Source organism: Peromyscus maniculatus, chromosome 1, assembly GCF_049852395.1.
Source record: "Peromyscus maniculatus bairdii isolate BWxNUB_F1_BW_parent chromosome 1, HU_Pman_BW_mat_3.1, whole genome shotgun sequence".
NCBI lineage: Eukaryota > Metazoa > Chordata > Mammalia > Rodentia > Cricetidae > Peromyscus > Peromyscus maniculatus.
Genome location: NC_134852.1, coordinates 56,919,504 through 57,063,682, shown reverse-complemented (window position 1 = coordinate 57,063,682; position 144,179 = coordinate 56,919,504). Strand labels below are relative to the sequence as shown.

General features: G+C 40.1%; 2 protein-coding genes and 2 long non-coding RNA genes across 8 annotated transcripts in view; 3 read left to right on the top strand and 1 right to left on the bottom strand.

Annotated features, from left to right (window-relative positions):
- LOC143266968 (STAM-binding protein-like) overlaps nt 1-17,317 on the top strand; it is a 23,582-nt gene extending 6,265 nt beyond the window's left edge. For both annotated transcript variants that reach the window (XM_076543041.1, XM_076543043.1), the window contains exons 2-11: nt 1,075-1,157; nt 2,097-2,308; nt 4,755-4,833; nt 5,090-5,182; nt 5,630-5,918; nt 8,449-8,573; nt 9,319-9,456; nt 12,523-12,635; nt 13,557-13,656; nt 15,749-17,317. In XM_076543041.1, the coding sequence (XP_076399156.1) occupies nt 1,075-1,157; nt 2,097-2,308; nt 4,755-4,833; nt 5,090-5,182; nt 5,630-5,918; nt 8,449-8,573; nt 9,319-9,456; nt 12,523-12,635; nt 13,557-13,656; nt 15,749-15,805 (1,289 nt within the window). In that variant the 3' untranslated portion in view covers nt 15,806-17,317. The remainder of the gene's footprint in view (nt 1-1,074; nt 1,158-2,096; nt 2,309-4,754; nt 4,834-5,089; nt 5,183-5,629; nt 5,919-8,448; nt 8,574-9,318; nt 9,457-12,522; nt 12,636-13,556; nt 13,657-15,748) is intronic.
- Nucleotides 17,318-36,063: 18,746 nt separating this feature from the next.
- Nucleotides 36,064-37,825, bottom strand: LOC143266982 (uncharacterized). Its single transcript, XR_013041838.1, has 2 exons — nt 37,707-37,825; nt 36,064-37,382 (listed from the first exon to the last, which is right to left on the bottom strand). It is a non-coding gene; the product is annotated as an uncharacterized LOC143266982 (long non-coding RNA).
- A 269-nt stretch (nt 37,826-38,094) lies between these two features.
- LOC143266977 (uncharacterized) lies at nt 38,095-112,912 on the top strand. Of its 2 annotated transcripts, none has more exons than XR_013041830.1 (6): nt 38,095-38,257; nt 61,370-61,521; nt 85,798-85,895; nt 85,989-86,167; nt 88,178-88,269; nt 93,147-93,535. It is a non-coding gene; the product is annotated as an uncharacterized LOC143266977 (long non-coding RNA). The 2 variants fall into 2 exon arrangements; XR_013041831.1 differs by lacking the exon at nt 93,147-93,535 and adding an exon at nt 112,775-112,912 and having other exon boundaries at nt 38,102-38,257.
- Nucleotides 112,913-115,396: 2,484 nt separating this feature from the next.
- On the top strand, nt 115,397-143,849 carry LOC143266974 (STAM-binding protein-like). Of its 3 annotated transcripts, XM_076543083.1 has the most exons (14): nt 115,397-115,721; nt 118,699-118,809; nt 119,408-119,626; nt 120,309-120,493; nt 127,695-127,777; nt 128,697-128,908; nt 131,362-131,440; nt 131,697-131,789; nt 132,241-132,529; nt 134,994-135,118; nt 135,865-136,002; nt 139,070-139,182; nt 140,104-140,203; nt 142,289-143,849. In XM_076543083.1, the coding sequence occupies exons 4-14, from the start codon at nt 120,319-120,321 to the stop codon at nt 142,343-142,345; spliced, it is 1,464 nt and encodes a 487-aa protein (XP_076399198.1). In that variant the 5' UTR covers nt 115,397-115,721; nt 118,699-118,809; nt 119,408-119,626; nt 120,309-120,318; the 3' UTR covers nt 142,346-143,849. The 3 variants fall into 3 exon arrangements, with proteins under 3 accessions (XP_076399198.1, XP_076399194.1, XP_076399201.1); XM_076543079.1 differs by lacking the exon at nt 119,408-119,626; XM_076543086.1 differs by lacking the exons at nt 115,397-115,721; nt 118,699-118,809; nt 119,408-119,626; nt 120,309-120,493 and adding an exon at nt 123,016-123,245.
- Nucleotides 143,850-144,179: the final 330 nt, after the last annotated feature.

Sequence of the window (144,179 nt, the reverse complement as noted above, 5' to 3'; positions counted from 1 at the left end):
ATTCCTCCCAGGGGCATTCTCCCACCCTGTGCCTGTCCAAAAGAAGGAAAAAAGTACATAAGTTCTAAATTTTGTTTTTCATATAGTCATTGGATCATGGTGAATGTCTCATTGGCCTGCCCTTTTAAAATAACTGAGTCCTTCCCCACACTCAATAGCCACATCTCCTGCTGGAAGACATCAACTGAAAAGAGCTGTATTTCAGCATCTTTATTACAATTTAAGGACTCCTTCAGTGTCTTACTGTCTAGACTGCTTCCCTTTTTATTTGAAGGTGGGAAAAGGCTTCTGTGATGTGTTTCTCATTCTTAATTATGAGTCTACAGTCATTGTTACCACTGCAAAAAGAAGCTCCCTTGCCTGGAATTGCCAGTGGCAGCAAGGCTCATTGACTTCCACATGGTTTCTGGTGGTAGCATGGACTATGGACACTAACATGGCCCCCAACTAGAGCACAGTCCCTGGAGGCCTTTTGAGGAAACCCAATCCAGAAAACGAACCATTTTCCATCTCCATTAGTGTGAACTTCAGCAGCTATAGGTTCACTTCTCTCTGGCCCATGTATAGAATCTGCTCTGCTCTTCTTCTTCTTCTTCTTCTTCTTCTTCTTCTTCTTCTTCTTCTTCTTCTTCTTCTTCTTCTTCTTCTTCTCCTTCAATTTCATGAGACCACTTCTTAAAAGCATCTCCCCATAGGACCTGCAATATTTTAGTTGTTTCTGAGATTCTCTGCTCTCTCAGATTCATCCTCTGCTGCCCTATCTCCAATCTGACCCTCCTTGGGTCTCTCAGACTCCTTAGAGCTGCTCCATGGGCCTGTGGATGCCAGAAGCCCCTGCCATCTTGAATTGATCTCCTTTGGAAACTCTTAAAAAATTTATTTAATCCTAGTTTTTAAGTTAAAATAGAATTCAGGTTGTGACTACTATCTCAGCCAGGAAATTGCAGGATTAAAGCCTGAATCTCCCTGGCCATAGTGGTCAGTGAGTTGGTAATATGTAAATTAACATAAACTAACATTGATTATTGGAGAAGCAAAGTAGCTCCTTTCCTAACTACTTGTATCTGGTAACAGGTGATATTCTCAAACCCTGGCTCACAGACCATCAGAGCTGTCCAGGTATTAAAGGACCTTTCATTGCTGGAGCTCCGAAGGAGGTAAGTCTCATTGCTGCTGAAAAGAGAGGTCATTTGTATGCAATCATATGGAGGAAATGTAAAAGCCTGGTGCCCTTTTCTGTGTTTAAACTAGTGAACCTCACTTTTTTTTCTCCCTGGTGGACATGTCTTACATCATAAGTGTGATCACAGAAAGCAAGTCAATACTGTGAGCAGTTTGTCTCTAGAATTCATTATACTTCTGCTCTCAAAGACACAGACTCCCTAGAAAAGGTTCAAGAAGGGCTTGTGCAATGCTGTGGTCCCCAGAGCTCACAGTTCCCAAAGGGTTTTTTTCTTCTTCTGTGATTCTGAGCCTTAGTTCCAGAAATCCTTAAATAGCAGGAACTGAGTTTTCCTTGGCCATTGTCTCACAAAGGCTCTTGAAGACTTGAGTATCATAGATACTAATTAAATCACTTTGGGCACCCCATCACAAATCCTTTTGCTTCTAGCTGAGATTACATTGTGGAAGGTATGAGTAGAGTTTCCTCCAAGCTTGGGTGCTCTCTATTGCCTTGGTAACATCAGAAGAAGCCCGCGTGGTAACTGCTGGGTTTATGCTTAAGCACAATCCTCTGATGTGTACACAACCACTCACACCTATGTATGTCTTCTAGTGCAAATCTCAACAAAGAGGTGGTAGGTAAGGTCTGTTCCTTAAGTTAAATGCTACCCAAGAGCTACTTCACATTGTTTTCAAAGGACACAGACATCCCTATTTCCAACTCTTTACTGCTGTAGTAAGAGGATCCTAGGCTGGGTTTGTTCATACATTTATTGAGCTGAATCACCAACGTGGTGTTTTATTTTACATTAGGGAGATGTGTGTGTGTGCGCGCGCATGTGCGCGCGGACATGTCTATGTGTTCTAGATTGCTGGAATGGCAGGATGGCAGGAGATGCATTTTGATGTTCCCCATCTTCTCTTTTTCTTAGGTCAGGAGCACCATCCGCAGACATAAAGATGTCACTCTCCTGACCCAAGAGCAGTTCCAACTTTTAAGCTCTCTTGAGCAGAATATTTACATCAATAATAAAATTCCCTGGAAATCTTACCTTGAGCTGAAGACCTATCAGCTAAAAGCAGAAGACCTGCTAAGTGAAGGCCTCACAGAGGAAGCGCTTGTGATGTATCACAAATTTTCAACGTGAGAACCTGCATTTTCCACCTCTTTTCCCATGACTGATCCCTCACTCATCCTGTCATCCTCTTCATGCTTCCTACCCTTGCTGACCTTATGGAACTTGTCAAAGTCATCTTTTAATCAGATTTCTGGCAGATCTCACATGTGCTTTTCCTTACTGTTCAAAGACATGAGGACCAAAGTTGGTGGTATCCCATATAAGGGATTTCATGAGTAGGAGAGTTCTTAAGCTTGTGCCCACATGGCCCAGCTTTTAGACAAAAGAGTTGACAGGTGAATAGGATGTGTCTGCATTGGTGAGTGTTTTCACTGCTTTATCTCTACCCAGGCAGCCAGTCATAGGCTTATTGCTGTGTGTGGCAGAGCCAGATTCCTCTTCTCTACATCCTGTAGCCTATTGATTGGTATAGGAAAGAGGTTAGCCTTTCCTGTAGCTACACAGCCACCAGAAGACTGGGCTGTGGACCACCTAGTGTTGGAGTGGCTCAGCAGAGTCCCTGAGCTGTTCACCATATTGGGTTGGCAGAATAAGATTACAGAGCTGTCCCCAGGGAATGACTCCTATAGTCTCAACGACAAGAACATTGTGTGTTTGAGGAAAGGTAAGGGTAAATGTCTCACCAGTCATAACTAGCCCTGAGATCACCAGAGTAGGTCAGCTCAGGCACTCTCTTGACCATTTCCAGTAGTCTATAGTGGAGGAATCTTTGTGGATTTCTGGGATCTCTCTAGCATTCTGCTTCTTCCTATTCCCATAGGGTCTATTTATCATGGTATCTCTTTACTTGTTCTCACACTGTGTTCTTGGTCCAGCTGGGACCTCCTGTTCCCCTAACCTCTCTTTCCCTTGACCCTTGCCCTCCATTACCCCCCCACACTCCAGTTTGTTCATGTAGATCTCATCCATTTCTCTGTTGTTGGGTGATCCCTGTGTCTTTCTTAAGGTCCTCTTTAGTAGGTAGCCTCCCTGGAGTTGTGAGTTGCAGTCTGGTTATCCTTTGCTTTATATCTAGTATCCACTTATGAGTGAATACATACCATGTTTGTCTTTCTGAGTCTGAGTTACCTCACTCAGGATGATGTTTTCTAGTTCTATCCATTTGCCTGCAAGCCTCATGATGTCATTGTTTTTCTCTGTTGAGTAATACTCCATTATGTATATGTACCACATTTTATTTATCCACACTTCAGTTGAAAGGCATCTAGGTTTTTTTCCAGGTTCTGGCTATTACAAATAATTCTGCTATGAACATAGTTGAGTATGTGTCCTTGTGGTATGATTGAGGATTCCTTGGGTATATGCCCAAGAGTGGTATGGCTGGGTCTTGAGGGAGGTTGATTCCCAATTTTCTAAGAAAGCGCCATATTGATTTCCAAAGTGGTTGTACCAGCATTCCCACCAGCAGTGTAGGAGTGTTCCCCTTGCTCTACATCCTCTCCAACATAAGCTGTCTTCAGTGTTTTTGATCATAGCCATTCTGACAGGTGTAAGGTGGTATCTCAGAGTCATTTTGATTTGCATTTCCCTGATGATTAAGAATTTTGAACAATTCCTTAAATGTCTTTCAGCCATTTGAGCTTCTTCTTTTGAGAATTCTCTGTTTAGCACTATAGCCCATTTTTTAATTGGACTCTTGGTTGTTTTGATGCCTAATTTCTTGAGTTCTTTATTTGTTCTTGATATCAGCCCTCTGTCAGATGTGAGGTTGGTGAAGATCTTTTCCCATTCTGTAGGCTGTTATTTTGTCTTGTTGACCATGTCCTTTGCCCTACAAAAGCTTCTCAGTTTCAAGAGGTCCCATTGATTGTTTCTCAGTGTCTGTGCTACTGGTGTTGTATTTAGGATGTGACCTCCAGTGCCAATATGTTCAAGACTACTTCCTACTTTCTTCTTTTAGGTTCAGAGTAACTGGATATATGTTGAGGTCTTTGATCCACTTTGACTAAAGTTTTGTGCACGGTTGACAGATATGGATCTATTTGCAGTCTTCTACATGTTGACATTCAGTTATGCCAACACCATTTGTTGAAGATGCTTTCTTTTTTTCCCCATTGTACAGTTTTTGCTTCTTTGTCGAAAATCAAATGTTCATAAGTGTGTGGATTAATGTCAGGGTCTTCAGTTTAGTTCCATAGTCCACATGTCTGTTTTTATGCCAATATCAAGCTGTTTTTATTATTGTAGCTCTATAGTAGATCTTGAAGTCAGGGATTGTGATGCCTCCAGAGGTTGTTTTATACTTCTTGATAGCTGATGTTTGTTGAATGTACCAGTAGATAGAAGAGTGAGGATCTTTCTCTCTCCTGGCACTGGAGGATAAGGGGATGTGGGATTTCAGGGTGTGCTTTTACTCAGTCCAGGAACTTCTCAAACCCTGAATTTCATCATGGCCTCATTTGATACTTGGAACTTTTTGTACATTTTAGTCACTCTGCTCTATTCCTTTAGACTCTTTGTGGAGAAACTCACAAAAGACCCACAATATCAGAAGTGTCTTTCAGCTCGAATAAGATCCAAAATCAACAAGGTGAGTCTTCATTGTCTATGTGACTGATCTAAAATCTCCATAACAGCAGTGAACTACTTAGAGAAAAGCAACAGATCATGACCCTGGGTAGGAGGGGAGCTGATTCTGCCTCAGCATAGCAGTACAGAGGAGAGGGATGGCAGGAAATGGGGTTCAAGTCATGCATGAGATACTGCTGCCTCTCCCCACTTGTTTTCTTATTCTCTTTTCTGACATTAGAACTGTTCAAATTTTCCATTTCTGTTTTGTATTGCAGACTATAAATAACGTTGTTGATAAAGCTGAGAACCTAAAATTCACATTCCGAAGAAGACATCCTAAGGAGGGTGAAGGCTACCTGGCAGATAAGGTCAGTGTGTGAGCATGGAGGAAGGAGGATTGTGTGTCATTTGGTCAGCCTGTGTTCTGGGATTGTGTTGTGTTGTTTCACTGAGTCTATGATCTAATGGATAGGCCCCATACTCACTTGAACACACATGCACTTTATCCAGACAAGCCAACACACATACATACATACATACATACACACACACACACACACACACACACACACACACACACACACAAAGTGCAGTAGGGCACTGAGAATATTGAGACTTCATTGTTTCTGAAGATGGCTTTACAGGAACTGACTAAGGTGGTGGTAGCTGTTCTCCATAGACCTGGAGCTCCATGGGCCCTATGCTGAGATGTCAGACCTAAACAGACCTACCTACACTTTTTTCATCTCTTTGCTGGTAAGGCTTTTTCTTCTGGCATTTGAAGACGTAACTTAAATCTGTTTTTCTTTCTGTAGAAGAAAAGAAGAGCAGAAGATGCAAAAATCAAGGCATTTGGGGAGGATAAAAAAAATCATGGGAAAAACTTCCCAAACTTCCCCAAATTCAGTGCTCTTCTGCACAGATTTGTGCATCGTGGAAAGGTGGGGCCCAGCCTGACATCAACAACAAAGGCTGAAGAACCTTCAAGAGGAAGCACACCTGGGAAACAAGTGGTGTGTGGCCCACAGGGAGTGTTTGAGGAGATAACACCCATCACTTCATCAGACACTCCCTGTGGGGAGACTAAAATGATGAGAAGCCCAGGTGAGTCACCCCAGGTCCATGACTTGGAAATGACTTGTATATAAGTGTTTCCCTGCATCTGGGTCAGCCACACAAAACAGACTCCAGCTTTCCAGTAAAGTAAGGCAGTGCTGGTGCACAGGTGTCTGAGGTCTAGAGCACTGAGCGACAGAGAATGTTCCTTCCCCTTGTCCACGTCCTCGGCCATTTGCTTCCACGGATCCACTTTGCTGTGGTAACAGAACCTCCTATGATGAGTGTTGTCTCATTCCTTCCTGCCATCTGTCTTGTCAAAATAACCTTTAACTTAGTTTACCCAGACAAGTTTCCTCAAAACTTGTTTGAATTCAGATCCTCATCTTTTCTGAGCTCTGTAGAGATTTGAAGAAGCACATTAAGAAAATACTGAATCATCTTCCATCATAAGGAATGTGCTGTGCATTGTTACTTTATGAAAGTTGGACTCTTAGATAATCTTAGGACATAATGGAGAGATGTGAGGGCAACAGAATTTTGGGTGCATGAGATTATGTTTTCAGCATTTGGTAGACTCTCACAGGAAATCCTCAATTAGGGCCAGGGAGATGATGACTCTGTGGGTGAAGCGCTGGCAGTGACAGGGTCAGAACCTGAGATGGAATCTCCAGAAAGCACGTGACAATGGGGTATGTTGGCCACCTATACATTCAAGGTTCTCTTCAGGTGAGGTGGGACAGGGAGACAGGAGAAGACCTGGTTTCTCACAGCACAGCTATCTGGGCAGACACAGAAGCACAGAAGAGATTCTGTTGGACCAAAGGGGCCAGGGAAGTTCAGAATTCCAGGCAGTCAGGTCACATCTGCAGATGTGCTGAAGCACCTGTGCATCCTTGCTCACACATCAGCGTGCACATTCTGACAAACAAACACATATCATGGACTTGTGCAAACACACTCTCAATTCATACATAAAGGTTTTTAAATGGGAAATTCACAAATATAGCAGAAAAATGTTCTCAAATATTCAGCTAATTTGTTTCATTTTTTATTTTTTAATTTTAATTTTTATAATTTGGCTTAAAACCTGAATAGGCCTGACTTGAGATCCTGCCACCTCAGCAAGCAAATGCTGAAATTCCAAGTGTGCATCACCAAGGCTGGCTTTTCAGATGTTTTTAAAGTATTGGTTGATTCTTGTCTTGCCTTGGAAGAGTCAAAATCTCTTCTTGAATGAGGAGGAGCTGCAAGCCAAATTGCAATGCTCTGTCTCAGTTAAGCACAGGCGAGTCAGCCTTTCCCAGCTGTGAGCCTGTGCAGTCAGCAATTCACACATTTCCAGATGCAAGTGAGAGTCTACCTTTGCAAGCCCTGAGCCTGTGCACTCAGCAATCCACACATTTCTAGATGCAAATAAGAGAGTCTACCTTTGCAAGCCCTGAGCCTGTGTACTCAGCAATCCACACATTTCTAGATGCAAATAAGAGAGTCTACCTTTGCAAGACCTGAGCCTGTGCACTCAGCAATCCACACATTTCCAGATGCAAATAAGAAGCCTTTCCCAGCTGTGAGCTTGTGTACTCAACAATCTACACATCTGTATAATATAATGAAGAAGCAGGGGTAAGCTGCTCATTTCCTATTGGACTGTAAAAACAACCAGGAGAGGGATGACTGGTTCCAGCTAAGTGGAGCCATCTGTCCTTGGGACTTTGATGGGCTAAGTGTACCATCTTCACTCACATTTGGATTTGAGGCTGCAACTTCTCTAGGTGGTATGTGCCACAGGTGATCCTGTAGTTCCAGGGTCTCAAGGGTTTCCTCCATCCCTACGACATGCCCTATTAGTGACAGTCTGTGATGGTATGACCTTGAGAAAATCTCTGTGTATGCTTTCATGCAACTGCAACCTCTTGAAATCTGGTGGGGTTTGTTGTGGCCTCACAGCTCTTGGGGGAAATGGTCTACATGACTGAGGATGTTCACAACAGGCTTTCTTCAAGTGGAAATTCTGTAAAATACTTGTAGTTTGTCTCAGCCTAAGTCTGAAAGGTACAGACCATGGAAGCCACTTTCATGAGACTCAGTCTCAAGACACATGAGGACCCAGGGAATCGTTAAGTCCAGACCTGAGAGTCCAGTGGCCAGCAGACCTGGAGATCTGAACCACAGATAAAGAAGACATGTCTGTCCCAGGAGGGACTCAGCAGAAGTTTACATTTCTCTGTCTGTTTGTCCTGTTTAGTCTCCATGTTACCCACCAGAGTTGAGAGGGCCCTTTGCCCACTGAGTCTGTGAACCTACACAGAAATTTCTTTGCAACCAACTCATGGTCACACCCAGAAATATGTTGTTCCATCCACTGACAGTAAAGACCATGCTCACAACTACCACTCAGCTGTGGCCAGAGCTTGGAGAAGAAACTCCCTGCCTATTTTGTGGTTCCATCATGGGGAGGGGGGCTGCTAGAGAGAATACCAATGACTTTGTGTTTTTCCTCCAGGCTACCAGACTGAGTTCTGCTCAGGGACACCAGGCCCTGTAACCTCAGACTTCTTTCTCCTTTCCATTGCAGTTCTGAACTCCAAAGGCCTCCACCCTGTGGTCCTTCCAGAGGATTTATGGGAGCAGTTCCTGCTTTCTGCAAAGAACAATACCCAAAAAGGAATAGAAACATGTGGAGTCTTATGCGGGATACTGGTAAAGATATGAAGACTCCTTGATCTGAGACCGTTTCTTCCCCCTTGGCTTCCCATGACTCCCAGAAAACATATCCAGGGGCTGTGTCCATATATACCACTCCACAGAAGGAACCATGGATGACAAGTCCTGGCCACCTGGAATTTGATGATTTTGCAACTGGTTGCTTTTCAGAGTCCCTTGAAATTGAACAATTTGCTTCAGTGCTATAGTTACAAATTTTCACTCTAGTGGTGGCTATGCCTGTAACCCCAGTCATTGGCAAACTGAGACTGGAGGCTTCCTATAAGTTTAAACCTGGTTCACACACAGAGTGAGTCACTGAAGTAAAAGCAGGCAAGCTGCCATGTAGAATGTCTGGTGTGAGGCATGGAGACAGGCATATTGACTAATTCTAAAAGGAGGAGGATTCAATTCCTTTTGTAGTCTGGTCTGATCACCTACTCTGTGGTAAGCCTTGGAATATAAATAAAACACTTCAAGACCCTCAGTCAGATCTATTGGCTGCTACAGGGAAGACCCTAGTCCCAGGATGTGCTAGGAGGGACATGTCAGGTTCATCTTATCCTCTGTGCCTTCATACAGTACCCAGCAAAGCACTGGAGCAGTGTTTCAGGTGGAGAAAAACTGAGGTGAGGGAGAAGCATGAGAGTCATTCACTGGGGTGGGGCTTTACTTACTTGTGTTATGAGAGAGTGGGATTGACAGTGCCAGGGAATTATAACAAGTTGTTTTCTCTTGTCAGGTAGAGGAAGAATATCAAGTTACACAGATCATAATTCCTATGCAGAATGGAGAGCCTGACTTTTGTTACACTGAGAACGAGGAGGAACTCATTTTTGTTCAAGAGGAGCTGGGGCTTCTCACCTTAGGTTGGATTCATGTAAGCACACTCACCTCTCTGTGGCAGGGTCCTTTTCTAAGCACACTGCCTATTTCTTTCTCATCACAGAATCAATCCTTTCCAGATCATCTTTCTCTGAGCACAAGCAGTCACTAGTGTTCCATCCTTGAGTCAAAGGCACATTTCCTGGTGTATTTCCAGCTCTTCTAATTTTATCTCTTACACAAAGCAGTTCTTCAAAGTTCCAATACCTTGTGAATAGATGAATAAAGGTAGCTTCCCTAGGATGTATGAGAACATGGTGTAGAGACCACGTCCCTAAAAGCTGTATATAAAAACTGGACATATTTTAATGTCAAGATAATTCATTCTAATGATTGCATTTTGTCTTTATGGAGAAGAACTTGCTTTGTGCACACCAAAAGAGCACCTGCACACAAGATTTTCAAGTAGTTGGCCATGCTGTGTAGGCTTGTGGTGATCTTGAAGGAAATATAGTTCCTTCCCTAGAGAGTTCTTCCGAATGAATCTCTCATTTTCATGGCTTCATACTCACAGAACATGCTGTTCCTCTTAGAATGGGACAGGTATAAGCCGCAATCAGTTGGCTATTCCTAGGTTTTTCGAGATCACAAGTACTTTTGTACTCATAGCTTGGGAAGTGCTGATATGTGAGGCAGTCTCCTGTATCTTCATGCTTCAGTTGCATAAATTCTTAATGCTTTGCCTAACAATAATATACCATGGGAGATGGAAATTTGTCCTTTGGTGCCTGGAGATCATACAGAAAATGAGCACCAGTTTCGATGAGGCAGAGTCCATTCTATTCTTTAGGAGATAAATATAGGGCACTGTGGGTTTCATGGAAAGAGGAGTCTCACTCGAGGTGACTTATAATGACTTACAAAGAAGCCCAAGGAGAGTTCCATGGGGAAGGGTTCTTGCATCAGTGAGCAGTCCTGTCCATTGGGATTTGTGGTTGATATTAGAAAAGGATGTCAGATTTGTGTTGACATGACCCTTCAGAACCATGCACTCCATTGTCTGGTGTGGGAAGAAAGAACAGACCTGCTTTTGAGTAAAGGGAGAACTCCCTGGGTGTTTTGGGCAGAACAATGACACGATCAAAGCCAGGCTCAGAAGGTAAAGTGAAGGAGTTACAAGGCTGGTAACAGCGGGGAGGTCAGTTAATGTTTGGGGCCTGCTCACTTCCAATGCCGATGAGAGGGTGATGGCCATGTGCACAGGAATGTGGGGTTTCAGAGATCCAGGGGCTGAGGAATAGGGGTTGTCAAGTCTGTTATAGGGCAGGCTTGGATTTGGACCCATGGGGATGGAATAAGCATGAGTGGGGCATCTAGAGGAAGACAGACTTTGGAAGTGGGGTTCAGTCCTACCTTGGGGAATTTAAGGCACTTGTGAGATATCACATCTGTGGGACCTTGGCTGGCAGTTGGAAGGAGGTTTTGGGAAGCCAAGTGAAGGCAGGGGAGGAAACTGTGACTTCTGAGTGGAGTCGGCCCAGAAAACCTGGTAAATAAGGAGTGTTGACAGCAAGAGAAATGATTGGCTGACAGCTGAGGAGGAGATCTAATGAGGAGAGCAGGAACCCAGTGGGGGATGACAGAGACACAAGGCTGCAGGAGAAATGGTTATGGGGTTCACAGAAGACACACAGCGGGGACAGTGGGGGAATGAGTTCAGCATGTGACCCAGGGACAGACTCCAGCAGAAGAGGATCCAGATCACATGCTGGAGCTGGAGCTCTTTGAGGATGTTGGCTAATGACTTTTAGGCCTTGGTGGGCAGAGACTGCAAGGTTTAAAGAAGCCATGGAAAGCTCGGTGTACTGGCAGTTCTGGAAGCCTAGCCTTCAGGAAGGTGGGCCTGCTGGATGGTGACTTTGGCACCAACCTGTGCTACACAGCCAGGCTGTGACTTGAAAACAATGTCATTTGATGAATTTATGGCTATTGTGGAGTTTGTCAGGACTGTCATATTGAGGATCACATCTATCTAGGCTAAGATTCTAGGGGAAAGGGAGAGATGAGGCTGCTTTTTGCAGAGTTGGGTTAACAGAGTATGGACATGTACAAGAATTGGGAAATGGTTTCATCATGGTTTTGTCTAGTTGTTTTTTGTTTCCTTCATTTTAGTTTTTTCTTTGACTTTTAGTTTTACAAGTGCTTGATATTTTAAAATATAGCTTACTTGTAGTGTACATGTATGAACACCATAGTTTAATGACTCCTTGAGGAAACAGGAATTTGCAGAGAGCCTGGTCCAGCTTTCCAAATTCCTTCCTCTGAGATTGATCTTCCTCTTGCTCTAACTATCTCTATTTTGATCTCTATAGAGTTAATCTAAGTGTGCCCCCTCCATGCTATCAGTACTTCATATCTGCTTATGTCCTGAAATGCAATGGATAGATACGTGACTTTTACATCCGGCTTTCTTGGCCTAACATCTGCAAGGTTCCTCCCCACTCTGGCATGCAGTTGTTTGATGTGTGTTTACACCTGGTGAGCAAGAAAAAGAGGGAAGGAAAGGGAAGAGGGGTAAGATAATGTGACAGTAGTGTGTACAGTACCACACCCGAAGGACAGAAGGGCCTCCTCTTCACATAGGGAGAAATCACATAGGGAGGTCTCAGAGGCAGGATTGAAGGCAGGGAGCTTAAGACCCTGAGAGACTGCTGAACTGATGTTTGAAATAGTCATGGGAACTCTGGGTGAAGATAGAATCAGAGTCTGCTGTTAGCAGGAGGGAAGCAGAGGTAAGTTAGATGCTGAAGGACAAAACTTGGAATGGTTACTCTTTAGGCAGTCAGTATAACTAGGCATGGATGAATAAAGGGATCTTGTCCTCAGGGAGGAACCAGCTTAGAAGTAATTTGGAGAGCTTCAACTTATATGGAACTTTATGGATCAGGAAGACAAAAGAGATAATTCCTTCTTCCTTCTCCACCTAGCAGACTGGAGTGTTTTCCCGGCATGATTTCGGCATTCATGGTGGGAACCAGTTGTTGAGCTCCTCAGGACTGCTTTCCTTTGTGGATCAGGCATGGGGCTCACTGGGAATTCTTGGCTTCTTTTGTCTTCTCAGACCCATCCAACCCAGACAGCCTTCTTGTCGAGTGTGGATTTACACACTCATTATTGTTACCAGAAGATGTTGCCGGAATCCATTGCAGTGGTGTGTGCACCCAAATATAAACAGTGAGTATGTAGGATTCAGGTCTGGAAGGTACAAGAGCAAAATGCTCCATGGCTCAGAACACTGTGAAAGTGAAGTAATATCCAGAGTGTCTTAAGTGATTGCTATGAAAGCCTCTCTTTAAGGTGCACATTCTAATTAACACGAGCTGCTCTTAAAAGATGTGCTGACACCACTGCTGGTTCCATCCTCAAGAAGTGACCTCAAGAGCCAGAGGTTAAAGAAATTCCACACTGGACACTGCATAGAGTGTCATCTCTTATCATTCCCAATGTCATGTTAATCTGAGTTCCTCAGCAGAGCTAATGTTGGGAAAGCAATGAATCATCTTGTTTTCTTTTGTAATAAGTTTTTGTACCCTGGATTTTGTCTCACAGGGGCTATTGGACCCTGGTTTCAGTACACCCCCAACTTGCTCCTCACAATGATTGTCCTAACAGACCTACCTTTTTGTTTGATTCTTCTTTCTCATTTCTACTGTTGAGTTCCTTTGCATCATTAGGCCAAGAAAGGGATCCAGAGATAGTGAGACAGAGAGGGCGATACACATACAGGGGTAAGAAGAAGGGGAGGAAGGAGCAGGAGGACAAGAAAAGGATGAAGAGGAGAAGAAAGAGAGGGGAGGGAGGGTGATTGAGACTATGACAAAGACAAGGTCTAACAGGACAAAGACGGTGATGACTAGGATAGGAGGAGGAGTTCCACATGGTCTATGAGGGAGGAAGAATTGTGCAGAGGAGAGACAGGAGGAGAGGAGGGGAGAAGGAGAGAGAGGAGAAGGAGCGAGGTTATAGAAAGGAGAGAGGAAGAGGAGGAAAAGAAAGGAAAAGAAGGGGGACAAGAGGAGAGAAAGATGGAGAGGAGAGTGGAGAAGGAGACTGGGGGGATATTTGCTTGACTGATTTTACTTTTTCTCATTTCAGAGTCGGAATTTTTACACTAACATCTTATGGATTAAAAGAAATATCATTGTGCCCCCAAAGAGGATTCCATCCTCATAAGCAGGACTCAGCTCTCTTCTGTGTATGTATCTGTGTACAAGAAATCAAGGCCATATTCCCAGCCAGGACATAGAGCTGATATGGTTGAACATCCTTTTGATCCTCACGGAAGGTCAACCTCATCACTCTCCTTCATAGGAATCCATAATAACCATATACCTAGGAAGCAGAGGGCTGTGGATATCAGTTTCTCATATTTGCAACCTGGTCATTTACTGTCTTTGAGGGTGCTGGCCATCTGGACCATTTTTCCTGATAACTGGGGATACTAATACTATGTACTTTACAGGCCGTTGATAGGATAAAGGAAGGGGACTGGGGTGGACTTAGGGATAGAGTGTGTCCTCAGCATACTTGATGCCCTGGATTCCATGCCCAGTAACATGGAGGAAAGAAATAACCAACAAAGTATGGAATCCATTAGCTTATTCAAGGTTTATTACTTATTAATTTCTTCTTCATCAATGTCAGTTACTAGGTTTCAGTGGATGATAAGAATGCCAAGGAAAAAGCCATGTAAGATAGATAAATTAAGCACATTTCATTCTGAAGTTTTGTGCTCACCTGCCTAGGGAGGTATTTTTTTTTTCTCCCAGTTTGTATCTGTGATAACAACACATAGTTTGATCAGGCCTCAGGGCCTCAGATAAGCCTCAGATCAATGAGATTCTGGCACTTTACTTCACATTAGCCTGGACTTTTTCATCCACTTTGATTCAGAAGAAATGCAGCAACATAGTGAAAAGACCAGAACCCAGTCCTATAAAATATATGAGTGAGGGATACAGCCACAGAGATTGAAGGAAGGCTAAGATCCTGAGATCAGAGTGCTAATTCCAAGTGGTAGAACTCTGTGTGTGCTTTCTATGTATCATAATAAATGCGTGTGTGTATTTATATATAGCTTGCATTATACTAACAGTAAAATAAGACCTAATGAAACTTCAGCTTTCTTTAAAAAATATATATATATATAGATATATATTTCATTATTTTTATTTCTTTAACTTCCTTGTGTAGTCTTTTAAAAGTAGACCCTGTTTTGACTTTAATTCTCTCTCCATTTGGATTTGCACATGAGTTTAGTGCCTGTGTGGTTAGAAGAAGTTGGCAGATGCCCTCGATGTGGAGTCAAGTCATTGCTTACTGCCCACTTCCCTGCAAGAGAAGTGGGTGTTGTTAAATAGTGTACCATACTCCAGTCCCTGTTTTCTAGTCTCATGGATCAAGCCAGGTTTTCAGTTGACTGTGGGGAAGATCTTTCTAAAAAAGATCTGTTAAAAAACACATAGCTCTATCTTAGAAGATAAAATGATTAGGTGCTAGGATGTTGAAAGATGTTGCACAATTAAAAAAAAATGTCTAAAACACCAGTTCTCAAGTTCCCAGTTGGCAAGATCTCCTCCAAACCTAACCATGGTAAAGCACATCTGTAGCACCAGCACTTGGGTAGCTGCTGCAGGAGATCACAAGTTTGAGGCCAGCTGAGGCTACATAGCCAGGCTTTCAGATTGATAAATCCTTATGACTTTGTATGCCAAGTGTGAGTATCTCCTTGAGGACTATTAGGTCACCTTTACCATCTGATTGACATCATGACTCCAATACTGCACTGAACTTCCTGGTCCCTTTTAATAAAGGAATGTTTCACAAGTGACTCTGGAAAATAGATGCAAAGATACACGGGGAGACACTGACTCCAACCATGTGGAGAACTTGGTGGGAATGTTGGGTGCCAGATCTTTTGACATTGCTTCTATTGACTTCAGGATTTCAGTGCTAGGATGAGAACTATGTAACTTCAGTGAGCTTCTCAAATCAGAGGTTTTTTGCTGGGGATGAAGTTCGGTTGGGAGAGTGCTCCTCTTTCAAGCACCAGGCCCTGGACTCATTTCCCAGCACTATTGAAATCTGCCATGGTGGTGTTTGCCTATAATCTAGCACTTTGGAGCTAGTAGCAGGAGGGTAATTTCAGGATCTCTCTGGCATACCTAGGTTATGTGTTCTAGCCTGGGTCACATGAAGCTCTCTTTTGGTATAATATAAAAGGTATAAGCTGTTTCAAAACAGGAGTTATCCATGCCTTAACCACATTTTCTTTTCTCCAATTGCAGGACTGCAGTCATGTCACCATCCAAAACAGCCGGGTGACTGTCACAGATTTGCGATGAGTTAAATCCCATAGGCCTACATCAGTGGGAGTGTGTGTGTGTGTGTGTGTGTGTGTGTGTGTGTGTGTGTGTGTGTATTTTGTGTATATGTGAGTGAATGTAGGATGGTGTATGTGTATATGTATATGTGTTCTACGTATGTTGTGTATGTTACATCTGTTTCATGTATGTTACATCTTTGTCACGTGTGTACAACATTGTGTATGAATGGCACACTGTACTCATTCACAGAGCCCAGAGGAAGACACTGATGTGTGCTCTATTAATGAATTAGAATAGTCATTCATAATGACTAGAAATTGGTTTTATTATATAGTTTACTTGTTATTAGTTTTAGATGATATTTTCTGGCCAGGATCCAGTATAGGTGTAAGGGCCCAATGCACACACTTGCTGGCTTGCCTCACCTGCCTCAGGGAGCCTAGAGGACAGGTTGTAATGCCAACACTCACTAACCAACTGAAGGATGAAGGTCTCTATTGATTCCAGACATCAGTCTACATGTCTCACTTTGCTTGAAGGCTTCTTTGACAGACAAACGACTTTTTGAAGATATAAAGCACACAACTTGAAACTAACTGATAATGACATAATTTAAAGAGAAATTTCTGACTCAGATGAGTCATTGCTTTTTGAGTGGCTGTATGCCATGATGAGGCATAACAACAATGTACAATTTCACATAGAATTTGGAGTTCCTGATGCAGACTACATGGTGTCTACCTGGGTGAGATGTTGCACTATAGTCTGGCACATGGAAACTGGGAAAAAATGCCAGAGTTTAAAAAAGAATATTCTATTAATGGGGATTCTCTGCTGGGCTACAAGAAGAATCTTTGGGCATCACATGTTAGGCTTAAACTCTTTATTCATTGATCTTTTGACTTTTGGTGATGAGTGATTTTGAAGCTCCAGGGCATCTCGTAAGGAATAAGGACCTCTGGAACAAAGTGGACCACTTCACAAGCCTAGAAAGGCAAGAGAAGATGAGTGCAGCTCTGTGGACTGTGTCATAGTTGTCTAATGTAAAACAGCACCAGCTAGCCCTCCTCCCCTCCTCATAGATCATCCAGTCTGACAACCATGTTGCTCTGAAGACCGTCTTCCTGAGTGACCACTCTGGCTAGGAAACACGGCACAATACAACTCTGAAGGATGTTTGGACAAGAGAGAGAAGTCTACTCACCTAAAAAGCTTGTTTTGAAGTATGTAAAGTTCCCTAGCTGTGATGAACTCACCACTGAGGCTAATGCTTACAGCAAACTGCAAACAAAAATGTTGTCCTGCACAAGGGATGCCTGGACAAATTCACTGCCAGTGACAGACTGGCTAAAGCAGCTCACCATGAACTGTGCTCGGGCACACATTCTCTGCTCATGTTGGCCCTGTCTAGAAATTCCATAAATTTCACAGAAACTTGTATTTTCTTTATATAAGTGTATTTTGAAACAGATTTTGTAGTTTCTTAAAATTGCTATTTAGTTCTATAATTAAAGTTGAGTTTTGTGTCAAGCTCTTGAGTCTTCCTTCTGATCAGGAGTCACATAATCATGTTAAGTGAGAGGTGTGATTGCCAGCTAATAGGATTAGTAGATACTGGTGGGCAACCTTGTCCTAGTTGATTATTTCTCCTTTATTTCCTTTTTCTTTCTTATTTACTGTGACTGTATCTCAGTGTGAAGCAATCTCTAGTCTGAAATTCACCTTATGGTCCAGGCTGACCTGGAACTTACAAAAACTCACCTACTTCTGCTTCCCGAGGGTTGGGATTAAACATTTCATTGCTGTGGTTTTAAATTTTATCATTTGACATTGTCCTGTATGTCTATAATCGATCTTGATCATACTTAGTCCTCCCCTCCCTCAGCCACGCTCCTCCAACCCCATCTGAAACCCCTATTGTAAACGTGCCAGGTTTGGGGTCAAGGGTCTTGTTGTATGAAGCCTAGTTGCCTGCCCCATTTCCCATTTGAACAACCCGCTGAGTTTAATCAGGGTCTCTTGCATGTGCACGTTTGTGAGGTTCTATTGAATCATGGCCAACTTCCCATTCTTTACACCCCCAAAGAAAAACGACTCCTCCTTCCCCCTAAAGAAGTATGAGTCACTCCTCAGCTAGGGTTAGAGCACTAACCCCTACACCATGCATTCTGGAATACTGAAGCACTCCCCCTTGAGAAGCTTTAGTGGAGACAAACACAGCTGCTGGGTTTTCCTGAGTGCAAAGCCCTTGTCTTGTGTAGAAAAGAGGTTTTCACAGTACTCCTCTCCAGCTTCCACCTCTTAAATTGTTTCAACGTCATTTTACAGCATGCCTCTGAATGGTGATGGTGATGGTGATGGTGTGTGTGCATGTGTGCACGCACGCACGTCATCTCATTTGGAACCAAACACTCAACACTTTTTCTCAACCATTTGACAAGTAAATGATTCAACGTATTAACCACTCCCCATGCCAAGAAGCTTCTCTGACCAATGGGAAAGCAGTACTAATCTTTCGACATATACATACGTATTTGGGAGGCAGTTTGACAACATGTCCATTTAGAAAAATGACAGTAGCATGTTTCTCCATGGGCCTCTTTATGCCACAGTGTGGTCTTAGCACTAGAAATATGGCACCCACATGAATTACATTCTGGGAAGAGGCCAAATACCCAACCAGAATGTGCTTGGTTATTGTCATAGCAATAGTGCCATGATTGTATCTGTGGCCACATCATCTGCAGCAGGTCAGCAATAAAGTATGTAGAATGCATAGTTAATCAGAACACTGATGCCTACTTTCTCCCAGCACTATGTATAACACCACCCTGCACCAAAAAAGCTAGGTAGCACAGAGGAAGTTTGCTCGTCAGTTTCAGCTGATCTCTATGTGCTAAGACCAAAAGGTGGTGTCTTCAACAGCAGGGTCTTACCATCTACTATTGGTGTGCAACCAAGAGAATTAGTACTAGCCTGTATTGTTTTAGAAGCCTGGGGCCTCCCTGACTAAAGATGCACAGGAAGTATCTCACAGCGGGGACTTGAATTTTTCTGTGATAACCCACGAATGTGGAAGCAGCATGAGAACACCATACAGGTGTTCTCTAATGTGAGTCTTCCTGTTTGCTGTCTTTTTAAGGCTTGGGATCTTCCTCTTGGGCATTGAAACCTTTCCAGAGTCCCAGATTATATCCAACTTAATGGTTCAGTTACCTAGACACCCACCCTGCTGCATTTGCTTGTTGACTCCTCCAGGACCAGACCTAGGATGGTCTGTGAATCTGCAGCCAATACTGACATTTCTTTATGAAGTCTAGAAATTAGTGAAACATGACTGGAGTGAATACCTTGTGTAGAGAATAATTCCTGCTGGGATCCTCAAGTGCAGCCAGGGGTGGCAAGCATTGCCCTAGCCATTCCTGCATGAGAATAGTGAGTCCTCACCCATTTCCACAAGTCAACACTCAACAAGTGGATCTTACATGGAAGCCATACTGATGACCATTCCATCACTACAGTGCATGGCTTTTTTTTAAACCACTGGTTCCATGGATATCTGTGGCTAGATGAGTGCAGGAAATTGATCTGTAGGTGTCCTCTTTGTATATGCTTAGATTCCATCCCACCCCTGCTCCAGAAACCCTTTCTTTAAACTTCTCCATTTCTGTTCTTCCCTATTGTACACCCCCGCCCCCCCCCCCCCCCCCCGCTGCTTGCTGGTCTGGCCTAAGTGAAGACAGGGGTTATATCTTTTCCCATCAGAGCTGGCCCTGGAGACACAGACACCCCCCAACACCCCACCTTACCCCCCCCCACAGCCAACATGCTGCAGGCCAGTGCATAGTTTTATAGTTTTAAGAGAGGTTGCTCTATTTGTACAGGACTGGCCTGAGTGTCCCAGATCATCACTTGTACATTCTCCTAGATAAACAGACCAGGAGGAAAGAAAGCATTCTGATTTCCAGTGTTTCCTAGAGCATCACTCACTTTAATGAGTGTACACAGGGTTTGATAAGGCTCAGCGCTGAAGAGAATTGAGCTCAATCATGAGGTTCAGAGTTTGCATCTCAAGCACCCACACGGTAGGTCACAATACTCTGTACCCTAGTTCTAGGGTATCTAACTCCCTCTGGTGACCTCAGCTGTCACCAGAAATGCACATACCTAAATGAAGGACAAACACTCACACTCATAAAATAAAGCAAGGAAAATAGAAACCTGTAAGCACAGGACTCTTGAAACTTGTACTGGTGCTTATGGGTCTTGCTAGGTGTGCTCAGTCTTGAGGAAGGTCCATCATTCTGCATTTCCCAGCATGGGGGACTGGCAGAGCAAGTCCAGGATGACAAACTGTAGAGTTGCAGTTCTAGTTGAAGCTTAAGACAATTGTGGACCACAAGGCAGCAAGAGAGTGGGGAACATGGAATTTTTTAACCAAGTGCATATGGACTTTTTCCTCAGCCATCAGCTCTCCCCGATTTTCACCAGACAAACCACAGTGACACTTTTTTTGTATGCACTGCATGAGGCTTCCAGGTAGACTCTGGGGTGGCAAACAGAGGGTCTGATGAAGAAAATGGGAGACAGGAAGTCACTGCCATTCTTGCTATAGTTTATTGTCCTGAAGCACAGCCCTCTCAGGCCTAGCACTTATTAAGCTGAAGATGAATTGTGTTTATAAACACATGACCTTGGCTTAGGTCATTCTTAAATGAAGAATTTAAGCAGTATTTGAAGGCTCTAAGCTCATCATGGGATGAGGAAATTCAACGATGAGGGAGGAACAAATGTCCTGGGTTTCCTGAAGTTTTAGGACTGAACAGTGGCTAATGTCTTCTCCTTTGTTTTCACTGAGGTCCAAGGCAATTTAGGTAATTCATTCAGAAGACAAAAAGAAAAAGCTTGCTGGGTTTGCTGGTTCACACCTGAGTTTCCTGTACTGGAGAAGAGAGGCAGTAATGTACCATGACTTTTAGCCTGTTTGGAATCCATAGTGGGAACTTATCTCAAATAAAGTCATTCGAGAGGAGGGGGGCACCTCCTGAGATGCTGTTGCTTGTCCATCAAAAAGTGCAAAGAACCGCTCAGGTGCTGTTCTTAATACAGGTGACCTTGGGGCTGTTTCTCCTCCCTGCTGCTGCTGCTGCTGCTGCTGTTTTCTTGTTAGCACGGTAAGTGACATTAGTAGTCTCTGAGAGGTGGAGGGTACTGATATTTCTAAATAGACACTTAGTCAACCTTATTTTTGAGGTAGAATCTCTATATAAGGCAGTCTAGCCACAGATATTTGGTGATTCTCCTACCTCAGCTTCCCTCAGCTTTGAATGACAGTGATATTGATGATCTGTTTAGGTCAGAGCTAGAGATTTAGGTTGCTGACATTCTGGAGTAGCAAGGAGACACAAACATCACTGTGGCTACCAAAAGCCAAAAGACACTGGGTAAATCGGGGAAGGTACAGGTGACTATGAACAACTCATTGCAGCTTGCAAGCCAGGGTCAGTGCTCTTATCTCTCTGGCCACTTCTCCTTTACTGGTTGACAGAGCCTTAGAGGGAACAGTGGTATGAAGTTCTCCACAGACTGACTGGACCCACCTGAGGAGACAGAGGTCCTCAGGTAGCTGGGAGAAGTACCATGCCTATCATTAATTCTTGAGTGCCTGGCCCCCATCTACCCTGAGGTATCTTCATGCATCTGCCTCAATATGTGATATGGATTGCTAAGCAGCAGTAGCAGGCTGTAACACTGGCCAGGGGTTGTGCTGTTGGCATTCCAGGGTCCCCAAGCCTTCTCATCTAGAGATTTCTGAGAGTGAGAACATGACTGAGTAAGTGTTGGGGTCCCTCACAATGTGATGGGAGCCCAAAACAAGGAAGAAGCCATAGATCCCACAGTTTTCATGAAGTGACAACCGGGCCTATTTTTTTCTGGGGACAAGGGGCAGTTTCTCAGGCACAAGAGATCACAGTGGAGGAATAGCTCATACCCATTACAAAAAAGCCTGTTTAAATATGTGTATATCTACATGTATCTTCATCCCCAGGGGCGATTTTTACATTTGTGTGTGACACATGAATGTGTATCTTTATGAGTGTAAGGATGTACTTGAAGTTGTGAGCATTATTTATGTGTGCTTGGGCATGTGTGTTCATATTCATGTGTGCTTTTGTGTATGGATTTCTATGGGCTTGGGAGTGTGTGTGTGTGTGTGTGTGTGTGTGTGTGTGTGTGTCTGTGTGTGTGTGTGTGTGTGAACATATTTCTTTATAGGTGCCTCTTTTCAGGTCAGAGGACATGTTTGGAGTTGGTTCTCTTCATTCATCTTTACATGGGCTCAGGAGTTGATCTCATGTCCTTAGGCTGGGAAAACAAGTGCCTCTATACTTAGCAAATGCCCTGGAATTGAACACCAATGTAGGGATGGGGAGGATTAGCCGATTAGAGGAAAGTGTAAAATATTCCATCCTCTGACCAGTCTTCTCATCAATCCGTGGTACTCTAATTCAGTGCTACATTTTTTTTTTAACCAATTCTTGTGTTCATTCCCAGGACCATCAGTCTGTGCCCCTGTACCCTCACCACACCCAATAGACTGACACTCCCATGGAGTCTTCCCAAGAGCCAGTTATCAATGGCTCTACTGCTGCCCTGGGAATCTCTAACCATAGGACAAAAGGTACTAGTGCCAGAGAGAGGAGAGCAGAGTGCAGGCTGCACTCGGGAGGTGGGAAGGCCCTGAGCCCTGCCTCCTGCTCCCTTGTGAACCAGGAAGTCAGAGAATGATCTGGAGTCAATTCTCTCCTACTACCAAGTAGGGTCCAGGGAGGGAATTAGGACTCATCTTCCCAGACTCAGGTGTATAAGGCCCTTGTTTGATTGCAGACTTCCACATGCCAGCTCCACCCTTTCCTACCCTCACTCTGCCTTGTGGACCAAGGTGCAACACCTCTTCACCATGGCCTTTCAAGGGTCTCTTCTTTATCCACTTTGTCCCTGAAGGTCCACACTGGCCATCTTCCTGTAGCTTAAGGAGATGTGACAGGTGTAAAACCTCTTGACCATAACCCGAGCTTGCCACTCCTCCCTCTACCTTGTTCCATTGTTCAGAGTGGTGGTGTGTACATATATTTCCATGCAGATGGCATCCTCAACTGCCAACATATTGCTAGGAGATCTGTTAGAAGAGTGGTATTTGTGCAAAGCACATGAGTTCCCCGTTTTCTATATGCCATTGAGTCTTATGGAATTACAATTCTTACTGTGAAGCATTATTGCCTGAGAGTTAGCAATCAGTGATTTAGTTTATTTTTCATTATTCAGCAATTGACCTGCTTTATAGTTTTGGAATTTAACTTTACACCCTTTATACACCTATCCCTGTTTATAATTCAATGTTTTCCAGGCACACCTTGATTTCTTCATTAAGACACAGGCTTTAAGAAGTCTGTGTGTTAAATTTATAATTCATGAGACAGTGTTTAATAAAAGTAAGATGGTGACATGAATAGAAAAATCACACAACAGCATCAAACACTGTTTTTCCAAGTATTCTCTGAACAAAATACATGTTATGGTGTCAGGTTTGGGGCATTAGGTAAAGTCACCACCTGGATGCACAGTTCAGAGATGAGGCCAATTTGATCTAATGCATTCTCAACACCAGGATAAAGGGATACAGTTCCATCTCATACATCTTTCTGATTGCTTACTTTGGTGTAGTATGATTCTAAAATTGATCTTTCCATCTGAGAATGTCTTCATAATTATTTTCTGTTATGAATTTCTTCTCACTCTTCAGGGCTAAGGTGATATCCAGGGAAAACACTCTGATATCTTTCACAAATACCTGCTTTTCTTCAGTACTCTGCTGTTCCGAGTCTCCTTCTCTACCACACACTTAACGAGCCCACCTGTGCAGTGCTCAGTTTGGATACATCTGCCTAAATCCTTGAGGTGACCCACCCTGCACCATCAGGTCCTCTGTAGACAGACATCAGGAGATGAAGTATTTTAAAGACTCCTCACATGTCTGCCTTCTGTTTGTTCTCTCATTTCTCATTTCTTTTTGACATACTATTAGTGAGAGCACTTGAAATTCTTTTGAAGAAAAGTCTACTGCAATGGAAGGTGAAAGCATTTACACAACTGTATCAAGTATGTAATAAGCATCATTATTTTGGAGTCATTTTTATATAGAAGATAAAAGCAAGTAGGAAGAGATATCAGTGATTTTCACTGTCAGTCATTCCCTTTGCTAGAGAGGTTATCCTCCTTGTTGAAGAAATTAAAGTTAGACCAGGTGTGGTCGCATGCACCTTTAGTCCCAGCACTTGGGAGACAGAGACAGGTGGATCTCTGTGAGTTCTGACCAAACTGGTCTACAAAAGGAGTTCCAGGATAACCAAGATTGTTACACAAAGAAACCCTGTCCCCAAAACAAAACAAAACCCAACCAAACAAAGAAATTGAAACTAAAATCTATTAGTATTAAAATTGAATTAGAAAGCTCACTTGAACTCAGCAATTCAAATATGTACTTTTAGGAGTTCTTTTTACTGAAATGGCTCAGAATTGACATCATTCCAGTAGTCATCAACACCCCAACTCAGCAGCATTCTTTCTTAATGTCTCCTAAAGTAGAGAACAACATGGAGAAGGGGCCAATTTTAGGTTTACTTCTTCCAGCCATTTTATGTCAAAGGATCCCAGGTCTGTATGCTCTCTTCTGCTGTCAATTGGTAACTCTTAAGAAGAGAAATTTTGTCACTGACATCTTTTATGCTTTCCACACCTGTATTTCCGTGTTTCCTCTGCTAAGAACTGCTACAGGTGTTGAATTTTTACTTTATCAGACACTGTGTTACTCAGATACTAAAGGGAACTTTTCTGATTCAGTTTCCCAGTCCACAGCATAGAGTAGAAGTATTTGATTACAGCAATCTCACAGCACTGTCACATGTGAGGTAGAAGACTGGGACATTTCTCCCTACACCACACTTGGGTATAGAATCACAGAGCTTATCAGGGAACAACCAAACAACCAAACAGAATCCTTGCAGGGATTTGAGAAATATTGGAAGTTGAACAGAGGATTTGAGGCCTGAAGAAAGCAAATTCACACATTGCTGGTGAAATACACATGCACTGTAGTCCCACTTTTCAGGACAAACTTCTTGACCCCAGAAGTTCAAGGCCATCCTAGGAAACAGAGAGCTGTTTGCTCATATATCAAGGAAAGGAGAGGACAAGATTGGATGAGTAAGTCAGTGGCAGTTTGGAGAGAGGAGAGAAGAAGGAGAGGAAATAGGATGATGACAAGAAAGGAAAGAAGAAGAAAAGAAAGAAATGTCTCCCCTCTGCTGATGTAGATGTAGACCATAGATTTCCTCAAACCTGAAACATGCTTTTTCATATTTATTCTCATTTTACTCCCCTGGCTATGTAAGAGGAACTTCATATCTTCAATAAACTTTTAAGTTGTTCAACAATTGCACCTATTCATATACTGTCTGTCCCCACTCTCTTTCAAAGTGAAAGAGAGAGAGGGGGAGGGAAAGAAATTTTAATATGGGGTTTTAAAGAGTTTTCTAGATACACTCCTATGAGATATTTTTCCTTTGTTATAGGAATTCAAGACTGATTTCTGTGTTTTATAAAGGTTCTCTTTCAAAACACAGGCCATTCCCACACAGGCCTGTGCAAAGGCTTGTAGATTTGCCTGGAAAGATCATTCTGGAGAACAGAAAACAAGTTGCTGTAGATGTTGAACTTAACTTCATGTTCCTCCCTTTGGTGCCTGGCAGGTAGCTACATGGACCACCAAAGACTCAAACAGATAAATCAGTCATGACAAAAGAAATAATCTTAGTTAAAACTAATAAGAAAGAGAATTATAGTCATTTATATTCATATTAGATCCATTATTACAGCAAAGATCTTCTGTGAGTGAAAATGGTCAAGGTGTGCATGTGAATAAAGAGTTCATGACCCACAGTGCTGCTGAGGTAAAGATGTAGAAACAGACCTTATATTTGCTAAAAAGATCCTGAAGAAAATATCAGATGAAATATACCACTCTCCTTGTTTGCTATAGTAAAACTGTATGTATATATATGCTCCATTATATATTTAGCTGAGGTCCATGACTTATTTGTCCTTTTGGGGACCTTTTCTCTTTTAGTATTATTTTTAACATTTAAGTCAAAGATGTTTTTTGGTAGGATTTAGTGGATATTGCAAAAAATAAAAGTAAACTACATTTCATAGGCTTTGTTTAATGACACTTTCACATAAAAATAAAATTTTTTCAATAATTTTTCTTTTTAAAGAATATTTCTTTAAAGATCAAATCACGATTCTTTGACAAAATATTTCCCTCCAATTTTTGCCTTGGTTTATTGAATAATAAATATTAAGTGACATCAGAGATTACAGTGTCTGCCACATCTCATAAATGACACATTACAAAGGTGAGATTTAAAGGAGCCTGGTGATGCCCAATGCCAAGGAACTGGTCTCTATATATGTCAGGAACACAGCACATCCGGGTGTTTTGCAGAGGGCTGAGGCTATATTGGAAAAGCATGTGGGAAAGGGTGTTTAAAGGGAAAACTAATGAAAAATCTAATGATGAAAACAATGATAAAGAATAATGAATAATAGAGGGAAGTTATTCTGGGCCATGGATTGTGAACATGTAATGATTATCACACCATCCCAGAGTTTTTAGCAGTGAATTTAACTGACTTAGCCTCTTCTATTTACTATGCTTTCTACAAAGTAATATCTAATTTCCATTGGAATTGAAGGCCATGGAAGATGGTCCATTTTAACTTTGATTTTACCCTGAGGTTGCTTACCAATAATTGATCTTTGTTTCACTATGCTAGCTTTGGAAAAGGAAAAGGCCTTTCTTCATTTCAAAGGAAAAACTAATCTCATTATTTAAGGGTCCTTTGAGTTTCATGTTGAGCACTCAAGAGTGACTCATTTCTAATTCAAGTTAATACTGTACTTGTCTAGAGGCTAAAAAGCTAAGAGAGAGATACTTCCTCTCTCTGGACTGTGTGACAGATATCTCCACATGTTAATTAAAGTAGAACAGAATCACCATATAACTAACCATTTGAGAGTTGGTTCTACTGCTGAAGCGCAAGCCAAGTCTAGTAGATTAACTGTCAACTTTGACACCCTGTCAGTTTGGCATCCAAACTCATTTCTTTTATCCATATGATTTAACTACTGGCTTTTATATGATCATGGCCATGGAAAAATACAAAATGCATCTAAATGGAACTAAGGAGTCATACAGATAACAACATTTGAAAATGTAGCTGAATGTTTTCCTGTGTCCTCCTGGTCCACAGTTGCTCAGACCCAAGTAAACACACAGAGACCTATATTAATTAAAACTGCATGGCCATTAGCTCAGGCTTACCATTGACTAGCTCTTACACTTAACTCAGCCCATTTTTGTTAATCTATATGTTGCCATGTGTTCCATGGCTTTACCTGTGTGTCATAACATGCTGCTCCCTGGACAACAGGCTGGTGTCTCCCCATCAGTCTTCCTCTTTCCAGAATTCTCCTTGTCTGCTTATCCTGCCTATAATTCCTGCCTGGCTACTGGCCAATCAGCATTTTATTTATCAACCACTCAGAGCAACACATTCACAGCATACAGAGCAATAACACCCATCATGAAAATTCCATTCTCCTCTAAGACTCGAGGTTGTCTGTTATCCATGGGCCTTGCAAAAGCAAGAAGTTTGAGCCATAGGCCATGGTCATGCAATTTGTAATTGATATAAGCCTCTATATATTTACTTGGGTCTGAGCAGCTGCAGGACCACACAGGACAAGGAATTTTATAAGTGGCTGTGGGCCCTTGATGCTGGGCAAGACCAGGAAAACTTCCAACTATAGCCTGGGAACTCAGCGTGTATATTATATAAAGTTAAAAGAAAAGGTGGGATCTGGGCGGTGGTGGCACACACCTTTAATCCCAGCACTTGGGAGGCAGAGACAGATGGATCTCTGTGAGTTTGAGGCCAGCCTGGGCTACAGAGTGAGTTCCAGGAAAGCTGCAAAGCTACACAGAGAAACCCTGTCTCAAAAAACCCAAAAAACAAACAACAACAACAACAACCCCCCCCCCAAAAAAAAACAAAAAAAGGAGATAGGTTTATTAAATACAGCTGAACAAGGTGGTTTGTCATCTCATCTCTGTAGGGGAACAGTCTCAGGATGCAGTCAGTAAGAAGAGCAAGCTACAGTTGGTATTTTGTGCACATTCTATTAGACTCTATACTTGGATCACTGGGAGGTCATTCCATTTTACCTAGCCTGACCTGGAGAAGGCTTTCCCATTTCAATGAGTCTGAGACTCTGATGTCCTTGACATGCCATGCTCAAGCCAACAATACAAAGTTACTCAGGAGCCAGGCAGTGGTGGCGCATGCCTTTAATTCCAGCACTTGGGAGGCAGAGGCAGGCGGATCGCTGTGAGTTCAAGGCCTGCTGGGCTACCAAGTGAGTTCCAGGAAAGGCGCAAAGGTACATAGAGAAATTCTGTCTCGAAAAACCAAAAAAAAAAAAAAAAAAGAAGAAGAAGAAGAAGAAGAAGAAGAAGAAGAAGAAGAAGAAGAAGAAGAAGAAAATTACTCAGGATCTCATCTACTCTCCTGTTGATTATAAGCAGTATTGATCAGGAGGGATGAACATCAGAAAAATCTGCCTGGGTTTGCATACCTTGGGAAATTTTGAAAAATCACAAGTCTAGAAGACTAGGGAAGGCTCCCAGTCCTGTTTAGTGTTTTGACATTGCAACACCATGTTATCACTCATACTTGCAAGCCATACATTTGAGTTACAAAGCAAAATCACAAATACAAAATCATAATGTTGTAAGTACGTTTGTAATTTTTTTTTTTTTTTTTTTTGGTTTTTCGAGACAGGGTTTCTCTGCGTAGCTTTGCGCCTTTCCTGGAGCTCACTTGGTAGCCCAGGCTGGCCTCGAACTCACAGAGATCCGCCTGGCTCTGCCTCCCAAGTGCTAGGATTAAAGGCGTGCGCCACCACCGCCCGGCAGTACGTTTGTAATTTTATGTTGTGTCATGTTCAGTGCTGTCTTGGGGTAAATGGATGCTGCTGGCTGCCAGGAGGATTCACTTTTAATGTCCTCCCAATTTTCAATATTCTTGCAAGACTTTAATATTTTGCTAAGTTATAAGCATATGTTTTGCAAGACATAGCAACTGTGCCAGAAAACCAAGTAAAAAAATGGTTGGTTTATGACTAAGAGATAATGAGTTGATACCTGCTAGAAAAAAAATCCCTGAATATTTATAAACTTAAATTATGTAAAGTATATTACTCATCTATGTTACTTTAAATAAAATAATACTATAAAATTAATGACATTTAACAATATTTAGATTCCCCTAATGCCTAGGGAGTATGTTGGTACCTTTATAGTAACGCTTGTACACACGTCATGTATCATTTTAGGCAAATGTGTGTACATGACATAAGCACATACCATATAATTTGTATTGGACAGTGGGGTGAGAGAAAGATTTCTGCCATTTCAGAGTGTGGAATATAATCAATGAATGCAATCCTCATAAAAATATTCCCATCCAATTCTTTAAAATTGATCTCTGGGAATGACTTGGGGTTAAGACTTTACTCTTTTTTGCAGAAGATGCATATTTGATAGCCAACACTCATTATTGGTTGTAGTATTAAGGCAACTCCACGTAGTTAAAAGGGAGGTTTATTTTGTGGGGTAACTTACAAGTAAAGGCATAAGTTACAGGGCCCGGAAAAGGTGTAGCGCCGTCCAGCTGTGTTCTCTGGAAAACTCTGCTCAGTCTACCTCCAGCATCCAGGATCTAGGAACCAAGACAGCTGGCACATCCGGATCTCAGGTCTAAAGCGCTCCTGTCTAGGCTCTGCCTTGTAGGCATGACAGTTACCAAAGGCTCAATGGGTGTAGTACTTCCAGGTCAAAGCTGGAACAGCTACCCACTACAACCCATGTCTAGCTGCTCACAATAGCTTTTAACTCCAGCCTTTGACATTTGCCCTGTGTCCCCTTGGTGTTTTGTGTATTAATTCTTTAGTTTAAAATCTCAAATGTACTTCAGCACTTTGGAACAACATGCCTTAGTTGAGGCTGCACTTTTTTTTTGTATGAAATATATCACAAATCCAGTCATTTCCACAGGTTCATTGTTTTAAGTATAGAGTTTTAGAAAATGTTGTGTGGTTCGGAAAAAACACAAATAGACCAACTTCATGTTTTATTCCTTTATTGTTTTCACTATCATGCTTTCCTTGTTGCAGTATCTTGTTATTTTATATAATTTTTAAATTTTTATTCTTTTATTTTCCATATAGGTTTTACTCACATCCTCTTTCTGGATTCTTCTCATTCCTTCTATATTTTACTAATAATCTGAGCGAAATGCCACATAGGAAGTAGAAAATGTCCCTATTGAGGACTCTCCTGCAGCCAGGGCTTCCTTGCAGGGCATACTCTCCTCCTGCACCTTGTTAGGACTTTCTTTTTAATGCAGGGATTGAGAGCTGTGGTGGAGGAGCAACTGCCCAAGGTGCTGATGACCTGATTCATGAGATGACAGTGAAGGAGCACATGCAGCTGGAAAGGTGTGGGAACTTCTCTCTAGAGTTCAGAGAGTCCTGAGGGTTTCCACAATGAGTTTGTGAGGAAAGCAAAAGGATTTCTTTCCTTTACCAAGAAATTTGTACTGCTGAGTGATGAGAGAAATCTTTGGTGGCCAGAGGTTCATATAAGAGAGCTGACCCTGAGAGAGACAGGGATCCTATAGGCTACAGAACGCCTTTCTGAGCTCTGTGGTAACTAGTCTGGCTCTTTGGTCCTGACAATGCTTGTGCACATGGACTTGCTCTGAATTGTGTCCTCTTGAAGGATTTGGTCCTTTGCTTCACTTCCATGCTAATCTGCAAACTTTCTGACATTAGAACTTTTTTCTTAAAAATTTAAAACTATATTATTTATATGCACTGGGTGGTTTTATGTCAGTTTGACACAAGCTACAGTCACCTGACAGGAGGGAAACTTGACTGGAAAACTTCCTTCATAAGATCAGGCTGTGGACAAACCTTCAGAGCATTTTCCTAACTAGTGATTGATGAAGGAGGGCTCAGCCGATGCCCTCCCTGTTCCGGTGATCCTGGGTTAAGAAAGCATGCTGAGCAAGCTGTGTGAGCTAGCCAGTAAGTAGTGTTCCTCCCTGGATTCTGTATCAGCTACTGCCTCCAGGTTCCTGCCCTGTTTGAGTTCCTGCCCTGACTTCCTTCAGTGATGAACAGAGATGTGGAAGCATAACCCAAATAAAGCGTTTCCTCTCCTAGTTGTTGTGGTCATAGCATTTCATCACTGCAATATTAAACATAACTGCAACAATATGTTTATTTTGTACTCACCTGTGTGTGCACATAAGCATGTGTGTTGTCCCATGATATGAGGGTGCAATTCACAGGACAAATATGGTTCTTTCCATCCACCATGAGGGTCCTGGGGATTGAATTCAGGTAATCAGACTTGGCGGCAGGCACCTTTACTCAGCAAGCCATCACACCAGGTCCAGACAATTTTTAAACTATGTTTTTTTTTTGTACTTGGAAGACTTTATTCCCATCTTCACCTCTTCATCACAGACTTTTTATTTTATACCTTGTCTTAGTTAGAGTTAATGTTGTTAAGATGGAACACTATTGCCAAAAGCAAATGGGGTAGGAAAGGACTTATGTGGCTTATACTTCTGCATTACTGTTCATCATCAAAAGAAGTCAGGACAGGGAATCAAGCAGGGTGGGAACCTAGAGATAGAAGCTGATGCAGAGGCCATGGAGAGGTGCTGCTTACTGGTTTGCTCTTTATTATGGTTTGCTCAGCTATCTCTTATAGAACCCAGGACCATCAGCATAGGGTGGAACCACTCACAATGAGATGGGCCACCCACAATTAATCACTAATTAAAAAGATGTTTTACAGGTTTGCTTACAGCCCATTCTTATACCAACACTTTCTCAACTGAGGTCCCATCCTCTCCAGTGACTCTAGTTTGTGTAAAGTTGACATAAAACCAGCCAGCCCATACCTCTACCATGAGTGTATGGTCTCTGAGTCTGTTCTGGCTTATCCCAGCCAACAATCATGGAAAGAGGACAGAGTGGAAGCTCTTTGAGTGTTGACTCTAGGCTAACCAATGGTAACATGATATAAATGTGAACAGATAGGAAGTGGAAATAACGTACTGTTTTTGATAATTTTACATGATTGCATTACCAAGTTGTGGAAACAAGGAAGGCTGAAAAATAAAACAATTCTATTTCTCTTTGCATTAGGTATGGAAACTGACCTTCAAAGTATAAAGTGTTAGAACTTTTTGTATAAGAGTAAACTAAGAATTTAAGGATTATTAAACAATTGAAAGATGAGTGAAGACATATTTTCCACAGCCCACACATGGTCACATGGATGTACATTTTTCCTGAAAGGGCAAACTTGTCAAGATTTTAGACAGAACATTCTGTGACTTAGCATCTGAAAACATGACCTTTACACTGCATTATTAAACATAGAATATATTCCTGAAAACAAAGCTATTATCCTGTTCAATTTCCAAGTTCACATGCTTGGAGATGCCATGCATTCGTGTCTTCTGAGGAAATGAGGAGGCTTAAGATATTTCCATAGAGCATGTTTAAAAATCCATATTTGTTAAAAAAAAAACAACAGCAATCCAGAAGGCCAGTAAAGGTGATCAAATACACTTGTGCACCTCGGAGGCTTATATATTAAAGCAATTATCAGCTAATTACTACCATTGTGGACTGCAGAGGTAATATGTCTGCATAATCTTTGACAATACACACACACACACACACACACACACACACACACACACACACACACACACACAATATTTGTTGCTTGTTGAAACCATCTGCATTTCTTTTTATACATTTTTATTATTTGTTTTATAAAATGATAATCTATCACTTATCCCTTCCTTTTCCTCCCTCCAAACTCTCTCATCTATCTCCCTTTGCTCTCTTTCAAATTCATGGCCTAGTTTTTCGTTAATTGTTATTACAAGTATTTATGCATATGTATATACATATAGATTCCTAAATAAAACTTGTTCAGTCTGTGTAACATTACTTATATGTATATTTTCACACTAACCTTTTGATATTAGATAACCAATTCATAATACTCATTCCAGGAAAGACTATTTCTCCCACTCTCAGCATCTCTTAGTTACCTGCAGTTCTTTGTGTGGAGTTCAGGACTCACAGCTTATTTTTAATGAGCCAACCTAGTAGAAACCTTTGAAAGAATCACTTTTTCTGACTAAAATGGTATGTTCATTCATAAATTTGTTTTCATGAAGCAAGAGACATAGCTGCTATAGAAATAAAACATGAGTTCCTAATTACCAGAAATACATTTTGTATATATGCCTTAAACAGCTTCAGAAATATGGGAGAGAGTTATGTTGTAAACAATGTACACTAGGAGAGACTAGAATTAGCATATGAAAAGTAATTATAGTAAAGGACAGCTGATTAAATTCTAAAAGCAAATTCAAATGGGAACATGGTAGTAAGACTCAAAGGAGGTGACACAGAGAGACACATGCCAGGCATCGAGACAGAATGATGATAGAAAATGAATAACAAATGCTAGAAGTGTCATTTACAGATAGAAGGTAGATAGAGATAGATTATAGATAATAGGTAGGCTGTAGATGAAAGGTAGGTGACTCTAGATCATGTATAGAAGATAAATACCAGGCTAGACAGATGGTTCAACAGTTAAGAGCACTGGCTACCTTTCCAAAAGTCCTGGGTTCAATTCCCAACAACCACATGGTATGGTTCACAACCATCTGTAATGAGATCTGGTGCCTGCTTCTGGTGTGCAGGCATGCATACAGGCAGAACACTGTATACATAATAATAAATTAATAAATTTTAAAAAAGAAGATAGATATTAGTAGATGGTAAATTATAGATGACAGATATAAGATATAGATAAATAGATAGATAAACCATTTAGCTTAATTTTCACGGTAGTTTTTAACAGGAAAAAGCTTTAATAAAACACAAAAGATTGTGATACATCAAGGCAAGTCCTCGAGGACAGATCCTGAGTTTAGTTCTGAGACCACAGGAAATTTGCAAAAAATTGTTGTAAAATGAGGCGACTGTGTTTCTGGCATGCCAGTAATATTTTTCTTGAATAATGCAAAATTGTGAAATATAATGCTTAGAACAGCCCAGACAAAGCTCTTAGTTCAATCTCTAGTGATGCAAAAGAAACATAGTCTTCAATGTGTTTTCATTTATGACAATTGTAATTCATGACTGTATGAAGGTGAATTCATGACTGTATGAAGGTGAATTCATGACTGTATGAAGGTGAATTCATGACTGTATGAAGGTGTATGAAGGTGAAAGGTCATAGCTAGGTTGAGTGAGGACAGCAAATTGATCAAAGATTGTATTCCACATGAATTACAGCTCTAACTTGTGAATGTACTTTTCTGTTTTTCATTTCAGCCTCCTGAGTTTCTGATGAAACCTGTAGCTAGAAACCCTTTGACTAATGACTTTTGCTGGCTAATACTGTTTGTATAGAGGCAATTTCCATGAAAAAGGGATGCATTTTACTTGAGAAAGAAAAGCACAAAACACAACTTTTTTTAGCTTCTGATGTTAGGAATCATTTCCAGATATATATGTAGATCAAAGGAGAGAAAACACAGGGTCACATATTTTATGTCAAAAAGGTGTAATAGTACATCTAGAAACTTGATGGGATTTCAAATATTTAATGAAGATTCTTATCATTGAATTGCAGAAACTTGATGTTAGGATTTGAACATGACTGAGGTCCCCATTTACCTCGAGTACTACATAGAACCCTCTCAGAGACCACCAGCTGGCTGATCTACCATTTGTTCTTAAATTCATCATTACCATACCACCTCTAATATAGCAAAGCAAAATGAATTTCCATCACCCAGATATGTAATCCTTTACACTAATTTTGCTGGTGTGTGCACATGTCCAGTAATACAATATTTCCCTACAAGAAACCTTACAGTATAATCTTCATCTCCTTAAAAAGGATCATCAGTTATAATATTTATATTTATTTAATTTTATCCTCACATGACATATGTGTAATTGCTCTCTTTCCTTTGTAAATTAATTATATGGTTTATGAAAACTTCAGCGAGTTTTTCAGCAGGAAATTCTTTTTTGCATTTTATATTCATATATTATAAAGAGCATTCTAAATTTAATTTTCCACATATTAGCCCAGTCATGTTCCCCACTCATCTTATTTACAAATAGCTGCATTTAGCTTGTTTGCATTATGTATATATATAAGTGTGTTCTCATCTCATTGTGCTTTAATTTAAATTTTAATTGTTTTATTATGGTGAAAGGCTATAACAATTTAGGTATTCATAACTTACTGTGCTTAAAGCATATCTCCTCTTCTAGAAAAATTTACATAATCAAAAATCATACAGTTCGTACTAAGGAATAATAAACTACTAAGGAAATAATAATACTTTATGAATGAATGGTTTCTTCCAATGAGAAGATAATTAAGTAAGAATACTTTAGCTCCAACTCTGCCTGTTGTTTCCTTGAATTCTTATGCATCCATGGGTTGGAAAGACTGATAGCATATCCAGCACTGGGGAGGACAAGTAATGGAGAAAGAAGAACTATTAGTTCTTGATAATGCCAGTTGACATAGTTCAAACTCTAAATCACATTTATCGATTTTTAAGACAATATTAATTAATGGGTGATCAATAATAAATGTACTTGGGAATTCACTTTTCTTATTCCAGCTGGCACACCGTACCATCCACTCAGTCAAATACTGCAGGTGGTAATGTCAGTCTGACATTGCTCAGGTCAAATTCAAGTTCATAAAGACCCTTGTTTCAAACAGCCATCTTGTAAACAATGCCATTGTCCTCTTTATATGTTGCCTTATTCATCTCAATAATCATGTCATTTCATCCTACATTACTAATTGTCTTGTTTCACTTGCTTACCCTCAATGTTCTTGTTTGTCTATGATTGCATAGATTTAAATGTACAATGTGCACACATATACAAAAACACAAATGCACATGCACACTGTATACTCATGAAGTCATACAGATAAATACATAAGCATATTACTAATGCATAAATATTTATACATATATACAGATAAATGTGCAAACATGAATATATACATATATATGCATGTACATACAGAAGCATACATATGTACACGACTCAGAAAATAGGCAAAGTCACATACACAAATATAGGTGTCTTCACTGGTATATATACAAAAATGCAATCATATACATATGCTTACACACAAACACATATACACATTCACACAAAAAATATACATGATCTATACTGTACACACACAAGAATGCACGCACATACACATACATACACAATACACAAATATACACATAAAAACACATGCATAAATTTACAAAAAAACTCATATAGAACAAACTCATATGTACAATTACACACACATACACAAGCACACACAAATGCACACTTAACACACATATACATGCACACACATACAGATATAAATACACACAAATACATACATATGTACAATGCACACATACACATGAACATACATATATGCATACCTAAATACACATACATGTAAATAAACACAGAACACATACATATACAATGCATGCATACACAGGCACACACATACACACATGCACATGCACACTTGCAAACGTACATATACACCTGCACACACAGATTGAACTAGCTGCTGAAGCCAGGCTGATGACCATGCCCCTGTCCTCACTGACTTTGATGCTTTATCTTTGCAATAGTTTATTTTCCCTCCTCACTCAACTGTGAGTCTGTTAAATACTGCTTTCAGAGGAAGATGGGTTCATGGTTGTGTGAAATCACCACTCCGTTTCCTGATCTTTGGGTCAGTAATGATCTTGCTGGAGACTAGCAGAATGTGTCCTGTCATCTTTAGCGTTTTGGCCTCCTCCACACGAATATTATGTATTTATGCCATTCCATCTTCGAGAGGGACTCACATCCCAATCACATGTGAAAGGAGGACTTATCCCTTATACACTCAATGGCAGAATTATTAAAGTGAGGTTGTCTTTTTTTTTTTTTGTTACTTTCTGTTTGATGGAATGTGTGTAAATGCTCATGAGAGATTATCATTACTGGTAAGCCTGGATGTTTAGCAGCTCAGTTTTAGCTCACAGACTGTTAAGACTAAACCTCTCTAGGAGTAAAGTGAACAGATGCCACAGCTCATTTGCATGAAGATGAGAGGATTCTGAGTGAAGAGAAGTGGTAATTAGGTCCATGGAAAGGAATCAGCAAAGTGACAGTGCCTCCCAGTTTATGCTTGAACTTGCTGAGCACCTGGCAATTGTCAATGCATCTTTTTCTTTTTCATGGGAACTCCTGGGTCTTCACAGCCTTTGGGCATCTGGAGAAAATACATAGTATTTTCAGTTCTTGGGGGTGCAGACTGTTCTCTGAACAGTAAACAGATTATTAACGAATATATTAACTTGATGTTCTTTGCAAATATTTATTTAAAGGCTTAAGGGGATATGAAAAACAAAGCCTTTATAAGTTGAAATGAGTCTTGCTACCTATGCAAAAGTCTATTTGAACCCATTGTTTATCTTCTGTGTTATCTTTCACAGAAGCATGGTGTGAGAAGAAAGGGACTGTTGTGTAATTAATTGAGATATTTAAAAGGGAATTTTCATGTGATAAAAGCCTGGAGTTACATATCAAGTGTTACCTTAGGAAGATCTTCAACTTTCCATCAAAATTATAATTTCAGAGAGATGTTTGAATATTACATTTCCCATAGCACACTGAAGAACAGAGTCAAAGAGTTTCAATTTTACACAAGTAAATCTACCAAATATGTTAAAATTCCAGCATTAGAAATCCACATTGCCCAATATGTGTGAACAATAATTCCACCAGTAACATATGTGCACACCAAATTGTGAACAAAGCGCCCCTTCCCTTTACACATTCTAGTCAGAAATGAGGAAAAATATATGCCTAAGGAGAATCACCTTGGTAAAGACACCAATTTGAAAATCATTCATGAAGGAGCATGCACACATCCCACCCCATCCCCCACTCTTGCCAGTTAGAAATGCAGTTAACAGTCTACTGCTTGTGACTGTGTCAGAGTGGAGGGAGAGCTTGTGGGACTGACTCTGTAGTCCAGGTGTAACGTGTCATGTGGGACTGAATTAGAGGACCCCCGGGCTTTGGCAGTGGGGAATTTCTAGCACATGGAGACCTGCCCCTGTCAGCAGTGACTGTGTTAAGAAAGTAAGTGTGACAGTTTGGTTTCTCTTATCTCATTAAGAGAGTGTTTGGGATTTACTAAAGAAGATATTTCTACCATCTAAGATCTCCAATCCTTCAGGGTTGAATTACAAAACTGGGAATAGTGTTACTGGAAAAGGATCAAAGGGTAGCAATTAGATATGTAAGAATACAGAAATGGACCTTGAGAGGGAAGGCTAGACAGCTCTCAACAGACCTCTCTGGAACAGCAAAACTTGACCTGATTTATTAACTTATTTTTCATGGTGGAAATCAAAGCTAAGATCCAGTGCATGTATTTTAAAACATATTTATTTTTTTTTTGAAAACTTACTACAAAATATTTTGATCATATTCACTCTCTATTATCTCAACTCCTTCAAGAGCTCCTTCAACCTCCTTACCCTCTCAACTTCATATTCTTTCTTCATTTTGTATAATGATTTATCTAGGCCATTTAGTAGTCCTGCATACTCATGGTAATGAGGCACTCCAGAGCAGCACCGTAGATTTACCAGAAGCCACACTATTAAAGGAATCTGATTTTCTCCCTCCCATCAGCTATCCATTGTACATTTGAGCAACGCTTGATACTCACAACCCAAACTCATGAACTTTCTTTTCAGACTTCACTATGACTGTACATAAATCATCATTAATTTTATGACTTGTCTATTCTTCAAATTCAGACAGCATTTTCTATTTGTAGGGCACCTACAGCCCAGTCAGTCTTTATTTATTGAATGTAATTCACCAAGTCCAGGATGTCCTACCTTTGTATCAAAGCACACATGTCTTCTACTTCATGAAATATCCTTCTTCTGCTCCTTTATTTGTTTTTTTCTGTTGTTGAATTAAATTTGTTTCTTAACCAAAGACTTATCAGATATTTTCTGTGGCTGTAATACATATGGAAAGCTTCTTTCCCTTTGCTCAATTTCATACTATCTTTATATTTTGGTTCATATTTTATATGAATTTCTTTTATTTTGTTATATTTCAGGTCTTTTTTAGAATATAAATAAAAGAGTTTCTGGCATGTAATACTACTGAGTAAATGGATAAATTTTCAGAATTGATATAATTGCCATAGAAAAATGATGAAAGCAATCTACACATCAGCCCAAACTAAGGTACTCTCTGCCTTTTTTGTCTTAATATTCCTGCCTACTCCTTTTGTTAAAACACCACAAAAAATGACTACATGGAGATATGTCTCCTCTCCATGTCAAACTCTTTCAGTGAACCACAGAAAGAGGAGAGGAAAAGTGCAGGACGATATTTTCAAAGCAAGATGAAATGAGTTACAGCTTCAGAATCACAGCCTAGATATTCACTGCTGAGACTGATGAGGATGTGTAGAATATGCAAGAAGAGGCCTGATTCTTCAGGACTTTAGAATGCTACAAACCTATAGTCAGAAACAAAGTCACTTTGAGAATACTTACACTAGAAATTCTCCTATTCATTGTGCTCAACTATATGAGCAATTATTCTTATTAAATTATGAACTTAATTCAACTTGTGAGCCCTAACTCTGGCAAGACATCCAGCCAGGTAGAGCCACCTTTCTCTTCTTCTTCTTCTTCTTCTTCCTCCTCCTCCTCCTCCTCCTCCTCCTCCTTATCGTCCTCCTCCTCCTTTTGTAGACCAGGCTGGTTTCACACTCACAGAGATCTACCTGTCTCTGAGTGCTGGAATTAAAGGAGTGGCCCATCACACCTGGCTTCAAGTAGAGCCTTCTTATCACTATTCCAGGAGTGTAGTTTTTCTTATACGCATCTAGAATTAAGTAAGCTCTTGAACAAGATAAGCCCTGTCCAGTATCATGATTGTGAGATTCTTGTGCCAGTCACAACTCTTCACACTTCATTTGACTGAATTTCTAACTATTTAATTATTTTTATCTTTCTCTATCCATATTTCTACTGTCTTTATTTCATATACAACTGGATTTTATTTCCATTTCTTTCTGAATGTTGTGTACATCTTTAGAACAATATCTTTCTACTTAAACTAGATATGTTTGAGGGAAAACTTCAATTTAAGAGAGTTCAAATCTCTTGCAAATCACCATCTTTTTCACCATTTCATTCATTTTCTTGATTTCCCATTTGATTGTATAACTGTGCCAAGATTTCAAGTATTCCTGGTACTATTTTTAAAGATGCCCAGACTTGTTGAGATCCCATGGGAGACATTCTGTTCTCATAGCATGTGTCAATCACATGGACAGCCTGTCTCCAAGAAGACATTGCTTTGCTGTGTGACACAGTTTACCAGACCTTCAGATTGGAGACTATTAGCAAGCAGCAGGCTAGCCACTAAAATTGCCTCTTGGTTTAGCAAGCATTTACTATACATAGAAAATGTTGTTCTTTATAATACTTTATGTTAACCTGATGTCAGGTAGTTATGGATTATTTCCTGTGTATTAGTGATTTCTTACATGTTTATCTGTGTACCACAAGCATGCATGGTGGCCTCTGAATCCCTGGCAACTTGTTGTTACCTTTCATGTGGGTGCTGGGAATCAAACACAAGTAACCTTCAGAAGCAGCGAGTAATTTTAAATTTTGACTCCATCTTTGACTCTCTTGAGTCTTATTTTGAATCCATCTCTTCAGCTCTAGTCATTGATTTTTTTTATTTATTTTTTCTTATTTTTTATTTTTTTTAGTCATTGATTTTTTTTAAAAGAACTTATTTTAAACCTAGGCTGTTGCCAAGATAATAAGTTGCCCTCCACAAACTGATAGCAAGGTCCCATTGCTGAAGACAATGCCTACACATGAAGAGGTTGAGCTGGTGGCTACATAGAATCTGCTCACCCTCATGTTCTAGTGTCTTTGACATGGAAGCATACTCTGTAGGCTACCAAAAGAGAAACAACCTAACCACCAAATCTTTGATCTACAAGGATATACATATACATGCTGGTAAAATATACTAGGGCAATGGTGGCACAAACTCTGTGAGAATAACCAACTGATGTCTTATTTGACTTAAAGCCCACTCTGTGAGAGAGCACCCATACCAGACATTGCTTGTGACCAAGAAACAGACTAGATAGCTCAGAGAACTAAGAAAGAACCAAATGTTATTTCTCTAAAAAAAAGTAACAATAAAATGACTAAAATGACACCTAATGATATTTTACTATACTCCTAGATCGGTGCCTTATTCAGTCATCATCAGAGAAGCAGATGGAAACAGATGCAGAGACCCCGCAGTCAGACATTACACACACACACACACACACACACACACACACACACACACACACACACACACATATTGGAACACACAGCTTTAAATGAGATGTCTCCATCAACTCTCCCCACCTCAGAATTCAGAGAACCCCACAAGAGAGGAATCAGAAGGAACAGGGGTAACAGAAGGTATGGAGAGCACCAAGAAAACAAGGCCCTCTAAAACAACTGAGAAAATCTTGTATGAACTCACAGTCTGAAGCAAGAAAGCACAGTGTAGATGTAACCAACCATGTTATTAAATAAGAAACACAGAACCAAAGCAAAGTAGAAAGCCAAGAGGTCAGAGCTAAGAGCTAAAACCTTACCCTTCCTCCTCTGGTGGTCCTACCTCTCCGAACCAGAGCTACCTCCTGTGTTAAAGTCTTTATATAGAGTTTCTGTTCGCCTTCTCATTGGTTATAAACCCAACCACATGACCTCCTCATTACGGACTATCTGTATAGACCTCCAGGTTTTCTATGATTGGTATTGAGATTAAAGGCATGTGTATCCAATACTGGCTGTATCCCTGACACACAGAGACTTACCTAGCTCTGCCTACCAAGTGCTGGGATTACGAGCATACGCCACCACTGCCCTGCTTTCCTAATGCTTGCTAATAGCTCAGATCCCTGGGAAACTTTATTTATTAACGTACAAATAACATTTTAATACAAATAAAATATCACCATAGCACAGGGCCTACATAGAGCTGCACCAGGTCTTCTGTATATACACTATAGCTTTTGTTTTGTACTTTATGGAATTCATGAATGTGAAAATGAATGGGTCTCTGATTCTTTTTTTTTATTTTACAATACTATTCAGTTCTACATAATAGCTACAGATTCCCTTGTTCTCTCCCTTCCTGCCCCCCTCCCCTTCCCCCAGCTCACCCCCCATTCCCACCTCCTCCAGATGAAGGTCTCCCCCGAGGACTGGGATCCCCCTGATAGATTCAGTCCAGGCAGGTCCAGTCCCCTCCTCCCAGATTGAGCCAAGCGTCCCTGCATAAGTCCCAGGTTTCAAACAGCTAACTCATGCAACGAGCCCAGGACCTGGTACCACTGCCTAGATGCCTCCCAAACAGATCAAGCCAATCGACTGTCTCACCTATTCAGAGGGCCTGATCCAGTTGGGGGCCCCTCAGCCTTTGGTTCATAGTTCATGTGTTTCCATTCATTTGGGTATTTGTCCCTGTGTTTTATCCAACTATGGTTTCAACAATTCTCGATCATATAAACCCTCCTCTTGCTCACTAATTAGACTCCCAGCGCTCCACCCGGGGCCTAGCTGTGGATGTCTGCATCCAGATTCCTCAGTCCTTGGATGGGGTTTCTGGCACAACTATTAGGGTGTTTGGCCATCCCATCACCAGAGTAGGTCAGTTCCGGCTGTCTTTCGACCATTGCCAGCAGTCTTTTGTGGGGGTATCTTTGTGGATTTCTGTGGGCCTCTTTAGCTCTTTGTTTCTTCCTTTTCTCATGTGATCTTCATTTACCATGGTCTCCTATTCCTTGTTCTCCCTCTCTTTTCTTGATCCAGCTAGGATCTCCCGTTCTCTTTCCCTCGACCCTTGCCTTTCATTGCTCCCACTCATGTTCAGGCTGTTCATGTAGATCTCATACATTTCTCCGTGTCTTTCTTGGGGTCCTGTTTTCCAGGTAGCCTCACTAGTGATGTGAGTAGCAGTCCAGTCATCCTTGTTCCATATCTAGCATCCTTCTATGAGTGAGTATATACCATATTTGTCTTTCTGAGTCTGGGTTACCTCACTCAAGATGATTTTTTTCTAGTCCATCCATTTGCCTGCAAACCTCATGATGTCATTGTTTTTCTCTGTTGAGTAGTATTCCATTGTGTATATGTGCCACAATTTATTTATCCATTCTTCAGTTGAAGGGCATCTAGGTTGTTTCCAGGGTTTGGCTATTACAAACAATGCTGATATGAACATAGCTGAGCAAGTGCTCTTGTGGTATGATTGAGCATTTCTTGGGTAAATACACAAGAGTGGTATAGCTGGATCTTGGGGGAGATTGATTCCTAATTTTCTAAGAAAGCGCCATATTGATTTCCAAAGTGGTTGTACAAGCTTGCATTCCCACCAGCAGTGGAGGAGAGTTCCCCTAGTTCCACATCCTCTCCAGCATAAAGTGTCTTCAGTGTTTTTGATCTTAGCTATTCTGACAGGCATAAGGTGGTATCTCAGAGTTGTTTTGATTTGCATTTCCCTGATGATTAGGGATGTTGAGCAATCCCTCTGAATAGATCTCTGAAGTATTTGAAGGCTACCAGGCCAAACATCCTAATTGTCATGCTAGAAACCCCATCCAATGACTGAGGGAACCGGATGCAGAGATCCAAGGTCAGGCCCCAGGTGGAGCTCCAGGAGTCCAATTGGTGAGAAAGAGGAGGGTTTGTATGAGCGAGAATTGTTGAGACCAAGGTTGGAAAAGCACAGGGACAAATATACAAATGAAAGGAAACACAAGAACTATGAACCAATAGCTGAGGAGCCCCCAACTGGATCAGGCCCTCCGGATAAATAAGACACAATGGAATACTACTCAGCAGAGAAAAACAATGACATCATGAGGTTTGCAGGCAAATGGATGGATCTAGAAAAAATCATCCTGAGTGAGGTAACCCAGACTCATAAAGACAAATATGGTATGTCCTCACTCATAGGAGGATACTAGAGGTGGAACAAGGATGACTGGACTGCTATTCACACCACCAGGGAGGCTACCTGGAAAACAGGACCCCAAGAAAGATACAGGGATTGCCCAATGATGGAGAAATGGTTGAGATCTACATGAACAACCTGGACATGAGTGGGAGTAATGAAGGGCCAAGGTCGAGGGAAAGAGAGCCTGTGGGAGCGCAGATCCCAGCTAGATCAAGTACAGAGAGGGAGAACAAGAAATAGGAGACCATGGTAAATGAAAACCACAGGAGAAAAGGAAGAAAGAAAGTGCTAGAGAGGCCCACAGAAATCCACAAAGATACCCCCACAATAGACAGCTGGCAATGGTCGAGAGACAGCCGGAACTGACCTACTCTGGTGATGGGATGGACAAACACCCTAATAGTTGTGCCAGAAACCCCATCCAAGGACTGAGGAATCTGGTTACAGACATCCACAGCTAGGCCCCGGGTGGAGCGCTGGGAGTCTAATTAGTGAGCAAGAGGAGGGTTTATATGAGCGAGTATTGTTGAAACCATAGTTGGATAAAACACAGGGACAAATACCCAAATGAATGGAAACACATGAAATATGAACCAAAGGCTAATTCAGGAGGTTTTTAGCAGACACTCTCGTGAACTGATTTGGTTGCTGGATGCGAAGAGACAGTACCCAATCCTTACAAGGGAAGCAGTTCTGGCATAGGATAATATGAATGAAACCTTCTCAGGGTCTTAAAATCAGTCAGTCATAAAAACAGAATGCATAGAGGGTGAAGTGAAAAGATCCTCATTTATTTACATAGAAAATAGAACGTTACTCACTCAGGCCTGGTGGATAGGGGATAGAGGAACTGAAATGTAATCTTTGTGGAATTCCAGTGTTATCCTTTATGATATACAGAGTTTTGAAGGGAAATGATGATGATAACTCTTGATAAGATCATTTTACTGTCAGTGAATTACACTTAGAAAATAGATATGTAATAGTTGCATTCCTCATCACTGTGAGAAAATATTCACCTAAAAGTAAATTAACGAAAGTAGAGATTATTTTGGCTCCCAGAGGAAGGTTCCAGCAGAGGAGTCATGGTGACAGGAGGTGGAAGTTGGTCATGTTCCTCCACAATCAGGAAGTAGAAAGAGATGAATTGTCCATGTTTTATTTTCCAAGGATCCATGAATGGTGCTGCCCAAGGACACCATCCCATGAATGGTGCTGCCCACATTACAGGTGGGTCTTCCCACCTTTGTTAAGCTAATCAAGATAAGCCATTCCAAGCATGTTAGAGACTTGTTTACTTTAGACAACCCCTCCCAAGCATGGTGGAGACCAGCCAACTTTAGATAACCTACTTTAGAAATATCAGATCCCTTGAGATTAATGTATTTTTCTAGCACTCAAAAGGAATGCTAGGAAGCAAAACTAAGTCCTCTGCAAGAGTAGTAAATAATCTTGATGATTGAGCCATCTCTGCATTTTATTATATATAAATATAAATATATTTTTACTTCGATTAAATATATTTTAAATAAAACATAATGAGTGTAAGAGCCTGCACTTACTTACTGAGCCAAGATCACTTGGATATAGCCTCAAGGAATGAAATCAGGCCAGGTTGGAGAGACCACAGTGAAGCTGAGGCTGTGACAATTTTTGAGAGAAGCCAGACTTTTTATACCTTTATCAGAAACAGAATATAATGGCAATTGCCAGGATCAATACAATTGTGGTTGCCAGGATACAGTGAAGTTTGCAAGTCATACAGGGTACAGAAGATCACTGTCTAAGACCAATTGTCCTGTGAAGCCTTAGTGCTTCCTTGACCACTAAGGCAACATACAGAGAAACGCCAAGTGAATGCTTCACTGCCTGAGGGAATGCATCAGTCCCACAGGATCTGGAAGTCACATTGTGCCCCAAGAGCCACGGACTCTAACCTGAAAAACCTATGATGGATGCCTCTAAAGGTAGCTAGGCCAAGGCAACTACATGGTTCCCTGAAAATTATGTTATAGGTAGACTATAGAAAATACATGTTCTGCTGGGTGGTAGTGGTACATGCTTTTAATCCCAGCACTTGGGACACAGAGCCAGGTGGATCTCTGTGAGTTCAAGGCCAGCCTGGTCTACAGAGCGAGATCTAGGACAGGCACCAAAACTAAACAGAGAAACCCTGTCTCAAACAAACAAACAATCAAACAATCAAACAAACAAACAAACAGACAAACAAACAAACAAACAAGCAAACAAAAAGAGCTAGTCAGCTGATGGATGCACTGGGTGGGTGAGTCTTTGGAAAGTATCCAGTAAAGGACCAGAGAGAAACAAGTTGTGAAATCAGCAAACATGATCTATTGAGAAAGTATCTTTATTATAGCTACATCATGCATTAGAATGGTATAATCAGTAAAGCCTTCTGTTGGTCAGCAGTAGGAGACCATTTGATGATTTCTGAGGCTGTAGTGAGGAAGGTGTGAATTACAAATCACAGTTGCTTAGAAACACCAGGCAAAGCCCATACACTCTAGTGAAGATAAATACAATAATTCAATAATAATGACTGGAGATGGCTATGGCGTATTTCATTCCTGTGTAGTTTTTTACAAGACATAATTTGACTATACTTTTGGAATCACACTGTTCAACTTATTTCAATGTTTAGCATTTCTTACATTTCTAGTGCAATGTAAGAAATGTTCTTTGATTACTTTGCAAATTGACAGTTACTGCTCAGTATGTATTAACTGTAATTAAATCAATAAAATGTTTCATGACAGACATAACATTGCACATTATCTCATTAAAAGACACTCATAAAGACCATGACCTCTCTTGTGGTCTTTACTGGCAGCTTTCAAGACCTATTCTTCTTTATTTACTTTTACTAGACCTCTGGGCTCACTCAAAAGAAACCCAGAGTCAAGGTATCATGTCTTTGGGACTGGTGGGACACAGGAAGGAATCAAATGTTAGTCCTACTTTCCAACCACAGTGAAACCTAGGGTTTCCCAAATGACCTCCAAGTGCCTTTCATCACCCTTCTTGTTGTTTTAGTATAAATGTGATCCCATGGGCATCATGGCAGATGCTAGTAATTCTAGCACTGATAAGGCTGAGGCAGGAGAATTGTGAGTTTAGGCTGTCATGGGCTACAAAGCAAGACACTATCAAAACAAGCAAACAAAAGACAAGAGGACTAATATAGAAAATACTTCCAAGAAAAGAATCTGACATATGATGTATATGCTTAGAAAAAAATAGGATCTCCCAACCATGTGTTTTAACCTTTCTATTTTTGTTCCTTGATTTGATTTGAAGTCAGATTTGTGGCTACTCTAGACCTGATAGCTTCAATCGCACTCTGAGATCTGGATTTCTCTCTGTTGACATGACTCAAGCTCAGGTTTAACTGAGTATGCTCTTGCCCCTTGCTTTCTCAAAGTGGTAATGCTTTTCATTCCTTCTATTGTGAGTCCTTTATACACACAGCTGGAATGATCTCATTCCCAGATCACTGTCTCCCAGTCTTTCTTGGCACTGTCTTCTAGCATCCATGATTCCACCCTCCCCAGTCCTCTCTCAGATTGAGGAAATTTGGCAACCCCGGTGTCTCATCCTCTGCCTTAGACTTACTCTTTCAATACACTGAGTGTGTGTCTCTCCAGTGCTTGCTTGTTCTACTGTTGAGTGAGAATCAGTTATACGACCAGTTGCTTGTGGATGGGGATCATCTCCAAGTTCTTATGCATATGGTGCAGGCACTGAACCACTGAGCTATATTCTTGGTTTTCTTGTATGTTAATGCTTTAGATAGGCAGTCTAGTTATGCTATCCAGACTGGCCTTGTGGTTGTGATACTCTGTCTGTAGCCTAGCTAGTGGCTGGAAATACAGACATGGGCTATTGTACACAGTTCACTCAGGAAGATTTTAATCAGAGATATTATTCTCTCTTAAGCAATGTTTGTTATGCATGTTCTTTTAGTCTCACATTAACAGGTCAAATATTATTATCAATAACTGCCCATCCTTTGCTAATTGTTATATAAATTTTGATACCAGAAATACATGGTCATTAAAATGAAATGTGTTCCAGTCTTTAAGAATTAGCAGGCCATTAAGTTGCAGTAATTATGTATCCACAGAATTAAATTGAACCAAGGTTATTTATAGGTGCATGATAATAGACTTGGAATCAACATAACAATCCACACACTAAGAAGAGCTGTTCATGCTTGAAAGAAGTAAAAATTATGTTTGAGGTCATAAGAGGATACAAAGATTTATTTGGCTGTTGTTTCTAGGCAGACTTGAAGCCACTCAAAATGCTCAGGCATGGAAATACTTTTCCTACTTAACTATTCTTCCAACTAAGGAAAAAGAAGTGGTTCTTGAGAGACTGAGAAGCTAAGTAGAAATCTTAAGTTACATCAGAGAATAAAAAATATTCTTTCATTACTCTCTGGAGATAGAATAAAACTTGGAGTTGCACTCCTGATATTTTATTTTATTTTATTTTTTTTTTGGTTTTTCGAGACAGGGTTTCTCTGTGTAGCTTTGCGCCTTTCCTGGAACTCACTTGGTAGCCCAGGCTGGCCTCGAACTCACAAAGATCCACCTGCCTCTGCCTCCCGAGTGCTGGGATTAAAGGCGTGCGCCACTACCGCCCGGCATGCACTCCTGATATTTTAAATAGGATTAGCGATAAATGGTCAAGGCTTTCTATTAGAGCCTAAAATAATCCACACAAGAAGTGAAAGTAATGGAAATATACCACTGCCATTATTATGTATAATATATGTATATTAACATCTATTAATGTGAAGCTACATTAATAGAAAACACTCCTAATCTGGTTCTTGAGAGAAAAAAGAATCAGAATTATCATGTGTCTATAAAGGCAGGAAGAAGCCAGATCTAGTTTTTTTTTTTAAATCTACAGTTTACTACAAACCATAAGCAGAAACTTGAAGTTTTACATAGCAGGAGAAAGTATGCATGAACAACTAGTAAAGTAGGATCAGTTCTAAAGTCTTTTCTCAAAGCAACTGAAGTACCCCAAAAGCCACAAAGCTAAGCTGAGTCAACACAGAAGAATAACTTGTTTGAGGTGCATTGAAGGTGAACAACAGTGCCTGCCCATCACCTGACTAGCACTGATTCTGTGTGGAGAGGAACGGGCTTCTCCAAACAGTCCTCTGAGGAGAGGAAGAAAACCCAGCAATGTGTCTAACAACATAGGAAGGTGGAGACATGTGCATTTATTTCTATAGCCTCAGGTTCTATATCAGTTTGAAACTGACTTGTTCACAACACTGAGAAATTAGCTGCAATTGATAAATAGAAGAATTAATTATCATTCTCTCATGGCAAGGGGAAACGTAGAAACACAGGTCAACCATTCAGCCTCAGTCATGAACCAAGAATCTTTACAAATACTTTGGGAAACTGAACAACTGATTTTGAAGACTTTGAATAAGAGATGCCTGTTATTATAGGGCTAGGGAGAAGGAAAAAAATATCCAGGTTTGTAAAGATTCTGTGTTAAATCAGTCAAAATTTAGATGCCTACTAATTTTCTGAAAAATTAAAAAAGATACAAGAAGCAAAAGATTACTAATTTTAAAAGGAAAGTGGAGACTATAATATGGCATGTGTGGCAAGTTTATATTGAAGTTCAGAATACAATATTCCAAGAGATAGTTGAGTTATTCTAGCATGTTAATGCACATGCAATTGAGGTTTCATAGGAAAAAGACAAATAAAGGAGAAAAGCTAAATATAAATCTGAATCTTCCAGTTTTCTAACATTAATAGAGGGCCTTAATGCAGATATTCAGAAAGATAAGCAAATGCATCTGGCCTACAGACAGAACATTTTCATGTAATAGTACAAGTGCAAAAGCAGAAAGAAAATAAAAACCTTGAGAGTACACAGAAAAGAAAAAAAAACCCACACAAGCAAGGAACTAACAGTGGATATGTATATTTCAACAGTGACAGAAGCCAGAAATAATACAGAATCATTAAATAAAATGAAATAATATAATAAATAAATGGACATTATAAAAATCTTTCTGTTCATTTAAATGCAGTTTTCTATATGTAGAATTTTACAAAGAAGTCATCAGATAAAGTAAAAAACTGAATCTTTTTATGTTATTTGAAGGTAATTGCATAAAATCTACTCTCATAGAAAACCAGATGACGTAATGGAATGATTCTAAAACATTTTAATAAAAATTAATATAAATATTTCACAAAATATTAATTGTGGAAAATTTCCAAAATCTCATGGTATAAGACACTTGACCCCAATACTTGGAGAAGTGAGATTTAAAAATAAATATTCTCAAATACGCATATAACTATAAATTCCTTTATAAAAATTTGAAAAGTGAAACCCTGATATAAAGAATATATCAACACCATTAGAAAAATTTTCTTTCAAAGACAGAAACACAGCTTGTCCTCACATTAACTCATGCAATTTAGACTGTTGCTTTAAGGAAACATGATCATTTCAGCAGGTTTTTGCAGAGCTAGTGAGTAAACTAAACTTTCTTATGATACACTCTCAGCAGAGTTGAACTTGAGGAAAATATGCCTCTTTCAAGCAAATTCAAGAACAAAATCACCCTATCAGAGTGAAACAAAAGAACCCAACACACCCGACTGAAGTCACAGAGACTCTGGCCCATTGTAAAGTGCACATAGGTAAGAAGCAATGAATGTGAAGTGTGAATGCCCCTCAGCACCAGGTCTACTCTGGAAGCAGAGAAAAGGGGAAGAATGCCAGAAATGAAAGTTATGGATGGTGAAGCTGCTTCAAAAACAAAACAATAAAAAATTAGCAAGGTGGTTTACAATAAGATCTCTTCAGAAGAAATTTATTTGATATGAGCAAAACAATAGCTATGCAAAGCATATTTACAAATTGGTTCATTTATTTTTGTGCACTTGAGAAATGTATAGAAAATAGAGCAGCTACACCGAAAAGAGAAAAATGAGAAAAAGAATATAGAACAGAGCTGAGCGGTGGTGGTGTACACCTTTAATCCCAGCACTCAGGAGGCAGAGCCAGGTGGATCTCTGTGAGTTCGAGGCCAGCCTGGTCTACAAAGTGAGATCCAGGGCAAGCACCAAAACTACACAAAGAAACCCTGTCTTGAAAACAAACAAACAAACAAACAAACAAAGAAGAACAGGTCGATGAATGGAGGGGTGAATCACTTACAGAATGGAAAATTGAATTTTAAAATCAGGCCAATAGCCCTCAGGTGAACTTTATGTAACTTAGAATCTCAGATAGAGATCAGATTTCATAGTTACTGAAGACTGAGACATTTATACATAATATCAAAGGGCAACATGTAGATAACATACCAAAGCTAAACAGTGTGTTGGTCCCTGACAATCAGTTGTGAAGATCACTGTAAGCGTAGCATATCCATGCCCTTGACACAATGAGTGAGAAATTCAAAATACCAGGAATAATGTCACTCTCAAGGGATGCACCATTCTGTTAATATGGGATGTTTTCGTGCAGTGAAGGAAGGATTCTCTTTATAGGAACCTGGATGAATTAGCTATCGATATAGGACAAATATTCACCAAAACTAATCCAAGAAAAATTATATATTGAAATATCCTACATCAGAAAATTTAAAATCCTCAAGTGTGATTTTATAGATCAATGTATAAGATAGAATCATCATAAAAGTGAGATCAATCAATAAATAATGATGCTGTGCCCACACACTTAAGGGGTGGTTGTGCACACAGTTTGGTCAACAGATTGCAGATAGGAATGTGGGAGAAGAGTGCTTTTGTAACTTTACAAAGACAGAGGAACATCAGTGTGCACTTGTGCAGGGATGGGGCCCAGTAGGTTCTGTATCTCATTACTTTTCCTTCATTCATTTCTATCTTCCTCTCTTCACAACAGCAGAGATATTCTTGTAATGCCCTTCTCAGAAAGCCCTAGACTTTTAATTAGGCATGATCTGGCTGGCTTATTTCACCAGTGGAGGAAACCACTTTCAGGGATCCAAAAATACTTACCACACACATCTGAATTCCTTATGCCAAATTCCTGCGAAACATTAGATCCAAATTTTGTCCCCTTTTAATTCAAACTGCTTGTGAATGCGAGAGCTTCTGACCTCTGAGAGCAGTGGGTGAGACAGGCATTGATTCAGGGTAAGGGTTTTTATTTTTATTATTTTTATTAATTCATTGATTAACTGCTTGATTGAGTTTTGAGACAGGGTCTAATTAGCCCAAATTATTCTCAAGCTAGCTGTTTGGCTGCTATGCCCAGACCATGACTCTAAAGAGAGCACTGAAGACGGAGGATGTCCAGAATGCAACAGCAAGGTTTATTCTGTAGATACAAGCCTAGTCAGGGAACTTTCCTACACCCAATACAGTGAGGCAGAGAGGAGTTGCTCTTTGTTTGTGAGGCTGTCTTTTTAAAGGTAAAAACCACAAGCAGTTGTGGGGATTGGGGATTTGGCACGGTTGCAACTCAGATTGGTTTATTTTTATTTTTGAAGGTCTCTGTTCTCTTTTAATTGGTGAGGGTATGTAACCATTGAATTTACTGGTTGGGGGTTGCAATTATCTTTTTGGGGGCAGTCCAGGACAATTCCTGGGCTTTGTTCTTGAGCTACCATAGGGGCAGGCTGGCCTAGCATGTTCACATTGACCCATGCACGCAGCTCTAAGTTGGTGAGGGGTCCCAGACAGTAAACAACTGGTTGAACCTTGAACAGTCAGGGTACATGCAGAAAGGGAGCTACTGCAAGGACTATGTCTTTTGTTCATGGCCTTCCCAGAAACTGCTTGCTTAAGCCTCAGGAAACTGAGGCCTAATCTCTGAGAGAAGACTAAGCAGCCTGTTATGGCATCTGCTTGGTCCTTTCATAGCCAAGGGTGAACTAGATAGAGCTTTGATCCTCTTGACTCCACATCCTGGGTGCCTGGATGATAGGTGTGCAACACCACAATTGGACTGGGAGTTTGTATGTTGGGCGAGAAACATGTACATGGCCCCTGCCATGTAAGGTGTGAGAGACTAAAACCCTGCTTCATTTCCTGGTGGGGAGAGGGACAGCCCAAGAAGAAATAACATCTTCCACAGAGAAAGTCAGCATGGACTGGTTCTGCTAGGGCATGAATTTGTGTTTTTCAAAGCAGATCTGAATAGTTGCTGATGTCAGAGCCCTGAATCCAAAGGTAAGGAGAGTGAATTTGTGCTTGGGGACTGTTTCTCATCACCTGTTAGGAGAGCTAGTCCTCTACAGTCTTCAGTGGAGGCTGTCAGTTCCTTTAACTTCTGTCACTTCTGTTGCTATGGTAACAACTCAGATCTCCCACTGTTAAGTTCACCTGGAAAAAGGTAACATTTTAAACTTTTCTGACACAACTTGGAGCTCTGGTTGTACCGTCATAGTAGGAAGTCTGGTAAACCAGTAGGAATCATGTTGTAGGGCAATTAAAAACACCAATGCTTAACTGAAATTTTCTCATGTAAGATTCTGCCTTCAGGGTTGTGTGTTGACAGGCTTCCAGTATGTGAAATGTGGGCATCATTGCAGTTCACTAGCATGGTCCGACTCAATAAGCACTTTGTGTGACTATGGAAAAGTGATATACTGAATTGTTCAATTCATATCCAAAGAACTGACCTGAACACTCACCCAAGGGACTTGTGTGGCAATGGTGCCTGGGAATGTATGCATCCACACAGCCAAACTGAGTTTAGTTGGCAGTAAGGGAACCATCAGCAGCAAGCATGAGTTCCTAGTGAAAGTAAAATCTGCAGTGACTTTTCCCACCATGACTACACTAAGATTCTGAGGGTGCTGGAAAGGGAAGTTGTAAGAGATGATCAAAACCCCCTCTGACTTTCAGAGTAGCTGTGGACAGGGTAGTTGAGGTAAAAACTGGAAAGGTAGGTAGAACTCATTTAATCATATTTTATATCAGCACTCAAGTAATTTAATAATAATAACAACAACAATGACAATAATAATAATTGAGCCACTTGGGATGGCTCTTACACATAATCCAACACTTGAGGACAGTCTGGTCTACATGGTAAAGCCCTGTCTCAAACAACAGCAGCAGTAAAGCTGAGTGTGATAATTTTAAATGTTAACTTGTGAAAGCATACTGAGAAATTGTCTAGAGCAGATTATCCTGTGGACCGGTCAATGGGAATTATCTTGATTATTAGTTGATCTAACTGACTCTGTATTTCACCATTCTCTACAATGGGCCCTGAACTAAGAGTGAAGAAAAACAACCAAGAACAAGCAAGAAGGCAGCATGGGTGCCTGTGTTTCCAGTGCCCTTGATTGTGGGTGTGCTGACACTGACTCCTGAGGTTCTGCTGGGCCTTACCTGAAGTGACAGACGAGAACCTGGAACCCCTTTTACCTCTAAAGTTGGTCTTGTCCAGTGTTTCATCACAACAGAAATGAAACTAGAACAACGAATCATGTTCTTTGCATAGGATCTATTATCAGAGCTAGATATGAATATCAATAACTATTGCTGATGTTGGCACAAGCTACCTATCCTAATATGATTCTTTTTCACAATCCTACATGTGCATATTATACACATTGCACAAGTATACATTACAGATATGCATGCATGTGTTACATATTACCAGCTATGCGTCCTGTGCTCCATCTTTAACTGATTTCTCCTCTAAGCAGTGTGCTGACCCATGAAGTCATACACTGTCTTAAGCACTGCTTTCATGGGTATTTAGCCCATTATTTCTTAGATTTAGCTTGTGTATTCTGATATTTGTCCCATTTTTCATCAGTGATCTCTACTTCCCATCTCCTTTTCCTAGTCCATGTCTGGATGGGATTATTCTGTGTGAACTGCTTTATCTGATAGTCATGTAATCTACTTCTGATCAGTATTTCATAAGGTCACCTAGGCATTTTACTAAAACTCAAATAGGATTATACTATGTGCCTGTTTAATATTCCATGCTCCTTCATCTCTATTTTTACCAACTTCTAAGCTCCAAAGTCTATGACTTAAATGACACCTTACCTAGGAAGACTAAGATGTGTAAACCAAATAAAAATCTGGGTAAATTTGTAGTGAGGCTGGAGCTTTCTACCTCAGAATGTTGATCTATGACCCACTTCCCTGTTCCTGACCTCAAATGTGAGGTGTCTCTCTGATTTCTAAGGACCTACACAGCTGATTTTGAAAATGTCATTGTTATAAAAAAAAGACAGAGTTTCCTGGGATGACCTTAGGCTATGAGAGTGGGACATTTGTCCTTTACATCATGAGAGAATGTCATTGCTGTGTAATTGTTTTTCTCTCTGAGACTCAGGGGGCTTTTGTGAGACTCACAAAATGCAAAAGACTTGTGAGGAGCCTGCCTGCAGTTTTACAAATGTTACCACTAAAGGAAGGAAGACTCTTCAGTGGAGTTGTCTGCACGCTGAACAAGGAGAGTGCAGTTGAGTGAAATGAGGATATGACCGCTCCAAGGTGTGGTTGAGAATTTTTTATTGTAGATATGAGGGAGAGTACAGCCAGAGGCATCTGGAAGAGTCTAGAGCAGGGAGAGAAAGTAATAGACTGAATGTGGTCATGAGAGGAGAGGGAGACTGGGAGAGTGAGAGAGGAAGAGAAGAGCAAAGGAAGAAAAAAGAGGGGACCAGGAGCCAAGAACAGAGGCCAAGAGAGAGAGTAGAACCAAGAGAACAAAGAAAATGTGTGGCTGAAATGGGAGGTTTTTGTAGGAACCAGAAGCTGGAGGAAGGGAAGAGAAGTTCAGGGCTGGAGAGGTTTAGAGTAGGGACAGAGGACGGGGTGGGAAATGCTGAGAGGAGCCAGGACTCTGTAACAGATACTTGTGATTCTCAGAGAGCCTGGCTGCTAGTGTGCATTTTGGTAGGTTGATTGGGCACCACAGTTAGCCATTTGTCCTGAGTTTCTTTGGGACCTGACAGTAGTAACGCATATTCCATGAGTTGCAACCATACTGGAGTGGCCTTTCACTAATGCTGCTATCCAGGTCACCAAGCTCCTGCCTTATTCTCAGTAAGTACATTGGCTCATCCAGGTTGGCTTGGAGAAGATGGTGTCCTAGGCTTGCCATTGTCCCTTCCTTCTGGGAATAACAGAATAAACTCCCTAGGAAAATATTCACAAAGCCATTACTTTAAACAAAGGGTATGAAATAACAGCATATTTCTGTAAGAACGGCTCTGAATCTATATGCACCAGATTTTCCAAAGCAATGAAAAAATAAAATGTTTCCCACAGAAAATTTGCAAAGATTTGAATTGAATTTTTAATAAATTAAAAATTGATTAGTAATACACAACTTCTTGAGGCTCTGGAAATTGTGATTTTTTCCTGTGAACTATCTTTTTTTTTTCATTTGCCCTTCTGGAAAATTATTTTGTGTTTAAGTACAAGAGATTGAAAATTTCATTCTAGAGACATGTATTCTCAAAATCATCTGAATATTATGTGGTAGTTCAAGTTGCTAGAAATATCACTAGGAATTCTTTTATTTTAAATAAGATTTGAATTGTATTGAGTCACAGAAACACTTTAAAAAAATTAGATCAACATAGCATGGTAGAGGGAAGAAGTTCAGAGGAGAGCATCCACTGGCCCTCACAACAGGGCAGCTCACTATTTCAATGTGTCCATCAGGAGCTCAGTTCTCTGCTTCCCTGAGGAAGGGCTCAATCTCTGTTGTACTTTCATGTCAGTACAACTTCTCAGGACAATATCCTTCCTGATTAATCGGAATCATCAGGTTTGTGACCCTGGTAGGAATTTTTAGATATCTTCACTTTTGTCAAATAACATAAAACACAAGAGCAATAATGTCCCATTGTTTGGTGGGTCCAGGTTGTCATCCAAAGGAGGAAATGTCAAAGGCATTTATCAACAGGGCAGGTGTCATAGAAGCCACACAGAATTCTGTCTGTAGAAGGGCCAGGAGGAGCTCCCACTTCTGTGCTCACCAGTACCTAAAAAGGCACATGAACCCAAGGGTAGGCTTGGAAAGGGAGTCCTTGGCCTTATGCATCCGCACATCTTTCACATCTTAGGTGGTGTGTTGTTCTGAATGAAAGAAATAGATTCATCAATAAGAGAAGAATACTCTTGTTTTCAGTGGAGAAAAGAAACTAGCTAGCAAACTTACAACTTTATATATTGCTAAGTATTTGAAGTAAACACCTACCTGGGGACTTACTTGTTTAAAAATGAGGGAGCATTGAAATCAAATTTATTAAATCAAAACAAATAACAAATGACTCGAAAAACAAATGGTTTTGTTGGCTGGAAAAACACATTACATTTTGGTGTTATTTATTGTACTAAAGAAAAGAATACATAAACGATTACCTAGAAATATATGTGGATTACTGAAGATTTCTAACATGCACAAAAGATGGTCAAAATCAACATAAATTTTACTTCATCTTCATATAGCTGGCAGTTTGTGATAAAGGAGACTGATGTTTTGTTATTATTCCAACTACAGTATATGTTTTTCATACACCTGTTATTAAGTGATACCAGCAGTATAGACACTAAACACACGAACAACTATAATTTGCTATTTCATGTCATTATTTTTAATGAGATAAGTGAAAAGAATTTGCATGACACATAACAACTGCTAAACAGTAAATGAAACCAAGTGGGTAACTGTCACCTTTACTTACTAACATGAAGTTGTGCAAAATCTTAGCCTTCAAGTAATATTCTCTGATCAGAAATATGGGATACAATTATTTTTACCCTTTATCAATACCAATTCACTATTGTTTATTGATGTGAAAGGAGGGAGGTGAGGAAAAGGAGAGAGACAGAGAGAGACAGAGACAGAGAGAGAGAGAAGAAAAGAAGAGAGGAGAGGAGAAAAGAAAATGTTGGTTCAGGATATAAAGCGAATCCTATATCATGTATGTGCATAGGAACTCAAACATCTACTGAATAAATCAGGACCTGTGCCTTTCCCTCTGAACCAGTGGTGTACATTTATTTATTGTATTAGGTTATAGTTTGATCTATGAGCAAACAACATTAGTGATCATGTACATGTTTGCTACCCCCATAGTTATCTAAAAGCTTGTAGGATAAGTGGTATCTTCCCCTGGAGTGTGAGTTCTGACTAAAGCCTCTTGGACTCCTTCTGGCCATGAGGGTGTTCTTACTGAACTACCTTCTCGTATCACATGTTAGTACTAGCTGTCTTTCTGTTGGTGCAATTAATTTTGAATTTGGGGGCTTTCTTGAGGAATGTAATGTTATATCTTTGAAATTTTAAATATTTCCTGGATGTTAAATACTCTGACATGTTTTCATATTGAGGAATTTTTATCTATGAGTATTTCCATTTGCTGGGATTATTTTGTGCTTTTGATCTTCACTAATACTTCTTATGAAAATAAATGTAGAACAAAATTAACAGATTTTGAAAGTGAAAGTAAATATTGGCACTACTTAGATGTCATGAGGGAACGTTTAGGGTTGGATGGGGTGAATCATAGCAAAGTGTAAGGTTTTATGTGCGTGGGATAAAACACATAATCTTGTACTCTACATAAAATAATCATGAATATAAGTGATTATAGGCTCCAGTGGTTACCATTCCAACTAAGTCCATGTGAGACAAACTGGTTCACTAGTGGGTAACTAAGCAGAAACTAAAAGACTTGGAAGTGGGTTGGGAACACACCCTCTGTAGCCATTTCCAGCTCAAATGATAGACATTAAAGGGGTAGAGATGAAAATGAAATGGCTTGATGGTTAGGTTTTTAATAACATGAGAGTTTATGATGTTACCATGTGACCATCCAGAGCTATTCTGTCAATAAAATAGCCATTCTATATAATTTAAACTAAGGTATCAGTAACATTTTAAAAATTTAAAGTTTTTTTTTTTTTGGTAATTTTAAGTTATTTTCTAAAGCCTATTTTCCATGCCATCTCATTTCCATCATTTCTCCAGAGCAGTTCCTTAGGACCTCAGGACTTCTTTGATGTTAATGTGTCTTTATGAGCAATTGTTTTGTTAATTCCGTCTCTAGTTTTAGTTTTAGAGTTCTTATTATAACAGATGGATGATGATTTCTTGAATTCCTTTGGCTTGTACTTGTTATAACTTTGTAAATTCCTGACTTGATTTATTTTCTCTATTTTTGAAAAATCTATGTACCTCCTCAACTAGTTCCCTGCCCCTCTTTGCTTTCTGTTAGGACAACCCAATGCCCAGAGAAGACCTCTGCCATCAGACTGTAGTCCTTTAATAGTTTCTTGCATATTTCACCTCCTCATTTGTTAACTGTTTGTGATCATCTGACTTATTTTACAGTGCACTGTCTTATTCTTTATAAATATTCTGTTTAAAGATTCATTTTGGTTTCTTTTTTCACTTAACATACTCAGTATATTTTTTATATTTTTTAAGTATGAGTTTACTTATTAAGAAATGACATCTATTCTGTAGGAAATTCTAAGTTCTAAAAGTTATTTTCTTCACATTTTACCATACATATTTTAATGTTCATTTCTGAAAACTGCAGAGACTGGTTCATCTGTGGCTAGGTTTCTACCACCTTTTCTCTAGTCATTCAACTTATTATTGTGTCTGGAAGTTTCTGATTGAAAAGAAAGTAGGATTTGTAAATATGGAAGACTGTGTCTGAGGAGATGGCTCAGTGGATAAAATGCTTGCCATGCCTCATGAGGACCTGAGCTCAAATCCCTAGAACCCATAGAAAGGCAGTGCATGATAGGAGTCAAGACAGGAGAGTCCCCTGAAGCTTTGGGCCAGTGAGCCTGATGTGAAAAAATAATGACTATATAATTTAGTCAATTCTTACTGCACTGAATGGTTGAACTCTCCCAATAAGTATTCACCTTGAACCAGCATAAAAGTTAAACTTTTGTGTTTACATATACACATTTTTGTTTCTATATAAACTTATAAATCACAACTGTATGCATCTATACATTTGACATTAAATTATTTTTCTGACTTACACCTGGTCTTCTAAATGAGTTCTAGCCCCTCAATCCATTACAATAAATGAAAAAATGTATTTCACTCACCTAGTTACCTCAGAAAACTGGGACAATTGACTTAATAGCCCTTTTCCATGGTTTGTTATTGTGTCTAGTGAATTAGACTATTGAGTTCAAACTATGAACCTTGAAAAGAGCAGATGATGACTAGAAATTCCTCATTGCCCATAACCATGTAGGGTTTGATGTTACAGCACATCAAAAGCTAGAAGTATAATCTTAATGAAAAATATTCATTCTACATGGAAATGTATCTCATTAAAATTAGAGCACACTTAAATATTTAAGAGGTGTTTATGAAAATTTACATACATGTTCAAAGCAAATTTTAATAGTATTAAAGCAAATAAGATTATTTTGCTGTTTTTTATCTTGTTCTGTTTTCCCATAAAAAAACTCCACTCTGCCAGTTATTCAGTTGTTAATTAGGATATCACAGCAATGTGGCTTGTGGCCAGACATTAGGTAACTTTTCCATTTAATTGTAAATTTTCATTACATTGTATAGAGCAAATAAAATTGTACCATGTGGGAAAATAAGTGCCATTAATTAAAATAATCATTTCTGTGTTAATTGGAAAATCTCTTTCTAGGCTATGAAGTAAGGGATTTGCCTACATAATTTTAGTTTGACCTCACAATTACCCTGATCTGTGAGGAACTATATCTCCTCAGAGTTGCCAGTATAGAAGCAAGGAGATTAACTAATTTGCTCAAAATTAACAGCAATTTGTTTTGTTTTTACTCACTGAGTACCGGTTTTCAGGACAGGGTCTCAAGTAGGAGAGGCTGGCCTGGAACTCTGGAATCTCGCTATGTGCTGTTGATTAAACAGGTGTGCCACCTTGCTGGCTGTTTATTATTAACAGCAGTCAGACTTACAAATTAAATAAAAAGATCAGCCTTAGCCTCTCCCTTAACTTGAGTATACCTTAGACAACTCTGGCTCTGGCTGCAGGCTTTCCAAACAGATGGGAAACAGAAAATATAACACTTTCTTTATGAAACTTGTAGGTGTGATTCTGTTGTCTGCTTTTGTGACATGCATGTTCATTTTTTCTTTCAGGAAATTTCACACTTAGAGCTGCCTTCCTCAAGGCACAGCATCCTCCTGTGTGGACCAGGCTGTGAAACTGAATCAGACAGAAGATGAGGCTCCTGAAATCTCAGTGAGAAGTGAGCAGTTGATGGCTACATGCTGTAATTTGTATTTTGAAGGTAAATGTTGTGTAAAAGAATTAGATTGGGATATAAACTTGTATTTTCCTTTTTCTCTAAGTTATAGACAAACATTTGCTCCTACAAGGTACAGATGTATAGCAATGTGTGTGTGTGTGTGTGTGTGTGTGTGTGTGTGTGTGAGTGTATTCAAAACTCTCAAATACACTGTGTAAGTCTATTGGTTCACATTAACAAAACCTCTACTTCCATTCAACCATCTAACTCTACACACAGACACACACACACAGACACACACACACACACACTCACATACATCAAATAGCTAGCAGATAATATATAATTTTTTTCTCTGTAAGATGTTATTTTGGATGCTGAAAACATTAGTAGAATTAATGTCTGTGCTTTATGAGGGGGTAGTAGCTGTATTCTTCATATGAACACTTTTTTCCCTACCACAACTAAATGTGTCTCACAAGAGTTAGTTTTGCCTTTATATAGTCACACATTTATTTACTATGACAGGCAACTAATAGGAAAATCTTAAAGAGGGGGTGACTTTACTTTTAGTTCACCATTTGGGGAATGTAAATTTGAGGCATGGTTCTGAGTTTGAGAGACTACATTAAGTGATGCATTGTAGCAGAGCTATGTGGCAGGATAAGCTACTCATCTCATGTCAACCAGAAAGATGAGAGAGGGGAGAGAGAGGGAGAGAGAGAGAAAGAGAAAGAGAGAGAGAGAGGAGAGAGAGAGAGAGAGAGAGGAGAGAGAGAGAGAGAGAGAGAGAGAGAGAGAGAGAGAGAGAGAGAGAGAGAGCGAGAGAGAGAGAGAACAAGATATACACCTGCAGGACAAATCCCCAGTGACCCACTTCCTCCAACTAGACACTTCTAAAGTTACAACCCCAGCTACATGTTCTACTCATGAGCCTATTACATAACCTTCATATTTAAACTCAGTAAGCTTCTTAGAAAACCTCAAGACATAATAATGAAGAGTAAAGAAAACTGCTACAATATTTGTAAGCTCAAAAGGAAAATTCACTTTGTGTCCAATTACAGCGATCCAAGGCTATGACTAGAGTCCATGGTAACTTGGAAAATAAAAATTGCATCTACTCAATACAATATGTTTATTATTATTAATTAATTATCTGTTAATTTAAATAATAAGATGCCAAATTTTTCATTTCCGTTTAAATTATTGTTTTAAGGAATTCTCATTGTCAAATATTTCACTGACTACATCTGAGTGAAATAATTCAAATTCGATTTAAATCTAATAGTGAAAATTAATATTACCAGTTATAAAATATTAAATAAATAAAAAATCTATTATGTCCTGTATTCTATTTCACAGTTGTCATGGTTTTATGAATCACACATGCTAATGATTATGACAACAGAACTCTGAGGGACAGCTTCTAATACTGATATTTGTAGTTGGAGCAATGTAAGTGTACTTGTCCCAGTGAGAAAATATTAAATGTGGAGATGCAATATTATTTTTTATTTTCCTCAGATCTACACCTACTACTTGCCTTTCTGATCATTCCATGCCAAATATTTCTTCCAAACTCTCATTTCTTGTCCCAAATGTGTACTTCATTTTGAAAGATAGTATGCGTTTTCAGACTGTTTCCAGAAAAGACTGAAAAGTTGCAAAAGGTTCTGTACAGGTATAATGAACCATCCTCTGAGCATAAGAACCTCTGTTGTCACCAGAACAGCTGTGACTACTTCAAGATACCCCTGTGGTTGACTGCGGAGGTTCCCTTATAGGGCAACAGTTGGCCAAGGTCATTGGGCCCTCCCCCTGATATTCTTCCTTCTGCACCTCCTGGTCATTTGTCATTCTGCCCTGATTGCATGTGCCTCATGATGTTGGGAGGTACTACACTATAAAGACTGGAAGAGTTACTGGGGGGCGGGGGGAGTCTTCATCTATGCAGCTATGGGGAAGCCATCTTCTATGCTGGGGGTAAGACTTTTTATTGTTATTGCTGCTTTGGTGTCCATGTTATTGAAAGTAAATCCCTTGTCTATGATCTGCAAGTAAACCAATCAACTCATTGTCTACCCAGGTTGGACTTTGCTAGAATTATACTTGGGTTTGTTGCTGGAGCCCTATGAGTAGTAGCTTGCTTATGTCTCCCTACAGATCAAGATCCTTAAACAACTGGACACTGGGGCTCTCTTTTTGTCTTTTAAAATAATTAAATACAAAGCCAGATATTAGTTTTTTATTTCTGGATCTCATTCTTTATATCTGAAATTGATAGTCCACAGGGGTTTCTCCCTGACATTTTCTATGTATTTAAAGTACAATGTTCTATTGGGTTGCCATAGCTAGAGAAAATGCTTGCTATTAACTTGTTTATTTTGTAACTCAGGACTTTAGCTGTACCCAGGTAGAAATCTGAACATTGTATGAGGAATAAATTTCTCAGCCATATGATCCACCCTTCAGCTAGAAAGAAATAACACATATTTTAAGAGAGAATTGCCCTGACTTTAAGGATTTAATATTAGCACATAAAAATAAGTCAGTCATTTGGATTAAGGGAAAACATTTCAAGGCCAGTTTTTACTGGAGAAAGTGGGAGAAGAGGTAAGAGCTGTCAACACTAGGGAAAATCATGTGATAGTGTGGAGTTCAGTGACATTTTTTTAATATAACTTCAACATGTGATTGTATTACCCTTTGTAATGGTGATCACATTAACTAAAACTTACTAAGACAATAGGAACATAGCAAAGAAAGTCATATATAGTCTCAAATACAGGAGAAATTTTGTTAACATCAAATTGTGAGACAATCATCATGCTGGTAAGAGAGAGATCTCATAGTTTTCCTCTTAGATTTTCTGGTCCCCAAGTCAAAAGTGGAATGCAACACTTTAACATGTTTGGAAGGAAAGCTAACACCATGGACCTCAATTTTTTGATATGTTCTGCTTACATGCCAGGAAAGCAATATACCAAGGACTTTTCATTTGATTTCACATCCCCAGCTTTACTCTGGAGGTTGAGGACATGGTGTAAAGAAAATAAAGCAATCTTTGGCTCATGAAGTCTCACAAAATTCCTCATAGTTACTTGTCATTATATGTCTAACATTCACTTTGAAATGATCCTGTCTTTGTAGCATTTTATAATAAACCAAAATGTTAGGAAGTATGGCTGTTAAGTGGCTTTAAAGGAGACAGACATAAAGGGGTGAAGTAGCCCACTTGTCCACAAGGGTGGGTAGATAGCAGAGCAGAGGTCAAAGTCTAGGTCTGGCAATATAAAGCCATGCTGCAGGAATCTGAAGACTCCTAAAGTACATTTGGGTAATTGAACTGAAGAGATGGCACATTAACCCTGGGAAATGAACAGGCAGCTTTAATTCTGCAGGTGGCAAATGTCAAGACTTTGACTTTTTGCCATTATTGAGATATCTTGCCTCGAGGGACTTAAGGGCTCTGCATCTCTCTAGACCAAGGACACTCATGCAAATGGCCCACTTAAAATGAAGCAGGAAACTTTCCCCTGTGTGTTCTCAGAAAATTTGAAGAAATTTAAGTAGCAATGTGTTCACAATAAGAGCTCTGGCTGTCTGAGCAGCTAAGAGTCCTTCACAGCTGTAATGAGTTTTTAATATTCTTCCTCCTTTGTTGTTTGCATGTCTTGTTCCCTATTAGCAGCTCTTTAGCCAACATTATAGAGCCCTGGAAATGGTAGGGTGAAACTTTCATCCATTCTGGTAAAAGTACTCCCAGAATGATTTCAAAGACTCTGTCATCATGCTCCCATGGTGCTATACCTTCCATAATAATCAAAAGGGTTCTAACACCTATTTTCAGGAGAGAAATCAGGCCAAAGTTAAACACTAGTGGAATTACATTTTATCTTGAATCCCTAGAATACAAATGTTTAGTAACGATTTTCTCTTTAGTAAAGACCACATTAATCAATGCATAATTCAAAGAAGGTCATAGGAAAATTAATTGGTTATAGATATCAGGAAGTGTATACAGAGATAAAAGTTATTAGAATTGATTAATTACACAAAGCCACATTTGTTTCATTTTGCCTCAGACTTGTGTTATTCGTTGCTTAAGGCTTACAGATGTGCATTCATCAGGGCAGCTGTGCAGAGCATTGCTAAGTAAATATGTCAGAGCACAATGTCTAAAAGTAGGTTGAAAGCCTGACTCAGTTGTAAGGAAAGTTTCTAAGTACTACTGTTATGGGGGAATTTGTGGTAGCTTGAATAAGAAACATCATCTGTAGCCTCAGATATATGGACACTTAGTCCTCAGTTGGTGGCACAGCTGTTGGAGGTTTAGGTGGTGAAGGGTTGCTGGAGGAAGAATGTCAGTGGAAATGGTCTTTGAGATTAGAAGCCTGGCACCCCTCCCAGTTCACTATATATTTGCAGTCTAAGATGTGAGATTTCAGCTTCCTGTTCTTGCTACAATGCCTGCTGCTTGCTGCCATTCTTCCTGGCAAAGGTGGACTCTCCCTCTGAAACCTTAAGTCAAAATAAATGCTTTCTTTTATACATTGTTTATTTTTGTGTTGTTTTACCACACAAAAGAAAAGTGATGCCAGGCTTGCCTTTAATCCCAGCACTCAGGAGGCAGAGCCAGGCAGATCTCTGTGCGTTGGAGGCTAGCCTGGTCTACAGAAGGAGATTCAGAACAGGCATCAAAACTACACAGAGAAACCCTGTTTTGAAAAAAAAACAAACAAAAAAAAAAAGAAAGAAAGAAAGAAAAGAAAAGTGACAATTACCAGGGGAGGGAATCAGTCTTTTGGGGAGATGTATCAGCTGTCATATTGGCAGGGACACAATATAGCCAGGCAGGAAGGGACTAGATGGTAAAGTGTGGCATAAAGGCTCAGCTGAAATTCATGAAATGAGCTAAAACCCTAAGGGTCAGGATAAAATGGTCAGTTGTACCTTAGACAGAGCAGAACCTTGGGCACAGGATGTCATTCTCAAGTCTTCCTTCCCACTCATTTACTCCCACTCACATTTGACCCTGTACTCATCACCATTGCTGTGTTTTCCATTCTTCATCTTTATCATTACCATGTGCCAATCACAGCTGAGCTAGACAATACCCAGTACCAGCAGGATTCCTGTCCCATGGGGACTTGGGGAACTTAAAGCATGTAGCTCCATGCTTTGTTTTATAAAACCTTTAAAAATAATAACATTTTCTCTGGTGACTCTGAAAAGAATTAAGAGGCATTTGAATTGGGAATGAGACTTCATTATAAGTAGTCGATTAAAAGAAATGAGCCACTGTAGAATAATGGAGACTTCCTTGAATCATAATCAATGTCCTTAGTTACATAAACTTTACACCACTCAGTTGTTCTCTCAGCTCCCCAATACTCACTGAATGAGGTTGGAAGTACGTTCTATTTCAGAGACAGTGAAGGGTTTCACCCCAACTACCACTTTGACTTTGACCTTAGGAAACCGAATACTCCAGGCATCATGTGTAATAGTTTGGACTTGTTTTGATCTACTAGGACTGTGACAATTACATAGCAGCACTGCACATTAATGTGAGGCTGTGCTGCAGGTTGAAAACCGTGAAGGTGGTTCTCCATGTGGCTGCACCATTCTTCTGATAATGTCTGAGGATCTGGATTGCTGGGTGTCCTCAGCAGGGCTTGGTGGAGTTTCAGTCAGTCTTTTTATGTCTGTTGGTTTGTTTGAAAATACTTTTCTTTGTAAGGAGGACACACACAAGACCATATTCTTGAGATTCTTAGTGTGTTTTTTTCCTGACAAGATATTACTTAATCCCCCTTCCCTATTTAGTCTTGGTCTCTAAGAAATAAACAGTCTCTACTAGGGACATTGGAACAGAGCCAAACTTGGTGAGGACATTTGGGACAGAGCAACAAAGGGTAAAAAGATATCAGTCTGAGGAAAGACTCATGCTCTAGGCCTTCAGCAGGGGCGTGGACAGGAGGAGCTGGGACCACGGAAGGGGTGGACAGTAGCCACAGGGAAAGTGTAACAGATGAGAGCACCTCCTGCGAGCTCATGAGGCACCCAACAGTGACTGTGGGAACAAGTGTCACCAGGGTGAAGAAAGATGAAAGGATTAAGTTCTGATAATAATATCCTATGTTTACAGAAATGTGAACTTCAAGTTAATGAATCCACATTATCAAAAATTGATTCCCTTAGGAGTGGAGAATTACTCATTGACATGGTAATTCAAGTGCCAACATGATAGTTTGACAATGAAAACATGAACAAATAACTTAAAAACACACAGAATTATCTTCCTACATTTGAAAATAAAATAAGTACATTAAAATATTCCTCGTTGTCTCTAAAGGAATGTTGTTGAATACAGAAGACAGTGTTTTGCATCAGAGCAGTTTGAGCACCTCTCTGGTCCAGAAAGGAAGTCCAGGCCAAGATCGGTGCTGGGGGGCCAGTCTCTAAGTCCCAGCAAGTGGCTGGGGTTTCCCGGGGATGGCCGTGGGAGCAGATCGTGGAGATTGCAGGGGCTGCGGGTGGGGGGGGGTTTGCAGAAGGGGATCCTTCCTGGTGGAGCTAGAAGGGGACCTGCCCGGTGGCTTGAACCAGGGGCCAAGTTGGGCAGGTCTTCACTGGAGTGGCTGGTGCCCAGGGATGTGGTCTGGGCTGGTCCCAGATACTCACCTCTGGTCCAGAAGGGAGGTCGGGGGCAGGATGGGAGCTGGGGGGCTGGTTTCTAAGTCTCAGGAAGTGGCTGGGGTCTCGGGCAGATGGGCGTGAGGGCAGGGCGTGGAGATTGCAGGGCTGCCAGGGGCTTGGAGAAGGAGATCCTTCCCAGTGGGGCTAGAAGGGGGCCTTCCCAGTGACCAGAACCTGGGGCCAAGTTGGGCAGGTCTTCCTGGAGTGCCTGGTGCCCAGGGATGGGGTCCGGGTTAGTCCTGGATACTCACCTCTCTGGTCCAGAAGGGAAGTTGGGGGCCTTGATTCTTTCTAAGAATTGAACCCATAAAATCCAGTCATCAATTTATATGCCATATCCATCACATCAGAATAACTCCTTCCCAACTCCAGACTCTCTGTGTTCTGGTATCCACTCCATGATAGCTCTAAATGTTTCAAAGCTTCTTTTTGAATAGGCAGTTTATGTATGAAAGCTAGGCAGGTATATCTAATAATCTAAGGGTGAGACAGAATAATGGTTAACATATTTTAGATAAGGAATAATAAAATGTAGAGTTAGAAGAGAGCAAAAAGGCAAAAATTGAAAGTAAGTTAAATTACAGGATCCCAAGTACAATATCTCTCTCTAGAAAATAAGTCTGTGCTATCTTAGTATTAGGGACAGCTAATTAAGTCTTCAGTTATTGACTATTGCCTAGATTGTCTACAGGAGCTCCAAACTATTGATGTATCTTTGCTACACATTAAGCTAATGAGAATGATATTAGAAGAGAGGAAAATAATGCCCAGTTTAGCAAGTTGTAGCTGCAGAGGACAAAAGAGAACTCTTTTTCTAAGAACTCATCATATCTGAGGGTTGTAGATATGACTCCATAGTTAAGCACTTGTTGATCTTGTAGAGGACCTGAGTTCATTTCCCAGACCTATGTCACGTAACTCTCAAGAGCCTGTAACTTCAGCTCTGTGGGATCTGATGTCTTCTTTTGACCTCAATAGGCACCTATACTTACAGGCACATAGATACACAGAGAAGTACACCTAAATATATACATTTTTAAAACAAGAACTAACCAAACTAATGGTTTTGAGAAAAGAATCTTCATAAATCTGGGAAGTGCTAATTTCCCTTGTGAACATGGATGCAAAAATACTCAATAAAATACTGGCAAGCTCAATTCAGCAATACATAAAAAAGATCACCCACCATGATCAAGTAAGCTTCATCCCAGATATGCGGGGATGGTTCAACATACATAAATCAGTATAATCCACCATATATACAAACTGAAAAAGAGACAGTAGGATTAGCACAGTAAAAATGGCCATCCTACCCTAAGTAATCTACAGATTCAATACAATCCCCATAAAAATTCCAATATGATTTTTACATACTTTGAAAGGACAATTCTCAACTTCATATGGAAAAAAGAAAAAATCCATGATAGTGAACACAATACTGTACTATAAAAGAACTTCCTGGTGTATCACCATCCCTGATTTCAAGCTGTACTACTGAGCCATAGAAGTACTAACCACATGATATTGGCATAAAACAGACACACAGATCAAGGGAATAGAATTGAAGACCAAGACCAATCAATACACCTATGGACACCTGAACTCTGATAAAGAAGCCAGAAATACACACTGGAAGAAAGACACCATCTTCAACAAATGATACTGGTCAAACTGGATGCCAGCATGTAGAAGAATGCAAATATATCTATAATTATCATTTTGCACAAAAGTCAAGTCCAAGTTGAACAACCACTTTAACATAAAACCAGATATGTTGAACTTAATAGGATAGAAAGTGGGAACAGCCTTAAAAGCCTTGTTACAGGAGACAACTTCCTGAACAGAACACCAACAGCACAGGCGCTAAGATGAACAATTAATAAATGGGACCTCATGAAACTGAAATGCTTCTGTAAGGCAAAGGACACCTTGCTATATCTTAGTGTAAATTATAGTTATATTTGAAACACATGTTAAGCATAATATAATGTTAGTTACAGTAGCCATTACAGTGAGTGAAAATGGAAACATAAAAGTCAGGTCAAAGTTATTTATTCTTTTCCTTCTTTTTAATACTCTACTTGTTTGTAAGTTGCTAAACGTTTAAGGTCTAAAGCTCTAACATCAGTCAAGGATTGGAGTCTATCCAAGGCCATAGTGAATATAGTTGTCAAGTTGATCTTCTTTGGAAATAAACAATAATTTGTAAGTGAGTGAATGAAATTGATTGTATAGTGGAAGGTCCTAAGTCTTATGGAATATAGAAATATTGGAGAGCCTTTGTATGTGTAGGCATGTAAAGAAATAGGGAGGTTATTTTAATTTTTACTCTGTGAAAATTACTGAAGTGGAAATTAATGTTAATGTTATTGATAAGATATATTGAGAAAAATAGTCATAGGCTAGAATAGATAAAACGTCAAGGTAACATTTTCTTCATTTTGAACAGTTGTGGATCTCTTTTCTAGTCTCCATCTGTTGCAAAATGAAGTTTCTTTGATGAAGGATAGAAGCTACAGTTTTCTGTGTGTATAAGGACAAGTATTTAGAAGGCAATTCGGAATTATATTGTATTGGGGAAGTGGAAGTAGCATGTTCTTCATCTTAGTTTTAAGATCTCTGTAGTGATGTAGAGTTGGCTTGGTTTACAATAACAGGAACAATTCCCCTTCAATTAAATGGGTATTAAATCCAAGTAGACAACTGTTTGTTACTCACAAACCAGAAGTACCACTATTTTATCCTTGGCCATGTCTTGCTGGACTGGACATTGTTTTGTTACATAGACATTCTAGCTATGTAGGACTATTGATTGATTGCTTTTCTCTCTTGGAAGTTTGCATTGCATGCTTTGATACTATGAAAGAGTACTCAGGGAGGAAGATTCTAGGTCAGTTCCATCTCAATTTCATCAAGTTCTGAGTGTGGTGTCTTTAGAATAGGGTCTTACCTTCAATTTCTAGTAGACAGCAAAGTACAATTGTAATAACCTGTATTGCTTTGGGAGGTTCATAAACTCCCCTGACCTACAAATCAAAAGAGTTTCCAAGGCTTGACATTGTGAACGTTTGTTAGATAGTCTATGGCTCTTGGGAGGTACATTAGCAGCATGCTGTGTGGTATATCTAAAAAAAAGAATGTATAATTTCATATATATAATATATTATATATATATAATAAAATACTGTTATATTTGTGTTTTAAGTAAGTTCATAAAACAGTGTATTTTCCTGTGGCTTTTTCTAAGAGTCTTAGTAATATTTATCTCTTTTCTCTCTAATTCTGTATTACTCTTCCTCTCCTGTCCTTTGTTAAAGTCTTGTCCCCATTTTCCAAATGTGCATAGCTCCAACTGATGCATCTGCAATACAACCCCTACAGCCAAAGAGCAGAAAAAAAATCCCAGAAGACAGTACAAAAAGATTTTGAGGCAGAGGACCAGGATGTGATGCTACATAGTGTCTTCTAAACATAGCTATACACATAAAATGTCAATAACATGACTCCCAAACAAGACCTAAGTAATGACAACACCAGTTGTTACACCAATGTGGATGTGGGAAATTTCACAAGGTTCACTTTTAAATGAAGAGCTACAAGCAATTGATTGCTTCTGAAAGAGGTAGAATCATTTTTTTCCAGTGTTGAGCTCCCTAATAGGTCAATTTCAAATGGTCATCCTTAGACACAGATACACATGAGAAAAATTAAATAAACTCAAAGGATTTTGGATATATACATGTATATATATATATATATATATATATATATATATATATATATATATATGCATATGTGTGTGCATACATGTGGTGATATATTGTGTCCCCTAATATATTGTGCACCCTAATAAATATATCTAAGGATCAGAGGAAAAAGCCAGTTGCTATATTAAACATAGAAGTCAGGCAATGGTAGCATACACCTATAATCCTAGCATTCAGGAAACAGAGATCTATCTGGATCTCTGTGAGTTCAAGGCCACATTGGGGAACAGACCCAGGCATGGTGACATATGCCTTTAATCCCAGCACTAACCATAGAGGTCTGGAAGTCTGTACTGACAGACAGGAAGTGATGTAGCTGGGCAGAGAGATGAAGTGAGATGCAGAACAGAAAGGCATATAGACGTGGGTATACAGAAAGTAACTCTCTTTGGAAGCTGAGGAGTTGGTGAGGTGAAGTTGGCTATGGCTTGTCTTCTTCCTCCGATCTCTGTTTTAACCCCAATATCTGGCTCCAGGTTTTTTATTAATAAGACCACATAGCAATTCAAGTTACATATACATATATATGTATACACTCACACATATATGCAACAATAATTATTAAAGAAGAAAAGGTCATGAATTTGAAAGTGGTGACATGTGGTATAAATTGAAGGTGGAGTTGGGTAGAAACTATGTAAATATAGTACTCAGGTACAAAATTATAAATAAATAAATAGGCAAGTATATTCTTGGACTCAACCTTATCCTCAGAGGTGCTCCACTGTATACTCATATTCTGCCTCAACAGAAGACAAAAGGGTTCATTGTTAAGGTAGATCTGTAAAATTTCAAGTATGAATAGATTTCATAAATGATATTCCCCAAATAAGAGAAATTCCATAATAGAGAACAGTTAAAGCTTGTAATAACCCCCACACATATCATGAAATGTGTCTTTGGTGTGCTCTTTAGTATGGACCAATGCTGGATTCTCCTGGTAAATCAGAAATCCAAGTGAAACATGACACTTGAAAGTAGGTTTCAAGGGTCATCAAGGTTTTTCTGGTCTTTGCTCACTTTGGTTTTCTCTCTGAGATAAGCCAGTTGTCATCAGACACATCAATGATCCCTAGGAAGAGGCAATGCTGTGACCATCTGTGTACCACCATCTATATCCTGCAAATGTCCATCTTAATATGATATGCAAGACCAATCCAGCCCTTTAGATGACTGAAACCTTGCCAAACGTCTTAACTGCAAAGACAAAGGGAATTGAAAGCTAGTACTAAAGCCATTCCAAGGTCTTACACCAAAATTTCTGTATGATATTGTGTGACTTTATCTTGGGAGACATGAACAAATGCCTATCCACCAAAGATACAGCACCAGTCATAGACCAGAGAAATAATTTGACAGAACTTCAACTTAGTAAGCAGTCTCACAAGTATGCAGTGAACCATTTATGTTGGTGAGAGATTGCTTATAGGTGGCTTTCTGCATGACCCCAAAGCAGCTGTGTCCCTAGAAAGTCCACTCAGCATTGGTGGCCACTCAGAAAAGTTCATCTCTGGATCTTCGTCCTTTACAACCATAAACAGGGGCTTTGAGAATCTTGTAATTTTATGTACTACTAAGACTTTAAGTATCAATGGCAACTGGAGTCTTATGAGCCTCTTACAACTTTCCATGATGGAATGTGTCAAGTGGGAAGAAACAGCTACACAATGTATTCTACAAGTATTCTTATTGCTGTTTATAAGAGCAGTGTGCAGAGAAGATGATCAATACAAGTCTTGAAAGGGGAACTGTTTAACAAGTTCCAGAAACCACAAAAGAACTACATTAAATTAGTAGATTGCAATGGTTTGAATAGCAATGACCCTATAGGCTGATATATTTGAATATTTAGTCACCAAAAAGTGGCATTATTTGAAAGGATTAGAAGGATTAGGAGATGTGGCCCTGTAGGAGGAAGCATGTTCCTGGAGGTGGGCTTTGAGGTTTCAAAAACCCATGCCAGCCCAGACTGTCTCCCTCTCTCTCTCTCCCCCTCCCTCTCCCCCTCCCCCTCCCCCTCTCCCCCTCTCCCCCTATCCCCCTCCCCCCCCCCCTCTCTCTCTCTCTCTCTCTCTCTCTCTCTCTCTCTCTCTCTCTCTCTCTCTCTCTCTCTCTCTCTCTCTCCACCTAAGGATCAGTATGTATCTTTCAGCTACTGCTCCAGCACCTGGCTGCCTGCCACCATGTTCTCTGACCTGATAATAATGGACTCACTCTCTGAAATTGTAAGCCCCTAATTAAATGCTTTCCATGGTAAGAGTTTCCTTGGTCATAGAGTCTCATCATAGCAATAGAACAGTGACTTAGACAATAATAAAGATTAATTATACATGAAGACAGTTATATTGCCAGATTGTCCTCAGTTAAATATATAGTTTACAGCAGATTTTAAAAATCTTAGAAACAGCTGCAGAGTTATTTCTCCATATTAGCAATGTGTCAATTTCTGAAAGAGCTGGATACTTTTGGGAGATTTAGAGTCAGCCCTCCATGACTGATAATGCTCATTTACTCAAGGCAGGATTGCATAATTACAGTTTTAGAGAGCTATTTTGTGCAAACGGAAACAGGCTGGAAAGTTTTCCCAGGATGCATTTTGAGAGTAGATTCTATCAAGGCTCAGTGGATCAGGTTAGAGAGCAACTGGCATGGTGCTGCTGTTCTTGAAGGAAGGAGAGAAGGGAGAATGATGTTTGATGCCTGAGCTTTGTGGGACCTCCATAGTTTAGAGTTCCACTGTAATGACTGTAATGGTTATATCAAGAACTGCCAATGGGGGTAGCATAGAATGTTAAAAGTCCATCCTTTATTTGTCCTTTCAAAGTGACCATGAGAATCATTATTAAAGGAGCACGTGTACAAAGCTGGGATGAAGCAGGTTATCATGGACATGAAACCAGGCCAGGGTGGCTGCTTGAAGTAATGACATAATGACCTGGCATTACCCTAGAGATGTTGGGCCTTTATCTCTAGGCTAGCCTCAGACTCTCTAGGAAGCTAAAGATGATTTGAACTCCTGACTTTACCTCTGAATTTTTGCTAAGATTAGGTGTTGTGATTTTAGGATATTATATTATATCTTGTCTACCTAAAATGGTCCCTTTTTATTAAAATAAAAATATGAGTACACAGCTCAGAGAAATTCTTATACATTAAAAATTAAGGGTTAAAAATGAGAATTATTTCTTTGCAGAATATGAATGCTTCATCAAATAATAAATAAGTCATTTGATGGGTATTTTCCTCAGTTGATTTCCTTTTTCCTCTCTTCATACATGAGAGAAACTTACCCTGGAACACTTTAAATCTATCAGAAGTCTCCACAGAGCCTCTTAGACAAGTTCAGTACATTGATACATAATGTATTAAACTTTCAACATTTAACAAATTTCATACAATTTAGGAATAATTGTGCTTGAAATGTGTATCTATGCATGAATGCATTGCACAGTTGAGAATAAAATTCTTGTTTACTGAAGCTACACAACATGCAACCTGAACGAAGCAGAGTTGGATATGGAAAGTCATTGTTACTGTTGTTGTATGTGTATGTATATATATATGTGTGTTCCTGAGTATATGGATTTATGTATTTACACCATGTACACATAGGAGGCAGTTATGGGTGGCCATGTGGGTGCTGTCTCTACAAGAGCAGCCAGAGCTCTTAAACACTGAATCATTCCTCCATTCCATAGCCAATATTAATGCAGGCTTAGAATAATTCTCCAAGGCAGGTTTTACTCTGGTAAAATTTACATTGACAAAATCTTCTAGGGACAGGTCTATGGCTTTTGTCACATGTAGATAGATAAATCCTCCCACAAAAAAGATGTAAAATTACCCCCGCCCACCAAAAAACGTTAACTTTTAGTCATTTTAAACCAACATAACCCCTCTTTTTTTCCTAAAATCATTGGTCTGAGTTTTTTTTTTAATTTCAGTGACTCAGCATTTTCTAGAATGTGCTACATATGCTATCACATTGTGTAGCTCTTGGATTTTCTTTCTTTCACTAAAACAATAAGTAACTCTTTAGGTGTGCTTTGTATATTTCTGTGTGTAGCCCATTTCACTGTGTAGTAGTTCTGTTTAAAGGCAATATCTCAATATATATACTTGAATACCAGAATTATGAAAAACATGGATACATAATGTATTAAACTTTTGACATTTAACAAATTTCATACAATTTAGGAATAATTGTGCTTGAAATGTGTATCTATGCATGAATGCATTGCACAGCTGAGAGTAAGAATCTGAATGGAACTTTAAATATTTTCCTGCTTCCTTCTGTCTCATGGCATCCTGAAGCAATGCCCATTTGCATTCTGACTCTACAAAGAAGATTTATATTAAGAATTTGCATAATAAAATTATCCTATTATTATTATTATTATTATTATTGGAAGTCCAGCATCTTCCTTTCAAAGGAATTACTTTTAAATTATCAATGTTGTTATATATGTATGTACATATGCATATATGTGTCTGGCATAAGTATTCAATATCACTGTTTTCATTGCAACAATCCTTAGTATTGCATTTGCCCATCAGCTTCCTCTAAAACACATAGTTAGTTCATTTTGACAGTTTCACACAACAATGATGTTGAGAATATTGCATGCATGCATAGACATGTGCACTGCATTTCACTTGCTTAAATATGCTTCAAAGTGCATTGTCTCTGCCATATAATAGAATATGACTTTCATGAACCTAATTGTTTCTCAAAGTGTTCCGATGATTTTGTATACCCTCATGAATCTTGGAATTGTCCTAGTTGCATGCCATTGACAAAGCCAGATGTGATGACAATTTTTATCTTTATCCATTGTAATAATTGTGTAGAAATACATTGTCATGGCTTGAATTTACATTAAGCTGATGACTGACAGTTTCTACATGCTTTTCTTTTTTGCTATCCCTGAAACTTCTTTTGCTAAGTATGTATATAAACCACTCAGTTTAGCATTTCTTAACTGGATTGTTTTCTTATTTTAATAATGATATATTACAGTTTTATGTTTCCATGTTGACTAATTTCTGCTATATCCAACCAGTCTCATTTAACCCTTCTTATAATATAAAAATACTGCTGTGAATTCTTGAAAACAAATAAGTGTGGCTCCACTGTATTTACACAAATGCTTATTAATTCTATGAGTTTTAGCTTTAGTTTCTGCTATTGTATTGTATTGTACATGTTTTTCAGTTTGCAATATTTCTGATCAGGAACAACTATTTCACTTTATGTAAGTCTGAAAACTTCTAATAAAGTACCTGAGAATGTAGCCTCTTACTTTTTCACTGTTTTGTTTTATGGTTTTCATTATTTATTTGGCTCTTGGGAGTCAATTATCTTTTTAAAAATAATTAAAAGTGTAAAAATATATTACATAGATGCTGCTGAAATTATAGTGGAGTTATGTGCTAATTATATATTGTAAAATGAAAAGCATCCCAAATTGAAAATGCTTTTCTTTCCTATCAAGTTAGAGCTGAGCCTAACCTTACTCATATTTGCTAACAGAATTTACAGCATCCAACAATGGGGCCAAGTGGAACACAGAAAAATAGTTCATAGATACACAGACACTGGCATCTGGGGACATGCTGGGGTCCAGAACACAGAGCAGAATATCCAGACTGCCCTGGAAAGACATTCTACTGTGGGATACAGACTAACTCTTCCTGTGAATACCTGTCATGCCTTGAGCTTGGAGCCACTGCCCTGCCCAGAATCCAGAAGCAATCCCCACTTCCTTCTCCAAACCCAACTGCTCCTCATTGTCCACCCAGAATCCCAGAGTGACACTCACTGCTCCACACTCACATCCGAGTATCCTTTACTGCCTCAACCCAGACTCTGAATATACACCTCACTGTTTCCTCACATGTATTTCTTATTTCCATAGCACTTGGAAAGAAAATAATCAAAATTCAGTATGAAGGTTAATTTTACTGAATGCAACTTGCTTTTAGACTATAACACCAAAAATATTGGACAGTTTTATAATCAGGTACCTTTGCACACATGTTAAACTTGGTCATTGTTGAAGTAATACACTTATTTGTGTGCATCTAATTATCTTGTATCATCAGTCCTTTTCCTGGAATCTCTTTTATACTGTGCATTCTAAAAATCCATGATCTTTGCTTATATTTAGTTACTCAATCAATTAATTAATTTACCCTTTGAGACAGCATCTCATATAGCTCAAGCCCAGGATGGCCTCAAAGTCCCATGGCTGGAAACAGCCTAGAACTTCCAATCTTCCTGCCTCTATACAAGTCTGGACACCTTGAACTTTCACCCTGATTTATTTGGTCTTTTTAGAAAAGTTCCTTTTTTTTCATTTGTAAAATATATCTCCTCTTGATACGGTATTTTTAATTGACATTAATTTCTGTTATATATCTCATTATTTCAATACTTTCTGGTTAGCCATTTTATGGTAAAATAGATATAATACACACTCTCATTTTCTGTTCTTTCTCTCTTTTTGAGCACTTCCTTATGAACACTGAATCTTAATCAATCCCATCTGCACTTGTCCCCACATCCTCCTTTGGGCCTCTCCTCTTCCTTACAAATTCATGACTCCCTTTTTCACACACACACACACACACACACACACACACACACACGCACACGCACACGCACACACACAATTACACATACAGTCATGCACACATCTACATGTATGTATGTATATACAATCTCCTGAGTTCATTTAGTGTTGTGCTTGTGCATATGAGATTAAAGCAGACCACATGGGATTGGATAATTTAGTAAGGAGACAGTCCCTGAAGAAAACTGATTCTCCCACTCTCAGTAGCATTTAACTTCCTATATCTCTTTCATTATTCACTGTTTTATCTGAATAGCTTCATCTAAGTCGATGTTAGTCTTTATGCAGGGATCTCTATACTGGATGTGTTAACTATGTTAGTGTAGAGTTGAAACAGCTATGAAAAGAATCCACAGGAGACAGAAAGTAATTAAATACAAAGAGAAAAGCACAAATTAAACAGGAAGAAAGAACAACTAATCCAAGTGCTGTGGAAGAATATCAGGTTACTGTGCGGAGTATTTTGGGCTCTGCATCCACTGGTTTGGCATCTTCAGATTCAACTACCTGGATTCAACATATTTGAAATGCTAATTTGCACTGAATGAAAGCAAGGAGTTTTTCTCACCATTCTTAACTGCAGAGCAAAGCATCTGTGTTGTGAAAGGGTGATCTACATGTGAATGACACACACAAGCGGACATGCACAGGGAAGAGCAGTGTCATCATGTACGGAGATTTGAGTGTGCACAGGGTTTGCTGTTCTGGAGACAAACACCCCCAGATTCAGAGTGGCAAGTCAAGAGCACTTATGTTGCATGTATTGTTTGAAACTTTCCATCTTTGCTTTGGTCATATTTGACAATTGGAAGTTTTGTCTAGGGACACCTTAAACAGGTTCTCCTCTCTTTTCTCAGAGCTTTTGCAGCTCCATGCCCATCAGGGGACTGGATATCACTCTAGAGTTTTGTTCTGATGTTTGTGTACTGCTTTTACTGGTGGCTTTTTAGTATTTTACTTTTTTCACTTCTTTAGTTCTGCAGTTTCTATTACTTTCTCATCCCTTCAATCAATTTAATAATTTTGAAAATCCACTGCTCTATAATTTTCTACACCTCTTCAAATTCATCCTTCTTTTTCAGAAAAACACTTTTCACTTGATATTTTCAAAAACTAACCATAATTATTTTAAAAGCGTATCTAACAGTTACAGCATCTGAAGTAGCTCCCAATATATCTGTTTATTGTTTAGTGTCAGACCATGACCCAGTGTTTGACACAAACTGTGTAAGAATGGCCTGAAACACTGGTTAACACTCTACACACTGAAAAATCTGTGTTAGGTTTTAGTGCCTATATTAATTACTTTTCTTTCTTGTAATAAAATGCCATGAAAAAAGCAGCTCAGGGAAGAAACAGTCTATTCTGGTTTACAATTTCAAAGGGGACACTGTCCACCAAGTAGGGAAGGCCTGGCAGCTGGAGCCCTGAGCATGCCTAGCAATCAGAAAACACACTGATCACATTTCATCCATACATAGGAACCAAGAGACAGAATAGGAATTGTCAGGTTATAAAACCACAAAGCACAACCCAGTTATGTCCTTCATCAAGGCTCTATTTTCAAGTGGTTACAGAATCTTTTCAAACAGCACCACCAGCTAGGGACCAAAGTGTTCAAACAAGCCAGCCTGAAGGGGGAATTCTCATTCACACCACAACAGTGTGTCCTTCTTAGGTGACCAAGAGAACTTAGAGCTAGAAACAAATCAAGACATTCCAATTTGTAATTCTTGAATTCATTCCAATCTCATAATTCACTTCTAAAATTGATTTCAGAATCTTCATATGGCAGAATGATTTGTAATGTTAGTCACATTCATAGCATTTTCTACTGACTTCTCATGATGGCTCAGTCATTACATCTCCATTAAATGATTATTCCTTTAGAGCTCAAATAATTCCTTTAGAGCTCTCTGAAAATAGTACTATCAGTGGGAAAGAAAATAATTAACAATTTTCATTACCTCTTTATTTTTTTGTCTTGTCATAATTCTGCATTTTTATAGGCCAAACAATACCAAGAGGCCAGTCATGAATATTTGTAATTCCAAGGGGGAAATTATCTATGTATATATGTGTGTATGTATGTATGTGTGTATGTACATATTTGTCTGTCTGTCTTCTATTTATCTGTTTATCTCTCTCTATCTATCTACACATCTATATATCTACATATCTATCTACTTCTAAGTATTTAAAACTTACTAATGAAGCTATGCCCTTATTCTGCTGAGTTTCTATTCACAGTCTTTGAGTTATTTTCTGGAAATAAGTTCATGTTCAAAGGTTTTCTGAGGTAAAACTCATAGCCTGCTAGTTCCCATGCAGTTAAGACTTGCTAAACGATGAATGCTAGAACCTTCCATAAAATGCTAAAATATGAGTGATGAGACTTACTGAAGAAAATGTGACTGGCAATCAGGTTTTCACTATTTTTTTTACTATTTTTCATAAAGTTTTAAACTCAGCATTTTCTGGAAAATCTAATTACTTCTGAAAATTATGGAAGATGGCAGTGCATGGCTGATCAAACAGGATTCATCTCAATAAGGCAATTCTCAGAAGGAGTATATACTTATATAGACTTTCATTTAGTCAAGTGGCTGTAGGTATTCAGCTAGATAGTTTTACAATGCTGTAGATAAAAGATGAAATACATTCACGGTAAGATATGTTGATCACTGTCTTATATATTTTTACAATTTTCAAATATTCCCTCTACAATTGCTTTCTCAAACTGCTCACAGTTACAGAGGATTAAACTGAAAGTAGAATTGTGGCATATATTATATATACTAACTGCCTTGAAATAAAATTTTGTGCCAACCATTGTCTCTAAATTTATAATAAACCTCGTAGTTTTTATGACAGAAAGGATTTGGAAGAGTCTGGAGAACTATATTGACATTGGGTATGGTGACTTCATACCTTGGTCTTCATATTCAAGTTAGCTTTGCTGTCTGTATTTCTGAAATAGACAATACGACTGCAATAGACCTCATATGGAGTCATTCTGCACCCATGTTTGAAAGACCAAGGATACTGAATATTCTTTATTTCACCATTCATTCAAAGCTTAGGGTCTCAGCTTTGAAATCAGACAATATGTAACTCATAGCTTCACCCAGGCATGAAAGCCTCACCCTTGTGTGTCCCTGTGTTTAGTTTTTGAAATCAGTGAATTAACCCTTGAACATGGTGTCTTCAAAGACATCAAGTTCAAACTCCTCATTCTAGGTACAAATAAAATCAATATTAGAATTATTTGGATATTTATTGGTGCCATTTAATTAATTAATAGTAAACTAACAAGTTCAATATACTTACTCCCAACATAATTATTAAATACAGTCTTATTATGTATCTCTCTCATGTCAGATTCCATCTCCTCCTAAACTGTTCTGTCACAAAGAAGTGACCTGCTGCCAGTAAACAGCACCAGTTTTTGTCAAATTTGAAGAGCAGAATTTTAATACTAAGCAGTAACAGGGTACTAGGAATTCATGAGTGCTGTCTTTGTCCAAATTTTTTCACAGTGAAGACCTGTCATGGTTTGACAGCTGAGGAAATGCTTTTCCTTTAAGTTAAGTTTTGATACCATGTACACTTTCATGCTGGTAATTCCACAAACTATGCAGAAAATGAGCTATTGCCTTTACTCATAAAACAGTGCTGTAGAGCAAAGGTATTCTGATGCTCATTGACCTTGATATGGATGTCTTCATAAAGTTGCTATAAGTTTGATAAGGAGTGGTTGATTTTTTTCTAATTTCCTTATATCTTGTACTCTATTCTTGCATGAACCATATATTAACAAAAATCTAAACCCACAAAAATATATAAATTAGGTATACAATAGTGACTCATACCTTTAATCTCAGTGCTAGGGAGATAAAGACAGGCAGATCTCTGTGAATTTGAGGCCAGCCCGGACTATAGAGGGAGTTCTAGGACAGGTAGGACTACACAGAGAAACCCTGTCTTGAATAACAAACATACAAACAAACAAACCACAAACAAAGCAAAACAACAGAAAAGATATAGCAAGAGCATAAAATAAAATGGCAATCTTGCCAATTTCATTATTTTTAGACAGAAAACCCACCATACAGTACAAGAAATGCCCTAGCTATATTTTAAGTGCAATCAAGAGTTGTAAACACAGAAGTAAACACATTATACCATCTCTAGAGGAGCCACTTGGTTCCTTCTCTCATCACCGACCTCCTGTAGGGGCCAATGTGACACAGGGCCAATTCATGACTGATTGGCAGGCATGAAGTTCACCTCCCATAAGGAGAGCCTGGAGGTCAGCTGTAGGTGGTGGGAAGTAAGCCTGTTATCCACAGTGGAGGATTCTTGTTATGCAAGCATACATGCAGGCAAAATACTGTATACATAATAAATAAAAAAATCTTTTAAAAAACTCACTAGAAGCTCACTCTATTATAGACACTAACTCGAGGCTTGCACATATCCCATTGACTATGATATTGTTATCTACTCAAAAAGATGGTCTAGTAGGGATAAGAAGATATGTCATTTAAAGACAAAATGGTAACCATGTAAGTATGATGCTGTGGGCTTAGAAATGTTGACGTGTGGTTTAATCTCTAGAGCAGGAAAGGGTCTGTAATATAGAGGGAAGAATATGAGCTGGGTATAAGAAAAGTTTTAATTTCAATGAGTTTACAGAGGACACAATTAAGCTTATATCCCAGAACAGGCTAGATCAAGCTGAGATCACTTTTCTCAGATTCTTTATTTTTAATGCTGATACAGCTGAAGTTCCAATGAGCTATGAACCTCATCCAAAATCTTAATAGCATGCTGAGAGAGATTGTGGATTACTACCCAATCCTGTTCATGGATTAATAAACTTTGCATTGCATAATTTTGCACCCCTGAGTGTGAGGGAGGAATGCTTACATTTGTGGCATTCCTTCCTTTTTATTAACTATTTAAAACTCTACATTTATTCTTTTTCTGTTATGATGTTTACTGTAATAATTATAGGTTTATGTGAGGGTCATATGAGCACCAGCCTTATGGATCCTGTCTTTAGACTGAAATTTTCACTTATATTTGGTTTAATTTTATATTATTTAATTTCCTTTATATCTAGAAGCAATTTGTGACAGGATATATATCATATAGTCATGTAAATATATATTTGGTGTTTGGCATGTTGTACCATACAGAACTAAACAGAAAATCTCTATAATGTTTCCACAGTAATCATCGTACATTTAATTTCCTAGGTAATATTCATTATTAAGTGGTAATCACTTGTGTATAAATTTGAGTGTGCAAGCATTTTGTTGAGAATTGAAGAGAACAAGTGAGAAAGAAAGAGAAGCTCCTCTAAATCAAACTGAACCAAAAATAATCATTTTCAGTGTCAGAAATATGCTTCTAGTGTCATTGAAAGAAATGGCAGAATAATATTGTAAAGGAAATTGTTCTTATTAAACATAGTTATACTTTCCTCAGTAAAAAGAAAACTTTAAAAAAGTTATATTGATATTATACAAGATATATAAAAAATGGAAATGGATATTTTTTGTGTGATGCCAACACAGAGGGTTTGATTAGACTATACAACTGAGATTCTATGGATGGTGGCAGGTTGAGAGGCCAATCTCACCAAAAAATTGACAATATTAATTTTGTATTGTTTTCCAAACAGTTCAAAATTGTTTCTTTCAGTTATAAGTTTTACTATATCATTTTTTTCATGTATTTTGGTCCTAGTTTTCAAATTCCAGCATTTATTCTAAAAGATGATTTCTATTCTCACACAAGACATGTGGATGCTAATTGGGGTATATAGAGACATGCTTTGTATTTGATTAAAATGAATAATCTTTTATGCTGAATTTCATTGTGAGATACATTTATACCTCACTACTGCAAATCCTCAGAGGAGAATTCCAATCTTTACAACAGTTCCTTGAGTGAAGTTTGTGGTGCTATTTACTGCTTAGCACTGTCTTCAGAAAAAAGAGAAATAGATACTACTAAACACAAAATTTACTTATTTCATGCACTATAATTTAAATATTACTTGGTGCCAATGTGTATGAAAAGTATGGTAGAAGAGATTTTTATTTCTGACCTATCTTGATGCAAATGCCTTATTGTGTACGTAATTTATATCAAATCAAGGAAGAATACAAATCAAAGTTTGTATTTTCTTGCATTATAATGATGCTGTGTGTGGTTAATTTGAGTCTGGGAGGCAACTGTTGATAAAACACTTTAAGAATTTACTGCCAGCTGCTTTCAAAGATGGCATGTGTGAATATAGTATGGAACTTAACTAGATTATACATGTACATAAAGTTTAAAATTGAATAAATTTATATTTACAGAAGTTAACACAGCATATATTTATAATTAACTTTAAAATGAGAATTGATAAGTAACTACTTTTCCTAATTTGTATACAAAGAAGAGTTATGTACCTTATTTTTAATTTCAAACATTAAATTCTGAATTGTTCAATAAGTTGTATGCATTAAATGTTCCCAAAGAACATCAGTATAACATTCTAAAGCCATGAATCTATAATCAGTTTCAAAATAATCATCTTCCTGGCAGGTGCAATCCTGATGTAACTCTCTCAAAGATAAAAGTGACTCATAAGGAATTCAAAGGTGATTGTATTGGGGTTTAGTCTGTGAAGGTACCTATCCTAGTAATAATCTCTTTTCAAATTTGGCTGTCAGACTATTGAAATAGTAGAATCAAGAAATTGGGATTTCCCTCAACCCTCTAATGGAAACTGAGGGACTATTTCTGGACCTCTTTGTCCCACTTCCCAATGAGGCTCAAGTGGATTAATTTCCTTTTTCAGTGTTTCACTGCTAACTTGGCCTCTTCTTGTCTTATGGAAGAAGGGTGGCTGAGCCCAGCTCATTAGGGTGGTCAGATCCTAGGTACTGACAGGAATGGATCTGGTAACAGCTGCTGGGAGGAAGGACATGGAAGAAGAGGGGGGATTTTCCATTTCAGAAATGACTTTCATTGATTGAAGTAAAAATGATGGTCTGTGGAGTACACGATGAGGGATCCTGGAATACAGAGAGGTGGGTCAGGAGCCAAGGGCCTTTCCTCCTGCTAGCTTTTTATTAAGAAAGCCAAAATTGCCATCTTTCTATGGTGACATGGGGCTAGAGTGTAAAATCTGAACTTTGTTCTTGCAGGAAGACCAAGGAAGAATATTAACCTCAGTGCTATTTGCTTTAACCTTGCAGTCAGCAGGAGTTGCTCTGGGGGCTGTGGAGCACAGGATATATAAAAGGTATTTATTGTCTTCCATTTACCATTTAGTTTTATGTTCAGAGAGGAAAAATGACAGTCTTGACTACATTTTGACTACTTTTCTGTTCTGCAGGTTTGGATCAGGAAGGCACAGCTCATTGTGTTTGCTGCCATTAGTTTACCCATTCCTGTTTGCAGCCAGTATAAAACTGATGCATTTTTAACCTTGTGGTCTTGTTGATACTGAAATGCTACTCTAGGTTTAATTTTATCTATCCATGGAGGCCAGCTTGAAAACAAGTTATGAACACGGTAAAGATTTTTTATTACTTTGCTTAGAAATGATCTCTGTGATGGGTTGAATGAAAATAGCCCCTGTAAGCTCATAGGAAGTGTCACTACTAAAAGGTGTATCCTTATTGGAGTAGGTGTGGCCTTGTTGAAGGAAATGTGTCACTGGAGGTACACTTTGAGGTTTCACATGCTCTATCTAGACCCAGTGTCTCTATTCCTGCTTCCTGCTGATCCAGATGTAGAGCTCTCAGCTACCTCTTCAGGACCATGTCTCCCTGCATGCTGCCATGTCTTGTAATGATGATAATGAATTAAACCTCTGAACTGTAATACAGCTCCAATTAAATGTTTTCCTTTATAAGAGTTTGTATGTTTACGGTGTCTCTTTTCACGGCAATAGAAACCCTAAGACAGAGACTGGGGTATTGTTGAATAGGCCTGACCATGGTATTATTTGGAGGAATGTGAACTTTGGGACTTTGAATTAGGAAAGCAGATGAATGCTTTAAGTGGGATTAAATGGGTCACACTAGTAGGGTCATGGAAGACAGTAGTGCTGGGGTGAGTTGAACTGTGGGGCCTGGTTCAAGAGGTCTCAGGGGAGGAGAATATTAATTTGTGGCCTAGACAAAATTATTGTGATATTTTGGTGAAGAATGTGACTACTTTCTGCTCTTGTTAAAAATATCTGCCTGAGCCTAAATTAAAGAGCTATGGATTAAAAGCTTCGTCAGAGGAGATTTCAAGACAGCCTAGTATTGAATGTCTTGCTTGGTTGTTAGTGGCCACGCTTATACAGATCTATAATGAAATAGAGCAAGCTAAGCAAGGAAAAATACAAAATGTACAGTATGAGGAGAAAAGGAGCACCAGGAAGTATAAACAGATTAAAGAAAAACCTTATGCTACATGGAGTGAATGGAGTAGTTATTTCAGAGAAAGATCCCAGCTAACTAAGCTTCCAACTTGTGAAAATAAATTTAAGAAAAGGTTAGGGAAAGGCCTGGTGGTACAGACCTTTAATCCCAGCACTCAGAATTCAGAGGCAGCAGATCTCAGAGTTTGAGGCCAACCTCGTCTACTGAATGAGTTCCAGAGCAGCTAGGCTTAGACAATAAAGGAAACCATTGAAAACAGAAAGCTGGTGTGCTTGAATTAAGGGATTGTGTTCCAGCCCTACCAAGCAGCAGAACTTAGCAGTTTTGGTCATGTGATTCTGGCTTTAGAGTCCAGGATAGAGGAAAGGGGTTATAGGATCTCTGTCCATGCCTAAGGAAAGCAACTGAGGATATGAGTCAAGGGTGTTCTGAATGGAGGCCTAGAAAGGTCATTGTATGAAGCTGTGGAGTTGATGCCTGGATTGTCTTGGAGACCCCAAGACGTTGGGGATGCCAGAGCTGTGGGATACCTCCGTAGGAAACCTGATATCATGAAGTAGAACCAGCCCAAGAGAAAAAGATGCCTGTTGCAGTTGACAAAACTGAAAGGAGTTGGAGATCATAAGAGAGTTTTGACATCAGACATGGAGATGCAGAGTTTGGAGTTTGCCAACCTTGCTTTTGTCCAGCATCTCCTTGTTATGCTTCCTGTCCTCTCTTTTGGAATGATAATATATATAATCTGTGCCTTTATATGTTAGAAGTATGTGATCTGTCTTTTTCATTTTGATTTTTACAAGGGATTACAGTTAGGAAATTACATGAGTCTCAGAAGAGACTTTGAACTTTGGACTTTTAAACAGAGCTGATAGTATTATAGGCTGTTGGGACTTTCAAAGTTGTACTAAATGCGTTTTGCATTATGATATGGTTACATGCCTATGCGGGGCAGGATATGGAATATGGTGATTTGAATGAAAATGGCCCCCATGAGATCATAGGCAGTGGCACTATTAGGAGGTGTGGCCATGTTGGAGGAAGTGTAGTAATGAGGGTGTACTTTAAGGTTTCAGATGTTCAAGCTACACCCAGTGTCACTGTCTCTTTTTCTCTTTGTCTGTCTCTGTCTCTCTGCTGACTGCCAATCCAGATGTAGAGTTCTCAGCTCCTTCTCCAGCACCATGTCTGCCTGCATGTTGTCATACTTCCCACCATGCTGATAATGGACTAAACATCTGAACTGTAAGTAAGTCTCCAATTAAGTGTTTTCCTTTATAAGAGTTACCATGGTCACCGTGTCTCTTCACAGCAATAGAAACTCTAAGAAAGTCTGTTTATAATATTATTGTATCTTATTTGCATACTTACCAAGTTATTACAGAAGAGAAGACCTTTAATTTTTCTCAGGAGTAGACATGTTGATTTTCATGTTTCAAATGGTACCTAGGATGTGAGTAGCTACAGAGGGACAGAATATTTTTCGTACCCTTCTTTTCTGCCTAGAATTCCCTAAAAGGGTAGCAATGATCACAACATTGTAACATAAGGAGCTCACAGAGTTTGGGGTGTTTGGGGTGGTTAACATGAAAGTAGAAGTATTCTCTTTTGCACCTCCACAGTGACTGTTTCCTTGGTTGGGCAACTATCTAAGGGACAGTGATGCATTTAGAGTTCTCTACTTTTTAGAAACTTTATCAAGCTTTGGATTTTGTGACAAGTAGCCAGAGGCTTAGACTCTTTGGACAACAATGAGAATTTTTATTTCTATTTATAAAGAAGAAAGATCCAGTGATTTTAAAACTATTGCATTCTCTGTGAATCTGAATGTCAGTAGATCACTGATACAGCTAGGGTGCTCTTCATTCCATTCATGGAGTATGGAAGTGTTTTGAATAATTACTTTCTTTAAACAGCTGATACATAATTAGTACCATTCAAGACTCATAGAGGAGATGATTTATACAAAGCAATTGATCTTGGTCCCTCAAGCACAATTTTTCTCCTTGTTGAAAATATGAGGTGTGAACCTGTTGTGATGTTCAAATATCTCTTTCCAATCCCCCAAATATTCCCACTGATAGTGCTTTATAAAAGATAAGTCTGTGGAATGGAAATTGTAAGTGACATCCTCAGTGCTATGATGTTCAGGTTTGAATCTCTTGAATCTAGGTGCAAGTTACTCACAAATCAGGCTCATTTTTAAACACTGCATTTTACATTATTGCTCAGATTTTTTTCATTGGATGCTTGGTCAGGTCACCTGCAGAATGAGATTCTGCAGAGGCTCAGAAAACAAAGCTACAATGCTCACACTATTTAGATGCAGGAGTAATATAAATACCTACAATGCCTCATGAGGAAGATTATGTCAAGTGGTTATATTAATTGTCAATAACAGACTAAATTTCCTGGAGAAAGGTCCTCAATGTGGGAAAGAGTTGGTCCAATAAGAATTAGAAGGCATGATGGTATATGTTAGTCCACAATGGTAAGACCTCAGGGCAAGAGCTTATTACATGTTGGTGGGTCAGAGCAGGTACAGAATCAGAGTGTTCTGTCCCATAACCATGAGGTCCAGGTGAAGATCGCATGTTCTAAAATTTCGAAAGTTTCCGCAAACAGTGCCACCAGTTGGAGATTAGATATTCAAACACAAGAGCCTGCAGTCATGATTTTATATTCACACCACAACTGTGGCCAGTTGCAAGAAGACAGCAATCTCAAAAGGACATTTTAGAGCAGTGTTTTGAGATTTCAATTAGAGAGGAAAAAGAGAGCAGAGAGAATAGTATAAGAAGAGCTGGTTGAATAACTTCCCATGGCTCTATACTCTAGGGATTGTCCCACATTTAAAGGAATCTGGCCCTTGGAGATCAAAGCTGAAGAACATGCCTTCCAGTGAGTTATCTGCCTGTCAGTGGTTTCTTCCTGGATGAGCTCTTGGCAGTCTCTCCAGCCTAGAGGCACACAGTGTCTTCTAAGGGAGAAATGTGCTTTTCATTTAGCTTGTGCCATTTTTATAACCAAAGTATCATTATATATAAGGAATTTCATTCACTCATATGTGATGTGAATATTGATCAAGTGTGTATATGCAGGACTTCCAATCAGCTCGCAGCCTTTATTCATCTTCAGGGCAAAAATACAATCAGCTTCCTACTGCCTTAATTCTTCACTCACTACTGTTTTCAATGTATATAAAACTATTGGCTTATTTACCTATTTCCCAACATGGATCCATGGTGCAGAATCTAGTCACAATGACACAAATGGAGAAGGCAGAGTTTTTTCACCTTCTTAAGCAGAACACACACATATATACAGAGCATGTACACACACACACACACACACACACACACACACACACACACACTTCCTTCTCCTTATTAATCTTGTTACAGATTTTCTTCCTCAACTATGTCTGAAATTTCTGTCATGAGAGAACTGTTTCCTGCAGAGAATATTTGTGGAGATTGTAGCCACTTAGCAGGGAACATGAGCACAGATATATTAAGCTAATACATTTCTAAAAACTTTACTTTGTGAGGAAAAGGCATAGATGAAACTGTGTAGTGAATGGGCCATCAGTTTTCCAAGAGCCTGTGCAGAGTGACAGGATTAATCCTGAGAGCCATGAGCATCCTTGCTGGATGGGAGGCTCAGAAACCCACTGTGCCTTCAGGACTTAGTCACAGTTGCTGTTTAGGGCAGTCTACACCTGTTCCCAAAGGGTGTACATTATTATGGTCCTTATTAACTCCAGTGGACCCACAGGCAGGCTGCCTGCCAAGCATTGGAGTCATAATTTACATGTGCTTTAGACAGCTCTTTATCACGTAACTTCTGAGTTTAAGAAGAAGAGATTTTATAGTAGTTCTGACATTCATTGGATTGCTGGGTTTAATGGAGTGGGTAACTTTTTTTTGTCTTGTTTTTAGAAACTTTGTTTTAGATTAATCTTTTTAGTCTCTTACCACTAGGGCTTTTTGCATTGTTTGGTTTTCCAAAAACTTGCTTGCCAAATAACTTATCATTGAAAGAGACCATCTGAAATTGATCTCTATTTAAGACCTCTATGTGAAGTCTTATTGCTTTGTGTTCTTAAAGTGGCTCTAAATAGATTAAGACCTTAAACTCACACAGGGGCAATGTGGAGGGAGATGGATAGAGGAACCTCTACTATATATACACAATATAAGTATAAATTTGATGAAGTTGCTGTGTTTCCTATCAATGAAGCAATGAAAGTTCACAATATATTTCATTTATGTCATGAAGTAGTTTAAATAAGTAGTTTAAAATCACTACCCATATGAGTAACAAGTGGTTTATGAATGGTTATTGTCTCTGTCTCTGTTGTCTTTCTGTGCCTCTGTCTGGCTCTGTTTCTTTCTCTCCTCCTCCTCTTTTGTTTCTGTTTAGTTTTACATTTCATATATATATATATATATATATATATATATATATATATATATATATATATATATATATATGTGTGTGTGTGTGTGTGTGTGTGTGTGTGTGTGTGTATATATATATATATATATACATACATACATATGCATATGTATATATCCTTTGTCCTCTAACTCTGCCTTGGAGAGCCAGCCTCCAAGGCAGCACTCTGGGCTCCAAGAAAAATACAGAGTGTTGGTAAAGCTGTGATTTTTCTATCTGAGGGCGAGGGAAAAATGATAACACTCACATATTCTCTTGATGGTTCCTTTATTCTCCTTCATTCTCTCTTTCTCATTGTTTATATATCCCAACAAAATCAGGCAATATAAGAGCCATAAAAAGGTTACATTCCATAGGTAAAGGCATGAGTTGAAGCAGAGTCATCTCAAAAACTCTCATGCAATATATCTAAGCAGCCTTTCATGTGTAAGCAAGGAGCATATTTTCTCAGCCAACACTTTTACTGACAGACTGTAAATTTTAGTTATAAAGAAGGAATCAATTACTTTATTATCTATCTTGAGAGGAAATATTATAAGGACTTATAAAGAAATCGTAACGTAAATTGCTGAAGAGCCCAAGAAAATGAGAAAATTGCATACTTGCAACCTATCTGAGTATATAGCTACTTCCCCCCTGCATTCTTTCAAGTAGGGACATTAAAGCAACTCATGACCATGTAAACATTTTACACTAAAACTCTACAATCAGAAATCATAAATTCTGAATTCTCTTTAAACCCTAGAGTTGACTGTTGAGTACTGAGTTTCAGAAAAATGATGGTAGGGATATCATAGATTCTCTAGTTCATGTTTGGGTACCTTATATCTTTTAGTATAAGCTCATTTGGCACTTTCAACAATGCTTTAAATCTCAAAATATCTTTTCTGTTTGGTGTGTAGCTCCTGACTATCAAAGAAAAACCTATAGCCCTGTTTTTGGGGCTATAGAGTCAAATTATTTTCTGTAACCCTTACTAGACAGAATTATTTGCACAAACTGAGGTCAGGAATGAATATAAAGAATTAATCATTTGCCAGCTAGCAATAATTGTGGTGTTTTGTATTTATGACATAGCTAAACAGCTCAGTTTGCCCTTGTGGAATAAAGATTGATTTTCTGGGAATGTTTATCTTAAAGACCATTAGCAAGCCCTCTGGTCTAATCTCAAGCTATTTTGAAGTTTAGTTCTACTTAATTGTGCAAAAGAAACCCGTGCCTGGCTTCTGGACTCAAATGTTTTCCTGAATCATAAATCTAAGCTGTGATATAGAGCAGCTCCTTAGTCGGCCTAACTATAAAACATATCCTAGTATTTATTTTTATTCACCAAAACTTTGTATCAATTAGACAATAAAGCTGAAGTAGGAAACATCTTCATGACAATCCACAGATAAAAATGCCCAGAATATTGGAATGTATTCATGAGATAAACACACTACAATACAGGCAGTGGGGAACTCTCCAGATCCATAAACATCATATTGGATACCAGGTAAAGATTGTAACAGCAAACATGTGAAGGTATCACAGAAAAAAAAGATGTTCTGGATTCTGTAGACTTGTGGCCTTGCTTAACAAGGTAAATAGCCATCAGAGAGTTTTTCTTCTTGTGAACTAACACCTAGAACCTTAATTGCCACTTTCTGTTCCTGTGACAGGGCTATCAGCACTTCCCTTAATTCCCTAATTCTGTCAAGGAGAAGAAGACACAGAAGACTGCCTCATACATCAGTACTTCCCAATTATGAGTACAAAAGTACTTGCCATCTCTCAAAACCTAGAAATAACCAACTGATTGTGGCTTATACCTGTGCCATTCCAAGAAAAGATGCTTGTTCTGTGAGTTTCACACCTTGGAAATTAGAGAATTGTTCAGAAGAACTCTTGTAAGGAAAGAAATGTATATCCTTGAAGATCACCACAAGCTTGTCCAAATACTTGAAAACCTTTCATGATGGAGCTCTTTAGGTGTGCACAAAGCAAGAGCTTTTTCCTAAAGACAAATATGCAGTTATTAGAATAAACTCTTTTGACTTAGTTAAAATAATTTTAGGTACATAGTCTCTACACTATGTTCTCATACATTCTGGGGAAGCATCCATTCTCTACTCACTCACAAGAATTGGAACTTTGAAGTGTGTCACAGGGAGATCAGTTTGCTTACATGAATCCAACCTAAGGTGAGAAGCCCCAGCTCTTCTTGAATAAGAAGGAGTTCCTCCTCGTTCTCAGCATAACAATAATCAGGCTCTCCATTCTGCACAGGGATTATAATATGAGTGACATGATATTCTTCCCTTACCTGACAAGCGAAAACAACTTGTTACAATTCCCTGGCACTGTCAATCCCACTCTCTCACAGCACAAGTAAGTGAAGCCCCCACCCCAGTGAATGACTCTCATCCTTCTCCCTCACCTCAGTGTTTCTCCACTTTTACTGCTCCAGTGCTTTGCTGTGCCGGAGACAGCATGTGAAAAGCCTGACGTGTTGCCAGTGGAATCTGTGCTGGAGATACCAGAGAATGAAGACATCAATCCCTCTGGGCCTGCCCCACCAGATATTCTACTAAGCCTGCCTTCTGTGGGCCAGCGAGAAAACAACCCTTGTTTTCACCCATCCATTTGTTACTGGTTCTTGTAATCCTCCTCTTCTATTTGCTCTCTATGGTTTTCTTTCTCTCTCCTGTGGTGGTTTCCATGAAATTAGAAATGATATTGAAATTGTGTCAATGGCAGGAGTTAAAGCTGTTATACAGGTCATGGGGGAAACCCAGAAGGCTGGTGGAGAAAACTGTAGATGGAGTGACATATAGATAGGATAAAAGACAAGAGTTGTCCAGAACTAGTTAGAAGACAACTTGGTGAATTACAGAGAGATGAAGAAGGACTTAAGCTGACAGGAAACTGGCAGTCTGGTACTTTAAACCATTGCTTGTACTTCTGTGCTTTCTGAGAAACTGCAAGTAGATGGCCTCTGGGGTGATTACCTCAAATGGTCTGATAATTATTAATCTGCAAAAGAATAAGCTGGTATGCTTTGGCTTTCTTCCTGGGAACTTCTATGTGCAATCAAAGGGCACGGGGTACACTTTGCTGATTTACAAAAAGAACTTTTGAAACTATTGTGGAGAACTCAATCACCTGTTGACTTTTCTCACCCCCTATTTCCTTGTATTATTACAATAAAAGACTGGGGTTGAGTCAGATCAGGAAAAGGCAGAGAAAACGCACATCTCCAGATCTGACAAGACTTGTCAGCTTGACCAACTCCTGTGTTCCAGTTTTTTCTTGTGCCTGCCAGACATTCCCGCCCTTTGAGACCCTCGAAACTGCTGAGTCTGGACCCCGGCATTGCTGGGTACTCTATGAAGGCAGAGATGATAAGATGAACCTGATATGATGTCCCTCTTAGCACATCCTGGCCTAGGTTCTTCCCTGCAGCAGCCAGTAGGTCTGCTCTGGGGTCTCGAGGTATTTAATTTATTATTCCAAGGCTTACCACAGAATAGGTGGTCAGACAAGGCCACAGAAGGAATTGAGTCCTCCTCCTTTTAGAATTAGTCAATATGCCTGTCTCCATGTCTCATAGCTGACATTCTGCTTGCCAGCCTGCCTGCTTTTACTTCAATATCTCACTCTGTATATGAGCCAGGTTTGAACTTGTAGGAAGCCTCCCGCCCCAGTTTGCCAATGACTGGAGTTACAGGCATTAGCCACCACTAGAGTGAAAATTTCTAATTATAGCATTGAAGCAAATTGTTCAATTCAAGGGACTTTGAAAAGCAACCAAATGCAAACTCATCAAATTCAAGGTGGCCAGGCCTTGCCATCCATGGTTCCTTCTGTGGAGTGATATGTATGGACACAGCCCCTGGATATGTTTTCTCGGAGTCATGGAAAGCAAAGGGGGAAGAAACAATCTGAGATCAAGAAGGAGTTTTCATATCTTTACCTGGGTACCACATAAGACACCGCATGTTTCTAGTCCTTTTTTGGTATTGTTCTTCCTTGCAGAATGGAGGAACTGATCCCATAAATCCTTTGGAAGGACCACAGGGCAGAGGCCTTAGGAGTTCTGAACTGCAATGGAAAAGAGAGAGAAGTCTGAGGTTACAGGGCCTGGTGTCCCTGAGCAGAACTCAGCCTGGCAGCCTAGAGGAAAAACATGAAGTCATCAGCATTCCCTCCAGCAGCACATTCCTCACTTTCAGGACCCATGATAGAACCACACAGCAGGCAGGGATTTTCTTCTCCAAACTCTGGCCACAGGTGAGTGGGAGCTGTGAGAGTGGACTTTACCAGCTTGAGTGGATGGAACAATATATTTCTAGGTATGACTATGAGTTGGTTGTAAAAAAAAATGTCCATGTGAGTTCACAGACTCAGTGGGCAAAGTCCCCTCTCAACTCAGGTAGGTAACATGAAGGCACATGGGAGATAAACAGGACAAACAGGCAGAGAAAATGTAAACTTCCGCTGTGTCTCTCTGGATATAAACAAATCTTCTTTATCTGTGGTACATATGTCCAGGTCTGCTGGCTTCTAGACTCTCAAGTCTGGACTTACATTTCCCTGGGTTTGAGACTAAGTCTCTAAAAAGTAGCTCCATTGGTCTGTGCCTTTCAGACATAGACTGACTCAAATTATTAATATTCCAGAGCTTCCATATTGAAGAAAGACTGTTGTGATCATGTTCAGCCATGTAGACCACTGTATTCAAGAGCTCTGAGACCAAGAGAAACCCTATCAAATTTTAATAGGTTGCATACAGGATAGAAATGTACAGAGACTTATCTCAAGGTCATAATACCACAGCTTGTCTCCAATAGGGCATGTTGTAAGGATTGGTAAGATCCTTGAGACCCCAGAATTGCCATCAATCCATATTAACATACCACCTGGAGAAACTGCAACCCAAGACTCGAACTGTGAGTGAAGATGGTACAGAAATCTGTCCTGGGCAGATTTCTTGACTTATCTTGAACCAGTAAGCCCTTTCCTAATTATTTCTCCAAGCCCAATAGGAACTGAACAGCATCCTCCTGCTCCTTCATTATATTATTTGGATGTGTAGATTGCTGAGTTCAGAAGGCTCAAGGCTGGCAAAGGCTGATTCTCTTACTTATATCTGGAAATGTGTAAATTGCTGACTGCACAGGGTCATGGCTGGGAAAGGCCAATTCTCTCACCTGTGCCTACTTGAGACAGAGCACTGCAATTTGGCTTGCAGCTCCTCCTCATTCAAGAAGAGATTTTGACTCTTGCAAGGCAAGACAAGAATCAACCAATGCTTTAGAAACATCAGAAAAGCCAGGCCTTGTGATGTACACTTGGAATTTCAGTATTTACTTGCTGAGATGGCAGGATCTCAAGTCTATTCAGGCTGTAAAAGTAGATGTTACAAATGAAACAAACAACATAAACCAAATGAGATGAGATACTTGAGAACTTTTTTTTTCAGAAATATTTGTGTATTTTCCCTTTAAAATCCTTTATGTATGAACTGTGAGTGTGTTTGCACATGTCCATGATCTGTATTAATTTTTCAGAATGTGCAGGCTGCTGTGTGAGCAAGGATGCACAGGTGCTTCAGCACATCTGCAGATGTGACCTGACTGCCTGGAGTGCTGATCTTCCCTGGCCCCTTTGCTCCAACAGAATCTCTTCTGTGCTTCTGTGTCTGCCCAGCTAGCTGTGCTGTGAGAAACCAGGTCTTCTCCTGTCTCCCTGTCCCACCTCACCTGAAGAGAACCTTGAATGTAGAGGTGGCCAACACACCCCATTGTCACGTGCTTTCTGGAGATTCCATCTCAGGTTCTGACACTGTCACTACCAGCGCTTCACCCAAAGAGTCATCATCTCCCTGGCCCTAATTGAGGATTTCCTGTGAGAGTCTACCAAATGCTGAAAACATAATCTCATGCAACCAAAATTCTGTTGCCCTCACATCTCTCCATTATGTCTTAGATTATCTGAGAGTCCGAATTTCATAAAGTAACAATGCACAGCACATTCCTTACGATGGGAGGTTATTCAGTATTTTCTTAAAGTGCTTCTTCAAATCTCTACAGAGCTCAGAAAAGATGAGGATCTGAAATCAAACAAGTTTTGAGGAAACTTGTCTGGGTAAACTAAGTTAAAGGTTATTTTGACAAGACAGATGGCATGAAGGAACGAGACAACACTCATCACACAAGGTTCTGTTACCACAGCAAAATGGATCCTTGGAAGCAAACATCTGAGGACGTGGACAAGGGAAAGGAACATTCTCTGTGTTGCCCAGTGCTCTAGACCTCAGACACCTGTGCACCAGCACTGCCTTACTTTACTGGAGAGCTGGAGTCTCAGTTTTGTGTGGCTGACCCAGAGGCAATGGGAAACACTTATACACAAGTCATTTCCAAGTCATGGACCTGTGGTGACTCACCTGGGCTTCTCATCATTTTAGTCTCCCCACAGTGAGTATCTGCTGAAGTGATGGGTGTTATCTCCTCAAAGGCTTCCTGTGGGCCACAGACCACTTGTTGTTGAACAGGTGTGCTTCCTACTGAAGGTTCTTCAGCCTTTGTAGATGTTGATGTTAGCCTGGGGCCAACCTCTCCACCATACACAAGTCTATGCAGAAGAGAGATGAATTTGGGCAAGTCTGGGGAGTTTTGTCCATGATCTCTTCTATCCTCCCAGAATGCCTTGTTTCTTGCCTCTTCTTCTTTTCTTTTCTTCTACAGAAAGAGAAAAAGATCTAGGCTAATTCTTCAAATCCCAGAAGAAAAAGCTTTACCAGCAAAGAGATGAACACTGTGTAGGTCTGTTTAGGTCTGACATCTCAGCATAAGGTCCATGTTTACCTTCATAACACTGGTGCTATGGAAAACAGCCCCTTAGTCAGTTCCTATATAGCCATCTTCAGTAACCACTAAGACTCAATATTATCAGCACCATACTGCACTTTGCATGTGTGTGTGTGTGTGTGTGTGTGTGTGTGTGTGTGTGCGTGCGCGCGCGTACGCGCGTGCATGCGCATGCACATTGGCTTGTCTGGATAAAGTGCACGTGTGTTCAAGTGAGTGTGGAGCCTATCCATTGCATCACAGACTAGTGAGCTCCAGTCTTACACTATGTTGCTGACTCAGATGCAATGGGGACCACTTATGTACAAGTCTTTGCCAAGTCATGGACCTGTGGTGACTCATCTGGGCTTCTCACCATCTTAGTCTCCCCACAATGGGTGTCTGCTGATGATGTGGTGGGGGTTATCTCCTCAAAGGCTTCCTGTGGGCCACACACCACTAGTGGTTTAATAGATGTGCTTCCTCCTGAATATTCTTTAGCCTTTTTCAATGCCAATGTCAGGTTGGGTCCCACCTCTCCACTCCTGTCTTTATCACTGCCACCCACTAGCCTGTTTAAAAGGAAGCACCATTTTCCAAATGCTGTGGAGTTTTGGAGGATATTTCTTATATCCTCCCTGAAGGGCTTGTTCTTTGCCCCTTCCTCTTCTGTCTTATTCTACAGAAAGAGAACAGGATTCAGGCTAATACTTAAAATCTCATAAGAAAAAGCCTTGTCAGCAAAGAGATGAACACAGCGTAGTTCTGTTCGCATCTGACATCTTAGCATTGCATTCATGCTCACCTTCATAACCCTGGTAGTATAGAAAACAAGGACCACCCCCTTACTCAGTTGCTGTATAGCTGTCTTCCATATGAACTATCTCTCAGTCTTCTTTACATGTGTATGAGTGTGTGTGTGTGTGTGTGTGTGTGTGTGTGTGTTTGTGTTTGTGTTGGCTTGTATGGGTGCAAGAGCATGTGTGCTTAAGTGAGTGTAGAGCCTGTTCATTGGATCATAGACTCACTGAAACAGCACAACACAGTCCCAGGACATAGGCTGACCAGGTGACACACAATCTTCCAGCCTCCATGCTCACACAATGACTTTATCTGCCAGGTAGCCTTCATGCTCCTTGGTATATATACTGCTTTAGGTGTTTGCTCTTCAGGTTCTCAGCTCTTTTGTAAACCATATTTACAGTCTGCAGTACAAAACCCCAGAATAGGGAATTATAATGATTCTAATGTCAGAAAAGAGGGAAAGAAAACAAGTGGGGAGAGGCAGCAGTATCTCATGCATGACTTGAACCCCACTCCCTGACATCCCTCTCCTCTGCACTGCTATGCTGAGGCTACATCAGTTCCCATCTTACCCAGGATTATGATCTGTGGCTTTTCTCTAAGTAGCTCCCTGCTTCTCTGAAGATATTAGGTAAGCCACATAGACAATGAAGACACACCCTGCAGATTTTAGAGCTTCTTTCAGGGACAAGAGAGTTTCGATATTCTGGGAGATTTCTGAGGTTCTTCACAAGGGGTCTAAAGGAGTAGAGCAGAGTGACTAAGATGTACAGAAAAGTTCCAAATGTCTAATTGAGGTCCTGAAATAATTTGATCTCTGCATGCAGGGTCTCAGGAATTCCTGTAGTGAGAGGAGACACACCCTGAAATCCCACAACCCTTTTCCTCCCAGTATTCAGACAGAGAAAGACCCTCACTTTTCTATCAGCTGGTACATTCAGCAAACATCAGCTATCCAGAAGTATAGCTAAGCTGCCATGGTGCATGATTGTCAACCCGGCACTTTTGAGGCAGCAGATAGAGTTTGTGGATCCACAGAAACTTGAGAAAATGGACCATCCTCCTGAACTTCAAAACAGGAAACAGACAGTGGTCTCTTTCTTCCATTCCCAATAACCATATGGATCTTTGCTCATACAGCACCTTAGTGTATTGTTTCACAACATCACCTCAGAGAGCATTAAATAATGACAGGAGAAACTGAGGATGCTCAGAGGTAGGGGAGCTATGCTGTGGAAACTTAGAGAGATGCTGCACCCAGGAAGTCTACTAACCTGCTTCAACCCTCACATCAGGCCAAGAATCAGGAAAGATTCACAATTGTATTAGAAACTTTTCTTGAGTGGAGGGTGTGATCAGAAACTGAGCGTGACAAACTGATGTCTGGGAGGACACATGAGTGCCCTAGTAAGAGTAATTTGTCTTTGGAAGGGAGAGGAAATGAGAGGGATATTTACTATGATCTCAGGAGACTGCCTTCACCTTGCAGAATACCAACAGTGGAAAACAAACAAACAAACAAAAACCCCATGTTCTAGGCATTATACAACTTGGGAAATGTAAACTGTGGTACCTGGGATCATCTCTAAACCTGAGCTTTCTCTTCCTCTATGGAACAGGAAGTTGATGTACCTAACCAGCACACACAGTCTTCTGAAGATCAATGGAGGCATGCCCAGAGAACTCCTCTCCAGTGCCTGAGCTCCTTTGAGTCACATGCATACATCTCCTTAGGTTCTGTTGAACCAAACTCAGGGCTAGGTATGACTGGTGGGACCTTTACTATCTTTCCCTTCCTCAAACACACAACGTTCTTGTCATTGAGACTATAGGAGCCATTCCCTGGGGACAGCTCTGCAATCTTGTATTTATTCTGCCTACCCAAGTATGGCGAACAGCCCAGGGACTGTATTGAGCAACTCCAATTGCAGATGGTCCATAGTCCTCTGGTAACTGTGTAGCTACAGGAAAGGCTAACCTCTTTTCTATACCAATCAACAGACTACAGGATGAAGGGAAGTTGTGTCTGTGTTCTGACACCAACAGCTATACACCTACAACTGGCTGCCTGGGCAGAGATAGTGCAGTTAAAACATCAAGGCAGACACATCCTGTTTACCCTGCCAACTCTTTTGTCTAAAAGCTGGGCCCTGTGGGCACATGCTCAAGAACTCTCCTACTCATGAAATCTCTTATTTGTGATACCACCACCATTGTTCCTCATGTTTTTGAATAGTAAGGAAAAGCACATGTGTGAGCTGCCAGAAGTCTGATTAAAAGATGACTTTGTCAAGTTCCATAAGGTCAACAAGGGTGAGAATCATGAAGAAAAGGACAGGATGAGTGAGGAATCAGTGATGGGAAAGGAGATGAAAAGTGCAGGTTGTCTCTTTAAAATTTTGTAGCTGGAGTTTTCTCTCCAGGCCCTGCCAAGCCCCGGCAGTTCAACAGCCCACTTATAAAATAAACACACAGATGCATATATTGCTTACAAACTGTATGACTGTGGCAGGCTTCTTGTTAACTGTTCTTATTTCTTAAATTAACCCATTTCTAGTAATCTGTGAGTTGTCACGTGGCTTGTGACTTACTGGTTCCTTACATCTTGCTTGTCGTGGCGGCTGCTGGCAGCTCTCTCTCCCTGCCTTCCTGTTCCCTCAATTCTCCTCTCCGTTAGTCCCACCCATACTCCCTGTCTGGCTACTGGCCAATCAGTGTTTTATTTATACAGAGCGATATCCACAGCACTTCCCCTTTTCTTCTTTTTTCAAAAAGGGAGGTTTTAACTTTAACATAGTAGAATTACAAATAATAAAACAATTATCAAGAAATAGAGTTATTCTAATATTAAAGAAGATATCGTATCTATCTTGTATTTGTGAGTTTAAGGTTTTATATCTAATTATTTTTATCATAACTAAGGAAAATGAACAAGGGAATCCATGGCTGATATGTAAAATTAAATTAAATTATAAAATAAAAAAATGATATATCATAAATGCTTCTGTGAGTCTTTGTTCTTGCAAGGCTGCTTCCATTTTTACCACATTGTTCTCCAGTTTGATTTAAGATTCCCAGGAAAGATTGTTAGTGATGTCAATATTCTGCCAAGGAGCTTCAAAACTGAAACTGCTCTTGGGTTGGGGGAATTACATCATTATGTCTGTAGATGGCATTACTGTTCTAAGACAGAAAAGAGAAAATGGGGAACATCAAACCCATGTCCTGCTATCCTGTTATGCTGTCATCCTGCCTTTCCAGAAGTCTAGAACATTGTGTGTATTTGTGTGTGTGTGTGTGTGTGAGAGAGAGAGAGAGAGAGAGAGAGAGAGAGAGAGAGAGAGATCTTTCCCTAAAGAAATCAGAGCAAACAAAACACTATATTGATGATTCAGCTCAACAAATTTAGTGAATAAACCCAGCTTAGCATCCACTTACTATGGTAGTTACATGGCAGAGTAGAGAATAGGAGATGTGAGGCCCCTGAAAACCCTGTGAAGGAGCTCTTAGGTAACATTTAACTTAAGGAACAGACCTGACACTTTGAGATTAGCATTAGAAGACTCTACACATCTATGAGTGGTTGTGCACACATCAGAGGGTTGTGAATAAGCATAAACCCAGCAGTTACCATATAGGCTTCTCTCGATATTACCAGCAGTTAAAAAGCACCCAATTAGACAGCACCCAAGCTTGGAGGAAACTCTACTTATGCCTTCCACAATGCAATCCCAGCTAGAAGCAAAAGGATTTGTGATAGGGTGCCCTCAGTCATTTAATTAGAATCTATGACACTTAAGTCTTCAAGAGCAATTTAGTGACATTGAACAAGGAAAATTCAGTACTGATATTTAAAGATTCCAGGAACTAAGGATGAGAAGCTGCAGAAGGAAATAAACCTTTGAGAACTGTGAACTCCATGGACCACAGCATTGCACAAGCCTTTCTTGAACCTTTTATAGGGAGTCAGGGTGTTTGAGAGCAGAAGTGCAATGCATTCTAGAGACAAACTCTCACAGCATTGACCTGATTTCTGTGATCACAATGCTAATGAAAGACAAAGTGAGACATGAACACTAGGGAGCAAAAAAGTGAGGTTCATTAGTTTAAACATAGAAAAAGGCAGCAGGCCTTTAAATTTGCCACATATGATTGCATACAAATGACCTCTCTTTTCAGCAACAATGAGGCTTACCTCCTTTGGGGCTCCAGCAATGAAAGGTCCTTTAATACCTGGACAGCTATGTTGATCTGAGAGCCAGGGCTTTACAACTTCACCTGTCACCAGATACAAGTAGTTAAGAAAGCAGCTACTTTGCTTCTCCAATAATCAATGTTAATTTATGAATTGCTAAAGCAATGACCAATATGGCCATGGAAATACAGGCTTTAATCCTGCAATTTGATGGTTGAGGTAGTAGTCACAACCTGAATTCAATTTTAATTGAAAAACAGACCCGCACAACTCGGCCCCAGGCCCTGGCCAATGGGCAGGTCTCCTTCTAGCTCCACCGGGAGGGATACCCTTTTCCAAGCCCCCTGGCAGCCCCTGCAATCTCCGCGCCCTGCCCACATGCCCATCTGCCCGAGACCCCAGCCACTTCCTGAGACTTAGAGACAGGCCCCCAGCTCCCATCCTGCCCCCTACTTCTCTTCTGGACCAGAGGTGAGTAACCAGCCCAACCTGGACCCCATCCCTGGGCACCAGCCACTCCGGGAAGACGCGCCCAACTCGGCCCCAGGCTCTGGCCACCGGGCAGGTCCCCTTCTAGCCCCACCGGGAGGGATCCCCTTTTCCAAGCCCCCCGGCAGCCCCTGCAATCTCGGCGCCCTGCCCCCACGCCCATCTGCCCCAGGCCCCAGCCACTTCCTGAGACTTAGAGACCAGCCCCCAGCTCCCATCCTGCCCCAGACTTCCCCTCTAGACCAGAGTTGGACAAGAGAACTCCCTTTTGGACAAGAGAGAGAGTCTTCCTGAATCTGTCAGCTCTTTCTGAAACAAGTACACTGATAAGACCAAGAAGGAACCACAAGGAGATGGGCAGATGTCAAGGCAGAAGTACATACAACAAAATGAAGAGCAATACAGCATCACCAGAACCTAGCCCGCCTCCAACATCTAGACCTGAACACCAAAAATTGGAAGAAGCAGAAGAAAGTAGCCTTATGAGTAACTTCATGAAGAAGGTAGAGGCTTGTGTAGAGGAAAAGACAAGAAAATTGGAAGAACACTGTAAACAACTAGAGGAAAGGGCAAACAAATTAGAAGAAAACAATAAAGCCCTCAAAGAAAACAATAAAGTCCTGGAAGAAAATCATGAAAAAGCAATGAAACAAACAAAGGAAACAGTCCAAGAACTGAAAAGGGAAATTGAAAAAATAAAGAAGACACAAACAGAGGGAATGCTGGAAATAGAAAACCTGAGTAAAAGATCGTGAACTTCAGATGCAAGTATAACCAACAGAATGCAAGAGATGGAAGAGAGGATTTCTGGCATTGAAGATACAGTAGAAGAAATAGTTTCATCAGTCGAAGGAAACACTAAAGCCAACAAAGTCATGAACCAAAATGTCCAAGAAATTTGGGACACCATGAAAAGACCAAAACTACGAATTATAGGGATAGAAGAAGGTGAAGAATACCAACTCAAAGGCACAGAAAATATATTCAACAAAATTATAGAAGAAAACTTTCCCAACTTAATGAAGGAAATGCCTATGAAGATATAAGAAGCCTATAGAACACCAAACAGAATAGACCCCCCCAAAAAGTCCCCTCGACACATAATAATTAAACAACTAAATGTACAGAATAAAGAAAGACTATTAAGAGCAGCCAAGGAAAAAGGCCAAGTGACCTATAAAGGTAAACCCATCAGAATAACATCCAATTTCTCAATGGAGACTTTGAAAGCCAGAAGGACCTGGGCAGATGTAATGCAGACACTAAGAGACGATGGATGTCAGCCCAGACTAATATACCCAGCAAAACTTTCAATCATCATAGACAGAAGGAACAAGACATTCGAAGACAAAGCCAGATTTAAACAATACCTATCCACAAACCCAGCCCTACAGAAAGCACTAGAAGCAAAATTCCAACCTAAGGAAGTCAGATACACACTGGAAAACACAGGCAATAGATAAAACCACAACAGTAAACCCCAAAGAAGGGAAGTACACATACACTACCACCAAAAATAACAGGGATGAACAATCACTGGTCATTAATATCCCTTAATATCAATGGACTTAATTGTGTCTATAAAAAGACATAGACTTAGAGAATGGATACAAAAGCAGGACCCATCTTTCTGCTGCATACAAGAAACACATCTCAAATTCAAAGACAGACACTACCTAAGAATAAAATGCTGGGAAAAGACTTTCCAATCAAATGGTCTTAAGAAACAAGCAGGGGTAGCCATCCTGATATCCAACAAAATAGACTTCAAACTAAAATCAATCAAAAGATATCAAGAAGGTAATTACATACTCATCACAGGAAAGATCCACCAAGATGAAGTTTGAATTCTGAACATTTATGCCCCAAACACATGGGCACCCACATATGTAAAAGAAACATTACTAAAGCTTAAACCACATATAAAACCCCACACATTAATAGTAGGAGATCTCAACACCCCACTTTCACCACTGGACAGATCTCCCAAATCGAAACTTAACAGAGAAATAAAGGACTGATGTCATGACCCAATTAGACCTAATAGATATCTACAGAACGTTCCATCCTAACAAGAAAGAATATACCTTCTTTTCAGCACCCCATGGAACTTTCTCTAAAATTGAACACATACTTGGCCACAAAGCAAATCTCAACAGATACAAAACAATTAGAATAACCTCCTGTGTTCTATCAGACTACCATTGTTTAAAGTTAGATTTCAACAACAACAAAAACTACAGAAAACCTACAATCTCATGGAAACTGAATAATGCTCAACTCAATCACCAATGGGTTAAGGAAGAAATAAAGAAAGAAATTAAAGACTTCCTAGAGATCAACGAAAATGAAGACACCACATACCCAAACTTATGGGACACTATGAAAGCAGTGCTAAGAGGGAAATTCATAGCACTAAATGCCCACATAAAGAAGTTGGAGAAATCCCACACTAGTGACTTAACAGCACACCTGAAAGCTCTAGAACAAGAAGAAGCAAAGTCTCCCAGGAAGAATAGACGCCAAAAATTATCAAAGTGAGAGGTGAAATTAATAAATTAGAAACTAAGAGAATAATATAAAAAATTGAAACAAAGAGTTGGTTCTTTGAGAAAATCAACAAGATAGACAAGCCTTTATCCAAACTAACCAAAAGACAGAGAAAGAGAATCCAAATCAACAAAATCAGAAATGAAAAGGGGGTCATAACAACAGACATTGAGGAAATCCAGAGAATTATCAGGTCATATTTCAAAAACCTCTACTCCACAAAACTGGAAAACCTAAAAGAAATGGACATTTTTCTGGATAGGTACCACATACCTAAGTTAAATCAAGACCAGATAAACTATTTAAAAAGTCCAATAACCCCTAAGGAAATAGAAGACTCCCAACCAAAAAAAGCCCAGGACCAGATGGTTTCAGCGCAGAATTCTACCAGATCTTCAAAGAAGAGTTAATACCAATACTGTTTAAATTGTTCCACATAATAGAAACAGAAGGAACATTACCAAACTCCTTCTATGAAGCTACAATTACCCTGATTCCTAAACCAAACAAGGATGCAACAAAGAAAGAGAACTACAGACCGATCTCCCTCATGAACATTGATGCAAAAATACTCAATAAAATACTGGCAAACAGACTCCAAGAACACATCAGAACAACTATCCACCATGATCAAGTAGGCTTCATCCCAGGGATGCAAGGGTGGTTCAACATACGAAAGCCCATCAATGTAATACACCATTTAAACAAACTCAAAGAAAAAAACCACATGATCATCTCACTAGATGCAGAAAAGGCATTTGACAAAATCCAACACCCCTTCATGATAAAAGTCTTGGAGTAATCAGGCATACAGGGAACATACCTAAACATAATAAAGGCAATATATAGCAAACCAACAGCCAACATCAAATTAAATGGAGAGAAACTCAAAGCAATTCCACTAAAATCAGGATCTAGGCAAGGCTGTCCACTCTCCCCATACTTATTCAATATAGTACTTGAAGTTCTAGCCAGAGCAATAAGACAACATAAGGAGATTAAGGGGATACAAATTGGAAAGGAAGAAGTCAAGCTTTCCCTATTTGCAGATGACATGATAGTATACTTGAGTGACCCCAAAGATTCCACCCAGGAATTGATAAAGCTTATAAACACCTTCAGCAACATAGCAGGATACAAGATCAACTCAAAAAAATCAGCAGCCCTCCTATATACAATGGACAAAGAAGCTGAGAAGGCAATTAGAGATACATCACCCTTTACAATAGCCAAAAATGACATAAAATACCTTGGGGTAACACTAACCAAGCAAGTGAAGGACCTATATGTCAAGAACTTTAAGTCCCTGAAAAAAGAAATTGAAGAACATGTCAGAAAATGGAAAGATCTCCCATGCTCATGGATAGGCAGGGTTAACATAGTAAACATGGCAATCTTACCAAAAGCAATTTACAGATTCAATGCAATCCCCATAAAAAATACCAACACTATTCTTCACAGACCTGGAAAGAATAATACTCAACTTCATATGGAAAAACAAAAAACCCAGGATAGCTAAAAGAAACCTGTACAATAAAACAACTTCTGGAGGCATCACAATCCCTGACTTCAAGCTCTACTATAGAGTTACAGTAATAAAAACAGCTTGGTATTGGCATAAAAACCGACATGTGGACCAATGGAATCGAATTGAAGACCCTGACGTTAACCCACACACCTATGGACATATAATTTTTGACAAAGAAGCCAAAAGTATACAATGGAAAAAAGAAAGCATCTTCAACAAATGGTGCTGGCATAACTGGATATCAGCATGTAGAAGGCTGCAAATAGACCGAAATCTGTCACCGTGCACAAAACTTAAATCCAAGTGGATCAAAGACCTCAACATAAATCCAGCTACTCTGAACCTGATAGAAGAGAAAGTAGGAAGTAGGCTTCAACGCATTGGCATAGGAGATCACTTCCTAAATATAACACCAGTAGCGCAGACACTGAGACAAACAATCAATCAATGGGACCTCTTGAAACTGAGAAGCTTTTGTAGAGCAAAGGATATGGTCAACAAGGCAAAGCGACAGCCTACAGAATGGGAAAAGATCTTCACCAACCCCATTTCTGACAGAGGACTGATATCCAGAATATATAAGGAATTCAAGAAATTAGACATCAAAACAACCAACAGTCCAATTGAGAAATGGGCTTTAGAACTAAACAGAGAATTCTCAACAGAGGAAACCCAAATGACTGAAAGACATTTAAGGAATTGCTCCACATCCCTAATCATCAGGGAATTGCAAATCAAAACAACTCTGAGATACCACCTTACACCTGTCAGAGTGGCTAAGATCAAAAACACTGAAGACACTTTATGCTGGAGAGGTTGTGGAACTAGGGGAACTCTCCTCCACTGCTGGTGGGAATGCAAGCTTGTACAACCACTTTGGAAATCAATATGGCGCTTTCTTAGAAAATTGTGAATCAATCTCCCCCAAGATCCAGCTATACCACTCCTGGGCATATACCCAAGAAATGCTCAATCATACCACAAGAGCACTTGCTCAGTTATGTTCATATCAGCATTGTTTGTAATAGCCAAAACCTGTAAACAACCTAGATGCCCTTCAACTGACAAATGGATAAATAAATTGTGGCACATATACACAATGGAATATTACTCAGCAGAGAAAAACAATGACATCATGAGGTTTGCAGGCAAATGGATGGATCTAGAGAAAATCATCCTGAGTGAGGTAACCCAGACTCAGAAAGACAAATATGGTATGTACTCACTCATAGGAAGATGCTAGATGTGGAACAAGGATGACTGGTCTGCTACTCACATCACCAGTGAGGCTACCTGGAAAACGGGACCCCAAAAAAGTCACGGAGAAATGGATGAGATCTACATGAACAGCCTGGTCATGAGTGGCAACAATGAAGAGCAACGGTCGAGGGAAATAGAGTGGGAGATCCTTGCTGGATCAAGAAAAGAGAGGGAGAACTAGGAATAGGCGACCATGGTAAATGAAGACCACATGAGAAGGGGAGGAAGCAGAGAGCTAGGGAGGCCCACGGAGATCCACAAAGATACCCCCACAAAAGACTGCTGGCAATGGTCGAGAGACGACAGGAACTGACCTACTCTGGTGATGGGATGACTAGACACCCTGATAGTTGTGCCATAAACACCATCCAAGGACTGAAAAATCTGGATGCAGACATCCATGGCTGGGCCCCTGGTGGAGCACTGGGAGTCTAATTAGTGAGAAAGAATAGGGTTTATATGAACGAGAATTGTTGAAGCCATGGTTGGATAAAGCACAGGGACAAATAACCAAATGAATGGAAGCACAGGATCTATGAACCAAAGGCTGAGGGGCCCCCAACTGGATCAGGCCCCCTGAATGGGTGTGACAGTCATTTGGCTTGATCTGTTTGGGAGGCAGCTGTGCGTTGGTGCCGGGTCCTGGGCTCGTTGCATGAGTTGGCTGTTTGAATCCTGGGACTTATGCAGGGACGCTTGGCTCGGTCTGGGAGGGGGGGACTGGACCTGCCTGGACTGAGTCTACCAGGTCGACCCTGGTCCTCGGGGGAGACCTTGATCTGGAGGAGGTGGGAATGGGGGGTGTGCTGGGGGGAGGGGGAGGGGGCGAGAGGGGGAGAACAGGGGAATCTGTGGCTATTATGTTGAACTGAATGGTGTTGTAAAATAAATAATAAAATAAAATAAATTAGAAACTAAAAAAAACACTGGGATTGAATCCATTATTTTCAAGAATTTACAGTGGAGATCAATTCAAGATGGCAATGGCTGTTGGCATCCCCAAGCCCATGGAGCAGCTCCAAGGAGCCTGAGAGGCTCAAGGAGGCTCAGAGTAGGGATGATGCAGCAGAGGATGAGTCAGAGAGCGCCAGGTAACGCAGAAACATTTAAAAAAAGGTAGGTCTTATGGGACCTTTTAAAAGTGTTCTCCTGAAATTGAAAAAAAGATGGCAGAGCAGAGTTCCATGCAGGGGCCAGAGAGATGTGGACCTAGAGCTGTTGAAGCTCACACTAATGGGGATGGAGAATGCTTCATTTTCTAGATTGGGCCACCTCAAAATTCTCCCAGGGACTGTGCTGTAGCTGGGGACCATGTTGGTGTCCATAGTCCATGCTGCCACCAGAAACCATGTTGAAGTCAATGAGCTCTGCTTCCCCTAGCTGTTCTGGGAAAGGAAGCTTCTTTTGCAGTGGTATCTACGACTGCAGACTCAAACTAACAAAAGTCACCTGTACACAGTTGGGCAATAAATTATTTTGTTACCTGAGTTAATATTTGAAAAGAGACCTTGGTGATTGGTGAAAATGTGATTTATTCTTTAATTAAGACCTCTAAACAGCATGTTCTGATTTGAAACCATATCAGAATTCATCAATATAAAGAAAAAATGTTACATAATATCTCAGGATTTTTTTGAAAGCCTGGGAATCTATCAAAGAGATTGTCATTTGTGAGGTAAATCTCCACCACTGAGCTATATCCTCCAACATTCTCCATACTCTTATTTTTTTGTTTTTATTTTTTACTTTAAAATTTTTCACATTTTATTAAGGTATATTCTTTTCTCATCTAATATACCCTGATTGTAGTTTCCCCTCCCTCTACTCCTCCACATTCCTCCCAATCCCCCCTACTCCTGATCCACTCCTTTTCTGTTCCTCATTAGAAAAGGACAGGTTTCTAAGAGGTAACAAACAATAATAAAATATAAGACACAACAAAAAAATAACATTGAAACTGGACAAGAAAAACCAACAGAAGTAAAATAGCCCAAGAGAAATTACAAGAACCTGAAACACACCTGTTCACACACTCAGGAATTCCATAAAAATATTAAACTGAAAGTTAGAATATGTTTGCAGAGGACCTGGTGCAGTCCAGAGTAGGTCCTGTGACTGCTGCTTCAGTCTCTGTGAATTCATATGATCTTTGCTCAGTTGACTTAGGTAGCTTTGTTTTCCTGGTGTCCTCTGTCCCCTCTGGATCTTATGCTTTCTTTATCCTCTTCTTTAGGGTTCTCTGAGCTCTGAGGGGAGAGATTTGGTGTAGAAAAACCATTTAGAGCCGTGTGTTTCACAGTCTCTCTGTGCATAACCGTCTGGCTGTGGGTATCTGTATTTGTTCCCATCTGCTGCAGGAGGAAGCTTCTCTGATGATGGCTGAATTATGCTTATTATCCATTCTTTATTGTCATATAAATATGTAACAATGCACAGCTGATATTTTCATAGTACTCATAGTTCCATTTCACTGGAAAACATCCTTTAATTTCTAAGCTGTCTTGGTTCATGGAAGACTATTTAGCTCATGGCTTATCATTTTTTTTATAATTGAAATGTTACCTTCTATTTTTCTTTCTAGAATAATTTTATATTATTTTTGTTCATCGGAAGGCTTCTCCAATCTTTTTCAGTGCTTTCATTCTGTGAAATCTTTCAAAGTAAATAAGTTCCCTCCTCTATCTTCATGTCAATCATCTGCTGATATCTCAGTGCTAATGAGATGCAATGAGTAGGACTGGGGTTTGTTCTCATCTCCCTCATTCTATCTCAGAATAATTTGGAATATGATATGTAATGACCACATGGCCTGACTTACCTATCTGGGCAGGGGGTCTCAACATGTGTCACATCATTTTTGTGGTGCTCCATATCTGGGGCATCTGGCCCTTGACTATCTTCAGTCTCTTAATATTTCTTGGAGTAGAGATCCTGTGTCCTTCTGATAGTTCTGTGATGTATGTACTTACCCTTCCCCCTGTCCTTTCCCCTGGAAAATTAAGCCTGATCTTGCCCCACCTTTCAACACTTTCAGATCTGGCCTGTTAAGATACCTGCTGCAGGATCCCAGTCATAAATCCTCTACATCTTTATCCTCTCATGTTATTTGAAAACAAACAAGCATAATGATCTTGGCTAAAAAGGTATTGTTTCTGTTTTGTCACTTTTCAAATCATTCCTCCTTCTGGGTGCTACCCAGTTCTCTATCATGCATAGTAAATATCCATCAGTGAGATATGTTCATGATAACATGGACTCAGTATGTCAGTTTCACATGCTCTAAAAACTGCAAATTTCATTCCCCCTACTGCAATCTGTTCTCTATATACCCTGTACCAGTGTATACTGTGGGCACTCTCGCTGTCTCAATGCACCAGTTGTTTACTACAGTGTAGCAACACAAAGCCAATGTTCCCTTTTTGTTCTAATAAAGAAGCTTTAGGATTCTGTTTTTATTTTGTTTTGTTGTCTTTCTAACAAAACACAGTTAAAACCCTGGCATTTGGATTAAATCACTGACCATCTTGGACCTTGAATCTGCACAGCAGCTTATACTGAATCAAACCAGCACTTTAGTGCATACGTTCCTCAAATGCATTGGCATAGAGATTCTCATTCTTGTCATTTCAGCAATTCTGACTAAGTGGATAGAAGCCCTGCTATTGAGAAACTGTAGAGTGGTTTGCCTTAAGGACACCTGACCATAGATACTAGCTGGATTCAAAAGGTAAGTGAGAATAGAATGATTTTACTGAACATGTGGGAAGAGCTGAGGGAACTGGAGTTATTATCAAAGAGCATGCTGGTTATAGAGATTTTACAGAAGGAGAAAAGTATCAAGATATAAGAGTTCCTATGGAAACAGAGTATTCTCGTCAGCAATGAAATATATTCTTCTCTTAAACTCATAGGACACAAAATAATCTCAGTTTGTGATATTCACACAGAAAATCATTATTTAATTGATAATGTATTAATAAGAAGCAAAGAGGTGGGCTACAGGTGATTCGGTGGCCAAGAGCATGGTTGGCTCTTGCACAGGACCTGAGTTTATATTCCAGAACCCACATCTGGAGGCTCTCAACCACCTCTAACCTCAGCTACTGAGAATCCAATGTCCTATTCTGACCACAGACACTGCATTCGTGTGTATGTGTTAACAGATATATAGATATATACATAATTAAAGAAAAAAGGAATCTCAAAGAAGCAAAGGCATTGCAGATCATGATCCATTGTTGTTGTAGTCATAAGAATACAAAAGTCATGGGTCTGATCTTGGCATTTTCATGCATCTGTCCCACTAACTCTCCCATAATTCATTCTTAGTGGGTTTATGTTAATTTTAAAAATTCAAGATAGCATAAAGAATATATTTTTGTGTGTTTTTCAAGAAGTGGTGTGAGCTCCTTCTCAGCACAGCACTCAATTCTTTAATGGATGGTGTCCTCACCAGACTCCTTTGTTGAATGAATTGAGACTGGCCCTGTAACATAGAGATAAAAGGATGGAAAGTTACCAGGAAGAAGAGTCCTACATGTTCAAAGTGCCCTCTGTACAGAGAATGCTCTCAGGCTATCAGGAAACCCTGGTTTCAGATTTAAGGAAATAAACATTAATCACACGTGAGCTGTTGTAGGTGGGGGTTTTGTTGACTTTCATTAGCTATACAGCATATGTCTAAAATATAAGGCAAATATACCACTAAAATATAAACATAAATGCTAAATGTACCTCTGGAGGAATAATTTTTTAGCTAAAGTTTTCAATTTCCATATACTAAAAATATTTCATCTTAAAGAAACAAAATATAGAAGTGAGAAGAAAGGAGAAAATTCATTATATGTGCAGAAAAAAGGCCTAATGGAAGGGGGGTAACAGATAATAATGCTTTTACTTACACTTAGACCCTTGCAACATTTTCTTTGAGACACTCATAAATGCATGAAATGATAACATCTTGTTTTCCTTACTGTTTTGATGTAATGTATTCTTTATGCCATTCTATTCCAAAATACTGTGTCACAGGTCAGAGATATGAGAGCTTTTTTTCAAGGTGGCTAAATAATAATATTGAAAAATTTATATTGCTCAAACTTTTTTTCCCAGAATGCAAAAGCAAGGTTTATCTGTTACAAGTCATGACAGGGAACTCATCTCAAGCCATCTCAAGTGAGGCAGGGAAGAGTTACTCTTTCTTGGGGAAATTAGTTTTTATAGGCAAAACCCATAAAATTTCTTAGAGGGGAGGGGGTTAGTACAGGTCCATCCTTGATTGGTCCAGTTTTTCCTGGGCCTGGACTTTATCTTATTCTAGCTTGTCTGTTTGCCTTGTCAGGAGTTTTACAACTCTTCTCTGGGGTCAGGTCATGTTATCTCTGGAGAGGGGTATCTCATGGTTAATTGGTTACCATCAGACATCCTGACTCTGTTCTTTTGAGTTCCTGGATTGAAAGCTTCTTGGTCTGCACTCAGATATTATCCTTCTCAGAATTCTGATAGTACTGATGGCTAGGCTAGCTCTAACTTTGTCAGTGTGGCAGCATCAGACAACCAGATCCTTCTGCAAGGATATAGCTAGCTTGTTAGCTCACTTTTAGGATAAAAAAAAAAACTTCTAAGCTTTGACGATCTCAAAAAAATGATTTAAGATAAAATATGTTTCAGATTACTCTCCTGTTCTATGGTCCAGAGCTTAACATTTAGGAGCCCTGATGAGCTGGTAGAGCAATGACTACTTATTGTACAGTTACAAGCTCAACATTTTGAATTTGTTTTAGATGTCATCTAAATATATATAAATATAAACCTAAAAGTGCTTCTCATCAGGCCAAAAATCTCTGTCCAATTTATACCTCGCTTTCTGGACAGAAGGAAAATGCACAAGCTTTTAACCCAAATCTGTAGTTCTTGTTGAGACTCAAAGGTATGAGTCCACTTCTACTGTTTTACAGGTACCCATTACCTGCTTTGTTTACAATATGGATTTCAGTACGGATTGGTAATACTAATGTATCTAAAACTTTTATGTCATTTTGTAAGTAGGCCTCAAAGGATCAAAAGAGTCATAAAACCTAGACCCACTTCACAGAGGTCAAAAGGACCCCAGATAAGTATTCCTAAAGATGATATTTTCCTCTCTCATGGTTTTGGGACTAGTGCTTTTCCCATTACTAAGGATATGGACCTAAGGGGTTCCAAATAAGTTCATAAATTTTAACTTCTGTTTCTAGTTTAAATTTGTCTCAACAGATCTCCACTTGGTTGGCAGTCACCTCCAAGCTTCAGTTGCTGACTACACTGCTCCAGACGACTGTGAGCTCCGGACTTGCTAAAAGCTGACGCAGACCAGCCCAGCTAAAATGATTCTTCCTTTGTCGCTATGGGGTCAGGCAGCTACTTGCTTCTGACAAATGCCCCTTGCCCAGTCTTTGACCAGCTTTTCAGCTTTCTGCCCTCCGCCCGACAACTGCTCCCCAGTGCCAGCTCGAAGCAGTTCCAGAAGAAAATACATCGTCCATGTTCCCTCTTCAGATAAGGCTAAAATGCTGGGTCAAAAAAGCTCCCTAACATAGAGGCAAGTCTAATAGGGCCCACTGTGATCCTCATTATCTTACTCAGGCCCTATATCCTTATCAGACTAGTACAATTTATAAAACAGAGGATAGGCAGCATATAACTCATGGTACAACGGGGTTATACACAGTCAGGACCACGGAATACGTCTCATGCTCAAACTTTTTAAGGAACTGGAAGATGTTGGGCTTATTTGGAATAAATGGTTGTTGGATGAAATATTCTCAGAAGCTATGGTTTCTTCTGTGACTATATGCTACTTATGTCCAGGTGCATGGTGGGAGACCTCCCTAAAATATTCAAGGATGGTACCATTCAATGTGAATTGCAAATGAGGATGCTCAGCTAATGTTGTCCCTTGAGTTGGGATTGGTGTTAATAGCTCCCAAATCATTTCTAGACCCCGTAGATAATTTGAAAATACCCCTTCTATCATTTGCCAGAGATCACTTATTTAAACATTTGCAGTCATGTCAGGTTCATGAAATATATTGCCACATTTAAGCTTCCCTTCAATTGGGCTTTATGTGGTTACATAAGGTTTATTTTCTGCCTAACAAATTTTATATATTTTATTCTGAACTTATTGATAAAATAAACAGTCTTAAAATGACTTTGGGAACTATAGTATACTTTTCTCATTAAGTTATCAGAACACAGAGATAGAAACTTAAAGAAGTTTACATTTAAATTCTAAATTTCAATTTTCTGCCATCGAAGATCAGAACAAAAGGCATGCATGTTGGCTCATACACATAATCTTAGCACTTAGGAATCTGAGGCATAAGGATTATCATGAGTCTGAGGCCAATATATGCCATAGAGTGAATTCTAAGCCAACATAACATAGAATGTGACTTTTCTAAAATGTAAATAAACAAATAAATAAAATAAATTACAAATAAAAGTAGAACATTAATGCTTTTTCTTTGAGTTTTTTTTATTGTTGCACATTTTGGGGGAAAATCAGTTTTGGAGATAAGGAACTATTTGTTCTAAGACTTCTACCTCAACAGTTTTTAGAATCTACATAGAGTTTTCACTCTTAAAGTCCTATATCCCTTCACATTTATTTATGTCCTATTCCTGGGGCAGGAGATCAGAGAGGAAGCTGGACCTCCACATGTCAGGCTCTCAATGCACGGAGGAGGAAGATACTAGCAATTCTTGGTTCAATTTTCCTATCCCTTACTCTCGACACACTTTTGAACTCCTCTGGTCTTAAGTCCCAGTACATGGCAGCCTTTGACTCTCTGGACTTTATTTTATATTAATTTAAATATTTTCTTTATCTTTCTTTTTATTGAAAATAGATTTTATTTTCTCACACAATATGTCCTAATCATAGTTTTCCCTCTCTCCATTCTTCCCATTTCTTCTCTACCTCCCCTCCTATCTGGATCCACCTCTTGTCTCTTATTAGAAAACCAACAGGCATCCAAGGGATAATAATAAAATAAACTATAATAAGATAAAACAAAACTAACACATTTAAATAGAAAAACATACAAAATAAACAGAAGGAAGAGAGTTCAAGTAAAGGCACAAGAACCAGATGCAGATGTAGATACCCACTTGTTCTCAAACTCAGGAATAACACAAAATACAAAACAGAAGTTGTATGCACCAAGGTCCTGTGGGGAAAAAGAGAGAAAAAAGATTTATAAATAAAATGAAGTTAAAATATGAAGAAAGATGAAGTTTATTTGTTTGTTTTTTTAAGAAGAAAAACACTGACATAACATTATGAGACAAGGAGCCTCTAATGATGAGGCTGAACTCTTATTCTGTTGGCTATATATTGACGGGCATGCAGCCTACCCTTAGAAGCAATGTATTTCCCCAGTGAGAATCTTTTGGATGCTGTAGGATATTGTTTTTGTACACTGGTTTAATAAAATGCTGATTGGCCAAGAGCCAGGCAGGAAGTATAGGTGGGGCAAGTAGACGAGGAAAATTCTGGGAAGAAGAAGGGCTGAGTCAGGAGTCACCAGCCAGACACAGAGGAAGCAAGATGACAAGGCAAAACTGAGAAAAGGTACAAAGCCATGTGGCAAAACAAAAATAAGAATTATGGGTTAATTTAAGTGTAAGAGCTTGCCAGTAACAAGTCTGAGCTAACGGCCATACAGTTTGTAATTAATATAGGCCTCTGTGTGTTTACTTGTGTCTAACTGGCTGTGGACTGGGCCGGACACAGGAAAACTTCCAATTACAATTGGTGCCCAACATGGGACAAGATTTTCCACCTAAAACCTGAGAGAACTTAAGAGATTTTAAAATGGAGCTAAAAACAGCTTCATAGTTGTGTCTCAGGCAAGCCATGAGGTACAGCATGGCAGATTCCCACCAAGTTACACAGAGATGTCTCTAAGTCATGTAGTGCACTGTGTGGTAGATTTAGCTTTTGCTAGCACAGACAAAAAGAAGAGGTTTCTGGGCTACATGTTGCTTTGATAGAGGCACAGACCCACTGCTTCCCAGAGTCAGTGGACAGCCTGGTCTCAGAGTTGGTTGTGAATTATCTCCACCATGTTGAAAAGCTGAGATGGGTGGAGTCAGCAGCCAAGGCTGCAGCTTCAGTACTAACCACTGCAGTTTAAAGCAATAGATTCACAATAAGGCAGATTCAGATGTAATAAGACTTTAAATGGTTTACAGTGTATGTAAAAATGTATGTAGTCTTGGAAGAGAGAAGAAAATGAATATAAACAGGTATATAAAGAAAGAAGTGGTTTCACAAAATAAAGTCTTTAAAGAAACAGTAAAAGTAATACAAAAAATAAGCCAGGCAAAGATGGAAATCACAAACAGAGTCTAGATTATATTGTCTTTGGGATTTTTAACTGCAGAGAAACATTTGATTGTAAAAGCTGCTGAGTTAAATCAATGTGTATATTTTAAAGGTATCTTGATTTCAAAATTTATGTCTAATGATGTATTGCTTTGGAAAAGAGGTTCTGCTTTTGTTTCCACAGAAGATGAGAACCTGTGGATTGCTTCCAGGCTAATATGGTTTGATCAAGGAAGACGCCCCTGAGAGGTCTCCAGATGATGATCCAACATCCTGAACAGCTTCAAGGCAACAGGTTCAGAGAATACAGTGTCACAGACTATTCTAGTTAGAACTTGACCATAAATCTTAATTTTCTTAGGATCCTCATAAAACTACTAGCACCTCCTATGAGCAGGAAGTAGCCTAGAAAACTATGCCCACATTCCAAAAAAATGGATATTAGATGTTTGTCATTGTTTAGGTTGTTGATTACAAATGGTTATTGGTCATAGTCAATTTCTTTCTAAAATAAGAAAGGGGGTATGGTATAGAAATATAGGATATAGATATGATAGGATGAAAGAGTAGATTGTTGACTCTACTTTTAAAGAGCAACAACTTGTTTAAAAATGTTTTACATTTCTATGGATTTCAGTTTATTGATACAAATTTAATTTTGTTATACTCTATGCATAAACTAAACTCTTGTTTAAAGTATTTTGTTTGTGCAACTCATTTGAAATTATAGTATATAGTTGAGAAATACAGATTAGTAATTAGTCATCTATGATAATCAAATTTATAGTCATGTTAGTTAAGTTTTCTAGGTATACATAGATATACTTCACTTAGGTAGGTAATCTTCAAACACTTCAAAAACCTACATAATATGTCATTTAAAATATTTTAAGAAGTTTGACTTTCTGGACATTGAGACATGTCTGCTTCTGGCCACACCAATCTACTTCAAAGAAGATAATGGGCATTGAAGAAAATCATTATGGAGTTTGCTTTCTTTGTCACAAAAATTAACTGGGCAAAAAAAATCCCTTTGCATTGACTGACTGAATATATGTTGTATAAACTGGACATGCAGGACCCATAGGAAGATGACCACTGAAATTTACAAGGTGAGATGGTCCTTCAGGTTCCTGCTTTGCAGAAGAAACTGCCAGACACAGAGAGAAACAGGACACAGAGAGAAGCAACTAAGAAACTCTAGGCCTATAGTCTGAAGAAAGATGCCCCAACATTGCAGAGGAACTTTGAATGACTGTACAGGCAGGCAGCTGTCTCTGTCATTTCCAGAATTTTTAGAAGTTGCTTACAATGGTACTTCCTATTTACTTAGGTAATATATCTTTCTGAGGTCTTTGATATAGTTGAAGACTAGATATAATTTTCCTTGGCTATGATAAAAGATAAATTGGATATGAAACTTTAGACTCACAAATATAGGATAGATGATAGAATATTTTCTTTAATTTTGCCAAATACAAATAGACTAGATATTGTAACTGTAATTCGTTTTATTTATTTATTTTTATTTTTTATTTTATTTTACAATACCATTCAGTTCTACATATCAGCCACGGGTTCCCCTGTTCTCCCCCCTCCCACACTTTCCCCTTATCCCCAGCCCACCCCCAATTCCCACCTCCTCCAGGGCAAATCCTCCCCCGAGGACTGCGATCAACCTGGTAGACTCAGTACAGGCAGGTCCAGTCGTAACTGTAATTCTTGCTTGATAACTTTTCTATTATATGTAATTTTACTATGTTAAAATTAAAACTTTTCTTTTTGATTACACAGAGAAGGGGAAATGCGGTGGAATATTGCTCTTGGGCACTGGTTTAATAAAATGCTGATTGGCCAAGAACCAGGCAGAAATTATAGGTGGGGCAAGCAAATGAAAATTCTGGGAGAAGGAAGGGCTGAGTCAGGAGTCACCAACCAGACACAGAGGAAGCAAGATGACATGGCAGAACTGAGAAAAGGTACCAAGCCACATGGCAAAACAAAAATAAGAATTATGGGTTAATTTAAGTGTAAGAGCTTGTCAGTGATAAGTCTGAGCTAATGGCCATAGAGTTCATAATTAATATAAGCCTCTGTGTATTTATTTGGATTTGAGTGGCTGCAGACCAGGTGGGACCCAGGGAAGCCCCCAACTACACTTGGAGAAAACCAAATTTTCACTTGCAAGTAGTTATCAATTGGAAATAGCTTCCAGTTTATGGATAGGATTATGTGTCCAAATTTCTTTTCAGGTCTAGGACCCAATTTGGTGTAGACTCATGCAGGCCCTGTGCATGCTGCTCAGTCCTTGTGAAATTCAGTTGTGCCTCAATATTCTTGATCTAGAGAACCTGTACTCTTGGTTTTCTCCATCTATTCTGGGTCCCACACTCTATCTGCCTCCTCTTTCACAACAACCCCTGAGGTCTGAGGGGAAGGATTTGATAGAGACATCTGTTCTAGGCTAAGCATTCTAAGTTCTCTCATTTTCTGCATAGGGTAGAGCTCTGCACCTAAACCTACTGTCCACTGGGGAAAAGTCTTCTTGTTGACTGAGCAGTTATCTATGAGTATGTCATAGATATGCCGTAGATATCTTTGAGTATGCCATACTCTGAGTATGTGAAATATCATTAGGAGGTTTTTCTTGCTATGTTTTGTTTCATTTGGAAAGGTGTTATTGGGTTTCATACTAGATCTCTGACCTTTCTAGTCTCAGGTTCTTGCTTATCTAACCAGTGTCCAGTATGTGTTCTATATCATGGTGTGGGCCTTAAGTCCAATAAGATATTGGTTGTTTACTCCCACAAGATTTGTAGCACCATTGCACTAAGTATATTTTGTAGGCAGGACACCATTGTAGATCAAGGGGTTCATGGCTACGTTACTGTTTACGTTTCTCCTTTGGTGTTACTGTTTATGTTTCTCCTTTGGTAGAGTACCTCCCTGTACAAAAGATGCTAGACTATAGGTGTGAAGGCTGTATGTAGGCACCAGTTTGACTTCTCTATGTTCATGCTCAATGAATTGTTGGTGTTCTTTTTAACAGTTGAGGTCTTGCTGTCAGTTTGTGCATGACAACCTATAGCCCTGGCCATAACCTCAGGTATTTGGAGATTCACAAGAACCCCTTTGGCCAGCAGCTCAACTAGATGTAACCCAATCCTGCTAATGAAAGCTTCATTTGGTGACAAGAGATGTCCAGTTGGAGCTCTGTTTCCCCAGTATTTGGTGATTTCATGTAGATCATCTTCACATATGTATATATTTTAGAAATCTTTTTCTCTGTCAGATTTCTATACTACCCATTCAGATGGCTCTTAGTTTTAGCTGTCTCTCTATGTATTTCCTCCCTTGTCCTCTTCCCTCCTCCTCTCCATGATCCTCCACTTCTAGTCCCCCCTTATCTATCCATAACTGTTCTATTTCCCTTTCCTAGAGAGATCTACCTGTGCTCAGTCCTTTACAACAGACCTTTGTGGTTAAATGGATTTTTGCTTGGTTATGATTATGATAGCCTTAACAGCTAATATTTACATATAAACTAGTATATACCATATTTGTCTTTCTAGGTGTGGTATACTTCACTAAAGATGAGGTTTTTTTAAATAAATATTTTTAGTTTATAATTTAATTTTATTTATCAGCCATGATTCCTCTGTCCTCCCTCCTTTCACTCCCCAACCTTCCCCCCTCCAATCCACCTCCCATCCCCACCTCCTCCAAAGCAAGGTCTCCCATGTTGAGTAAGCTCAGCCTGGTAGATTCAGTTGAGGCAGGTCCAGTCTCCTCCTCCCTGCACCAAGGCTAAGCAAAGTGTCTCAGCATAGGCCCTAGGTTCCAAAAAGCCGGCTGCTGCACTGACAACAGGTCCTGGTCCGACTGCCTGGGGGCTTCCTAAACAGTTCCAAATTCATCAGCTGTCTCACTTATCCAGAGGGCCTGGTCCAGTTTCATGGGGGCTCCTCACAGTTTATGTGTTTACACTAGTTTGGCTATTTGTCCCTGTGCTTTATCCAATCATAGTCTCGATATCTTTTACTCATATAATCCCTCCTCTCTCTAACCAATTGGACTCCTGGAGCTCCACCTGTAGTAGTCTTGGCTGTGGTAACTCTTCACAGCAGTAAAACAGTATTTATGATGTTCACCAAGGACATCATCTGTGCATAAAAATACATTTTTATCTGTTGAAATATGAAAATCATGTGTCAATAATAAATGACTTTATTAATGACCACTTGTGCGAAACACGTGACACTCTTCCTGAACTAGGGGTCTAGGACTAGAAATTGTCATGTCTGGGTTGTGTGCTTTCAGCTGCCCAGATTGCAGCCATGTACGGCTGCTCTAGTCTTCCTGCAGGTGTCCAACTGTCACTTTTTAAACATAGCTTCTGGGAATCCTATTGGCTTTCATCTGCTTTATGACATCATTCCTCCCTCAACCAATCAGCACCAGATGGAGTCTTGAGGTTGCCATGCGTGACCAACTGTAACTCAGTGCTGAGCATCTTTGATCCTGCACAGACGTGATTTTTTTACTGCGAAACCTAACAACCCGATCTCTCACATCTTTATCCAGATCCTACTCCTGTTTTTGTCCCCATCCCTTTACCCAGATCCTACTCCTGTTTTGTCCCCACCCCTTTACCCAGATCCTACTCCTGTTTTGTCCCCACCCCTTTACCCAGATCCTACTCCTGTTCTGTTCCTGACTTGAAGATGTCAGGTAGGAAAAGAAACTTTAATGTTTATTTAATTGGGCAGTTCACTAAATTGGGAAGCATCAAAACAATGTGGAATAAAGGGGAAAGTGCTAAACAACAGGTTGGTGCCCTATGGTGGTCTTGGCTCTGACATTTCCTAGGGTTGAGATTTGGACATAGTATTTCCTCATCTTCTCATTGAATGTTCCCTCACCTTCCTTGGTGAGATAACAGGCTGGCAGGGCTCAGGGATCTCTGAGATGTTGAGTCTTTAGGAGCAATACACAGAGAAGAAAGTCAGAGTTTCTGGGACTGTTTCAGCTGAAGCAGAGAGAGATCTGGGTATGTAATGAGGAGAACCGAGGGCCAAGATACTTCCCTTTACACAGTTTTCCACAATGATACTTCACAGTTGGTGCTGGTCAACATTAGTGGTGAAATATGAGGGGACTCGAGAATGTATCTGGCAGTGTTCCATTAGCAGCTGAGAATAGCTGACCTTTTCTGGCTAGGCAGATGTCCCTCCCTCTTCTGTGGCTGCACATGTGTCTTCCCTGAAGCAGTCGGGGAGAGGAAAGTCTGCTTTCCCTGCTAAAGCAGGACTGTTTGTTACAGTGAATGACAGTGTTCTCTATCTCTGTGCTCTCCCTGGCACCTGCACACTGGGACAATGTCAGGCACCTTCCTGATAATAAAGGTCCTCACCCATGTTTGGTACAGTTTACAGATAGCTGTACAACCCTGGCCCACACTCCACACAAACTCCTAAAGTGTTTAGTCAGATCATGGTGCCATACCCCTGTAATCTCAGCCCTTGGAAGACAGAGGCAGGAGAATCAAGGAGACCATGCCAGTCTCTAGCTGCACAGTGACTTGGGTGTTAAAGACCATTCCTGAAGAAATAAAGTAAAACCAATGGAGTTTTAAAAATTAGCATTCCCAATGTTTGGAGTCTTCGGTCTAGTTAAAAGAGAACTAGAGAGGAGGAAGAATCACAGGGCAGGGAGGCTGAAGCTATTGGAAGAGCACTTTGGGGCTTTTTACAAAAAGAACAGGCCACCTGGACCTGGAGACAGTCAAGAAAATAGAAAAATGCAGTGGTGGGGGAGAAAATAGAATGGAGGAAGGAGCGAGCATGGAACTTGGAGGTGTTAACCATGGTAACATAGGATTTATGGGACTGAATGCTGAAGGGAGCCAAAAGACTTCATTGAATCATAAATTTCTCTGGTGATTGAGTAATTTGCTTAGCACAGGGCAAACAGTGATGGATTTAGTGAACATGTAGGTTAGTAGACCAGGAAGTCAACTGAGGCTGGGAAAATGTGTGACTAGGAGGGCCAGCGTATCAGGAAAGATACCTTTTGTGTTTGTTTTTTCTTGGCTGATTTCTTGAATACTGGTGATGCTCAACAATTATGAAAATGAACTGAGTGGTAGTGCACGCCTTTAATCCCAGCACTTGGGAGGTAGAGGCAGGTGGATCTCTGTGAGTTTGAGTCCAGCCTGCTCTGCAGAGCAAGATTCAGGACAGGCTCCAAAACTACACAGAGAAACCCTGTCTTTAAAGAAAAAATATGAAAATGAGCATGCTATAGATACATAGTAACAATTCTGAGCTGAGTGTCTGGGCTCATGAGTGAAATCTCAGCACCTAGGTGGCTGAAGCTGGAGGATTGATGCCGGTTGTTGGCAAATTTAGGATAAATGGTGACTCTCAAGCCAGCTTCAGTCACAAAGAAAATTATTCCTGGAAAAAAAAGAAAATAGAATTCTTTCTGCACACACTGCTAGCTCGGTTAGAAAGGATTGAGAGACAGTACTGGGTCCTTTATTTCTCTGACCTCTGGAGAACACATGAATTGTCGAATGTGTGGCGGAGTCTATGCACCTTCAGGATCAGCTTTCAAATTAAAGCTGCTTCTTCATCTTCACAGTCATTGTCTTCACTACAGGACAGACTTGCAGATCGTAAGGAATCATAGAACTACAAAGAAAAGATAGGAGCCAACTTTCTGCTCCTCTAATTTATTTGCTCTTTTTTCCAAGAAGTCTTTGACTAGGGTACCAGTGTAGCTTTATGACATCACTCTACCTCTTAGCCATTCAGTATCTGAATGGTCTTACTGTCCTTATGATGCTGACAAACAATTTTCCCCAGTGTCCATTATCTCTGATCCTGGGCATGTGGGTTTTCTGTTTCTGAATCCAGACAGTGTTTTTGTTATCTGATTCTTATAACTGTGTTCCTATTATTTTCCCAACAATGTCTGGTAAGGAAAGAAATCGAAACGTTTCTTTCATTCAATTTTCCCATACATTTTGAGAAGTCCAGACAGTGTGGAATCATGGGTAGAATATTGAACTAGAAGCTGGTGTCCTGACTAGAATCTTACCCCTGATATATGTGGGGTTATGATTTTGGACAGAGCATTTTCTCTCTCACTAAATGGATCTTTACATTCCACAGGGAATCTGACAGACTGGGCTCTGAACTCACTGAGGTGCTAAGTGTTTATGAGCTCAGTATAGATAAAGTACTCAGATAGTTCCTGAGAGCATTTCCACAGAAGCAGGGAAAGAGCCATGTGTATAGACGGACACACTCAGAGCCAAGATGTTCCGTTACAGCAGCAGCAATCCTCCATCAGTTTTCCAAATTAGCATTTCCATGTTAGTGCTGTTGAGCAGTAGTGTTGGGATGTGAGGGGAACTGGTGGCTACTCATCCATGAGCAGGGTTGCCTTGGTGAAGCTGGTTGGATAGGCATCTGTGTCCTACCTAGAGATCAGTGAGCAACCCTTCTAGACCTGAGGAACACAGTTAGGACAGGACCTCCAGGGTAGAGAATTGGGACTGTGATTTAAGTCTAGGGCACTTTAGCAACTGTGTCTCCTGCTGTGGTCCCCAAAGAAAATCTCTAAAAGTAGTTTCAGGGACAGGACATGGGAGTTGAGATAGCTGAGTAACTACTAGTTCATGGCTAGCACCCTCTGTTGCATAATGAGTTCCTGGAAAGCATTCCCTAAAAATAAATCCCTGTAGAGTTTTAAGGAAATATTTTCTATTCATTGTACATGTTTTCTAACATAATATTTTTATTGATTATTTGGCAATTTTATATAATGCACCTGATCAAAATAGCTTTCAATTCCTCCCAGGGGCATTCTCCCACCCTGTGCCTGTCCAAAAGAAGGAAAAAAGTACATAAGTTCTAAATTTTGTTTTTCATATATCATTGGATCATGGTGAAAGTCTCATTGGCCGGCCATTTTAAAATAACTGAGTCCTTCCTCACACTCAATAGCCACATCTCCTGCTGGAAGACATCAACTGAAAAGAGCTATATTTCAGCATCTTTATTACAATTTAAGGACTCCTTCAGTGTCTTACTGTCTAGACTGCTTCCTTTTTTATTTGAAGGTGGGAAAAGGCTTCTGTGATGTGTTTCTCATTCTTTTTTTTTTTTTTTTTGGTTTTTCGAGACAGGGTTTCTCTGTGTAGCTTTGCACCTTTCCTGGAGCTCACTTGGTAGCCCAGGCTGGCCTTGAACTCACAGAGATCCGCCTGGCTCTGCATCCCGAGTGCTGGGATTAAAGGTGTGCGCCACCTACGCCCGGCCGTGTTTCTCATTCTTAATTATGAGTGTACAGTCATTGTTACCACTGTAAAAAGAAGCTTCCTTGCCTGGAATTGCCAGTGGCAGCAAGGCTCATTGACTTCCACATGGTTTCTCGTGGCAGCATGGACTATGGACACTAACATGGCCCCCAACTAGAGCACAGTCCCTGGAGGCCTTTTGAGGAAACCCAATCCAGAAAACGAACCATTTTCCATCTCCATTAGTGTGAACTTCAGCAGCTATAGGTTCACTTCTCTCTGGCCCATGTATAGAATCTGCTCTGCTCTTCCTCTTCTTCTTCTTGTTCTTGTTCTTGTTCTTCTTGTTCTTGTTCTTTCTCTTCTTCTTCTTCTTCTTCTTCTTCTTCTTCTTCTTCTTCTTCTTCTTCTTCTTCTTCTTCTTCTTCTTCTTCTCCTTCTTCTTTTTTCCTTCAATTTCATGAGAACACTTCTTAAAAGCATCTCCCCATAAGACCTGCAATATTTTAGTTGTTTCTGAGATTCTCTGCTCTCTCAGATTCTTCCTCTGCTGCCCTATCTCCAATCTGACCCTCCTTGTGTCTCTCAGACTCCTTAGAACTGCTCCATGGGCCTGTGGATGCCAGAAGCCCCTGCCATCTTGAATTGATCTCCTTTGGAAACTCTTAAAAAATTTATTTAATCCTAGTTTTTAAGTTAAAATAGAATTCAGGTTGTGACTACTATCTCAGCCAGGAAATTGCAGGATTAAAGCCTGTATCTCCATGGCCATCGTGGTCAGTGAGTTGGTAATATGTAAATTAACATAAACTAACATTGATTATTGGAGAAGCAAAGTAGCTCCTTTCCTAACTACTTGTATCTGGTAACAGGTGATATTCTCAAACCCTGGCTCACAGACCATCAGAGCTGTCCAGGTATTAAAGGACCTTTCATTGCTGGAGCTCTGAAGGAGGTAAGTCTCATTGCTGCTGAAAAGAGAGGTCATTTGTATGCAATCATATGGAGGAAATGTAAAAGCCTGGTGCCCTTTTCTGTGTTTAAACTAGTGAACCTCACTTTTTTTTCTCCCTGGTGGACATGTCTTACATCAGAAGTGTGATCACAGAAAGCAAGTCAATACTGTGAGCAGTTTGTCTCTAGAATTCATTATACTTCTGCTCTCAAAGACACAGACTCCCTAGAAAAGGTTCAAGAAGGGCTTGTGCAATGCTGTGGTCCCCGGAGCTCACAGTTCCCAAAGGGTTTTTTTCTTCTTCCGTGATTCTGAGCCTTAGTCCCTGAAATCCTTAAATAGCAGGAACTGAGTTTTCCTTGGCCATTGTCTCACAAAGGCTCTTGAAGACTTGAGTATCATAGATACTAATTAAATCACTTTGGGCACCCCATCACAAATCCTTTTGCTTCTAGCTGAGATTACATTGTGGAAGGTATGAGTAGAGTTTCCTCCAAGCTTGGGTGCTCTCTATTGCCTTGGTAACATCAGAAGAAGCCCGCGTGGTAACTGCTGGGTTTATGCTTAAGCACAATCCTCTGATGTGTACACAACCACTCACAGCTACATATGTCTTCTAGTGCAAATCTCAACAAAGAGGTGGTAGGTAAGGTCTGTTCCTTAAGTTAAATGCTACCCAAGAGCTCCTTCACATTGTTTTCAAAGGACACAGACATCCCTATTTCCAACTCTTTACTACTGTAGTAAGAGGATCCTAGGCTGGGTTTGTTCATACATTTATTGAGCTGAATCACCAATGTGGTGTTTTATTTTACATTAGAGAGATGTGCGCGCGCACATGTCTATGTGTTCTAGACTGCTGGAATGGCAGGATGGCAGGAGATGCATTTTGATGTTCCCCATCTTCTCTTTTTCTTAGGTCAGGAGCACCATCCGCAGACATAAAGATGTCACTCTCCTGACCCAAGAGCAGTTCCAACTTTTAAGCTCTCTTGAGCAGAATATTTACATCAATAATAAAATTCCCTGGAAATCTTACCTTGAGCTGAAGACCTATCAGCTAAAAGCAGAAGACCTGCTAAATGAAGGCCTCACAGAGGAAGCGCTTGTGATGTATCACAAATTTTCAACGTGAGAACCTGCATTTTCCACCTCCTTTCCCATGACTGATCCCTCACTCATCCTGTCATCCTCTTCATGCTTCCTACCCTTGCTGACTTTATGGAACTTGTCAAAGTCATCTTTTAATCAGATTTCTGGCAGATCTCACACATGCTTTTCCTTACTGTTCAAAGACATGAGGACCAAAGTTGGTGGTATCACATATAAGGGATTTCATGAGTAGCAGAGTTCTTAAGCTTGTGCCCACATGGCCCAGCTTTTAGACAAAAGAGTTGACAGGTGAATAGGATGTGTCTGCATTGGTGAGTGTTTTGACTGCTTTATCTCTACCCAGGCAGCCAGTCATACGCTTATTGCTGTGTGTGGCAGAGCCAGATTCCTCTTCTCTACATCCTGTAGCCTATTGATTGGTATAGGAAAGAGGTTAGCCTTTCCTGTAGCTACACAGCCACCAGAGGACTGGGCTGTGGACCACCTAGTGTTGGAGTGGCTCAGCAGAGTCCCTGAGCTGTTCACCATACTTGGGTTGGCAGAATAAGATTGCAGAGCTGTCCCCAGGGAATGACTCCTATAGTCTCAACGACAAGAACATTGTGTGTTTGAGGAAAGGTAAGGGTAAATGTCTCACAAGTCATAACTAGCCCTGAGATCACCAGAGTAGGTCAGCTCAGGCACTCTCTTGACCATTTCCAGTAGTCTATAGTGGAGGAATCTTTGTGGATTTCTGGGATCTCTCTAGCATTCTGCTTCTTCCTATTCCCACAGGGTCTATTTATCATGGTATCTCTTTACTTGTTCTCACACTGTGTTCTTGGTCCAGCTGGGACCTCCTGCTCCCCTAACCTCTCTTTCCCTTGACCCTTGCCCTCCATTACCCGCCCCCCCTACACACTCCAGTTTGTTCATGTAGATCTCATCCATTTCTCTGTTGTTGGGTGATTCCTGTGTCTTTCTTAAGGTCCTCTTTAGTAGGTAGCCTCCCTGGAGTTGTGAGTTGCAGTCTGGTTATCCTTTGCTTTATATCTAGTATCCACTTATGAGTGAATACATACCATGTTTGTCTTTCTGAGTCTGAGTTACCTCACTCAGGATGATGTTTTCTAGTTCTATCCATTTGCCTGCAAGCCTCATGATGTCATTGTTTTTCTCTGTTGAGTAATACTCCATTATGTATATGTACCACATTTTATTTATCCACACTTCAGTTGAAAGGCATCTAGGTTTTTTCCAGGTTCTGGCTATTACAAATAATTCTGCTATGAACATAGTTGAGTATGTGTCCTTGTGGTATGATTGAGGATTCCTTGGGTATATGCCCAAGAGTGGTATGGCTGGGTCTTGAGGGAGGTTGATTCCCAATTTTCTAAGAAAGCGCCATATTGATTTCCAAAGTGGTTGTACCAGCATTCCCACCAGCAGTGTAGGAGTGTTCCCCTTGCTCTACATCCTCTCCAACATAAGCTGTCTTCAGTGTTTTTGATCATAGCCATTCTGACAGGTGTAAGGTGGTATCTCAGAGTCATTTTGATTTGCATTTCCCTGATGATTAAGAATTTTGAACAATTCCTTAAATGTCTTTCAGCCATTTGAGCTTCTTCTTTTGAGAATTCTCTGTTTAGCACTATAGCCCATTTTTTAATTGGACTCTTGGTTATTTTGATGCCTAATTTCTTGAGTTCTTTATTTGTTCTTGATATCAGCCCTCTGTCAGATGTGAGGTTGGTGAAGATCTTTTCCCATTCTGTAGGCTGTTATTTTGTCTTGTTGACCATGTCCTTTGCCCTACAAAAGCTTCTCAGTTTCAAGAGGTCCCATTGATTGTTTCTCAGTGTCTGTGCTACTGGTGTTGTATTTAGGATGTGACCTCCAGTGCCAATATGTTCAAGACTACTTCCTACTTTCTTCTTTTAGGTTCAGAGTAACTGGATATATGTTGAGGTCTTTGATCCACTTTGACTTAAGTTTTGTGCACGGTTGACAGATATGGATCTATTTGCAGTCTTCTACATGTTGACATTCAGTTATGCCAACACCATTTGTTGAAGATGCTTTCTTTTTTTCCCCATTGTACAGTTTTTGCTTCTTTGTTGAAAATCAAATGTTCATAAGTGTGTGGATTAATGTCAGGGTCTTCAGTTTAGTTCCATGGTCCACATGTCTGTTTTTATGCCAATATCAAGCTGTTTTTATTATTGTAGCTCTATAGTAGATCTTGAAGTCAGGGATTGTGATGCCTCCAGAGGTTGTTTTATACTTCTTGATAGCTGATGTTTGTTGAATGTACCAGTAGATAGAAGAGTGAGGATCTTTCTCTCTCCTGGCACTGGAGGATAAGGGGATGTGGGATTTCAGGGTGTGCTTTTACTCAGTCCAGGAACTTCTCAAACCCTGAATTTCATCAGGGCCTCATTTGATACTTGGAACTTTTTGTACATTTTAGTCACTCTGCTCTATTCCTTTAGACTCTTTGTGGAGAAACTCACAAAAGACCCACAATATCAGAAGTGTCTTTCAGCTCGAATAAGATCCAAAATCAACAAGGTGAGTCTTCATTGTCTATGTGACTGATCTAAAATCTCCATAACAGCAGTGAACTACTTAGAGAAAAGCAACAGATCATGACCCTGGGTAGGAGGGGAGCTGATTCTGCCTCAGCATAGCAGTACAGAGGAGAGGGATGGCAGGAAATGGGGTTCAAGTCATGCATGAGATACTGCTGCCTCTCCCCACTTGTTTTCTTATTCTCTTTTCTGACATTAGCACTGTTCAAATTTTCCATTTCTGTTTTGTATTGCAGACTATAAATAACGTTGTTGATAAAGCTGAGAACCTAAAATTCACATTCCGAAGACGACATCCTAAGGAGGGTGAAGGCTACCTGGCAGATAAGGTCAGTGTGTGAGCATGGAGGAAGGAGGATTGTGTGTCATTTGGTCAGCCTGTGTTCTGGGATTGTGTTGTGTTGTTTCACTGAGTCTATGATCTAATGGATAGGCCCCATACTCACTTGAACACACATGCACTTTATCCAGACAAGCCAACACACATACATACATACATACATACACACACACACACACACACACACACACACACACACACACACACACAAAGTGCAGTAGGGCACTGAGAATATTGAGACTTCATTGTTACTGAAGATGGCTTTACAGGAACTGACTAAGGTGGTGGTAGCTGTTCTCCATAGACCTGATGCTCCATGGGCCCTATGCTGAGATGTCAGACCTAAACAGACCTACCTACACTTTTTTCATCTCTTTGCTGGTAAGGCTTTTTCTTCTGGCATTTGAAGATGTAACTTAAATCTGTTTTTCTTTCTGTAGAAGAAAAGAAGAGCAGAAGATGCAAAAATCAAGGCATTTGGGGAGGATAAAAAAAATCATGGGAAAAACTTCCCAAACTTCCCCAAATTCAGTGCTCTTCTGCACAGATTTGTGCATCGTAGAAAGGTGGGGCCCAGCCTGACATCAACAACAAAGGCTGAAGAACCTTCAAGAGGAAGCACACCTGGGAAACAAGTGGTGTGTGGCCCACAGGGAGTGTTTGAGGAGATAACACCCATCACTTCATCAGACACTCCCTGTGGGGAGAATAAAATGATGAGAAGCCCAGGTGAGTCACCACAGGTCCATGACTTGGAAATGACTTGTATATAAGTGTTTCCCTGCATCTGGGTCAGCCACACAAAACAGACTCCAGCTTTCCAGTAAAGTAAGGCAGTGCTGGTGCACAGGTGTCTGAGGTCTAGAGCACTGAGCGACAGAAAATGTTCCTTCCCCTTGTCCACGTCCTCGGCCGTTTGCTTCCATGGGATCCACTTTGCTGTGGTAACAGAACCTCCTATGATGAGTGTTGTCTCATTCCTTCCTGCCATCTGTCTTGTCAAAATACCTTTAACTTAGTTTACCCAGACAAGTTTCCTCAAAACTTGTTTGAATTCAGATCCTCATCTTTTCTGAGCTCTGTAGAGATTTGAAGAAGCACATTAAGAAAATACTGAATCATCTTCCATCATAAGGAATGTGTTGTGCATTGTTACTTTATGAAAGTTGGACTCTTAGATAATCTTAGGACATAATGGAGAGATGTGAGGGCAACAGAATTTTGGGTGCATGAGATTATGTTTTCAGTATTTGGTAGACTCTCACAGGAAATCCTCAATTAGGGCCAGGGAGATGATGACTCTGTGGGTGAAGCGCTGGCAGTGACAAGGTCAGAACCTGAGATGGAATCTCCAGAAAGCACGTGACAATGGGGTGTGTTGGCCACCTCTACATTCAAGGTTCTCTTCAGGTGAGGTGGGACAGGGAGACAGGAGAAGACCTGGTTTCTCACAGCACAGCTAGCTGGGCAGACACAGAAGCACAGAAGAGATTCTGTTGGACCAAAGGGGCCAGGGAAGATCAGCACTCCAGGCAGTCAGGTCACATCTGCAGATGTGCTGAAGCACCTGTGCATCCTTGCTCACACAGCAGCCTGCACATTCTGACAAACAAACACATATCATGGACTTGTGCAAACACACTCACAATTCATACATAAAGGTTTTTAAATGGGAAATTCACAAATATAGCAGAAAAATGTTCTCAAATATTCAGCTAATTTGTTTCATTTTTTATTTTTTAATTTTAATTTTTATAATTTGGCTTAAAACCTGAATAGGCCTGACTTGAGATCCTGCCACTTCAGCAAGCAAATGCTGAAATTCCAAGTGTGCATCACCAAGGCTGGCTTTTCAGATGTTTCTAAAGTATTGGTTGATTCTTGTCTTGCCTTGGAAGAGTCAAAATCTCTTCTTGAATGAGGAAGGAGCTGCAAGCCAAATTGCAATGCTCTGTCTCAGTTAAGCACAGGCGAGTCAGCCTTTCCCAGCTGTGAGCCTGTGCAGTCAGGAATTCATACATTTCCAGATGCAAGTGAGAGTCTACCTTTGCAAGCCCTGAGCCTGTGCACTCAGCAATCCACACATTTCTAGATGCAAATAAGAGAGTCTACCTTTGCAAGCCCTGAGCCTGTGCACTCAGCAATCCACACATTTCCAGATGCAAATAAGAAGCCTTTCCCAGCTGTGAGCTTGTGTACTCAACAATCTACACATCTGTATAATATAATAAAGAAGCAGGGGTAAGCTGCTCAGTTCCTATTGGACTTTAAAAACAACCAGGAGAGGGATGACTGGTTCCAGCTAAGTGGAGCCATCTGTCCTTGGGACTTTGATGGGCTAAGTGTACCATCTTCACTCACATTTGGATTTGAGGCTGCAACTTCTCTAAGTGGTATGTGCCACGGGTGATCCTGTAGTTCCAGGGTCTCAAGGGTTTCCTCCATCCCTACGACATGCCCTATTAGTGACAGTCTGTGATGGTATGACCTTGAGAAAATCTCTCTGTATGCTTTCATGCAACTGCAACCTCTTGAAATCTGGTGGGGTTTATTGTGGCCTCACAGCTCTTGGGGGAAATGGTCTACATGACTGAGCATGCTCACAACAGGCTTTCTTCAAGTGGAAATTCTGTAAAATACTTGTAGTTTGTCTCAGCCTAAGTCTGAAAGGTACAGACCATGGAAGCCACTTTCATGAGACTCAGTCTCAAGACACATGAGGACCCAGGGAATCGTTAAGTCCAGACCTGAGAGTCCAGTGGCCAGCAGACCTGGAGATCTGAACCACAGATAAAGAAGACATGTCTGTCCCAGGAGGGACTCAGCAGAAGTTTACATTTCTCTGTCTGTTTGTCCTGTTTAGTCTCCATGTTACCCACCAGAGTTGAGAGGACCCTTAGCCCACTGAGTCTGTGAATCTACACAGAAATTTCTTTGCAACCAACTCATGGTCACACCCAGAAATATGTTGTTCCATCCACTGACAGTAAAGACCATGCTCACAACTACCACTCAGCTGTGGCCAGAGCTTGGAGAAGAAACTCCCTGCCTATTTTGTGGTTCCATCATGGGGAGGGGGGCTGCTAGAGAGAATACCAATGACTTTGTGTTTTTCCTCCAGGCTACCAGACTGAGTTCTGCTCAGGGACACCAGGCCCTGTAACCTCAGACTTCTTTCTCCTTTCCATTGCAGTTCTGAACTCCAAAGGCCTCCACCCTGTGGTCCTTCCAGAGGATTTATGGCATCAGTTCCTGCTTTCTGCAAAGAACAATACCCAAAAAGGAATAGAAACATGTGGAGTCTTATGCGGGATACTGGTAAAGATATGAAGACTCCTTGATCTGAGACCGTTTCTTCCCCCTTGGCTTCCCATGACTCCCAGAAAACATATCCAGGGGCTGTGTCCATATATACCACTCCACAGAAGGAACCATGGATGACAAGTCCTGGCCACCTGGAATTTGATGATTTTGCAACTGGTTGCTTTTCAGAGTCCCTTGAAATTGAACAATTTGCTTCAGTGCTATAGTTACAAATTTTCACTCTAGTGGTGGCTAATGCCTGTAACCCCAGTCATTGGCAAACTGAGACTGGAGGCTTCCTATAAGTTTAAACCTGGTTCACACACAGAGTGAGTCACTGAAGTAAAAGCAGGCAAGCTGCCATGTAGAATGTCTGGTGTGAGGCATGGAGACAGGCATATTGACTAATTCTAAAAGGAGGAGGATTCAATTCCTTTTGTAGTCTGGTCTGATCACCTACTCTGTGGTAAGCCTTGGAATATAAATAAAACACTTCAAGACCCTCAGTCAGATCTATTGGCTGCTACAGGGAAGACCCTAGTCCCAGGATGTGCTAGGAGGGACATGTCAGGTTCATCTTATCCTCTGTGCCTTCATACAGTACCCAGCAAAGCACTGGAGCAGTGTTTCAGGTGGAGAAAAACTGAGGTGAGGGAGAAGCATGAGAGTCATTCACTGGGGTGGGGCTTTACTTACTTGTGTTATGAGAGAGTGGGATTGACAGTGCCAGGGAATTATAACAAGTTGTTTTCTCTTGTCAGGTAGAGGAAGAATATCAAGTTACACACATCATAATTCCTATGCAGAATGGAGAGCCTGACTTTTGTTACACTGAGAACGAGGAGGAACTCATTTTTGTTCAAGAGGAGCTGGGGCTTCTCACCTTAGGTTGGATTCATGTAAGCACACTCACCTCTCTGTGGCAGGGTCCTTTTCTAAGCACACTGCCTATTTCTTTCTCATCACAGAATCAATCCTTTCCAGATCATCTTTCTCTGAGCACAAGCAGTCACTAGTGTTCCATCCTTGAGTCAAAGGCACATTTCCTGGTGTATTTCCAGCTCTTCTAATTTTATCTCTTACACAAAGCAGTTCTTAAAAGTTCCAATACCTTGTGAATAGATGAATAAAGGTAGCTTCCCTAGGATGTATGAGAACATGGTGTAGAGACCACGTCCCTAAAAGCTGTATATAAAAACTGGACATATTTTAATGTCAAGATAATTCATTCTAATGATTGCATTTTGTCTTTATGGAGAAGAACTTGCTTTGTGCACACCAAAAGAGCACCTGCACACAAGATTTTCAAGTAGTTGGCCATGCTGTGTAGGCTTGTGGTGATCTTGAAGGAAATATAGTTCCTTCCCTAGAGAGTTCTTCCGAATGAATCTCTCATTTTCATGGCTTCATACTCACAGAACATGCTGTTCCTCTTAGAATGGGACAGGTATAAGCCGCAATCAGTTGGCTATTCCTAGGTTTTTGGAGATCACAAGTACTTTTGTACTCATAGCTTGGGAAGTGCTGATATGTGAGGCAGTCTCCTGTATCTTCATGCTTCAGTTGCATAAATTCTTAATGCTTTGCCTAACAATAATATACCATGGGAGATGGAAATTTGTCCTTTGGTGCCTGGAGATCATACAGAAAATGAGCACCAGTTTCGATGAGGCAGAGTCCATTCTATTCTTTAGGAGATAAATATAGGGCACTGTGGGTTTCATGGAAAGAGGAGTCTCACTCGAGGTGACTTATAATGACTTACAAAGAAGCCCAAGGAGAGTTCCATGGGGAAGGGTTCTTGCATCGGTGAGCAGTCCTGTCCATTGGGATTTGTGGTTGATATTAGAAAAGGATGTCAGATTTGTGTTGACATGACCCTTCAGAACCATGCACTCCATTGTCTGGTGTGGGAAGAAAGAACAGACCTGCTTTTGAGTAAAGGGAGAACTCCCTGGGTGTTTTGGGCAGAACAATGACACGATCAAAGCCAGGCTCAGAAGGTAAAGTGAAGGAGTTACAAGGCTGGTAACAGCGGGGAGGTCAGTTAACGTTTGGGGCCTGCTCACTTCCAATGACGATGAGAGGGTGATGGCCATGTGCACAGGAATGTGGGGTTTCAGAGATCCAGGGGCTGAGGAATAGGGGTTGTCAAGTCTGTGATAGGGCAGGCTTGGAGTTGGACCCATGGGGATGGAATAAGCATGAGTGGGGCATCTAGAGGAAGACAGACTTTGGAAGTGGGGTTCAGTCCTACCTTGGGGAATTTAAGGCACTTGTGAGATATCACATCTGTGGGACCTTGGCTGGCAGTTGGAAGGAGGTTTTGGGAAGCCAAGTGAAGGCAGGGGAGGAAACTGTGACTTCTGAATGGAGCTGGCCCAGAAAACCTGGTAAATAAGGAGTGTTGACAGCAAGAGAAATGATTGGCTGACAGCTGAGGAGGAGATCTAATGAGGAGAGCAGGAACCCAGTGGGGGATGACAGAGACACAAGGCTGCAGGAGAAATGGTTATGGGGTTCACAGAAGACACACAGCGGGGACAGTGGGGGAATGAGTTCAGCATGTGACCCAGGGACAGGCTCCAGCAGAAGAGGATCCAGATCTCATGCTGGAGCTGGAGCTCTTTGAGGATGTTGGCTAATGACTTTTAGGCCTTGGTGGGCAGAGACTGCAAGGTTTAAAGAAGCCATGGAAAGCTCGGTGTACTGGCAGTTCTGGAAGCCTAGCCTTCAGGAAGGTGGGCCTGCTGGATGGTGACTTTGGCACCAACCTGTGCTACACAGCCAGGCTGTGACTTGAAAACAATGTCATTTGATGAATTTATGGCTATTGTGGAGTTTGTCAGGACTGTCATATTGAGGATCACATCTATCTAGGCTAAGATTCTAGGGGAAAGGGAGAGATGAGGCTGCTTTTTGCAGAGTTGGGTTAACAGAGTATGGACATGTACAAGAATTGGGAAATGGTTTCATCATGGTTTTGTCTAGTTGTTTTTTGTTTCCTTCATTTTAGTTTTTTCTTTGACTTTTAGTTTTACAAGTGCTTGATATTTTAAAATATAGCTTACTTGTAGTGTACATGTATGAACACCATAGTTTAATGACTCCTTGAGGAAACAGGAATTTGCAGAGAGCCTGGTCCAGCTTTCCAAATTCCTTCCTCTGAGATTGATCTTCCTCTTGCTCTAACTATCTCTATTTTGATCTCTATAGAGTTAATCTAAGTGTGCCCCCTCCATGCTATCAGTACTTCATATCTGCTTATGTCCTGAAATGCAATGGATAGATACGTGACTTTTACATCCGGCTTTCTTGGCCTAACATCTGCAAGGTTCCTCCCCACTCTGGCATGCAGTTGTTTGATGTGTGTTTACACCTGGTGAGCAAGAAAAAGAGGGAAGGAAAGGGAAGAGGGGTAAGATAATGTGACAGTAGTGTGTACAGTACCACACCCGAAGGACAGAAGGGCCTCCTCTTCACATAGGGAGAAATCACATAGGGAGGTCTCAGAGGCAGGATTGAAGGCAGGGAGCTTAAGACCCTGAGAGACTGCTGAACTGATGTTTGAAATAGTCATGGGAACTCTGGGTGAAGATAGAATCAGAGTCTGCTGTTAGCAGGAGGGAAGCAGAGGTAAGTTAGATGCTGAAGGACAAAACTTGGAATGGTTACTCTTTAGGCAGTCAGTATAACTAGGCATGGATGAATAAAGGGATCTTGTCCTCAGGGAGGAAACAGCTTAGAAGTAATTTGGAGAGCTTCAACTTATATGGAACTTTATGGATCAGGAAGACAAAAGAGATAATTCCTTCTTCCTTCTCCACCTAGCAGACTGGAGTGTTTTCCCGGCATGATTTCGGCATTCATGGTGGGAACCAGTTGTTGAAGCTCCTCAGGACTGCTTTCCTTTGTGGATCAGGCATGGGGCTCACTGGGAATTCTTGGCTTCTTTTGTCTTCTCAGACCCATCCAACCCAGACAGCCTTCTTGTCGAGTGTGGATTTACACACTCATTATTGTTACCAGAAGATGTTGCCGGAATCCATTGCAGTGGTGTGTGCACCCAAATATAAACAGTGAGTATGTAGGATTCAGGTCTGGAAGGTACAAGAGCAAAATGCTCCATGGCTCAGAACACTGTGAAAGTGAAGTAATATCCAGAGTGTCTTAAGTGATTGCTATGAAAGCCTCTCTTTAAGGTGCACATTCTAATTAACACGAGCTGCTCTTAAAAGATGTGCTGACACCACTGCTGGTTCCATCCTCAAGAAGTGACCTCAAGAGCCAGAGGTTAAAGAAATTCCACACTGGACACTGCATAGAGTGTCATCTCTTATCATTCCCAATGTCATGTTAATCTGAGTTCCTCAGCAGAGCTAATGTTGGGAAAGCAATGAATCATCTTGTTTTCTTTTGTAATAAGTTTTTGTACCCTGGATTTTGTCTCACAGGGGCTATTGGACCCTGGTTTCAGTACACCCCCAACTTGCTCCTCACAATGATTGTCCTAACAGACCTACCTTTTTGTTTGATTCTTCTTTCTCATTTCTACTGTTGAGTTCCTTTGCATCATTAGGCCAAGAAAGGGATCCAGAGATAGTGAGACAGAGAGGGCAATACACATACAGGGGTAAGAAGAAGGGGAGGAAGGAGCAGGAGGACAAGAAAAGGATGAAGAGGAGAAGAAAGAGAGGGGAGGGAGGGTGATTGAGACTATGACAAAGACAAGGTCTAACAGGACAAAGACGGTGATGACTAGGATAGGAGGAGGAGTTCCACATGGTCTATGAGGGAGGAAGAATTGTGCAGAGGAGAGACAGGAGGAGAGGAGGGGAGAAGGAGAGAGAGGAGAAGGAGCGAGGTTATAGAAAGGAGAGAGGAAGAGGAGGAAAAGAAAGGAAAAGAAGGGGGACAAGAGGAGAGAAAGATGGAGAGGAGAGTGGAGAAGGAGACTGGGGGGATATTTGCTTGACTGATTTTACTTTTTCTCATTTCAGAGTCGGAATTTTTACACTAACATCTTATGGATTAAAAGAAATATCATTGTGCCCCCAAAGAGGATTCCATCCTCATAAGCAGGACTCAGCTCTCTTCTGTGTATGTATCTGTGTACAAGAAATCAAGGCCATATTCCCAGCCAGGACATAGAGCTGATATGGTTGAACATCCTTTTGATCCTCACGGAAGGTCAACCTCATCACTCTCCTTCATAGGAATCCATAATAACCATGTACCTAGGAAGCAGAGGGCTGTGGATATCAGTTTCTCATATTTGCAACCTGGTCATTTACTGTCTTTGAGGGTGCTGGCCATCTGGACCATTTTTCCTGATAACTGGGGATACTAATACTATGTACTTTACAGGCCGTTGATAGGATAAAGGAAGGGGACTGGGGTGGACTTAGGGATAGAGTGTGTCCTCAGCATACTTGATGCCCTGGATTCCATGCCCAGTAACATGGAGGAAAGAAATAACCAACAAAGTATGGAATCCATTAGCTTATTCAAGGTTTATTACTTATTAATTTCTTCTTCATCAATGTCAGTTACTAGGTTTCAGTGGATGATAAGAATGCCAAGGAAAAAGCCATGTAAGATAGATAAATTAAGCACATTTCATTCTGAAGTTTTGTGCTCACCTGCCTAGGGAGGTATTTTTTTTCTCCCAGTTTGTATCTGTAATAACAACACATAGTTTGATCAGGCCTCAGGGCCTCAGATCAGCCTCAGATCAATGAGATTCTGGCACTTTACTTCACATTAGCCTGGACTTTTTCATCCACTTTGATTCAGAAGAAATGCAGCAACATAGTGAAAAGACCAGAACCCAGTCCTATAAAATATATGAGTGAGGGATACAGTCACAGAGATTGAAGGAAGGCTAAGATCCTGAGATCAGAGTGCTAATTCCAAGTGGTAGAACTCTGTGTGTGCTTTCTATGTATCATAATAAATGCGTGTGTGTATTTATATATAGCTTGCATTATACTAACAGTAAAATAAGACCTAATGAAACTTCAGCTTTCTTTAAAAAATATAGATATAGATATATATTTCATTATTTTTATTTCTTTAACTTCCTTGTGTAGTCTTTTAAAAGTAGACCCTGTTTTGACTTTAATTCTCTCTCCATTTGGATTTGCACATGAGTTTAGTGCCTGTGTGGTTAGAAGAAGTTGGCAGATGCCCTCGATGTGGAGTCAAGTCATTGCTTACTGCCCACTTCCCTGCAAGAGAAGTGGGTGTTGTTAAATAGTGTACCATACTCCAGTCCCTGTTTTCTAGTCTCATGGATCAAGCCAGGTTTTCAGTTGACTGTGGGGAAGATCTTTCTAAAAAAGATCTGTTAAAAAACACATAGCTCTATCTTAGAAGATAAAATGATTAGGTGCTAGGATGTTGAAAGATGTTGCACAATTAAAAAAAATGTCTAAAACACCAGTTCTCAAGTTCCCAGTTGGCAAGATCTCCTCCAAACCTAACCATGGTAAAGCACATCTGTAGCACCAGCACTTGGGTAGCTGCTGCAGGAGATCACAAGTTTGAGGCCAGCTGAGGCTACATAGCCAGGCTTTCAGATTGATAAATCCTTATGACTTTGTATGCCAAGTGTGAGTATCTCCTTGAGGACTATTAGGTCACCTTTACCATCTGATTGACATCATGACTCCAATACTGCACTGAACTTCCTGGTCCCTTTTAATAAAGGAATGTTTCACAAGTGACTCTGGAAAATAGATGCAAAGATACACGGGGAGACACTGACTCCAACCATGTGGAGAACTTGGTGGGAATGTTGGGTGCCAGATCTTTTGACATTGCTTCTATTGACTTCAGGATTTCAGTGCTAGGATGAGAACTATGTAACTTCAGTGAGCTTCTCAAATCAGAGGTTTTTTGCTGGGGATGAAGTTCGGTTGGGAGAGTGCTCCTCTTTCAAGCACCAGGCCCTGGACTCATTTCCCAGCACTATTGAAATCTGCCATGGTGGTGTTTGCCTATAATCTAGCACTTTGGAGCTAGTAGCAGGAGGGTAATTTCAGGATCTCTCTGGCATACCTAGGTTATGTGTTCTAGCCTGGGTCACATGAAGCTCTCTTTTGGTATAATATAAAAGGTATAAGCTGTTTCAAAACAGGAGTTATCCATGCCTTAACCACATTTTCTTTTCTCCAATTGCAGGACTGCAGTCATGTCACCATCCAAAACAGCCGGGTGACTGTCACAGATTTGCGATGAGTTAAATCCCATAGGCCTACATCAGTGGGAGTGTGTGTGTGTGTGTGTGTGTGTGTGTGTGTGTGTGTGTATTTTGTGTATATGTGAGTGAATGTAGGATGGTGTATGTGTATATGTATATGTGTTCTACGTATGTTGTGTATGTTACATCTGTTTCATGTATGTTACATCTTTGTCACGTGTGTACAACATTGTGTATGAATGGCACACTGTACTCATTCACAGAGCCCAGAGGAAGACACTGATGTGTGCTCTATTAATGAATTAGAATAGTCATTCATAATGACTAGAAATTGGTTTTATTATATAGTTTACTTGTTATTAGTTTTAGATGATATTTTCTGGCCAGGATCCAGTATAGGTGTAAGGGCCCAATGCACACACTTGCTGGCTTGCCTCACCTGCCTCAGGGAGCCTAGAGGACAGGTTGTAATGCCAACACTCACTAACCAACTGAAGGATGAAGGTTTCTATTGATTCCAGACATCAGTCTACATGTCTCACTTTGCTTGAAGGCTTCTTTGACAGACAAACGACTTTTTGAAGATATAAAGCACACAACTTGAAACTAACTGATAATGACATAATTTAAAGAGAAATTTCTGACTCAGATGAGTCATTGCTTTTTGAGTGGCTGTATGCCATGATGAGGCATAACAACAATGTACAATTTCACATAGAATTTGGAGTTCCTGATGCAGACTACATGGTGTCTACCTGGGTGAGATGTTGCACTATAGTCTGGCACATGGAAACTGGGAAAAAATGCCAGAGTTTAAAAAAGAATATTCTATTAATGGGGATTCTCTGCTGGGCTACAAGAAGAATCTTTGGGCATCACATGTTAGGCTTAAACTCTTTATTCATTGATCTTTTGACTTTTGGTGATGAGTGATTTTGAAGCTCCAGGGCATCTCGTAAGGAATAAGGACCTCTGGAACAAAGTGGACCACTTCACAAGCCTAGAAAGGCAAGAGAAGATGAGTGCAGCTCTGTGGACTGTCATAGTTGTCTAATGTAAAACAGCACCAGCTAGCCCTCCTCCCCTCCTCATAGATCATCCAGTCTGACAACCATGTTGCTCTGAAGACCGTCTTCCTGAGTGACCACACTGGCTAGGAAATACGGCACAATACAACTCTGAAGGATGTTTGGACAAGAGAGAGAAGTCTACTCACCTAAAAAGCTTGTTTTGAAGTATGTAAAGTTCCCTAGCTGTGATGAACTCACCACTGAGGCTAATGCTTACAGCAAACTGTAAACAAAACTGTTGTCCTGCACAAGGGATGCCTGGACAAATTCACTGCCAGTGACTGACTGGCTAAAGCAGCTCACCATGAACTGTGCTCGGGCACACATTCTCTGCTCATGTTGGCCCTGTCTAGAAATTCCATAAATTTCACAGAAACTTGTATTTTCTTTATATAAGTGTATTTTGAAACAGATTTTGTAGTTTCTTAAAATTGCTATTTAGTTCTATAATTAAAGTTGAGTTTTGTGTCAAGCTCTTAAGTCTTCCTTCTGATCAGGAGTCACATAATCATGTTAAGTGAGAGGTGTGATTGCCAGCTAATAGGATTAGTAGATACTGGTGGGCAACCTTGTCCTAGTTGATTATTTCTCCTTTATTTCCTTTTTCTTTCTTATTTACTGTGACTGTATCTCAGTGTAAAGCAATCTCTAGTCTGAAATTCACCTTATGGTCCAGGCTGACCTGGAACTTACAAAAACTCACCTACTTCTGCTTCCCGAGTGTTGGGATTAAACATTTCATTGCTGTGGTTTTAAATTTTATCATTTGACATTGTCCTGTATGTCTATAATCGATCTTGAT

Excerpts from the sequence above, each read along its gene's own strand:
- LOC143266974 (XM_076543079.1), top strand. The coding sequence starts at position 118,772 with ATGATGATCCAACATCCTGAACAGCTTCAAGGCAACAG. Across the intron at positions 131,790-132,240 it reads AAGGCTACCTGGCAGATAAG|AAGAAAAGAAGAGCAGAAGA; the intron begins GTCAGTGTGTGA and ends TTCTTTCTGTAG. Across the intron at positions 140,204-142,288 it reads AGGACTCAGCTCTCTTCTGT|GACTGCAGTCATGTCACCAT; the intron begins GTATGTATCTGT and ends CTCCAATTGCAG.